This window comes from Calonectris borealis, chromosome 1 (assembly GCF_964195595.1).
Source record: "Calonectris borealis chromosome 1, bCalBor7.hap1.2, whole genome shotgun sequence".
Classification (NCBI taxonomy): domain Eukaryota; kingdom Metazoa; phylum Chordata; class Aves; order Procellariiformes; family Procellariidae; genus Calonectris; species Calonectris borealis.
Window position 1 is genome coordinate 83,594,227 of NC_134312.1, and position 121,896 is coordinate 83,716,122.

Consider the following 121,896-nt stretch of genomic DNA (forward strand, 5'->3'; position numbering starts at 1 on the left):
TATCAAAAAAAAAAACCCACACCCTTTTATTTTTCTTAATATAATGATATATTTAAAAGGGTTCTCAAAGGTGATTTGCATTTCAGCTGCATGCGGACACAGGGGCACAGGTACCACAATATTTTTATACCAAAAAGAGTGCGCAGCAGCTGATGTAACTGCTGATGCTGCCAGGGGACAACAGTGAAAATTGTGGGGGTCTTAGTAGGGACACTTGTCAGGGAGAACATCAGGCCAGCACTCAGCATGGGCTTCAGGTGCACTGCGGGGAAGGGCATCCCTCAGTAGCGGATATATTAAATCAAGACCTGTTAGGCTTACAAGTTAAGGTGAGTAAAGCTGAGGTATTTATGCTTAGGTATGAGCTCCATATGCAGGATGTCTGACTCTGAGTTCTGCTGCAACCTACTAGAGAGACATAAAGGAGCTGACGCAAAGCACAGTAAGAAAAGAAAAGGAAAATAAAAAGGGGAAAATGTCTGTCTCCTTAAATGTCTGTCCTTCTGTGGAAATGATGTGGTGATAGCTCTCTCTTGCTATTGAGTTTTCTCTAAAAATAAACTGGGATGTTATTTCAGCTCTTCCAAAACGTAACATGCAGAAACTACAAGAAGAATTAGGACAGAGCGGTGAAGGAGAGAGAGAAAGGTCAGCAGACTGGCCGCACTTAGGGCTGCGGCTCCTCAGATTACTTGGTAATGCTTCTTAGAGCAAAAGGTCCGGTTCGTCTGGCAGGAGACTAGCAAGCATCCCTGAAGAGCAACAGGTTGACCTTTCTGATGACTAGGGTTTTCAGAACTTGAACAAAAAACTGTGAGTGGGACATAACCGGCTGGAGGATGAGGAATGAATTCCGGATTGTTACCCAGCACCCCTGAACAAAAATTTCCCTCAATTTTTCCAGCTTCCTCAAGTTCAACCTCTTTGCTTTTCCAAGAAGTTTTTTATTTCAATGTCTTTGGATTTGCTTCTTACACACAACAAAGTATTGTTTTTTCTGAAGTGCCCCGATGGTATTATTTAGTTTCCCAAGTTTAGGTATTAAGGCTTGGCCTAACGTTCCAGAAATTTGCAACACAAATGCATAAAATTCGGATGTGATTCCCCTTGATGGCTAGCAGCACCATAGCAAAACATTAAATATGTAATCTAAGCGAAAAGCAAAGCTTGTTGGATGGGAACTGACTAAAATTGGACAGTAAAACCCGAGGGTGCAGGCTGCAGGAGGACCGCTAGATGACGGTAACGCAACTCCTACAGCTGCAGCTATTCCCGGAGCTCCTCCAGGAGCTGCCTGGGGTTTCCTACCTTTCTGGAAAGTGAAACGTTTAACTGAACCTTCTCACTTCTCCGACAGCTCACCTGAACGTCCTCACCGCCAGAAAGCCTACAGCCCTGACTTGAACTTTTACGCTTGGAGGCTTTGGGCAAATTGGTGTGAAATGCTGTTGCAGGAGCACAGAGGGTTTTCTGTTCAGCGGGACAGTCAGAAGGGGCTGCCTCTGCTCCCTGTTCGCAGACGGTATATCACACTGAAAACCATCTTAAAAATAATTAAACACTTGTCTGAAGTTACTTTTCGATGAAAGCAATTGAGGTAGTTGCCGCAAAGGTATTGCACAGCTGTGTTGCCCAGCCTGGCCAGTTTGAGAACTGGCCACAGAACCATCTCTGTGCTTGCATGTGAACAAGTTAGGAATTTCTTCGTGCCAGCACATCCTTTAGAGGCATATTATGCAGGGAGAGAAGTGGGAGGAGTGAGAAATCAGGTTTCTGCTGGGCTGGTGTACCTGTAAGAGCAGGGAGCAAGATCAGATCCCGAATGACAAGTGGGCTGCCAGGAATATAGCCCAGCTGATGATTTCAGTTTTGCGTTCCTAATTGCCGACTGTTGTTTCACCGAGACTAGATAACTCTCCCTGGATTGATGATATTGTCTGCTGTTAGTGATACGCGATCCATCTGATGATGAATTTACTAGATTCGAGTTTAAAATCTTTATTAGAATAAAACCTTCTCATTCAAAAATGTTTAATTTCCAGCTCCACAAAAGCTTTTTCTTCCTAAGATGACTTCCTCAAAATACTATTCATCATCTGATGAGGAACAGTGCTCCTGTTAGCAGTTGTGCTTTATAAACACTTTGTTTCAATGGGTCGATTCAAAAAATAGGCTCATGAACACAGACTGACATGATGTGCTACAGCAGATCAGAGAAATTACCAAGGAGGAAGAAATGAAAATTCAGAATTTTAATGCCCAGGCAAAAATGTGCACATGCTATAAAGATAAAGGAGACAGGAGCAAAGATAAGAGGACTAAACAATGGAAAAGGGAAACATGATCTAGTAGCCAAACCACGAGGCTGTAAGTCAGAAGCTGCAGGCCTTTCAAGCTGTTTTCTCACAAATCCAAACTGTGTGACTTCAGAGAAAGTCTCTTTAAAACTTTGCCTGAAGGGCTGTCACTTTTGCAAAGGGACCTGTATCAAAACATGCACTTATAAGATTATAGAGGCTAAGTGAGTGTTGGCTCATACTTGTTTTTTGTCCTTGTAAAACATGCTTGAAACACAGCTGGGGTCTTATCATCGTAGCAAAACACAGTTGTTTTTAATGGTGATACAATAGAAATAGGTCAGAGCTGAGTCATTTGGCACTGGCTCATTTAAAGGCTAGACATGTCACTAGTCTCACCCTTTGAAAATGTCAGTTCTGAAATCTGTGGAGGAGAGGCACTACAGAAATACAGGGTTGTGCCACACTGCCAAAGGAGGATAAAAAGGGAATGAAAGAGACCCACCGTTGCATTAAACATTTAATTTAGCATGTTTTAAACTGCTATCAAATTAAACAAATTGTGTTTTAGTCTTCATTTAGAATTTGTTTGGTGTTAAAGCACAAACCAGTTTCAAAGTTAGCTTAGATCTCTGGCCAACCCAGAAGAATTTCTCAAATAACTGATTTTTAGATAGCATTTATTCCATCCGGTTGTAAAATCCTAAAGGAAATGCACTCAGCTATGTGACCAACTAATATTTTGGTTAATCAGATTGTCTGTAATTCATAAAACTAGCTTTCTGAGGGGAAAAGGATGGTTTGCAGTTGCTTCTTCTGTTACTTTGTCCATTTTACCAGCAGTAATTTCATAATGCTATTATTTAGTAATAGCAGTAGGGTCATTGCTTTCATTGTCTATTAGAAATCACCAATAGCAAAATGATTAAAATATTAACTTCAAATGCTATTTTCTCAGTTCTTGTGTGCTATTATAGCTCTTCGGATATTTTTGTTCACCCTTAAGTGACTTTCCCATTTCTTCCTTGCTTTTTGCAACCATAAAATAGGTATTACCTGTTATTGTATTCTACATCAATAATACAGTGATGATTTGACCAAATTTTTATGGTTAATTTCCTAAAATATCAACCATTTTGAATTCTTAATATTTCTGGCCAGCAAGACCTTTCCTGAGGTGAACATTGTATTTCTGTGTTGAGGAAAACATCTTCTATGCTGTACTCTCGCAGTTTGCCGAGACATACATGTGCTTTTCCATGAATCTTCAAAAACGGGAAGTGGGGAAGGAACAGTAAAATAAATTTCTACTTTTGTAGGACTTTTTTTTTTTGCTTTGCTTTTTCTCTCTCACTGGGGAAAGTGAGAGTCCGAATGTCAAACCCTAGCAACTGAAGGAAGAATCCCCTTACTCACCCCTTACTCACCCAGCAAGTAATGCATAGGCAACAAGAGTGTGAACTACGAAACGCAGATATGTCTTGTATCTTCCCACAAACGCTGTCAGTTGGTCCAGAAAGAACACTGCTAGGCAGAAGAGGAGAGCTGATTTACTGTATCTAGCTCAGATGTCACCTTTACGCTCCAGTATGAAAACATCACTGTAATATAGAGAGTGTGTAGGTAGTAGATTTGCTTTTCTCTCTCGCCGCAACTGCTCTAACTCCTCTCTCTGTTATTTCCCAAGTATGATGGTGGCTGCGGAGCAAAAGTGGCCTCTGTTCAACAAATCAATCTGCAACAGTCTTAATAAGAAGCTCACACATCCCAGGACGATGGATCCCAAAATTGTATTCCACCGATCTCCCATCTAGATCCCAAGAGCTGAGATTATGTGGGTAGATAGGACCTGAAGAAGAAGACGACGATAATCTGTCCCATTTTTCAGAACATGGAGGCTCTGGACTTCTGCCGCACAAGGCCAGCATGGCCCCAACTGGTTGTGGATGTTGGCGTTGTGGATGCCTACACCACACGCTGCTTTGCCTTGTAAACGCTGGTCTGAAACCGTTGCTTCGAAACTGCTCCCATCTTTGCCAATACTTACTCAGGGGTATGATTTGGCTTCCAAGACTTTTAATTGACTTGTAATTAGCGTAATTTATCCAACTATTGATATTACTCTGAGCAAAGTGCTGTTGCCGATTAGTGTCCTTAATTTAGTTGATGTAACAAGACTGAACATCATTAAATATTACGTCTTCTGCAATGTGGTAAACTTACTCAACCCTCTGGTCCCAGAATCATGAGATTATGTGAAAACTAGAGTTTTAAGGTGAAATCCATCTGATTATAATTGTAAAGTAAGAACACAGAATCCATTTAGGTTGGAAGAGACTCTTAAGATCAAGTCCAACCATAAACCTAACACTGCCAAGTCCACCACTAAACCATGTCCCTAAGCGCCACCTCTACACGTCTTTTAAATACCTCCCAGGATGGTGACTCAACCACTTCCCTGGGCAGCCTGTTCCAAGGCTTGACAACCCTTTCGGTGAAAAAAATTTTTCCTAATATCCAATCTAAGCCTCCCGTGGTGCAACTTGAGGCCATTTCCTCTCGTCCTATCGCCAGTTACTTGTGAGAAGAGACCAACACCCACCTCGCTACAACCTCCTTTCAGGTAGTTGTAGAGCACGATAAGGTCTCCCCTCAGCCTCCTCTTCTCCTGGCTAAACAACCCCAGTTCCCTCAGCCGCTCCTCACAGGACTTGTTCTCAACATCTGCCTTAAGCCCTTAAAAAAATCCTTCAGACTGGACATGCCTTCCCTTTAATTTTTAAAAACGAATATTCTCAGTCCGTAGGTTTCCAGGGCTGGCTCGCACACCGCCCGCACCCGAGCTGCAGTTCCCCCACACGCTCTCCCCCCTCCCACACGCAGGCTGAACCTGCACCTCTCCCCGCACTCTCTGCCAAATATTAAGCCGACGAACGCGCGCGCTGCAGCTTCAAACGCATGTCGCGCGGCAGGCGGCCAGCCTTTGGGAAAGCGGGCCAGCCACCGCGCCTCAGAGCGCCTGAGCACCGCGCTGAGCTCCCGCGGCGGACGCAGCCCGGTTTTGGAGACGAGAAACTCCCCGCAGAAAGCTGTTTGGCAGCTGCACTGAGCAAACCTCTCTGGTTTTTTGGGGGAGGGTGTGTGTGGGGGGTGTGTGAAGCACACCGGGCCGTTTCGCGCCGGACGTGACCTCCCGCGAATCCACCCCAGCGCGCTCCCACCCGCACGAGCGGCGGTTCCGAGAACAGGCGGCCCCGGGACACGTTTTAACGCGTTTCCCCCGAAAGCCGCCGCCCGCCGCCCCGGGACCCAGCGGGGGCGGGCCGCCGCCTGCCCCGGGGGGGGGACGCGCTGCCGGTGCAGACCCGCCCCCCGCCGCCTCCTCCCCCTGCCGCGACGGCCGGCGGGGGGCGGGGCCGTGACGTCACCGGCGGGCGCGGGGCGGCCGGGCGCCGCAGTGCGGGCAGGAGGCGCCGGCGGCGGGGCGAGGCTGGGCCTGCGCGCACCTGTGCGGCCGCGCCATGGTTCGGTTCGGGCTGACCGTCGTCCGGCAGTGAGTACCGCGGCACCCCCTCCGCCCCCGCCGCTGCCGGGCCTTGCCCTTCCCCCGTCTCCCCGCTGCACCCCACCCCCCCGGCGGTGCCTGGGCGGGCCGTAACGTCAGTGGAGTTCCGCACCCCACCCTCCCCCGGGGCGGTCCGTTGGGCGCGCGCGGCTCCCTCAGGGGTAACGGCTCCTGTCAGTCAGTCAGTCAGGCGTGGAGGGCGGGGGTGCGCCGCGAGGGAGCCCGCGGGCGGAGTGAGCCCTGGCCCGGCCCGGCCCGGCCCGGCCCTTGAGGGAGGCGGAGTGCCCGGGCTCTGTGCCCCGGTATTATCGCTGCCGGACTGCGGGCTGGGCAGGGAGGCGCTTGGCCCGGAGAGTCTGTCTGGGTACCGCCTCTGGTGTTACTAGGTCTGGCTAGGTACGTGAGCCTGTTCTAGGATACTTTAGTTAACCAGATAGGCTAAGCCATATCGGTATAGTTTGGTATTGATGGAAGTACGGAATTATACGTAACATTAGTAAGCGCTATTTGTGAACTCTTAGGTGACTGCTCATAAGACCTTTCTCCTGCCAAAAGCTCTCTGGCAGGGCAAAGAGCTCGTTTAGGAATGGTATTCTAACATTTCTACTGTGAAATGTTAAAAGAGTTGGTCTTTGCGACTTAGGTAAAATTGTTACAGTGAGTTTTTCTTTCAAGCTACAGTGGATATTGACAAAGATTTGTCATTAACTAGACTAAGTAGATCCAGCTTCCTGCAACTTATAGTAGTTAACTGTTTAATTTTTGTGAAAGCTAAACTTTTTTTCCCCTTTAGCATAATACAGTTTAATACTTGATCAGTGCAGCTGGCGCAATGACTTCTTTTTTTTTTTATTCTGATTTTCCTCCTTTTAAGAGTTACTCTTGATGTCCCTCAATGACCTGGATCTGCTGACTTAGTGCTGTAATTGCAGCTTAACTTTTACATCAGCTAGAAAACGTGAGCCTGAAAAAATTCGTTGAATTTGAAATCTTCTGGTGCGACTCTTGCAGACATGTCAGAAAGATCCCATTTCGTTCGCCAGCAAATGGATGGGAATTCATCCATCACACTGCTTGCATATGCTGTGCTGTCTTAGTGCTGCTTGGAAAACTGCACATTCTACTTTTCCCCCACTTGCATCCCAATTGATGACCAGCAGGATGGACTCCATCCAGCCTGCTGCATTTTCCTCAGGTGGCTGGAATTAGCTGTCAGGACATGGGATGAGCCTGAAGAATTAAATTGCTGCCCCCTGTGCAGGAAAGAGCTTAAAGTGTGCTAAAATACAGTGTTTTTTCTTAAAAGTACTGGCTTTCTGTGATCAGTTACCTGTTTGGGGGTCATCTTGAGAACTTCCACATAGCAGTGTTGATAGCTCTTTGTATAAAAACCAAGCAGCGCGCTTGACCTTAGTACTGCAAAAAAACTTAAGCACATGACATTTCAGTCAGGTGAGGAGTCTCAACAAAGTCAGCATGCTTAACTTTGTTCATGTCAAGTTTAGTTGTTAGATTTTCCCTCCTCAATGAATCTGCACATGATTTTAGTCACTCTTCTCTTGAAATACTGTCAATTACGGTTTTTAAGGTAGAATATTCTAATTCTTAAAGAAGTTGATGTTCATTCTAGTAGTTTTGCTACACCTCTGGCTTCTTAATGCTGTGTTACTTCAAGGTGTGCAGTGTGCTCTGCTGCTATCTTTGATAAGCTCTTGAATTGGCTTCCCTTTAAAGGACAGAGGTCCAGTTGGCTAGCACACAGTTTTCATAAGAGGACTCCAGAGTCTTCCTGCATCTTCCCTCTCTCCAGCATAGAGGTGTTATTGTAATAGATAAATTATGTTGCATTTATGATAAATTTAAAAAACTATTTCCTTTCCTTTTATCCCAGGTAGGTTTGTTTTAGTAAATATTGACGGCATGATTGGGGTTGACTACTTGAAATCTTTTTTTTTTTGTTTTAAGGTCTTCAGATACGTCTTTTTGAAAAGAGGCTGTGCTGTCCTGTATCTCATTTTTCATTTTCAGACTCTGCTGTCTCCTGTTGGTATCTAATATAAAGTTTTTGAACATTCAGTAAAGTTATTGTGAGTTAATTTTTTTATTTGTAATCTCTTTCAGTGGAGAAACAAGATACAACAAAGACAAGATACTACAAGGTTAGTATCAGTTATTCTGCTAGCTTGTTAGGAAAATTATTCTTCCCTGCAAAATGTGAAATCCTGTAACCAACTGCTGAAATGTTAACAATTATTACGGAATAATATTGTAAATCTTAAGAGACCTTATTTGTAAGCCAGGATGTTAGCTTGATAGCTTTACAGAACTAAGAAGATTCTAAGTTGGTCTCCACAGAATATCAACAAATAGTGATGTATTTCTGGTATCAACAGGAGTATTAGAATAGTTCCGTTTTCTAAACAGGGGGAGAAAAAAAGTTACCTGTAATCAAATAAAGCAATAGCAGCACCTGTTAGTAAGGATGCCAGAATGTCCCATAGCACTCTGTTAAATCTCAGTAGTATGAAGCCTGGGAAAAGGGCTTCTGGTGCTCAGAGGAGAAGTGAGAGCTGCAGCTCTGGTGAAGAACCAGCCAGGTGCAGTTGGTAAGGAGCTGTAGAAGGATGGATAAAGGTCATGTAAAGAAGGCTGTTGCCTTAAGAAGGTAATCTGTCACTTGCAAAAAAAGCCTACAGTAAAGCAAGGAAGAATGAAAAGTAAAGATTGTTTAAATGCTTGAATTGTTCAATCCCAGCTCTTTGTAGGAAGGCAGTCTTTAGACAAAACATTTAAAACCAGAATTCTCCTTAGTGACTGCTGACTCGTACACCTAGCAGCTGAGCTGCTTGGTTGTCTGTTGTAGGGAAACCGAGGCTCACCGCTACAAGGAATCTAGTGGGGTTGTACTCTGAATAAATAAACTTTATACGATGCTACATGCTATGAGGAAGAATCGTGCTTCCAGGTTTTCCTACCTCTGTTTTGACATTGCAATTTACAGTTCTTGCAACATGGCTTTGTGCTCATAATAAAGCAAATAAAGAATATTCCCCTGCTTTATGTTCTTAAATTATGTCTTTTAAATTCCTAGCTTTCTGTGTCAAATGACATGTAGTGGGTTCCTTTCCCCTCTCCAGTGTAGAAAGTGAACACTGCCTTGTGTTTCGAGAGGTGTAAGACCTATACCTGCATGGTGGGATCCGAGGTCTCACATGGCTGAATTACAGACGAGGTACTCAGAACTCAAGTTCTGGACTTCTGGTGTCCTGTCTTTTGCTATTGGAAGCATATCAGTGATTGTGCATTTTCTTGGTGAAAATTGTTTTTGTCATTGTTCTGGATTTGATGAGAATTGCACACTCTCTGCTTTGACTTCCTGCAAAAGTAGAATAGGTGATGCAAGTGTGGACATAGCAATTTGTTACAGGTTTGTCCCTCTGCCACAGTTCTTGGTTCTCCTACAGGCTCTCTGAGCTGTGACAGGAGCACACCTATTTCATTCAAGTTGGATTACCAAAGTGCTTGTTCTTTCAGTGCTGTCCTAGAGCTCTGTGACCAGCTCGTTTCACAGACTACTCTGGCTGAACACAATTTTTGGAAGGGTTGCTGCTTTTCAGCTAGGTTTGTTCCATCAACATGCTCGCTATGCAGCTGCACGAGCATTAGTGTCAGTGTGTGAGGTGAAGTAGGGGAGAGGAAGAGACCACAACAGTTGTGTTTACATCAACTGTAAAATTTTTGTGAAACTGTGTCTTTGTCAAAGAGTGTGTGCTGCTTTCCGCATTACACAGAATCCCTTCTTGTTGCCTCATTTCTTCAAGGCATTGTAAATGTTGGGGAATGGGGAGAAGCAGGCATTTCATATTTGTCAGGACTTGACTCTCCCAACGTGCGTGTTTTTTCCATATATGTATTTTAGTATCAACAATGTTATCTCAGTTGTATTGTCCTTTTTCTTATTTACAATCAACAAATCTGTTTATAGAGTTTCAGTTTCAGTTGTGAGATTCCTCTTGCAGGAAGCCTACCAGTGACCATTCTAAAAAGGACAAGTGATTTGAAATGACTGCTCGCGTTTAGAAAATGTAGCGTCTGTTTTATGTTTAAATTTGTCATATGTATACATTAATATAAATATAATCGATAATGATTCTTCTGTCTTCCTAGCCTGTACTCCCTTTTTTCATACAATTTGTGTGACTGAGTTTAGTGAAGACCCGAGGAACAGTGACTTTTACTAATGGTTGGCTTTACTGAAGGAGAAGCATTTTATTATGATTGAGCAGATTCTTTATTGCTGCCGTGCTTGCTCAGCTTCTAATTGATCTAAAATTTACATGTCTTAATGTTGATGGGTTTTTATTTTGTAGGTCAGGGAGTGGATGAGCCGCTCTCTGCAACTGGTTTCAGACAAGCAGATGCTGCTGGTTTATTTCTCAGTAATGTGAAGTTTACTCATGTCTTTTCAAGTGACCTCCTTCGAGCAAAGCAGGCAAGTGCTTCTTGAGGCAACCGAATGTAAATACTAGCTTCAGAATTTGGCATTTATTTGCTATTGATGATGCAAAAATAATACGGTGACAGAGAGCCAAAAGCTATTTTGATGGATTTAGAACTGCAGTTTGAGTTGTGTAGAGTTCAAGAAGGCCTCTATGAGTAAGGAAATTTCAATGAGAACAGCTCAGTTAGAAAGCGATGAAGGCTAGCTTGCTTTGCAGGATGTCATGCAGTGTTGTTCTTATGGATTTGCCATTATTTAATACGTGCATAGGTTCTTGCTAAACGAGTAATTGGGACTTAGAGGTAACACAGACTGAAGTCAGTTTTTCTTTGAAGGAACAAAACAAATTGGCTGTGATACTGTTGTACTGTCTTACGCATTGTGGCTGTATGCTGTGTTTTTCTGAGGAATGCAGACCAATATAGGCAAGATCAAGTTTTGCTGTAAAGTCAGTACAAGGATCATTAAATGTGGTTTTGGCAGGAACGTAATAGCACACCTCTCAGCTTGATGCACTATTTTAATAGGTTAATTAAAGAGGAAAAAATGTTAATTACTGAGTGGGATTACATGTGATTTTGTGTGCAAGATAACGAAATACTGAAAAAATTAGGGAGACAGAAATTTAAAGGTAGAGGCATAGATCAGCTGTTCTAGGAGGGTCATGTCTCCTGTGGAAGCCCTGTCCTTAACTCTCTCTTCTGTTACTGATGCTGTGATTTCAAGAGACATGCAGGCGTCACGTGATTGAAACTACTAAGCGATTCTTGATAGCCCTGCTGGTTGCTTGCTTTTTATTCTGTTATTCTGCTACAAAAGCTTGTGAAGCCTTGCTGTAAACCAGATCAACAAAATCTAGCATTAATCCCCTTTTTTTCTTAAAACATACATCATCAACATTGCTCATCAGTTTTGCAGCACAGTCCCATAAACTGCTGTAGCAGCACAACTCAGGCAGAAAACAAACTAGAGAGACAGGGAGGGAGGGGTGCAATAATTAGATATTTTTAAAATGAATAATAACTGCCTGACAAGTCACTTCCTTGTGTGAATGGCAGTGATTATATTTAAAAACATTAATAGTGCTTTATAATGTTCATAAGACTGTCTGTGCTGTGTGCCTGCCTTAGGGGAATTGTTTTTGAATGCTCAGCCACTTGAGAGTGAGGTTGGTAATTTCTTTCCTTATGTTAGAGACAGCCTTTTCCATGAGAAGCATTTGCATTCTCATGATGTAGAAGACAGACCTGAATTTGTCCTTTGCATAAAGGAGATGTGTTTTGCCATTTGTTTGACAAGCTATCCAGACTTTGTGGAAGCTTTTCCAAAGATGTGTAAAGCCGCCGTTTCCATTTGCTTGGAACTCCCTTTTTTGGCAGCTGCAAATCTATGAAGAAGTGTCCTTTACTACGCTGTCACTTCATAGCTCAAGTATGAGAGGAATGTACAAGTTCCCTTGCAAAAGAGGAAAAAATGGTTTTTAAAGAAAGTGTTAGTGGTAAAGTTTGGTTTTCCTTGCCATGTCTCTTGCATCAGATGCAGTCAGGGTGTGTACTGGTTACTGGAACCGGGAGTGGTACGTGGTCCTCTGGCTGCTGCCCGTGCCTGACAGCTGAGCATTCAAGCCTGAGCAGGACAGGAGAAAACAGGGATGTGTTGTACTAGCTGGGCAGGAATTCCAAGAGCTACAGGAGATGCAAAGTGAGCAGATATAGGAAATGCAGAGAGAGGCTGTGCAGGGAAGCCTGTTTGAGAGAATAAGCCTAGGAGGGAGCGTCAAAGACTAGCTCCAGAAATGAGCAGTGTAGAAGAGAGCAGGCAGATCTGCAATGTGAAAATAAAGAAAGACCAGCTGGGCAGACTGGGATGTGGTGTGAACAAAGCATAACTCCGTAAGACTTCTAAGCTTAAGAGAGCATAACACCCAAAGTCTGCAGGGGAATATGGGGCCTACTGTGAGATGCTATGCCGTTGGGACAAGAACTCTGCAGCAGTGAAAGTAGGTTCAGAACTGGGACAGGCTGGGCCCTGAGGAGGATGAGAGAAAATCTTTGGGTGTTTTCAATGTGTAAAGTGGGGCCAGTATCCCTCTGTCACTGTGGTACTGTGAAGATTCAGGAACGTTTCTGAAGCATGCTGGTATTCTAGTAATGGATAGTGTAGGAAAGGTGTGAGGAAGTTAATCTCTTCTTCAGAGCAGATTTTGGTTTCAGCATAGTAAATGAGGCTTCATGTTTAATACTTACAGTTCAGAGTATGAATTAGTGCTCAGTAGATTAATGTTGTCTATTCTATGTACTGAACGAGATCTCAGTCCTGAGATACAATTATAAAATTTCAGGATACAATCATAAAAGTAACTATGCTATTCATATATACAAGGAAGTTGATTCAACCCTATCTGAATTTTGACATTATTCTGTGACAGGAATTTAAAGTTGCAACTTTAAAAGTAAAAGTAAAATAAATAAAGCCTTTCCTAAGCAATACATTAAACAGGTCATAAAATCTTGTTAGTACAACAAGGCTGCATATTATTTGCCAGAATCCAAGGAGCCTTTTCATAATGAGTTCTTTGAATGTCAGTTCAATTGGATGTGGTCATTTGCACAAGACTTCCAACTGATATTACCGGTCAAAACTGTATGCAAATCCAGTACAGCCTTCTCACTTTGGTGCATATAAGAACAGGAGCAGGTTAGCCGTCCTTTAGTTCCCATTACTGGCTGTGGCAGCCAGACAGCTGTATAATATCCAACACGCTGGAGTCTGTATTAGGCAATACTTTTTCCAAGTGGTACCAGAATTTCCTCTTGATCAATTGTCTTGCCCTCCCTGCACCCCCAAAATCACATGCTTCCTTGGAAGAAAAAAAGACATATAGTACAAAACTCAAGACATCCAGACTGTTGTTAAAAGCAAACTAAGCCCTTTGGGTTTTCTCTGTCTCTTGGCCATGCTATCAAAAGGCAAGTGAATACAATAAGCTAGATTTTTTTTTTTCCCCAACTGTATCATCCAATGCATTTCTCCCTTGTAACATCGAGGCTGACACTTCAGTATGTTGCCAGCAAACACTCTCCTACCTCTTAACTGCCTCAAGAGTATTTGATTTCTGAGGTGCATTAAGTAGCTACTTGCCAGAAAGTAATTTCATTTGTTAGATGCTATGTTTTTCGCAGTCGGATTAACTGATCGGTTTTTAGGAACATACTGCTTGTGAGCCTGACCCACATACTATGTGTAAAGAATGGGTCGGCGTGATTGCTTTGTGAGTGGCAGCATGCTCAAAAGAAGGTGTGGCATTTATCCCGGTAAACCTGGCTGCTGCGGTGCGTCTTGCTGCCCATCTTTCATGGGTGCTAAGTGTCTTTAACTGTTTTGGACTTTGAACTGTGAAAGAACTTTCAGAAGATTGCAGCTTTTCTGCCTTTCATGGCCTGACACAGGCCATATATCCAATTCTGGCAGACACTACTAGCTGAAAACCTTGTTATCTTGTTTGTTTGGGTAGTTGGGTACTACTAATGTGATTCACATTGTGGTGGTGTAAGGTGGTCTAGCTATCCCATGAGAAAACAGCTCATTGATATGATTGTACATTCACTTTTTAGACTGCTGCCACAATTCTAGGAAAAAATAAGTTCTGCAAAGATTTGGAAATCAAGTATGATGCAAGACTTCGAGAGAGAGTAAGTGCCAAAAGAGTTTGTTTTAATATTGAACATTGAACAATTTGAAAATGTAAAGTACTGCTGATGGATATCTTGGCTTATTAAATGGTAGGTTTAACAGTGAAGAGCACTATTTGATGTGTTTTTAATCACTGAAGACTGAACTCTTCACATCAGGTACTATAAATTGTTTGCCGAATTGCAAAGCAAAGCCAAAATTTAGTGATTAGTACTGTAACTGTGATGCTTTAATGATTTAAGTAAGATAAGATTTACGTGTAGAGGGAATTATCTTAAAGGTAATAAAAAGCTTAGCTCTGTTTTCTAATCCCATATGTAAAGTGTTAAAGATATTCCCTCTACCTACCTTTTCTAGCCTGATGGCACAACTCGATGTTGGCTTTCTAGCTGTTTATACCTTTTCATTTGCAAAAAGACTACTGGAAAGCTTTCTGCTGTCCATGGAACAATCTGCTTTCCTGATTAGCCTCTCTGCCTGATAACAGGCATAATTGTACCTCCTGTCTGTTTTAAAGTATGTCTTGATCAGAATAAACTCAGATGCTGGCTGTTTTTGCTACTATGAATCACCCTTCAGATGCTACACTGAGAGTGTCAGCTGAATGTTAAATAAGGAAATGCTACAAAACCAAAAGTGGGATGGCACATTGCCAGCAGGCAAGTAAGTGTTTAAGTAGCATTTCCTATTTGGATCTTCTTTTTCTGTCAGAAATTCCAGTTCTTCTCCCGAAATCAGCAAGTTAAATGCCTCCCAAACTTCTTCAGTTGCTTTACCATCTGATGTTTTTGAAAATATTATGGTTCGTAATACAGAATTTTAGAAAGAAGAATCTTAAGTCTCTGTTACACGTTTTTTCCCCTTTCCTGGTGTTTGTATGGATGTATAGAAATACCAATACAATGTCTGCAGGCCACAGGTTGTAAGTCATTACTCTGGATAACTGGAATTAAGTTTGAATTGCATGAAAAGAAGCAATGTATTTTAAAAGAACATATGTCATTGACCCTGTTAAGAAAGTTTTATTCTCTCATGCCTTGCTTTCATGAGAGAAGTCTGGAAAAATCTTCAAGATTAGGATTTCATTTTCAGCAGCTTCAGAGCAGTTATTTCTTCATGTCTTTCTTAGTGTTCTTAAACTGCCAATATTTTCCTTTAGAGAAAGGGATTGAGAGGCTGAAGTAAATGTGTTTCAGTACATTTAAATTCTGAAGACTGTAATAAATTAATTATTATGGCATCTAATTGCATATCCACAGCACGTGGATAGTGACATAGAAGTCAAAAAAGCCTCAGTAATAAGCATGCATCTGTATCCTAGTCATCAAAGTCTGTGTTTCTGGAATGTGTGTAACTGAGCATTTGACAGTATAGCATCAGCTCTTTCTCAAAATACTCATCATAACTGCAGCGTTTTCACTGTCTTCGGACTTTCCAAGGAAAGACCAATGAATATATTTTGTTAGTGGTAGTGAAGTATTAATCTTCAGAGGGATCTGTTTTACCATTGTTAGAGATCTGCCTTGGAAAGGTCTTCGAGGTCAAAAATGGTAATGCACATCCAAGTATATCTATCTTGTAAAATACATTACAGATGAGAAATACTATGTTTTATAATGGGACTTCTAGTGACCCAGAATAACTAGCTGGTATATATGGGTTCTTACTAGTGTTTCTCGTATGGGCCTTGTATTTGGAGGTCTCAGGAATAAGCATGTCATTGAAGAGAGTTAATTGCATGTTCTCTGAGTCCACTAGCATATGTTTTTAAGGTCTTTTTTGCCTTTCCTGTTTTCTGAAAACACTGTCCACAGCAGTAATGTATGTTCTGAAAAAGTCGGGGAAGGCCTTATTGTTTATTTTTAATATGTACAGTACTTGTGGTTTTTCGTCTTTTTTTTTCTTTTTTGGGCTTTTTCAAAAATTCTAATTTTAAAATGGACTCATCTGTTGTGGAGATTTCAGAGGTCTGTAGAGAAAATATTTGTTTCTTACTTGTGAAAAATAATTCTCTGTAGTCTTTCTGCAAATGAAAAGTAAATGGATTTATCCTCATGTGAACAGCTACATACAGAGGTGTTTGCAATGTAACCTCAGTTACAAAGACACTTGAATTTTGTATGCTAAAAATGAATGTCAAGAATGTAAGAAAAAATTTCAAAGCAAAGATCAGGCTGAAGGTAATGTTTTGAATGTTAGTACTTTAAATAAGATGCTGTTCTTAATGTATTTCTGTACCAAGCATATATACATATTTTAACTTAAATAGCAGATATAAAGATACTTCCTCCCCCAATATTGCAATAAAATGTAAAAGGTAGTTAAGCCTGCACGTTACACTTGAGAATCCAAGAAAATAAGGCTGTTAAGAGACGTTCGCATTGGAAGCGGTACTGGAGACTCGATACATCTTGCTAAACCCGCTCTTTGTAACTTGCCTCTTACAGAAATACGGTGTTGCAGAAGGAAGGCCTTTGACTGACCTCAAGGCTATGGCAAAGGCTGCTGGAGAGCAATGTCCTTCATTCACGCCTTCTGGAGGAGAAACACTGGATGAAGTATGGTATTTATTTATTTGTGTTCTAGTTTCTAGGCCATTTCATCAGTGCAGATGCAGCTATTGCATACTTAGGAACATCTGATTGAGAGCTTAGCCCAACTGAAGGTAGTCACTTTCCAAGCTAAAAACCCCACCTGAAGTGATTGCAGTGGCTGTCAAGTAAGGAATCTCTTTAGAACTAAAACACTGGTTCTGAGACTGACTCCTCGTGAAGCTGTCGTCTGCAGAAGGATGATGGCAGTTACTCTCAACCTTGGCTTTGGAGGGCAGAGGAGTTTTTACAGCATTCAGTAACTTACCATTGATTTCTGAGACTTGTCCGTGATAAATGTTTATCTTTTAACTGAAGTAGTCATATCAGATTTCTGAAAGCAGAAGCCTCTTGCGTTCTTCACAATGTACTCTTCTGACCTTTCTCTTCAGGTAAGAGAACGTGCAAGGGATTTTTTTGAATTTCTGTGTCGGCTAGCTGTTGAATTGGAAAAGAAAGAGCAAGACATGCATGCTGCAGCAAGCAGAAGCTCAGAAGCATCTGAAGAACAGTTAGTTTTCCCTTGGACAAACCACTGCAGTGAAGCAGAACTTAGCTCTGGTAATGATGGAGCTTCTAAAATATTAGATGCCAATATATTAGTAGTGAGTCATGGAGCCTACATGAGGAACTGGATGGGTTATTTTGTTTCGGATCTCAACTGTACTTTGCCAACAAATTTAACAAAGTCTCAGTTGTCTTCTGTCAGTCCCAATACAGGAGTTAGTCATTTCATTATAAAACTTGAAAATGGAAATTTGTTAAAACCTGAAATCACATGTGTTTGTCTTAATCAAGACTCTCACTTAGTGGATGTGGGAGCTGAATGCGTAGCTCCAAAAGTGTTTTAAGAGTTTTTGTAGGGGGAAGTGATTTTAGATCACCATTATACTAAGCTTGGGAAAGGTATCTGTAGTAATTACTGGGATTGACTGGAGTTATTGACACTAAACCACAAAATTGAAGACATGCAACTGCTTGCCATCTTAAAATAACACAATTTGCATGGTCATAGTGCCCGATACAAGTTGGCACTAGAGAAATAACACAAATGTTCTTTATGAATAGAAACTTACTTCAGTCCCTTGCATATCTGCTCCTAGAGTGCATATTTTTAAAAACTTCTTTTGATTAGTCCATAATTAGTTCGGTTATCTCCAGGTAGAAGAGTTGGGGAGGGGAGAGGAATGGTGCCTCAAAGATGAACTATACTGTATTCTTGTTTTATTACAAAATGCTACATTGTAATATTAAACATATATGTTGTCTTAAAATAACTTTTTTGAATGCAATAGTATAATCTAAAAAGGAGCATTGCCTAGTGGAAAAGGTTTGGTACAGAGGCAGGGGACATGTTCCTGGCTCTGATACTAAATAGCTGTGAGACTCTGGGCGAATCTCTTTTCCATTTGTAAAATGGGGATGATGATATTACCTACCTCGCAGGAGTGTTTTGTAAGAAATCGTTAGTGTTGTTGAGACCTCTGTTGAAGAGCACTGTACACAAACGTAAAGTATTTATTTTTAACTGTAAGCAGGATGAGGAACCTCATGTGCACATAGTTGAAATAAATGGTCTCTCTTCTGAAAAGCAACCTTCTCAATAGGGTGAGTTGTATACCCGACTAGAATCCTGTTGTCAATTGCAGTCGTACGCTTGATGGATGAATATTTTTGCCTAGAATTAGGCAAGTTTGATTGCTTGATGATTGCTTATAGTTGCTGTTAGTACTGCATTCTTTCCCCACTGGGGTGTTTGTAGTGTTACTGTGTAAGCTTATCTTACTTATGTTATTTATAATATCCACTTACTTTTTCCTCATTTGCATATTTTAAGCCTGTTTAAAAAAAAAAAAAATTAAAGGCTCCTGAATAGAACTCTGTTTCATCTGTATTTCTTTTGAGGTAAAAATCTTTGTTAATATGACTATGAAGCTTTGCTCAGATCATGTAACTTCCTTTTTTTTTCTGAAAAACCCCAGGCTGGTCTTTTACTGTGAAAAAGAGCCCTTTTTAGGGTTGATGGATCAGTGCTATCCTGACTCTTACCTGGAAGAACCACTCGTTAAAATGTTAAGGACATACTTAAATTGCTTGCAACTGTACAAAATTAACTGTTTGACTGAAGTATTAATTCTTTGTAATTTTTAAAAATATGCTGTCCTGTGAACTTTAAACTACTTGGCTTCTTGGCCTTGAAGCAGAGACTTGAATTTTGAGGAGGAAAAAGAGGTTGCTCTTGTTTCCTTGAAGCGGTGGGTACCTATACTTAACTGCAGCCCTGCTGAAAAACAGCAACAGAATTATTTAATCTGATTCTAGTGACTGTACTTTGCCTTTTCCATTCCTGTGACTGTGATTCAGTAGGAAAGTTCTTATGATTCCTACTTGGACACAGAGTGGAGATCTCCTTCCGTTCTCTGTGCTGCTTGCCCAGTGCTAATACTGCTAAAATGTGGAGGATGAAGTGGGAAGTGTTCAGCTTGTGGTGACCAGAGGTAAGCTTCTGAGGTAGTGCTCTCCAGAACCTGGAAATGAACTGGAGGCTTTTTATTTGCGGCGGGGCTTGTTTATCTAGCAAATGACCTTGAAACCATCTGCTGCAGTGTCTGAAAACTCATCCATGGAGAGTAAAGCAGCTTACCTGATGTGTAAAGATGGGTACTAGTAACTCATGTCAGCAAACGTTGGTCTTTCAACCTCTAACACATTATATAATGTGAAGGACTGGAGGCTCTTAAGTTGGGTTGGCAAATTTAAACTGGAGTTTTATACTGAACTTCTGCATCGATAGGCTAAACTTCTTATTTATTGATCAGCTGGCTTCCTTTTATTTCTTTACAGATGCAGAGGAAAGCTTCATTATAGCTCCTCTTTCCCCATATGAGGCAGTTCATAAATATACAGGTGTGTCTGGGCAAAGTTTTGTGACCAGGGGTCTTCCAGCAAACAAGAAATCTTCATAATACAGAATCCTGGGAAACTTAAGATTTCTTCATAACATAAAACCAAGCTTTGGTCAAAATGTCTCTCTTTCAAGTTTAATCGTATATAAGCAGCTTTTGTTTAAAACAAAGGTATTCTTAAGCAAAGTGTTTCAGTGTTGTTCAGAAGTAAAAATTTCTGAATTCAAATAGTCACAATAAAATGTTTAGAAAATTAGTAAAATTTTTTTTTTTGAGAAAGCCAGCCAACTGGAAAAATCCTTGGTAGCCAACCATTATTGACATTATGCATGTTTACCACCCAAACAGTAAGTTTGTGTTTGTGAAGTTAAAAAGGGTCTGTTTCAAATCAAAAGTACAGACATGACAGCAGTAGCTTGAGGAAACGCTCAAGACTTTTGTTTAAAAGTATCCATAGATTTTTTTCACAAATAAAAGAATCCATTCTTAATATACTGAACGAAATAAGTTGTGTACACGGGAAGGAAAAAGGGAATGTGGGCTTTTGCACAGCTTCCTTGAGCTTCTTGTGAAATGCATCTTCCTAGAGGGCTCCTGAATACTAAATTGATGATCACAGCCAAAGAAGGTAGAAAAGTTTTAATTATGACGACTAACAGAGTTAATGGCAGAAGGTGGGATAGAGTTCGTTCTTCATTTGCTTGTCCCTGGTAGTGCCTGTTTATTTTGGGAAGACTAGTTACATAGCAGGAGACTATTCTGTTGGTGCTTTAAATAGCTTGAGCTTTTCCGTAATTGCCATGTCCTGAATTTTGTCAGTCATTCCATTAACACTTCTTGGAGCCAGAGTAACCAAGGTGAAAATGTGCATCCTTCATCAGCTGGAAAATGGGTGGAGACCTAATACGTTTTCCTCCCTAAGCCAGTAACTTTTGTCAAGTATTTCAAAACACACAACGATTTCTGTGCTTTAAAAGGCTTTTTTTTCTTTCTTGCCTACCCTCAAGCAGGTTAATTAACATTTTTTTCTTGCTGATGAGGTAAATATCTTATGGGAACATCTGCTTGTTTGTTAAATGCTTTGCCGCTTCTTGGGTAATACTATTCCCATAGGGATTTTTGAATCTTCTTCTGTAATATGCTCTACCTTCTTTAATGTATTTATAGGTGGTTAAAATTTAGACCCATCCTGAGAAACCTGTCTTTGTGATTGTTTTCTTTAAGTTAACAAATTCTTTCATCTTGTTTTAACTCTTACATAGGGCAAGCAGCAGGTACAGTAGTGTCTAACCGTGAAAAATACCGAAGGGTGAAACCATTCAAGTTTTCTAAACAGCTCCTATGTTAATGAAGTAACATTTTTCAACGAAAAACTTATGAGCCAGAATCTCCTAATTTAAGACCTTGTAAAACGCACTAAATTGGCACAAACACATCTGCCGGCGATGCGGCCGGGGGAGTATAAGCAGTCAAGCGGGTTCTGCAGTTGCCCTATTGTATTCTTTCCCTATGTATCGGCACTTGACATTGTTGGAGACAGGATACTGGCCTAGGTGATCTGATAGCCTGCCCTAATGTAGTTACACTTTTTATTTCACCTTTGTTATATCAGATGTAAGCTTTCTATGCATTAAGAAGTAAATCAGTAATTTTGGAAACTTCTGAAGTTAATTGTAAGCCTTCTTTTCTTTAGGTCTGTGTATAGTACTTGTCTTCTTAAGTCTTTGAATTGACACTGAGATGAAATCTTTCTTTTTGCTCTTTTACTAAAGTGACTTTTGTACATTTGTACAGCAATTCTGTACAGTTTATTGGGATCATGGGAAAGGAGAGCTGTAGTTATAGATGGTTCTGTTAGGAATAGTAGCAGAACATAAATATTTGAGGGATTACTCAGTAGTGGGCAATGAATGTTTTGTCCTTGTGAAATGCCAGTCTCTAATTAGCAGCAGGAGACAAGGCCTCAACTACAGGGTGGATTTTCAGCAGTAGCTGCCAAGATGTAAGAGAGGCTGTGAAAGCAGATCGAGCTGTTAAACACATTACCAGGATGATAAGAATTTCAAGTGATAAGAAAAAGGTACATTCCTTTTGAATACCGTTGTAGGAAAATAGTGCTGAAATAAATGTTAGAAACATGTCAGCTTGCCCACATAATGGCCTGTAGTCAGATCTGAGAGAACCAATCCATACTTTAAAATTATCTTTTAAACTGATGAAAGTTAAAACAAAAGCTGTCTTGGCAGGCTTTTTCAACTGAACAATAGGAGAAGAAAAGGTGACTGTGGAGATCACCAAGATCAACAGGAAACTTGGTCCTCTGCTTTCTAAGCTAATGTTTTCTTTTGCTGAAGAGTCCAGTGGTACTCTGCTCCCAAAAAAGTGATGCTTCAAAAGGTAGTGGAGTTGTGACCTCCTTTGATAAAGTCATTGTTTGTGTTTAAGCAGTGCTTTACCAGGCCGGGCTTGGTTTGGAAAAGGTGACAGGAGAGACAAAGAGGAGTTCAAAGTTCCCAGCATGGTAGCACACTTGTTCCTTAGTTTTGGCTCCACCAACATCATCTCCTGGCGGGTCTGCTAAATGTCCAGCAGTCAGCAGGCATGCACTTTGGCAGAGCGCTCTGGTAGTATCACAGTTTCCTTCCTCTGAAGTATCGGCCCTTTTTCAAGATATTTGCTTTATTCCCACAGTTCTCTGTTGGGTTTATGTTTTCCAGACACAGCCCTGTCTTTGCAATAGGAGGAGGTGGGATTTTTTTTCCTTTTTTTTTTTTTTTTTTTTTTTTAAAATACAGAATTTAGGTCAGATGCATTCTCTATCCAAGCTTTTGGTATTTCATGAGACTGCCTCAGATCCACAGCCCACATGCCTGGACCTAATATATGTCAAATTTTCCCCAGATGTGTCCCTCTTGTGAGGCCTTTGGCTGCGAGCCTGAGGTTTTTGGATATATAGTAATCCCAGGCAAATGGCAGCTGCATGAGCACAAATCAACTGCACAATATGTGAGCTGTTTCCCTGACATCCGTGGATATGGCAAACCCGCTGCGTGGGTGATCTGTTTGTGCGTGGTAAAGCCAGGACTGTTCGGGCAGGTCTCCTGTGCCGAGGTAGCTCTGGTGTCACTTGCAAACATCTCTGGGACTTCCAGGCATGCACGAGCCCTGCCTGAGCCTACAAATTTCCTGCCTGAACACCAGGAGCTCGTTGTGGGGCCCCTGAGAGCACAACCAGAGAACAACAGTAGAGGCCTCGAGAGTATGGGCACAGGAGGATACCAGGATAAAAACACAAATCACGAACAGGCAATTACTGCTCACCAAAGGAATGCACTTGAGGTCCAGGCAGACCCCCTTTTGGGGCATAATTGGATGTGATACTCTTTCCCTCTGACGCCCGGTTCGTTGATCAAGCCATAGCTAAACTGAAGAGGGGTGATGCACTAGACTTGACTGTGATAAGTCATGAATATATTTTGGAAGAGCTAGCTATTGAAAAGTGAATTTACTTAAGTTAGAAGATGAGGTAAAAAAGGTTTTATTTCAGAAGGGCAAGAATCACAAAATGAGTTAATAAGGTCAGCTATACGTAAGAGCCTTAAAAGGACTTAATATGGAAGAAAGAGGGGAAAGCTTTGCTTAAATCAGAGATGTAAAAATTATTTAGAAGTTACATCCTAAACAGGCAAAAATTACAGGGAAGGTCTCTAGACCCAATTAGTTCAATAATCATCTCAGAACAAGTTGCTGATTCTGGGAAGAGAGCCCATAAGGAGTAGAAAGTAAGTTACATTATATAGAACATTGTATCTTAGATATGAAATGATGAGAATTTGCAAAATAATTTAAAACAAGTAGCAAAAAGATCTTGAGATACGCGTATATCAAATCAGAGAGCAAGGAAAGGAGTATCAGAAATGTTGCAGTGTGTGGGTAGAATAGAGGTTAGATAGTCTTAAATTAAATCCCCAAAACGAATTACTTCATTTACAGCAGTATTGAACACAAGGGTAAAAGAGGATGGGTAATGGGAATGAGGATAGGGAAAATACCACATTTAAAGCCAAGAATTAAAGATTTTAATATGCTCCTGTCAGGGGAAATGACTAATCTTTATCCCAGAATTCTGAAAGCACATCTAAAATTACACATCCGTAAGCAAGTATTTTAAATAGATCTGTCAAGTTGGGCGTGGAACCATATGACTAGAGAATAGGAAATAAAATATTTTTTATTTGAGAACAGAAGACAAAGTATTCTTGCAGAATTGTTGGTTTGACCTTAATAACATTCAGGGCTTTAGAAGAAATTCTGAAGGGGAATGTAATTACAGACAAGAAAGGTAAATTAAACCTGGAATATAATTAAATTAGTTTTTACACTAGACTAAACTGATAGTTCTTTGAGGAAATAACTGATGTCTTGGCAAGGGAAAAATGATGGAATATGATCTAGGTGAATTTTAATTGAACACTTGACACAATGCCACGATGGAAACCATCAGCTCAACTGGAAAAGATAAATGTTACTAGAAAAAAAAAGGTGAAGTAGGTATGCAAGCAATTTACGGGCATATGAGTAGGTAGTAGTGTCCAAGGTCAAGCACTGAGCTGGCGTAAACTTAATATTTAACTTCCTCATGGGGCAATTTTTTGGTAACTACTCTGAATAAAAATATAGGAATGTGGAAATGTTAGCGAGGAAGCATCACCAATAACTGCGTGGGTCAGAATATCATGCAGAGAAAGAAATGATGAATTTGAGGAGTGAAAGACGTGGCATGAAACCAACTACTACAGACTGCAAGCTCAGGCACTTTGATACCAATGACAATAATGGCCACTACAAGCTGGAAGATAATAATTGAAAACAACAAAGGAGGAGAATAACCTGGAGTAATATTAATTCCTGACTTATTATGGGTAGTCGGTGTTGTTGCATTTAGAAAGACAAGCCTGATCCTGAAAGGTGCCTCTGATCCAGGTAAGGAGCCATGAAGGCCGTTGTACAAGCGCTGATGAGATCTCACCTGCAGCGCTCTGTGTAATTCTTGCCACTTTCAAGGAGGAGCTGGGAAACGTAACTCTACCTTGAAAATGGAAGGCAATGCCCTGAGTTAAATAAATTGAAAACCTTGGGTTATTCAGAGAAGCACCAACAGCATTTTGTAAAAGATCTCCTCTTACTAATAGATCCAGGAGTTGGTGTTTAATGCATGGTTAGTTCTGGGGGGAACGAGTAGGCAATATTTCACTTGGGAAAGTTGCTCTTTCTAACCTGTGCCTTCCTAGGCATGTTGCTTACCCTGAAAGCTAACAGAAGTCCACTCTTGGGCAGATGAACTGTACAAGTCCTGCATCTCGTTTAAATGCTCAGTGTGGGGCAAGAGAAGGGGCGACCTACTTTACAGAAGGCTTTCAAGTTCAGTAAACCACGAAAATAATCATAGAAATTGAGGTTAAATTTAGATAACTTGCCAATCTTACTACTTCTTGAGTCTTAAAATTGGTTCTTCTGCCTTCTAGAAACATTTAAGCTGTATCTGGGATTGTGCCTTTGCCTCAGCAAATATACTCCTGACTTAAGCTCCAGAGGTTGTTTGAATGCAGAGAAGAATTGTTGGGGATGAGGATTTACCCAGAGTTCTGGAACAGGTTTGTGGTCTTATTCAACCTGCTGTCTGCAGCGTGCAGCTTTCCCTTGGTTCAGCAAAACCACATAGCCCTCAACTAAGTTACTAAGCAAAATACTCAGATTTCTGTAAGATATTATCCAGATCAAACATTTAACAGGACACAAAGTAGAATGGGATGCGTGGTAGGTTAATGAAGATTTACAGAATTAAAGGAGTAAACATTAAAAGGAAGTGCAAGAGCGCTGGAAGATGTGTGAATCCTCATGTTTTAGGATCTGAAACACTGTCACAAGGCTCGGAAAAAAACAGGTGCTACGGTATCGTTATTGGGACCATCCTTTCAGTTGGCTGGTACTGGTCACTGCCAGGAACAGGAGTCTGGACGAGGTGTGACCCTTCATGTCCTGTCTTCCTCTGTTAGAACGACAACACCAGGTAAAAAAACTTAGGGGTTCCTTATTTCTTTGAGTAGCCAAATATGCTTCATAATCTTGATTTCCTGGCAGTGTCCGACACCTGTGTGTGACTGCCACCCTACTCTTTTTTCGTGCTTCTTTTGCAAGCATACATGACTGATAAAAATAAAACTTTATTCATCCTTGTGAAAAACATGGGCGTTTGGGTGAAAAGGGTGCAGAAATGTTTTTCGTCTTTCAACTTCAGCATAAATCCTCCATATGAACCCCTTTCTCTCCTAGCCATGGGCTTTCTCCAAATGTGATTTTCTAAAAGGCACAGAATCAGATAAGAAATGTAAAAAGAGGGTGAATCCCTGTTAAGCTAAGGGATGAAGACAAAGGTAGGGGAAGACAGGATGGTGGGTGATGAAAGAAAAGCCTAGCAACAGCCCGCACAGCAGGCAGGAGAGGAGAACTGGTGTTTGCATGGGCCCGCGTTACGCTCGGCAGGTGTGGCTTGTGCTAGAAGGTACCTTAGTGCTTCCCCGTTACGCCTAAAGCACGAACAGCCTTTGAGCTTGTGCCGGCAAGTCCCCCAACAGCCTAACCCATGCCACAGGAAAACTCAGGGACTGATCGGTGTTTCACAAAAGCCTTTTTGTTCTGGGCTTTGGGCACCACTACCGTCAGGTACTGTTATCAAACAGGATTATTACTGAAGAGCAGTTTATAAAATTACACAGTTTGCAATGAGATAAAATCTAGCAATAGAAAGAATGGCTGGGGGCTCTTGAAGTGGCCAGCTCAGTCCCCTCTGCCCCATGTCCTTGCATCTCCAGCAGCTCTGGAAGGAGACACTGCTGGCCAAAGGCAATGTGAGGATCTCTGGAGGGAAGGTAGAAGGTTACATCAAGGCATCAAGCTACCGTAATTCCAAAACCCCACCCAGGCAAAAGAAGCAGGGATGAAACATAGATGGGTGACCTCTACCTGGCACTTTGTTCTAAGTCCTGAAAAATGCACTCTGCGGTTGTTTTGCTCCCCTCACTTTGCAGGCAAATGTTACCCATAAAAAGGCCAACGCACCTGATTTTGCTGACTCTGTTTTACCTGAGAAATGAAAATTGAAAAATGTCCGTACAAAAAGTGTTTCAGATGTGTACATACATAGACGAGTTTACATGCAGTCCAGCTTTCTGCTGGTCCTTTGTAGCAATGTGGGCTTAAAGAGTTAAATGATAAAGCTTTCTATATTTAGTAAATAAATAAACAAGGCCCAGTTAAACCTTTTGAGATGTCCTTCAAGAGTCTCCATTCACATTGCCGTTCAAGTACTGTTCTTTAATGTCACTTTCTACAGACACTGCTAAAAAAAGTCACTTCACTTTTCAGTTGCATTTCCCAGAATTTGTTTGGCCTAGAGATGGGGATCAAATGAATTTTTTACGAGGTGTCTGCTTTTAGAAGGACACCGGGAACAGGCAATCTGGATTTCATTGATTGATTGTCATTCATCATTATTGCCCCTCTACTCCACTCTGGTGAGACCCCACCTGCAGTACTGCGTCTGGCTCTGGAGCCCTCAGCACAAGAAAGACATGGACCTGTTGGAGCAGGTCCAGAGGAGGGCCACGAAAATGATCAGGGGGCTGGAACGCCTCTCCTATAAGGAAAGGCTGAGAGAGTTGGGGTTATTCAGCCTGGAGAAGAAAAGGCTCCGGAGACACCGTGTTGTGGCCTTTCAGTACTTAAAGGGGGCTTATAAGAAAGATGGGGACAGACATTTTAGCAGGGCCTGTTGCAGCAGGACAAGGGGGAATGGTTTTAAACTAAAAGAGGGTAGATTCAGACTAGATATAAGGAAGAAATTTTTTACAATGAGGGTGGTGAAACACTGGAAGAGGTTGCCCAGAGGTGGTAGATGCCCCATCCCTGGAAACATTCAAGGTCAGGTTGGATGGGGCTCTGAGCAACCTGATCGAGCTGAAGATGTCCCTGCTCGTTGCAGGGGAATTGGACTAGATGACCTTTAAAGGTCTCTTCCAACGCAAACTATTCTATGATTCTATGATTATCATCCATGCTGCCGCCTTCAGTGCTGTGCTAAGGTACCTTGCAGATGCTTGGTGTTTTATTTGGGTTACTCCATGGAGAAAACAGTCTCACAAATAATTTCTAGTAACACCTCACGATCCATAAAACAACAGTCTCTGGATTGTTCCTCTTTCTCAGCATTTTTTCCTTGCTTTAAGATCCAGTTGCAGTTTCAGTTCACAAAGAGCAAGCTTCCTGGACAAGGAGAGACAACAACTGAACAAACCTTCGTGTTTGTCCTCCTCTTGGAAAGAGAGAGAGGTGGCAGAGATGCTTTCTGGGGCCACGGTTGCTCTGCAGCATGCTTTCTTCTTATTTCACTGTGCACAGCTTACTGTGAGTGAGTTTGAACAGTCCCAAGGCAGTACTGAGATTTCAAGTGTGGGGGAGACTAAAAGATACTAGCTGATTTTTTTATGATACCTTGGCATCTATTAAGTTTCTCATATGCTTCGATTCTGTGGTAGATTCCTGCTGTGCTTCTTCCCCCTTTGAAGTCCATGGACCTAAACTTTAGCAATGGGAGAAGAAAGGGATCTTGGAGAAGAGAGCAGAGTTCCCCACCTACCTGACCACCCTCCCACTGAAGACCACTGTCCTCTTGCCCTCAAAGTGCAACAGTACTGTGGTACCTGGTGGTAATATGATGCTTCTCTTGGTATTGGCACCATAGCAGATGCAAATGATGCTGCTGACTATGACAGAGCTCCATAGAGTATTTGTGGTGAGGGGAAGTGCTGAGAGGAGATAATCTGTCAGACCCATGGGCACTTGCCATTTTGCAGCTCTCTGCTGGGTCTTGGTGGGCCTGGGGGCCATTGCAGGAAAGAACTATGGGGATGGTATCTGCAACTTATTCAATCTGTGACCTGTCTGCTGCAAAACAGAGCCTTAGCATAGCCCTAGGAATGGAGTTAGAATATTTTGTATGAGCCACAGTAAGTGAGCAGTAACGGTAATTAACCAAGTACCTTTTACCCTAAGATCTTGGAGCCAGGATCACAAATATTTCCTAGCAGGACTGAACTGCTAGACCAGTGGTTTTCCATTGCTTTTGGGTTGCAGAAGAAGTTTTCCAGTAGAGGTGACAACCCCTTCATGGTCAGTCTGGACCTACCGAGACTTTGTTTTTCTCATCATCTTTCACAGAACTTTCATGGTTGTGGTGCATGAAAAACCCAAGAAGCTGCAATCGATGAGGCTGAAAATTACAAGGGACGGTGGGACACAAAAATTTTCAGACACAGCTAGTACCATTTGTTCACTCAAGTCGTTCTGGAATGGGGAGCTTGAACAGATGATGCAGAATCCACCATTTGGAGAGAAAGAAAAGTTTATTGGTACTTTTACAAAAGGAAACAATCTCTATAATAATTGTTATAAATATTTATAAATATTCTGTGGGACTTAAGACCCACTCAAATAAATAAATAAATATTGTAATATAAATAAGTAATCCTTTCTTAATAGCTGGTGATGGCCAGCATCTCCTTTGAAGAATTAACTCTTTTGACATTTTGATACAGTTCTCTATAACTACAAATATGTTTTTTGATACAAAATCCGCTGTGCATTCACTCTTAGCTTGGGGACTAAATCCCCTGGCTACTAATGGAGTGAGCAACTCTTCTTTCTTTGTTCTAATGTATGAATATAGAGACGGTATAGAGATTTAACCCCACTGACATTTCTCATCAAAGTTTAACATGGATCGAGACAGAACTTTTCATGATTCAAATGGTTGTAGGTCCATTGACTTGAGTCCTAGAGAGCTCTGTGGAGCTTACAAATGCAAAATGAAAACTTTGCTTGTGTCATTGCAGTCCAGAGTTCTCAAGGAGCAAAAGCCAAGAAGAATGGTGTAGGAATCAAGGAAAATTATTAAAGTAGAACATATAAATAAAATCACACCTCTCCACTGTATAGACAGCAAGGTAAAAAGTCTTGCTGTATTTTGAATAAGCAAGAAAATACACAACTATCCACCCACCCTGCAACTATCCTAAATCTGTTAGTATCACTCCTTTCCTTTTGAAACCAATCAAAACCATGATGAGTTTAGAAGATGAAAAATAAAAAATTATGAGACAGAACTCTTGGTCTAGTCCTAATCATTTGGCTTGTCCTGTGCTCCTAAGAACTTACATGAATTAGGAATCACTCCACACAGGAAAACTATTCTAACAGCAGAATCAGGCCCTATGACTTTTCTAACGTAACAACTTGGATGTTGTAGATAAAGAGATATCATGTATATATACATATATAGGAAAAAAAAAAGATTATTTTAAATGCTGTCAGAAGGACAGACCCTGCGGTGAATCCAGAACAATTTCAATGAAAGCAAGAAACACAGGAGGCCTTATTTTGATTTTGTTACGCTGCTATAACTCCAGTGGCTTCAGTGAACTACTTCACGAGACAGAAAAAAGAACAGGACCAGAATCCAGCCTAATGTCTTTTGCATTATTGCTATGAGCAATACCTGGGACAAATGTACCATTTTCAGACCGTTGTCAGGCTATTAAATATACTAAATAAACCAAACAGAAGAATCTGCATCTTGACATGCAGAAAATGCACACACACCAAAATAAAAAGCTCTTCTCAGATATCTACCTTGCTATTGATTTCTGCAAAGTACATCAAGAATAACTCTTTCAAAATGACACCGATTTAAAATTACAGGAAGATCGAATAAAAATGAAAAGAAATAAGGGGGAAAAATTGCTAAGTATGTACACAATTTTCAGAGACCTTTTAGCTCCATTAAAACCAATCAAGCTATACTGAATTGTACCAGCTAACAATTTGACACCTAACTGACAATAGAAAGCTCTGCTCTGCAGATATCGCATCTTAACTGAAGATTTGTAAACTTCAGATATATATATGGAGGTTAGGTTCTGATAAATAAACTTACCCATAACATATACCAATCTAGGGAAAAGGTTTTGTCAGCATTAGAGATCTCCTGATTAATATTAAAGTAATTTCACTCTTACAAGTATAAAGCATCTGATAGCTGCTCAGAACTAAACAGAAACATGGATACTAAACTTAGATTCTCCTTTTCTAAATACAAACCTAATTTTCACTCATTAGATGAGAGTTTTCATGAGCTATTAATAGTTTGACGCCTATAAGGCATAATTTTTTGGATTTTTTTCCCCCTGTATAGTTCAGCAGTGTGCAAAACAAACCACCCTGTTTAACACACTATTGATTATTAGTAATCCTGGTACTTCTCTCTGGGTTGGAAATATGTAAAACTAATCAATGTCTCTATTATATTTCCATATTGTGATGCTAGAATTTAGTGAATATAGAAGTGTGATAGAGAAGCACTGGAGAGACAGTGAGACTCTCCTCTTTTTTTCCCAAACCTCAGCTTGGATTCAGTAAGTGTCAGAAATGACTCTTTCTACGCGAGACCATTTGATCCTGTCCTGTTCTCCCATCAGTTACTCCAGTTTTCCATGTGTGCTGCTCCTATGACAGCAGAGTAGTCACTTTTTGACTCATATGGGCATGAAAAGAGACTGAAGCTCCAACTTAACAGCTAAAAACATATATAGCAATTTTTATATAATAATATAACACACCATTGGTCGGTTTGTCTGCTGTGCTTTCACAGCCAGGGATGGTGCTAGTAAGAGGATTCCCTGTCTCTGTTGGAATCTCAGATGCTCCAGGTCTCTTCCCAGTAACGTAACATCAGTTTCTCATTTCATTCAAGTGAATTCTTTTTTTCACTGATGCATACTTAAGGTGATTCAGACCCTAAAATTTGGTTTGTATTATTCTTTTCAAAAATGTATCTTCTTTCCAGTAAAACAGAGCCCCAACTGGAAAATGTCCAACTTGTTTTTTCAGTAAAATGTCATCTGTAACTACAAAATTTGAAATTAAGGATATTTTCCCAATGTCTTTCAGGTTTCTAATAGCCATTTTGACATTCAGACTGAGTGTGCTAAGTTCCTTTTGCCTATTATATTCACCCATGTGTTCAATTTGCAAGTGGCGGGGCCACAGTTATCTTGTAATATAAAAGCGAGGACTTGCGTACCTCCTGGCATCCATCATAGCGTGTGGGTCATCTGGGTTGACCACGTCATTCTGGTTGATTCTCATGGGTTCTCTGGGCATGTGGGAAAAGTCTGCTTGCTGCTGCAACTGAGATCCGAAAGCAGAGATCTTTCTCTGTGGGACCAGGATCTGGTGAGGATCCATTGGATCGATATCTGCACTTCTAGTATTTCTGTGGGGCTCAGGTGTGTTGAATCGAAATAAAGGGATTTCATTTCTCCTGGACAAAAACTGGGAGTATGGTGGTGGATTCATACCAGGGAAGAAAGCTTGTTTGACTCTGCCTAAGCTAACCAAGAAGTTGTGTTTGGGAGATTGGTACACATCATATCCATTTTCCAGCGTCCTGTGGTTGAACACGCAGTCCTCTTGACTGAAGTAATGCTTAGGGAAAAAAATATGACACCTGTGAGCAGAGAGATTTGGTGAATGGCAAGTGCTGATTAAAGACAGAAAGAGGGATGAGATCTTGCAGAAGGTGTTTTTCTGATCTGCCAGCTCTGTAACTCAGACCACTTGGGCTTAGTCCAATGTAGGTCTGAGATGCATGCCCATGTTTTCAGCAAAGGTATTATAACGATAACATTGTTTTCTTCCAGAGGGCTGCATTGTTTGAGCTACTCCCAACCCATGGCTCTACGCTACAGCAGAAATTCAGATTGGTCCACCACGGGATCTCATTATGCCCTTGTTTAACCAAGCAGGAATTCAGATGACTTTTGTCAGCTCTACAACTCAATACAATCAATGAAGAGAGGAAAATTTAACCTAAGTAAGCGGCAGGTCCTCAGCTCTCTTAAATCTGCATCCTCCTACTATGGCTATACATATTTGCCCTAGCTGAGGAAATAGGCACCACAGAAGAGACTGCACCTGCTTTTTAGTCTTGACTCTTAGTAAAGGTCACTCACCGAACCAAAAATGTTTCCTTTCATGTCCATACATAGGTAGCGTCCACTCTTCACACCTGTGATTATTACTGAGCCAGCACCCTCGGATTTGATCATTAGGGCACCTGTTTAGAAAAACAAAGATGTCAAATCCAGGCCCCAGTTTGACACTGCACCGTTGCTCTACAGCTCCACAGGTGCTCTGGCTGGAAGTGTCCTCTGGGGGTCTGAACCAACCTCCCACGTGACCTGGGACTATTGCCCACCCTAGATCAGGTTAGCTGTGGCTTTGTCCGTCTGAGTTTTGGAAAGCTCCCAGGATGGAGATGCCACCACCTCTCCGCGTGCCCTCTTCCAGTGCTGCACTAACCTCCCAAAGACAATTTTTTCCCCTCTGAAGTCCCAAACCACAGTCTGCGGACATTGCCCTTAGTTCTGTCATCAGCCACTACCAAGGGTAGTTTGTCTCCCTCGTCTTTGTGACTGCTCTGTGGTATTAGATTATCCGTAACCTCCTTTTTGCTATACTAAACAAGCCCAGCTCCCTCAACCTTTCCCGATAGATCGTACTCAAGGCCCCTAATCATCCTGAAAACCCTCTGCCAGACCAGCTCCAGTTTCTCCGCAGCCACCTTGAACTGGGTTTGCTATAGCGCTCCAAGAGCAGTTTCACCAGCGCCGAGTAAAGTGGGAATAACAACTGTCCTTGATCTGCTGACCACAGTAGGTGGTTTGCCTTCCTCTCAAAGTGAGTGTGCTGTTGACTTATGTTTGATTTGGTGCCCGCTGTAACCCTCAGGTCCTACCCAGGAGGGCTGTACACATCCAGCCTCCTCCCAGCCTGTGCAGCTGCAGGGGGTTATTGCAGCCCTGGTGCAGAACTTTGCACTTCTCATTTATCCGGCATCTCAGTGGTACCGTGGTGACCTGGCAGAGATTCAGTCACCCTTCTTTTCACGGCCCCTTTCGTTGTCTGATTTGCACCTTTCCTGCTCCACCATTCCAAATACTGGTGTATTTGCTTCAGGGCTGATATGGGCAAAACATGGTATTTTGCTGGCTGTTGTTCTCTAAAACATCACACTGGTTCTTGACCAACGTACCTAAAATGAGTTTTATAAAACCTTTAGATATGCAGGAAGAATAACAGCAAGACAGTGCAAGCATCCCTGCGAGTGTTTCATTAGTAATTCCTATTAAAAAAAAAAAAAAAGCAGAACTTGACCCTTTTTCTCCTTGATTAAATTATAACTTTTAAAAACATCCTTTGCTTCTTATATACTGATTGAAAACATCATTACATATGCTTACATTTTTAATTGAGTGGATGAAGAAGACGCTATGCAGCAACAATAATAAACATGAATTTATGATGCATAGCTACTTGTGATTTGAATGCTGCTAAAAAAGAAGTACTTTTTAAATGTTATGAAAGAACCCTAAGTCTTAAAAAAACCCCATTTTTCTACTAACTATATGTTTGGGCTAGGTATTCAGCAAGGGAAGAAGAATACCTTAGTTTTTCATGAAAATAAACTATGATGAGACAATGTGAGAACCCTTTAGTTACAGTAGGGAATGGTTACTTCTCATGAACCCCAAAGGCTTAGCACTTCTTTTATGACAGTCTGGCCTTTTGTAGTTTCCCCCTTTTTAATCTACCTTTGTGTACCCATGTTCTATGCACATTAGAGTTAGTTTTAGTAGTTATCAGCTCTTTACCCCAAAATAAAGATATGACAGATGCTATTTTCCACCACTGCTGTGGTGAGTCTCTTCAGTGCAGTTCCTTTGGTAATACTGTCACTGCAATGGAAAGTGGCTGTCTGGGGGATGTCATCACCAACCTCTAATAGGAACTTCCACAAGAAACTGTGGGTAAAATCATGAAGTGAAGGATAATTCAGGTAGTTTTTGATTGCAGAGTATCACAGGAACCATAGGACTTCACTTCCCTTAAGTGAGGAATGAAATTCCTCATCCACTATATTTCTTTGGAGCAATTTTGTTTATTTGTCAAACAAAAGGAGGATTATAATTTTGTATGTTTTCGATCCCATAGCTGTACTCCTCTGTCTGCCTGCCTAATGAGAGGAGGGGATTTTTTAGAGGTAGTGAGAAAGCAAAAGTCTTATTCTCCCTCCCCTGCTCCCATGAAGACTGAGGGTCCATAATAAGCTACTTACTATAAATGGTTTGGTGAGGAACACCATCAACGTAGCCATCAGCGTTGATTTGGAGATGGAAGCTGTTCCTCTCTGTATCTGTGTAGAGGTGCATCAGGTGATCTCCATTCCCCCAGCTGGGATTCAGGAGCGGAGAGGAGTTGGGAAAGGCGAGTGTAGCCTTCAGGCTACAGAGTACCAGCAGCGTGTACCCCAGGCAGCTGTAGGTTCTGGGCTGCGGCATGGCTCGCCGTTCCTGGTGGTCGGTCGGTATCTGCAACTTGATACGCCTCTGCGCTCCTCGCTTTCCCTTGGTCGCCTGTGTCTGGAGTGTGAATCCTCAGATAGGTTCCCTTCTTTTCTGCAGAGGTTTATAAAGGGCAGCAAAGTGACATCACACAGGAAAAACTTCTCCACATCCTTGATTTTTGTGAAAGCAACATTTTAAGTGTCCCGAAACCTCAAGGGAAGGATCTCTGGCTAAGGTGCGGGGGGGAAAAATGTAAGGTTTCTAAAGACAGCTCATGAAAGCTAATCATATGTTCAAATGTTATCTACAACCCTGTGACATCTGAAAGCTTCCCACGCCCCTACTGTTAGATCCAGGAAGAGCAATCCACTGCACTTTACTTCTACTGAAGGGAATGACCTTCAGACCTGAATTACCTTTTTTTCTCAGATATGTTTATTCAGATTCTCACCTCCTCTCTCCGTTTCCAAAATGCATTCTGATTTAGTGGAAACATCAAATACTGCTAAAATATTTTGCAAATGTATCAAAAGCTGATATTAGGTTGTCCTGGGCTTGATTCCCCCTTCATTATGGTGTAAGTTTAGCAGTGAGTCTGTTGGGCTGATATTTGTGTCGCTCCATTTAAGCAGAGGAAACTTGATATGGGCACAACCCACTTCAAATAAGCTGTCCCTTTTATTTCTCCTGTTACATTTTCAGTCACCTAAATCATTTAAAGTTGGCCAAACAGCTGAAAATTACCTGTAAAACACTTAAAACCGGCACGTTTGTTCCTGCATTGCACATCTAGCTGGCAGTCTTTTACAGAGTCATACAGGTTAGCATGGCCAGTAGATCTAGGATCTGAACCAAACCTGAAATCACTCATATTGACACATTTTTATTACTTCAGGTACAACAAGCAAGCTTGGAAGAACTACAGAGGGACATGAGTAAGCTGAAAAGTAATAAATGGACAGCGATGTTAAAAAATGTTCCAAGACACAGTATCTGCTTTTCAGTTGTCCTGCCAATGTTCTGCGGCTTTACAAACAAATTTTCTGATTTAAAATAATATGGTTCCATTTATTGTATGAAAATGCTGTACTAATGGGACACTGTGTATATGGGTAAAACAATGATAATAGAAATGACAGGTTATAAAACTGGACTGTGTTAAGGTTTCTTTCAAAAATTAATACAAAACAGAAAAGGGTACCAAACAATAAATCAATTTTTTTTTTTTAAAGAAACCTGAGGATTTTAATTGTAGCAGTCTTAGGTTCAGTTACAGTCTCTAGTTGGACACAGTGTGCAAAATTCTTAGTTTCATTAACAAGCTGTGGAGCAGTGCCATCAGCATCAAACATATTATGGATATAGTTGTACAACTGTAACCAACTGCGAAAGTTGATCTGATTCTTTTTATTGTTTAAAATTAGCAAAACTCTGCCAAATTCTTCTGTCATGCCTGTGTAAATCTAAAGACTTGCGTCAGTGTATGTACACCTGTGTAAATGACAGCATTTTTTAGCCAAAGTGTATAAGGGTCATATCTTAAACTGAGTAGACTGACAAAGCTGTCTTTGCTGAGAGGCAATCTCGGCTAGATGTTTTACTGGTTATAACACCTGAAATGCTTTACTTTAATTTAAAAGATAGCTTGGAAGGAAAGGAGGGTTATTTTTTCTTCTCTTTTTTTAAAGTGATCTATCTATTTATTGTTGAAATATCCACGAGTGTTTTTCACTCTGATATTAAAGCAAATATTTGGGGTTTTTTTGTTGTTGTTTGTTTGTTTTTCTTTTGCTCCCTTTCATTAGACTACCATGGAAATCTGGATATGTATACCTCAGAAGCATTTGCAAAAGTTTCTGCAGGAGGCACTTATAGGATAGTGTGTCCTCTTGGAATTTTTTGTGATTCTTTTGTGAATGCAGTATTTCTGGTTTGATATTTCATATTCATCATGAAATTTTTCTGTGCTTGCCATTATGCACTGATCTGATCTCTCTCCCACTGTCTTAGCTGCAGAGAAACAGTTCTCAGATGTTTGAAAAATTTATTCAAACCCCATTTTAGCACATGCCAGTTGTGAGCAGCTGTTTTATTTTTTTATATGTCAAAGAAGCAAAGACTACTTTCACATGCTTAAACTCTTTGGCATTTTCAAAAGTTTCCCATAGGGTCAGCAAAACTCCAGACTTTGCTGAGTTCTGTTTAAGCTGCTGGGCTAAAGTGAATTTATGTAAGTCTCTGCTTGTGGGGATGATAATGCAAATTTTGCCTTTTCATAGTAATTTTTTTTTTTGTTTTAAACCTATAAATGCCCACTGCATGTGTTTTTTTTTAGCAGTCCATTTCTTTTTTATTTCAGGCTGACCCATTTATTCCTTCTGTTGGTATGTCACTTACCTTCTCCTACTCATTCAGCTGTTGATGAAGTAACCAGGTGTATGAAAGCTTGCTTACTTTTTCAGCTGTGTCTGTTAGTCTAATAGAAGTGATGACAATCTTTCTTCTCCTGTTCTGTCATGCTGTTGCATCAGTAGTAACAATATTTCTGCAACTTTTACCACATATGTCGATATTGCTTTTTTAGATCTCTATATCGTTCTGAGATGTTTGACCAATCAAGACAGCTTTTCTCAGGTCTCAGTAAAGAATTAGCCGCAGAGTCTTACAGATTTTGCTTGGTTTAGAGGGAAGAAAAAAATGGAACTGAATTTGAAGACCAAAAGCATTCCAGCAAACTCAGAACTGCTGTTATTCTTTAATTGCTGCCTTAGTCCAGATGAATAATTCAGCTAGTGCTAAGTTTTGTTCAAACGTGGAAATAGGTTAATTTCTCCTCTGGAGGAGCCCACACTTTTAAGCAAGATAGGAGGGAAGGTGGGTGCTGTGAAAACAGCAGTGTGAGCACATGTGGAGCTGGAGGCATGCTGGTGGGGAAGGACAGGGCCGACCTATGCCTTAGCACTGAATGCGGACGTTTCTACAGTCAGGATGGCCACATTGCCACATTTTCCACTTCCCGTTGCAGCGATGCTACACAGCCAGTCTCAGGTGCCACAGCGGCACAGGGCTTTCCTTGGAAGCATCCTGCAAAGGCAGCTGGGAGAGAGCCCGGAGGTACCACCCGTGGTGGATGTCGGGAACCACGGAGGTAAAGTGAGGAAATTCTCACTTCAGAGCAAGGTTGAAAGGAAAAGATGGATAAGACAGGTCCCAGCTTGCAGGCTGAAATCTGAGAAAATCATTGATGCTCTGCCCCTTAGTGGGTCTCATTCCCCTCCCGCTCTCTGCCATGCCTTCATCCCAGGCCTGTTCCTGCTGCCTCCTTGCTCCTTGCTTCAGAGGCAGCACAGGTCTGGCTAAGCCGGTTAGTCTGGGCACTCAGCTGGGCCAGGTGCCTCGACTGTGACATGTAACGCTTGTGCCTCGCTGGTGCGGGGTGTGCTGTGAGTGCTAGCCCAGGGCACACAGCAAACAGGACACAAAAAACCGAATATCTCTAAATGAACATCATAACTTTCTGTGCTGAACGAAGCAAATGTTAGGTGGAAAGTTTTGTAGTTTATTTAAATATGGTCATCTAACTGCAAATTATACCCAAAACTGTACACAGAAGGAACGGAGTTAGGGTGATGGGAGCTGCCTGGGATCTGACTTTGCCCCATTTTTACTGCTTTGAGTTTCAGCCTTAGGTCATTTTTTGATCAAAACTTACCATTTCAAATTTGTAAACCCCTGATCTCAGCAACTGTATGTCATCCCTTGTCCAGCTGCTAGCAAAGTAACTCCTTTCTTTTATTGCTTATCACTTCAGCCAACTGCAGAGGACTTATAAAGAAAAGGTAAGATTTTTAGAACAAATTTAAGCTACTACAAGTGATTTGCTCTCAGTCACCTTTTGCAGACCCCTTGAAAGTGCTTTATGCACCATCAAAAATTTGCAGGTTAAAAAAATGAGTTTCGTACTCAATATAATGGGGTTGCCTTCCAGGATTCTCCTACGTGTAAAAATGCATGTTCCCTCACAGTGCTGGACTACCTTTCATCATGTAGGAGCACCTGTAGCACTGTTGCTTAATAAAGCATATTGACTGATATTTAAACAGGTGTGTGGCTTGTCCTTTTGCAGAACTCTGTGCTATCTGGTTTTCTGGGATGGCCTCAGGAAGCCTCTTGCTCTCTGCTGTTTCAAAGATCACAAGGGAGTTTGGGTTGACAGATTTGAAACTACCTCTGCTTTTAACAATTTTCTTTGCATTGTATCTCTTCAAAGAGGTCAGAGAAATCAGAAACCCTTCCCTCTCCCTCCTTTTCCTTAAAATCACTGTAATAACTGGCTCTGGGACAATCACATCTTCAGCGTTGGAAATACAAGGGTGGAGTGCCTCTCCAGAAGTTATTCTAGGAATAATGACGCACTAAGTCAACGGTATGTACAGTGGATGCTCTGTGTGTATGCGTGTGCATGAGCTTTTGCCACAGACTTTACCCGGTGTTGTTAAACACATCCTGAGTGACCTTATTTGGATGTCCCATTCTTGTCACACTGCCCACGACTAAAGAAAACATCCTGGCTAGGTTCACCTACGTGAAACAAATGAGGTAAGCACAGCCCACTAGGTCTGGGACCGCAGCATGTACTAGCAGTTTCTGCAATGTGCTTGCCAAATATATTGTCTTGGGTCTTCTATTTTTTCCCCTCACCCTTTCTCTACATAGTAGACATTTTGGAAATCCATTTCCAATTTCAGAAGTCCTAAGTCACCTGCACAGGCAGCTTAGACACTGATATTGCTAGAGTAGCTTTCTCGATGCCTTTCTCTACAGGATGCAGGATGTATGGTTTTCCTGAGAAGCGCTTGTCTTTTCTTCTTGGGACTTTTCTTTCCAGTCAGACAGAAGACTGGCATAAGCTTTCAGCTCTGGTTCACAAGTCCAAAATGGGGGGCAGCTTTTTATCAGTGGCTTTAGAGACTACGGGCTTTCAAAAATTTAATGCAACAAAAATAGGCAGAAAGAGAAAGCCCCAATATTTCACTGTATTCTGAGGAGGAAGTAAATAAGAAATCAGACTTCCCTGCCTGTAAATGTCCCAGATGGGCATTTGTGATGCTGTTTGTGTTGTTTTGCTCTAACTGAAATGAAGGGCCTCATTCCTCCTCCAGCTGAAATCCTTGGCAGAGCTCCCAGTCAAAGCAGAACCAGTCCCTAAAAGGTTGTGTTTTCTGAACAGAGAGTGTTTCTTTCATTTTAAAGGGTCTGAATTTTCTTAGGTATTGTGGAATAGAGAATGGTTACAATCTGTGATGAGAGCTGCTGATACCCTCCATTTCCAAAGAGATGCTTCTAGTTTATTGAAATGGAGTCTCCCAGGTGGCGGCACCTGTTCCTCTGGGGATGGGAAGCCCCTTTCACATGTGGGGACCTGCTTCTCCTGCAGCTCAGGTCAGCACCTGGACACAAGCAACCCCATAGATCAGCTAATACGCTTGGTGGTGGCACATAGATGAGGGGATGTACTTGGCCTGGGGTAAGAGAAATGAGAAAAATTCGTGGGGATCTGAGGGTGGGTCCTAGGATAGGAGTCTGTGGGAGGCAAGTGGCCACGGTGGGAGGTAGAGATTTGAAGGGGTACACCGAGAAAGTGAAGGAAGAGGGCACGAAGACAGACCTCTCTTCACGTTTGGCTGCGGGAGGTGCTGCTCTTTGTACATGAGCAAACCCTGAGCTAATCTGCTTGAAGGATCAGGTGGCTGAACCAAACGCCCTTTCTCAGTGTCTTGTGGTAGTAAGTTCTCTTGATATTCTATGGCTTAAAATACGTATATATATTTAAAAATATATATTTTGATCTCTCAGTGTGCAACTTGTAATTTCATATAACGTACCATAAGAGTGAAAGAGTTTTAAGTTAATTCTGCTCGTACACACATACTCGTACACAAGTACACACGCTCTTAGGTGTTTTTTCTCCTCAAAACTAGACAGCCCAAGTCAACGTGAGTTCTCACATGGACATCCCTCCGTGCTGTCACTGAGCGTCCTTGGGTTGTTGCTCCTGTTGCTCAGATGCCAGCCTGAACATCTTGATTTGCTTCAGTCCACCCTCTATAAAATAAAATCCACATACCCGACAGTAAGAACCTGCAGCACTTCTCCATCCCTTGTTTCACTGCATGACCCTTCTGTCTTTCATGGATACCTCTCCACTGTTTCCTATATTTCCTAATGCGGTATAACTAAATGCTCTTTAACCTATCAGACCTGAGATGAGAAGGACGTTAAACGTGTGCCAGGCGGCTTTTGCCCAGCGGGCTGGCTGCAGGTTGGGGCGCAGCTCCCAGGACAGCAGAGCCAGCAGAGGCCACCTGTGGCCGGCAGAGCCCTGGCAGGCATCCCCAGGGGCGAGCAGCAGCTGAACCAGCAGCTGAAGCATCTCAGGAGCTGATGGCACTGAATGAATCAATAAGATGTTGCTTCTCTTTTTTTTTTTTTTTTATAACCACTAGGATAACTGTATCTTCCCTTTCATCTGCAGGGGAAGGGAGCAAAAAGATAAAAAGCAGCCTCCGAAAGAGTCCTCTTGGACACACTCTAGTTTAAAGGCTGACGTTCAGCCACTTGTGAAGCATTTTGCTCACAGCAGCTCTGTTGCCTTTCAATTCTGTTCAATTCTTCTTAGTACTGCAAACAAAGTCAATAGAAATAGAAGTATGCCCTTGGGAAATCCTGTTCTTGTGCCCTTTTTCAGAGTTGAAACAGAGGCATTTGGGTGCTCAGGACTGAGGGGAACTTAAATTTCTTGATGCTCTTATCACATTTAATGTTTTATTATGGCCGCTATATTGACTCCAAACCCTCATAGCCAAATGCTACTGAAATAGTGTTGTTATTGAACTGGTTAAGGATTTGTTTTTTTTCTCCTGCACATCAACACACACAAAGTAGAGAACTCAGCTTTATAGATATTTCTTTAGATGTGTGAACTCCTTGTCTTTTGAAAAACCTGTAGGGGTTGGTGGCACTTAGGTTGGAGTCCAATGTTGTAAAATGTAGTTTGCTAGCGTGGCAAACTACTTGCAGTCTTTGAAGGATATTTGGTTTCTCAGCTGCAATGAGTTTACTCTTGAGAAATGCATGCCCTTACACAAGGGGCTGGGAGGGATGGAGAAGGCAGCCTTATAAGCAGAAGCAAAAGTTTTAAGACACTTTTTAATGATAATTTTCTTATTTTATGTTTCCAAATCTGTTTTGGAGAGAAAAAATTCAGTACAGTATTCACAACCCTTAAGTTGTCAACTTTACAGCAATGATAATTGATCTAGACGTAAGTGAAGATAATGTCTAGGCAGTCTAATCTCACCAGTCTACCTCCAGAGCTTTGCACCTGAATTTTAGTGATTATGCAAGTTGTGAATTTTTTTCTGAAGAAGAGATGACATTTAAAAAATGGACCTCTCTAGCATCAGTTTGGTTTCAGATGTAAAGAAACAAAGAACAGCCTTGCAAGATTTAAAAGATATACTGATATTACAAAAGATTTTGACAAACAGATTTGAAATGCAACTATAAAGCATTTCTGAGTAGTGTTTGCAAACCAAGCAAAGTGACATTAGGTTAATGAATGACATTGAAAAAAGGAGGAATTAAAACTAATAAAGCAGGAGCAGAACACGAAACATACTTTTTACCTTGGTCAGGAAAAAAAAGTGAGTGAATTCGTTCCCAGTCATCTCCATGGATAGTGCTTTGTTTCAAACAGTCTGCTCTTACAGCCCTCTGTAATGCACAATTTCTGTACAAAACCTGTTCATTAAAATCCATTAAGATTGAGAGTAAGTATCAGTAATTCAGGGTAAAATATGCTATGGTCACAAGTTGAAACAAAGGAAATTTTTATTGGAGAGAGGTTAAAAATTCTTCCTCTGAGAGTGATGCAGCACTCAAGCAGATGCCCAGAAAGGTTGTAGCCCACAGCCCTGGAGATACTCAAAACTTGAGTGGGCAAGGTCCTGAGTGAGCTGATCTAGCTTGGGAGTTGGTGTTGCTGTTATCTCTGCTTGGACTAGAAACCTCCAGGGGCCCCTTCCCACCAAGATCTTTCTCTCATTCTATGACATTGGGCATGGTAATGTATGCCACTGCATTTATTGACAGTTTCCGATAAACTAATACGGTAATTCCCCCTTGTTAGATAGAAGATGAGAATAGATAATAAAATTTGTTCTAACGTAGTTTTAAGCTTACTCCAGTCTCTTGGGTTCATGTTTCTCTCGACTCTGCACTCTGAAAGAAGAGATTGAAAGGTTTAGGTTAAAAAAATGAAGAACAGAAAACTCAAAGGAGGGGGGAATGCAGTGAAACTGTCAAAATACAATATATGCAGACAACCTCATCATCAGCCAAGGACCCTTTTGCTGTGGAACAGTAATAACATAGCATGTGACTGATATGGTTAGAATTGCTTCAGTACAATTGCACGTGTTGCTCTTTAGCTCTGAGACTTATTTTTTAGTGGGATCTCTTTGAAACTAAAATTTGATTTGAGAAACATTTACTCTGTAAGTTTTAAAAGTAATTTTTTAATCTGAAAACCTAAGCAGTAAATGAAGAAGCCCACGATTGGACCAAGCATTGCTCTTGTACCCAGTACTTCTAATGCAAGGAAAGTAGAACGGTTTCCCAAGCTACTGCAAGACTAATACATGATTCTGGACTCCTTTAAAGCAACATGGAGATCAAACTTTGTAATGGGCAGGGCAAGATAAGTAACAATGACTTCATTTTTTCACCTAAAACTGTGTTAGCTCAGCTTTGCTCAGAAGCTGGGGTCTGTTTGTTGAGGTATTTCTGTGATGGGGGCACCTGGAGCATACAGACAAGGAATGATTAGATTTTTCCACTAGGATGGAAATCTGGCAAAGGTACATCTCGAACTCTGCCCCTGATTCAGGTTTTCCATCACAGGATGGCTTTTCAGGTAGATTCACAGCTACAATATTTCTTCGTGTATTGCAGTAACAATAGTTCTTCGTGTTGCCTTCTTAGCCTGTCACGCTGCTGGCAAGGAGGAACTTGAGTGACACATTGAGCCCTGGATGCACAGGTTCATCAGCTGCCGGGACACTGACCCTGCACCTGGGCCCTAATGATCTTTGGCCATTTTCACAACTGACACAAGCTGGCTGGGAAATGCATTCTGTTTCAAAGACAACAAGCAGGCTGGTTTTATCATCTTTATTGAAGTTTTGGACTCTTATCAAACTGCTCAGTTTTCCAAAAACAAAGATTAGCTGGCTGACATTTTTTTTTAAATTTAGAAATGCAACCTAACCATTTTTTTTAAATGAAAAAATCTTATTTATTATCTTTTCCATAACCCTAATGGACCTTCTTACAGGCCAGAGGCTGGCTAGCCCACCTGCCTAGCCTGAACATGACTATGTCTTTTTGACACTGATGTCGCTTCAAGACCCCTTGCTCCACGGTTCATTCATCCCTCAGTCTCCACTTCTGGGGAAAGAATGGAAATGAATTCAAGTTAGCACCTTCGTGACACTGATGACCAGCTAAACATAAACTGAGGTTGTGCAGAACGCAAACATGCATTAGAAATTTCATACAGAAGAAATTTCACAGTCACCCAAGTGGCTGGTAGATCTGCATGTTGGTTGTTATAGGCCTGGGCCCAGATCATAGACAGAGTAACCCCAGGAAAAAACCAGGCTCCGATTGCCTGGAATGACTCAGGGTGGATCAGTTCTTATAACAAATACTTAGGAAAAAAAAAAGATGCTCTCCTCCAGACAGCCCTGAAACAAATATAATTGCAAACAACTCTGTTGGTTTATACATTATCGCTAACGATTTCTCATTTGACGTAAGTCGGTATGGTCGCATTGTCCTTGGAGGAGCTATTCTAGTGCTGTGAGCTCTGGTCCATGAAAACAAAAGCACATAATAAAATTGTGAATTGTAAACAGTTAATTTAGGGGACAGAAATTTAGTCCTGATGAAGGCATTTAGGTCCACACCTTGTAAGAAAAAATAACCAATATGCATGCATGCAATACAGGATTGAATAATATGTTCACATCTCATGATCCAAGGACACAGCTTGTTCAGCTCATCTGGACTTATTGGCCCCTTGGATTTTGGCCAAACACTTTTCAGCAGGCTACGGCTTCCAAAACAAACATGCTTTTGGGTTGAGCTGGATGCAGAGCTTGGCTGGAAAGAAAAAAGAAATCTCTGCTTGTGGCTGCATACTTGGTTGTTTGTTTTTAGGATTTTTTTTCCAGTGACAGCTATTTCATCAGCCAGGATTGGTCACTGCAGTTAACTGTAATTCCAGTTTGCATTATATATATTAAACCTAGACATTCCCACACTGTTTGTCTTAGCCTCAGTCTCCCCCTCAGTTACCCAACAGCTGGAAGAGATTCTTACTTCCTCCTTCACTCTTGCGTTCTGACAAGGAAACCAAATGTCCTCTTGGCTTCTGCTGAGTCATTTGTGATTCCAAACATGAGGTGCAAGAGCTTGCAGTTGGGTCATTTTTCCAAGGAACAAAGTCATCTGTAGTTAAATACCTGGGACCTAATTCTGTCCTCCATTGCTTAAAGTGAGGAGGACACTGGCTTCAGAAAATGCCAAAAGTAAAACCAAAAAAGCAGAATACAAAAGAGATTTGGGGCTGTTTATTTCCTTTTATGAGCATATCTTAAGTTACACGGCCAATATTGACCAGGACTCTTAAGTCACTGAGACATCTTTAGATCATGGCCTGCAAATGTCTGTCAAAGATGCTGAATATCCTCTGCTTTCCTTAGCAACAGTGGGAATGGAATTGAGCATTGCTAAGCTCCGTAGGGACCGGATTGTTTCACAACAGTTTAATTTGTTTGCAAATCACTTTATGAAATCCAGACAACAACCTCACCCTTTTGTCATGCTCTTACACAAAACTGTCTTAAATGAATGTCTGGCAGTTCCCTTGAGAGGCTGGAGGGGGAATCCCCGGGTTATAGACTCTCTGCCTTTGCCACTCCTTACCCTCTGAGACTCCTTAGTGTAAGAAAGACTACCAATGCAACCATTAAAAAAACAATGGCATATTGGGTTGCATTAGCAAAAGCATAGCCAACAGATCGAAGGAAGTGTTCATTTCCCTTTTGTGAGGCCACGTCCGACACTGTGTCTAGTTTTTAGCTCCATGTTGCAAGAGAGATGTTAAGAAGCTGCAGCAAGTCCAGAGAAGAGCCACTAAGAGGTGTGCAGGCTGCAGCACATGATATACAAGGAGAGGCTGTTGGAGAGGGGTTTGTTCAGCCTGGAGAAGACAAGGGGGGAAATCTGGCTGCAGCTTCACTACATGAAAGGCAACATACAGAAGATGGAAGTCATATTATCAGGATGTGAAAAATACATTGCTGAGGTATTTGTCCACTCTCCATTTATCAGAGGCGTCCCCATCCAGTACATATGGCTAACTTAGTTTCCTACACTCTTGGTTTTGCAGCCTTCCCTGCATACAAGACACAGTGCAGAGACACAGTGCATTGTCCACGGTCCCATAGGAAGCCTGTGGCCGAGCTGAGAACTGAGCCTGTGACTCCCAAATGCTAGTCCAGCACCTGTGAACTGTTCCCTGCTGCCTCTCCAATTACAGACGCCCAGCGTGAACCTTTTCCCAGAGGTGTCTTTCTCCTCCAGTTCCAGAATCAGAAAGATTGTACAGAATTGTGAACATGCATGCTAACCTCTCTCTAATATTGCCAATTTCCAGGGAAACATGTTGTTCATCTCCAGAGTTATGGTGATGTCTCTCAATCCAGGAGGTCCCGGGGGGAGGCCATTAGGGCCAATTAAGGCCAAGCTTAAGGGCTTGGCGCTGTGGGAATGAAGGCTGGTCCCTCAGGAGGGCTCGTAGGGCCGAGGCCCTGCGTGGCCAGAGAGCAGCTCCATGGAGCTCGCCCCAGGGCCCAGGAAGGCCTGAGCTCGCCCTCGGGGAGCAGTGCGGGAGGCCGGGGGGGATCCCGTGGCCCACAGCTCTCCTGCTGTGGCCGGCGGGGGCAGAGGCCTGGCCCGGCCGGCCTCCCTAGGCCACGGGCACTTGGGCGGGCAGGCCCACGGCTCAACAGGGAGGGCTATGGCACCATGGCCACTGTTCGGATGCACCTGCTCTGCAGTGCATTCGTTTTGCAGTCAGATGATTTTTTTCATACACATAGGAATTAGAAAAAAAACCTGTCTGGTTTATCTTGCCTGTCTTCCCTTTTTTCCTTTTCTCCCCTCTGCATTCTTCAGTCCCATCTCCCTGGATGTTTTTCTAGGGCATCTCCTTTCCTCTCTTCCAAAAAGGAATGCTGCTTGAGCATACCCTGCTTTGTTATTGCTGACCCTGCCTGTGCTATTAAGAAGCTCTGGTGTCCTCACTTGGCTCTGTCCCGATCCAGGCTGGTTTGAACAAGACCGGGCCCTGGAGGCACCTTTGGTTGGGGTTGTTGGGCTGGCCTCTGCAAGGCTGAGTTTAGCTGACATTCGAAATGGGCCCAGCTCTCACCTTTGCTTTGGTTTCTCATCATGGTTCCTAAAAGACAGGCTTTCCATAGTTGCTGGAGACCCTGTGATATCCATGCTGCGGCCTCCTCCGTGCAACACCAAGTTTCAATACGGAGGAAAGGACCAGGAGGCAATTAGGTCCTCAGGTCCCTGTGAGATTTCAACATTGCATTCCAACCCCTTCTCCCACTCTTAGGATCCGCGATGGGATCCTGCACAGAAACTCACAGAGGCTGGACCGGAGGCTTAAATTAAATGCACTGGGCAAACCTGAACCTGCTTCCTACCTTCCTTATAACAGCATAAATGTCAGGTGACATTTATGTACATAATGTACAAGCTGGCCCTTTGGTCTCAGACTGTGTCAGCCTGTTACTTCCCAGTAGATTCACTTTTAAAAGAAAGAAAAATATATTAACACTAAGATGTCTCACATATCTATCTTTTAAACTAGAGAGAATTTTTTTCTTTTCCGACAACACAGCAAATAAGGACCTATTAAACAAAACTTGATGTTTTCTGCCATAAACTTTCTTGATCTAAAAGACGTGGGTTAAAACTTCTGAAAAGCAAAATGTTTTCAGTTATCACTTTTCCGATGTACCCATTTGCATGTTCTAAGGAAAGTAAACAACTTATCTGAAAGGTGGTTTTTTTTTACTGAATTGAAGGCCTATTTTTTTCCTTTGAGAAAAGCTCTGGCTACATTTTTTCATGAAACTCTAGTACAGAGGCTGCCACCCTTCTAGAAAAACTGTGCTAGCCTGGTAGTTGATGGAGAAGTGGCTATAGCATTTGTATGATGTTCTGTATTTTGCTGGTGAAATAAATCACCGTTCAGTAAATTTCTTAACAATGTGCTTGTTTCTAAGTGTGTGAGTGACCCCTCCTGTGGTTTTTTTTTTTTTCCTTCTGTATTTCTTTTTCCCCCGAGTTACGGTTTCTGCAGGTGGCACACTGCCCCCTGTGGCAGTCACAGCACCCGCATCTTCCCCGCGGCTCCCCGTCCTGCAAAGAGCATCTCTGGTAGTCGACGAACTGGAGACTGTATCATTTGTGGTCACTTATGGTCCCACTATTTGTAATAATGCGCTCAGTGAAGTAACAGGGAAAAAAAGGGATTTCTTAACATGCTTTAAAATTGCTGTCTTCAGTATAATTTGGAAAAGGCTGCTGCTTTCTGCTTTCCCACTCAAGGGGCTTCATGCTGCTAAACAGTATTTCCTGCCACAGGTGTCATGAGGAATAGCAGGGGGATTCAATGAGCCTTGTCATTTTATGTCATAGAACCATAGAATCATAGAATAGTTTGGGTTGGAAGGGACCTTTAAAGGTCATCTAGTCCAATTCCCCTGCTGTGGTCAGGGACATCTTTAACTCAATCAGGTTGCTCAGAGCCCCGTCCAACCTGACCTTGAATGTTTCCAGGGATGGGGCATCTACCACCTCCCTGGGCAACCTCTTCCAGTGTTTCACCACCCTCATTGTAAGAAATTTCTTCCTTATATCTAGTCTGAATCTACCCTCTTTTAGTTTCAAACCATTACTTCTTGTCCTGTCGCAACAAGCCCTGCTAAAAAGTCTGGCCCCATCTTTCTTATAAGAACCCTTTAAGTACCGATAGGCCGCAGTAAGGTCTTCCTGGAGCCTTCTTTTCTCCAGGCTGAACAACCCCAACTGTCTCAGCCTTTCCTCATAGGAGACGTGTTCCAGCCCTCTGATCATTTTTGTGGCCCTCCTTTAGGCCCGTCCAACAGGTCCATGTCTTTGTCCTTTAAGGTTTTCTGCGTAGCACTGCCTTTGATGCCTAGGCTCAGGTTTTATGTTTGCAAAACACATGGCAAATCTTCAGGTTGGAAAATTTGGAGAAAAGGAAACTAGTTTTCGTGATCAATTTACCTGCTTAGTGTTATGAAAAGTTGCTCATCAAGAAGATACCTGAACCCCAAATACTGTTTTCTGTGGCTTCCCAGTTAAAATTGTGACTTTCCTGTATAAGGGTGCAACAGATATTAACACATTGAGGGACCTGAAGCCTATATCCAGTCACAGCCATGAGGTGGTAGCCTCCTTTCCCCCTTGTGCTTAGGCCGGTGGTACAGAACCCATGCTTGGTCTCTGACATCCAGCTGCTGAATAACAAAATAGCCACCAGAGGGCAATAATAATAACAGCCAATAAAAAATTGCAGTAATCAGCCTCAGGAGGTCAGACTCTTTCTACCTGTCTCTAGCACTGTAGGTGTTAGGTGGCATTCAGATTTCGGAATAGCACTGCTGCCGCTCTTTTCCCTAAAAGTGGTGGGGTTGCACTGGAGCCATGCAATTCATGTCTTCCTGCAAATCTTGCGTACCTACAACTGAGGTAGCCTTGCATCCGTGAGTTGTCAGAAAGCCTTTTCTTTCTTTTTTTCCTTTCCCTTCAGGGGACTGAATCTTTCAGATTATTTCTGCAGCCATTTGTGTTGGTAGGGGTGAGTTCCAGTAGGAAGGACATCTTCTGCTCGGTGCACAGGACAGATGTGGCTTGTGTCAAGGCCCGATAGGAAGATGCCATCAGCTCTTAGACTGCCTTCCAGTAAAACATGAGCTGCGCTGGTGACCCCTTTGAGACATCTGTCTGTGATTGATCCCTTTTGAGTTGCTATCCAGAGTTTCATCCAGGGCTTAATGAATCATGAGGCTATCACAGGGGCTGTTGGAGGGGGTGGATAGAGGGGATTCTTCCTGATACAACCTTCCCTAGCTTTGAAGCTGGTCCTGCATTGAGCTAAAGGTTGGATTCAAGCTCTCCAGCAGTTCCTTCCAGCCTAAATATCTCTGATTCCATGACCAGGATGTTCCCAGGGCAACACCTATTTAGCCCTTAATTTTCTTTAAGTAGAAAGTGTTTCCTGCTCTTTCATGCATATTTACACTTTTTTTTTTTTTCATCTTGCTACCATTGCTGAGCAGTTTTTCCTGCCTTCAGGAAGGTGTAGTGCTGCCACTTTCACCTGTGCTCCTCACACTGTAACCTCCAGCCAGCTAAGGGCTGGCACGTCTCTCAGGAGCTATTGACAACCCAGGCTCATCGAGCTAATGAAAACAGCACCTGCTGCCTCATGTAGATGGTGGGTCATCAGAGAAGCCAGAGCCTGAATAAGTGGACAGATTATGGGTCTCTGCCAATGGCTTCAGGCCAAGGGGACACAGAGGGCAGCATGACTTGGGGGAGGGGGGAGAGAAGGGACATGCTGGGATACTCCTGCTCTGCTCTGGTTGCAGGGAGAGACTTTTCAGAGGAGCAGTTACATTTTCAGTGACAGGTCAGACAAAAAGACTTGGGAGGAAAGAAGAGACTAGAGGAACCGGATTAGTGCAGGGAATTGGGAGAGGTGTCTTTTTAAGCCATTTGATTAATTTCTTTGTTTAAATTGCATTTGCCCTTGTCTATTAAAGCTTCTCCTTCCCTGACAAGCATCCAACAGCTTGTCCAGGGTGAGCAGCAGAGAGTTGCTGAGGCGGGAACCCAAGTCGAAGTGGTGAGGAGAAGGATAAGGTTACTCTGTCGCAGGTGTACCTGTAGGAACAAGTACATCATTGAGTTTCAAATGACCTGGGAGGAAGCAGAAAATTATGTAAACCAAGCAAAGTTCAGCCAAAATCTTTGCTGCTCTTCATAGAGGTGGGGCTTAGTCACCGTCTCTTGTCCCGCAAATTCCCTGAAGATTTTTCATCCCCTGAGCTGTGAGCACAGAGTGGGAAGGGAGCACGGGAACTGTCCGTGCCTCCCAGGGCACCTGGGCACTCGCCTAGGTGTGTTTGGCCAGCATCACCTTTCAAAGGGCAAACAGCGATACCGGGAGAAGAAACTAGCCTGTGTCTGAGGGGGTGTCTTGTGTGCTAGCCACGTGTAGCCTTTTCCTAGCCTCTGCAGATGACTTCTTACCAGATCATTTACGTTTCTGTTTCGCTGGGTCTAGGTTGGTTTACATCAGCTGCTGGTTTGTCCTGCTGTTTCCAGTCACTGCGTGTGGGCTGTGTATCTTCTCCCGTTCCCGCTTCTGCCTACGGTGGCTGGCCTTCAGAGCTGAAAACAAGGCACTTCTATAGCAGACAGAAGCATTGCTTAACCCACCGGTGAAAGTAGTCCTCTCTCAGGTGAAATGTGGCACATACGCAGAGCAAGGATATGCAAGAATTTATGACGACTTGTAAGCAAAGGGAGTTATTGCGGGGGAGCATAGGCAGCCAAAACACAAATGCAGAGAATGGCATTTAGCCAGCATGGTGGTGCTGATGTTCTCAGGCTCCTGAGAAGGGCCACCAGCAATCAGAGCTTTGGAGACTTGTCTGCTCTGCGATATCATGTTGGTATGGATTAAACAGCACACTTGAACCAAAAAGCAGGTGGCAGATTCCCAGCTATTGGTTTCTAATACCTTAGTCCGTGTCCACAGACTGGGAGAGGTCTGTAATCATTTAACTAACTGAAGGACTAATTAACTGAAGGACTGATTAAATGACAACTTGGGAGTGGAGGAAGGGAGAGCAAAACTCACCAAATCACTGAAATGTTGGAGTGTTTCCAAAATACCCAACTTTGAGGCATAGTGTGGCAAAAACCTTCAGAGATGGCTGCAGGAAGCTGCTCTCCCAAGTTAGTCCCAGGCAAGAAGAAAATGCCATTTAAAAAAAAGGCCTTTCTTATTTAATGAAGTAAGGGATATGCATGGGCAGTTACACACTGAAGAGCACTAGCAACAGGAGAGCAGCACTAGAACCCCCCCAGGTAAAAAGTATTGGAATTAGACAGGTGACTGTGACATCTCATCTTTAATCAGATTATGCTTTTATTTTCCTTCTTGTCTGTGAAACTCCCAGATTCTCTACAACAAGCACGACTCTTTTATGACTCCCCAGGCAAGAAATCTGAAGAACATGAAAGTCTACCACAATTTTAATTGTACCAATACGTCCTCTGGTTCTAGAGGTGAATAAAAACTGTGTGTGTGTATGTGTGGATTTAATACAGCAGCTCTGAAGCAAGGAAAAAAACAAGTGTTAGAGGGATTTGGAGTCAAAACACTACCAAAAATGTATAAAAGTTTATTTTATGAATACATTAAACTATTGTGCGCAGCACATACATATAAAAATAGAAGCAATTTCACAAACAATTGATTGGACAGTTCTGTGTTTCTTGCAAATTTACAGTCTCAATTGTGAGTCCATATTGAGTCAGAATATGAGGTATATTTTAGTGAAAAAAAAATAATGTGAGAACTTTGGCACCATTTTACTGTGCAAAATAAAATCTTGGAATTGAAACAGTTAGTGAGGTATACAAAAATTACTCTGCTTTTCCACTGTGTGTGTGTCTGCACCTCTACATGTTTCGGGAAAATTAGATTATTTAAGAACATGATTCAGTTCCAGTCAAGACTGTTTTCTAACGGAGGTGGATTAGGTCTTAAATTATTATGGGATTTGTCTGTGCAAGAAGAAACCTTGAAAATAGGTATCAACTCCACAGGAGAATCCCATGTGCAAAATATGGGCAAGACAGTCTGGTGTGGACCATTCACAGCAATGATTTCAAGGTTTGTAACCCATTTCATGACCCCGCGTTAATGCGCACTGAGATGAGGTATGCTTTGAAAGGGACCACTGCAAGAAGTGTCAATAATAGGTTCCTAATTTGGCCCTGATTTGGGAAACTCCTTTACTTTCATGAGTTTTCTTTATGTAGTCAATATCCATGGAACTATCCTTTCAAAGAAAGTTTTGCTTGAGAGTTTGCCAGGCTACGCCCATATTCTCTCCATAGCTTCCGTATCATGTACGTTCAGCTTACAAATGGTTTGGCTTTTTTTTTTTCCTCTGTGCCAGCTCAACAAATTTATCCTGAGGAGTGTAACATGAGTGGTGGTCTTCCTAAATCCTCCTTCTCCCATGCAGGTGATAATGGCCTGAGGAAGAGGAGTGGAATTTAGCTAATCAAGCATGAGGCAGGACAGGATCAGGCCATTTCCCAGGCAAGTTGTGTAACTTCTTGAACACTGCCACAGTGCATTCTGCTGCCGTGAGCCGCCCCTAGACTGCTTGCACATCTGCAGCGATGTGTCAACACATGCCTTAACTCCTCTCTTGAAAGTAGCCATGCATTCACTTAAGAAGCACCTCTGTCAAAATACTGTATCCAACTAGTCTAAAACTCCTCAACGCTTCAGTACGTCACTATTCGTGCTGGAGGGGTTTCCTGCCACAGTTATCACTCCTGACAATGGCATCTTTCATTGTCGCTTCTGACAACGAAATTGTCAGAATGAAATTCTGGCACGGGGAGACCTTTTTTGGTTTCAATGTTGACTTCAGTGTTGATCTGGCTGGCATTGATATGTCATAAGGAAAAAGCAGTGGTGTAAAGAGTAACTCAGCAGAGTGACTGGTGGGACTTTCCAAATGCCCACCAAAACTGCATCCGCAAGGGTCTGCAGTTTTTAAGAACAAGCTCAGCCCAGCAGGCTACGTCCAAAAAGACTTCTTGTGACCTGGTCTACGGTTTGTTCTTGCTGTTGACCAGTATGTGCAAAATGGAGTCAGTGAGTCTGATTCTCATCTTTTATGCCAGCTATCCCATTACTTGTCAGTACTGGCAACAATAAATTACTCTAGACTGCACTGGTTTAAGAGGGAACAGACTTCATCCTATCCTAAGGACACTGGTTTAAACTGTAATCAGAAACAAACTTTTGTGTCAGCATTTAAACTATGGTTTCTTCTACATCCGTGTACTCTTCCATCCTTCTTCAAACTTAATTTCAAAGACAATTAGGAATATAACACAAGGATACAGGTTGCCAGCTAATGTATTTCAGCACAGGTGTAGTCTTCCTATCTGCACCCTATGGATTCTAGGTAGATGTCTGATATCCTCCAAACTTTTCTCTGACCCACTCTTCCCACTCAAAACATCCTGCTTTTTCTCTTAAAATGCACATTTTTCCAAAGCAAACTTCTGCACACATTGTGGATGAACAAAGTGTGCCAACCTGTCTTCTCTCTACATACTGCAAGACCAGAAAATGAAGAGTAACTCCTTTCCTTCGCCATATCCAGAGTGTCCTGTTCATGTACTGCAAGCAGTATTCAATTCTTTTTTCTCTTCATTTACATTGTGGTCACCACTTACGTTTGAGCAAAATAAATTCAAGTATAAATCACACAAATGTAGCTGGAAAACTGCATCTTGTTCACAAAACAGTTGTCTTGACGGTTTTTCAGAAAGCATGGCTGTAGATACATCCTTGTAGGTGTGCTCTTTGGGCCAAATCTTCTGTAGCTATAAACCGATAATCTTACTAAGCTGGTTTACTCCAACTGAGGATCTGGCCCTGACAGTGTTTTTCATGCATGTCAGAAGGCTCAAATTCATCATGAATAGACACCCCCTGCAAATAGAATGGCATGTCAAGGCTGGACATAACCACATTTTGGCTGGACGTGGGAGATTATCTTGCACTCAGATGTTCACTTCTGCAGCAGCACGGTCCATCTATGCTGAAAATGCTCATGCTCTGACATTGCATTGAATCTTGTTTCAAATTTAGGAGCGTGCCATCAATGCAGGAATCTCAAGGCTTCTGGTAACTGACATTTATAGTGGCTATTGACTTAGGGCCTCTTAAAATACTCTTTCAAAGGCACAGAGAATGTAGCTTCACTAGTGATCTGGAAAAAGGTTGTCAAAATAGTAAGGCAAGGTTACGTGCCATTTGTATGGTTTCTAGGAGAGACTTGGAGAGCATTTCATACAGCTTTCTGTGTTGTCTTTGAAACTGATGCTTTGCAACAGACAGAAATTGGAATTATGACACATATTCCTCTGCCCCAACCCAGGAAGGCATGCTTGTATAACTTTCTTCCTCTGTCCTTCATATCTCAGTGAGGTATGATAGAGAAGAACCAAATATACTTACAGCAATAAATAGAATAGAATTCAAAACAGAGAAGTTTTCTAAAATAACCCTTTGCTGGAAGATTTCGTGAATTTCATACGTTTTATAAAATGCATCCTGCAGACCGGTTCTAGTTCTTAGAGATTAGCAAGGTTCAGCCTAAATGAAATACAGTGCCTTTAAATATTTATGTTCTTTTATGTGTGTACACATAAAAAGGCACCTGGGCATCTAGAGACTGGGATGACTGATTCACTAAAAGTATGTAATTACATAGATACACATCCCATGTCTATATATATACACATGTATTTATATTAAAGATATACAAATCTATATTTGAGGTGGGTCTAAACTAAGCTCACAAAATGCCAAGGGGGTGGCATTCAAAATCCTCAGCTCCAAATACATTTTGCATTTAGGACCCATCTGTGATTTATCCTGTGGCCCTTCCTAAGGGAAATTGATTGTATTTTGCCAACAAGTCTTCATTTTGGCAACAAGTCCACGTGAGGAGACCCTGGAGAATCCCTTCAGAGACAGAGGGGCTCTGGGGGTAGACAGTTTGCTTTGTGTGGAAATGGTTGTGGAATTGGCACCCTAATGATCAAAATAGATTGTGAATTTTATGAGACAGGACACAATGTGTAGAAGGGGAGGTGCAGGCAGATTTTCAGATGGAGTGAACTGCTTGAAGCTCTGGTGAAGCAAAGTCATCTGATGATTTGGCCCATGATATGTAAACAGCTCACTATGAAATTTTATTATCTGAGGTAATTAATGTTAATTAGTAAATAACCTATGATTGATTAGATTGTTATCCACAGCCATTCTATACCTTCCAAATACTTTTTTCTTTTGCACGCCAGCTTGCATTTTCCTCTGTTCAGCACCAAAGGAGGCACACAGCCATGTAAAATTTGTACAGGGTAGAAGAGAAAGCAGCATCGTATTACACATGCTATGTGATGAATCTAGTACAAATATTTTTATCCAAATATACACATACATCTATAGATTTTTTTTCAATGAACTGTATAAATACTTTACCTGGGAGATTATTCCCATGTGCAAAATGAAACAGTTTTTCCTGGGACTTAATCTTCTGCTTTGCTCATGTTCATATTCTCGGTAAAAAGTGGGTCACTGTCATAGCAGGAGAAACCTTGTTTCCTCTCTTCACTCTTCCATGTTTGCTGAGTGCTATGTAAGCACCAGGGTAAGCATTTGATTCATATGCATTGTAGTTATTGGGCAGCAAGGTTTCTTTGAATTTGCACTCATCTTGGAAAACAGGCTAAAGAACAGGAAGGGGGGGGGGGAAGAACAAAGCAGGTACAATAAATATTTCATGAAGACTCAAGTAATTTTTCGTACTAGTATTTTACAGAAGAACTTGTTGCAGTGTGCAACAGGTGGTGCCGCAGTGACTGCATCCAACAATAAATCTCCCTCCTCAGTGCTAATTTGGTGTCAGATGAACTCAGGTGTCAGATGAACTCAGATGCCACCTGTCCAGATAATGGACTGTGTACTTCCTGTGACAGATTAAGTTAATTCATCATAAATCATGGATTTCTTCATTTTATTTGCAAGCAATAATTTCTGTCAACATCATGCCCTTTTGCCCAAATGACGTAGCTTTATTTCACATTCTCCCCTCTGCAAGAGGTCCTGTAATTTATAAAAGAATGATATGCTGGCTGTCAAAATATTCGGTTCTCTTAAAAAGAGCAATGGAGAATTATTTGCTTCAATAAGGTATTTGAATAAAACTGTAGATCAGCACTAAGTCTTTTCTTTTGTTAAATCATTAGTGATATTATATTTAACTGTTAGTGAGATATGCAGCAGGTTCAAAGCTGGGAAAACAGTTTTATTTTTCTTCATGTTGCATCACGTAAATCCAAGGAGAGTAAGTTATCTGGAGGAGGTGCAAGGAGAAACAGGAGACAAATGCAGAGCACTGAGGAAATTATAAGAGAAAGCAGAATAATTCCCTGACATCAGATGTCTGGCACATGAGATACCACCAGTGCCATTCTGTTTGGACATCTTTGTAATAACACCATTAAAGTTTGTAAGAGTTTAACTTAGGGCATTGCATTGTTCAAGGGAAAAACGCACATCTCTTACAGCTTTTAAAAATATCATTGAAAATAAGCAAGAATGGATTGAAACTGGGGAAAAAAAAATCAAAGGGAGCTCTGAAACCCTGCATTTCTTTAGAAAGACCTAGTCAAGCAAAGCAGTTGGGCTTGTGGCACTATTTAGGTGCTTGAAATCAGACATGAACCTTAAAATATCCCACTCTCATTATCTGTGTGAGAAGGAATCAGTCAGATGATTAGTAATGGCTACGGGTCCTTCACAATGTTTGGTATTTTATTAAGCAACTGAAATGCTTTGCTGAAATTACAGCTGTTTCAAAGAAAATGACTTTGTTGTTTCTTGACAAAAAAGATTAATGCAGTCAGTGCCGTTCATTACTTTGAGATGGACTGCTCTTGCCTGTTGCCCAGAACCAGCCTCTTTCAAACGCGCTTCTGCTGAATGTTGAGACTGGAGAGGCCTTGCTCAGGCCTCAGAGATTAAATTGCATTTAGATGGCATGGATGAGGATGATGGTGATGATGTTTCAGTGCGACTTGCCTAGCATTGTTAATAGCTATTATTGTTTTCTCACCCTTTGGGACTGATCTCACAAAACTGGTCCTTAAAATAGCCCCAGGCACATATGTTGACTTTGTAGGGTAGACTTCCTATTTATTCTTCATGGTGTAGTTGTTTTTGGTAGGGGGAGGCATGTGGTCATGATTTTACTAATGGTAGCTAGTATAGATAGCTCTAATTGTATCTCTCCTACACACACCTGTACGCATGCAATCACATACACACACACACACACACACGCACACTTATGGACATACACACACACTTATCTCCTAGGGGTTTTTGCAGAGCACACCTTTTTGCTTTACATACAATGCAATGCCAAAGGGAATCAACAGGGTTCAGTCTTACTAGAACATGTTTGTGGTGCTGAGCCCTTAGGAGAAGCCATCTAATTAATCTGTACTATTTGCAGAATACATTAATTTTCCTAGGGTGCTCCTTGTACAGTCTTATCGGAAAGCTTTAAAATAACAGACCTCTAACAGCCATGCTGCTTGTCGTACTAAATAACACTGGTGACACCAGGCTGGGCAGGCTCCCTATAATTGAAAGGCTATTTTCTCTGCTTGTAATCAGAGATTTCCAGGAGGAAAAAAAAAACCAAAATCTCTGTAGCCTTTGTTTAAACCTTGAAAAATTATTTGCACTTGTACTCACAGTTCCGTATAGCTTCGCCTTGTTGTTCATTGCAATGAAGAGAGCACTTTTCACACCAAACAGGCTAACAACACCTCTCTCTACAGTGGATATTTCAAAGAGACCTAAAAAATAGGAAGTTCAATAGAAGTGTTATTACAGAATTTACAGCTAATCAAGGGCAATTCAGATATAATTGATTTATTTTAAAACCCTCATGAAAACGTGGTATTTTCTTTATTAGAATTATCTCCCCAGACCAGCATAATAAAAACACACAGAGAAAATCTTGTTTTTTCCTACATGCCATAGGATTTTAAAATAATTCTGGAATCATAGTCACATGCTGTATAATCCTTTTGCTCTATCAAACTCTTTTGATCTGTCAAACTCTTGGGCTTTCTAACAAGTAAACTATTTTCATCTGATATGCTATAATTACGGAGTGTTTGTTACTGAGCTTTAGAGAAGCGTGGCTTGCATTTTGAAGTCCCCCATGATATCTTAGCTGCAAAAGATTTTAGCAGCTGCCCTCTACAGGAAATTCAAATCCATAGGGCTAATGCTTTTCTTTTAATCTTGTGGTTACAGAACAACACCCATAAGAACAAGCAAACCAGGAACAGCAAGCCCCTTTCATGACTGAGCGTCCCAAAAGTACTAGTCGGCTAGGATTCAAAAATCATGCTTTGGCACTCTGAGCTCAGCAACAACCTCCCGAATTCAAAAGGCAAATGAGAAGGTGAGGAGTGAGCAAATGCAGCAGAGAGAGAGTTTTCAACCTGGTTTGTCTTTTCTCATCTGTGCAGGAAAGCAGAGTAAAAATAAATTGTATCTAAATTTGTCTAAGCATTTGTGACATGTTTCAGCCTGGAGGGTTCTAATGTTTATTGATCCCAGAGACTTTCAAAAGGCAACAGATGTAGCACAGATTAATAATATCAAGTAATAACATTTGCATTCTATGAAGGGTAATTACTAGAGTTCACAGCAATTAAGTGACATCTATTCTATTTCATTTCTGGATGCAACTCACTGTATTGGTTTTCATTGTGAACTCCGCTTATCCTTCCGTCTGGGAGGATTTGAAGGTGAAACCCGATGCCCACGTTGCAGTAAAGCCTCCGCTGCCTCTTGATTCCTAGCAAATAGTCACTCTCCCAGTTCACATCTGACTTCTCCCCTGACATCCCAGCAATGGACCTGGACAACAGAGATTGCCATCCTCTTTCCAGCAATGTGCCATTAGTTCTGCTTACAGCTGGATGTGTTGAAGCAATCCCAGCTAGAAAACCCAGGAGAACGAAAGCAGGCAACGTCCGGTGAATGCTGGCTTCGCAGGACATAGTGATGAGAAGTCTTTGTGCAGTGGCCATCCGGTTCACCTCCTGGGCACGTGGTCAGAATTAATGGCCCTAAAAATACCGCCCTTCTTGTTTTTCTCCCTTCAGCATGGTGGCAGAGGCTTATTTTTGGAAAGCAAATAGAGATTGCTGACATGAAACTAAAGTCCGATAGCAGTTGGGTTGGAAGCAGAGACAGGCCAGCAGGACTCAAACTGGTGGGGACCATGTTTTGTAGATCCTGCTCTCCGGTGGGCAGCCTCAGTTATATTTGATTGACCCATCTTTATAGTGCGGAGGCTGTCCCTCCCCGCATCATCACTCTGACATCAACAGCTTGCCAAAGGTAAGCCTGCTAGGGCTGTAACACTAACCTGCCGTCCTCCCCGGCTGGCTGAGGTTTGATGAATGCTGTCACCCAAGACTGGAGGCAGGCGTGGGGTTTCATTGGCTGTTGAAAGCAAAGGAGTCAAATTGGTCGGGCAGTCGGAGGCCTCACAGGCGGCTTCCTTATTTAGAGAAGAAGGTGTAAAAACAGTTAGGGACCTCATCAGCGGGCAATGAAAACTTTGCAGTCACTTCCTTGGTGGCACGGTCACCGGGTGTACGTCAGGGCAGCTCAATATTTGGGGAGAATTGGCTTGAAGTGGCCATTGCTCTTTTTGTGCATACCCAGAAAATCCAAGGCACCTTTTACTATAGCCGCCTACGTGTTAACAGCTTGTCTATAAGGAGTGCTCCTGGCTGGTTAACAGAGAGGTAAGCCGTGCTAAAGGCAGAGGAAGCCCTGGGGCTTGCTCCTACTGTTTTTATGCAAGCACATTTCTGCTGCTTGCAGCAGCAATTCTGCTGAGCAGGGCGTGCAGGCTGGAACATTGGTCTTGCAGTTACATGTATCTGGGGACATTGATACGTTCCTAAGTGTTCATGTTTTTCACTGAGGTGACTTCCAAATGATCACATTTATTTGGGGAGGGTGTGTGCCTCTTGCAGGGGTGCAATTGTATTTTTGTTTGCAAGACAAAGGCTTAGGTAATGCATTAAAGAAGAGGAAAAAGGGAAATGGCTACACCTCCCTCCTGTTTCACTGTCTCTTTTCCTCAAGCCCAAATACTGCCTTTTCTTGTAATAATGTATGAGCATCTTAATTTTCCTCTCCTTCCGTTTGCTTAGACTGTCTAACTTGTTTCCCTGCATTTTGCACTGATGCTGTTTCAGCTTCTTTGGAGCTGGACAGATTAGACTTTTATCTTAAGTTAGTTTCATGGGATGTATTAACACGTTAGTGGGACGAAAATGACTGAGATTTATGCAAATATTTTTGCTAATATGTCTGTCACAGCACAGAACTTGCGTCGTCTATGTCATTTGAGACGCCTGCACGTTAATAAGGAGAATACCTGGAAGAGTAATTGAACTGAGCACACCCGGCGTGACATACAGGTTCACATTAACGGGCATGTAATAGGAAGCCTTGGATGCTGCAGACACTCAAGCAGGAGCGAAGGGGAAGTGATGGCAGCCCTGAGGCAGGTGAGCAGTTAGATTCAGTGACGTATGAAATACTGATTATTCTCCTGAGAGAGGCTCAGCTATAAAAAGATTGGGAACCGCTGGACTAGACCCTGGCTTATGCCAGGTGGCATTTCAAAGGCTCTCTGCCTTTGTTGAACCAGCACTCAGTATATCTTCTGCTTTTGCTCGCAATAAAAATCTTCAGACCCTTTTCTCTCCTGCCTTCTACTTCATCTCATTTTTCAGTTATGCAAAGTGCCTATATAATTTTTAGCAAGGAATAATACTAGTATTTTACACTCCCTCAGCATAGCTGCAGTATTTATGAGAGGCCAGCATCGGTGGGAAACAAAGCCCAGGGTCACTGGGACGGACTTATAGGGATGGAGCATTGATTCCCCAGGTTGTCTTATGCTTCAGTTTGAGGACCTGTCCGTTCCCAATGCATGTGACTCCGAGAAACATTGCCTAATCTCAGAGCCATCACTGTCTGTAAAATATGCATTGTAATATTTTCTTTCCCATTGATTTTTTTTTCCCCTAGAGAATGTTTCAAGTGTAATTTTGCAGTTTGTTCATGATCAGTGTCCTAGGAGGAAAATCAGAATACAGTTGTCAATCAGCAGGCAAAACAGTATTTGGTAGTTTCATGGGTTGAGGAAGGAGGGTGTAGAGCTGGCTTTCCATCACTGGCTTTTGATCACCTTTGCATCTTTGTGTCTCCTTTGGCAGGTTTCCCATAGCAAAGCCAAGACACGGGCTAAAAGAGCGTCTCTAACTTGTGCTGGCATATCTGCCACTGCAGATTCCCAACAAGCTGTTCCGATGGTCCAAAAGTCAAATGAACACTTTGTGGGATGCACCCTGCCACATCCTGCTACTGTCGATCCTAGAATGAATACTAGATGATAGTATAAAAAAAATGGGATAAATTCTGCCAAGTCCATGGGATGCATTGTTTTGGCTTTTAGTCAGCCCAGCTGGAAAGTGACTGCTGAGAGCTGTGGTGGGCCAGGGTAGATAGACCAGGGGACAGCCTCCCACCTGCAGTTTCTTGCTGAGCGAGTAGAGCTGACAGCATACTGTATGGAAAGGGTGGCCAGGTTGCTTGCTTGCAAAAATCAGGACTTCTCTTGCTTGATCTGGAAACCAAAATAAATAGCTAAACATTGTGATTTCACTGGGACATCTGGCCTTCATAAGACCAAGAGTCTTTGGCCTAAGACCAAATGGTGTGCAGCTGGGAGATGAAGTGTATGCTGTAGTCTTGTACTGCTCAGCAATTCTTCATTGGAGCTGAAATGAGTCTTGAATCATTCTGTAGTCTGATCTCTGGCCAGCAGGTTGCTGAGTCTCTGTGTATTAGCACAGTGGTCTGAAGATGAACTGTCATGTAAATTCTGGAGCTTCTGATTCAATTAGGCAAGCCTTGTCTCCTTTAAAAGATGTCTCATTCTGGTTAAACTTGTCCTCTTGGCCCATGAAGTAACTGTTTCCAGAAAACACACTGTAACATTTGGTTTTCAGAGAGCATGTTGTCCTGGCTTCATGGGCCCAGGGAAATTTGGAAGGCATCAAGGGAGACACAAATAGCATTTGCAGTAAAATAAATCCTGTGAACTCCAAAATGGTAAAAATTTACTTCAGCAATCAGCCTCTGCTTACTCAAAATCTTAAGACCCAGGATGACAGTGCTTACCACCTAATTAAAGAAAGAAGTTTTCATTGTCAGTATTTTGGTACAATATTAAAATAACCCCCCTTTGGAACACGGCAGTACAGATCCACTTTCAGATAGTCTAGGAAAAGCCATGCAGCTGAGCAGTAACAGGATACGGATGCAGAGCACGTCTTTCAAAAATGCATGATGACTTAGGGTCCTAAGTTCCATTTTCAAATCTCTTAAAAGCCTGTCTCTATTTTAAGGCCTGGAAAGAGCAATGCCTTATTCAAACACAGAAGGACAGACTAAAATTGTTCACCTCGCCTGTGTTGAAGACCCAGCTGGTAGTGGAACAGAGGAGAATGGAGATTTCCAGGTGACAAATCTGACTGTTGTGGCAGGGCAAGTATTGCAGGCTCTGGATAACTTGCATAAAACTCTGTTAGCCCAAGTATGACTGTGGAGCCACATCAGGTCATCTTTAGGCTAACAGGATTTGTTGGCCAGCATGTAGAGATTTGTAACACAAATACTAGGACTATTATGAATGAAGTCCAATCACAGTATGAAAGCAGCAGAAAAAAACAATAGAGCAAGGTTTGCAAGGATGGCCTGTACTGACATCCAAGGATTCGAGTGATAGCCATAAAACTGGTAAATACTGAGGAGTGTGTGGCTGACATCAAGACTAGATTGGATTAGGGCCACAGCATAGATGATTAATCAACAGAAGACCTGAGCTCCGGTAGCAGGAGGATGACAAAAAGGGTTATAGCACACTGCATTTGTTATTCCTCTTCCAGTTATCCAACAGAGAGGGCAGATCTGTAGCCATACAGATACCCAAAATGAATAAAGACGACAATGGACAGCAACCTTGCCTAAGACTCTTGGAGGCTGAAGCAAGCTTCTGAAGCAAAAATATCACCTCATTACAACTGCTGATTCCTAAAGCATATAAAAGACCTGTTCAAACCTAGTTTGTCATCACCAGTCAAAAGGAACCTAAGGTACGTAGTGAAGACTTAACAGGGAGCATTCCTCATCCTCCATGTCCACACAGGCCACTTGGGCGCATGAATTTTGGTGCATGTGCATACATGGGTAAGAGAGTGGGCAAGTTAAACAGCTTAGAAAGTAATTTAAAATAATTATCTTCCCATTCTGCCACAAGGGCTGTCACTGAGTTTTCGCATGTTAATTTCCTACAGGCAGGCACAAACGACAGAACATATTCCTGATATTTTTTTGGAGGGAAGAGGGGGAAAAAAAAGCTAGCTTGCTTGGAAAAAATCTTGGTTTATCCCTTATTCATGCTAAATTCATATTCCGAAAAGGGTACGTCAAGCACAGATGTATCAAACATACCCATCTTTTTCTCCTGAGGAGTTACCACAGAAGCTAGTTCATAGGGACACAGAGTAACTTTGCTGTGTTTGCACACAGACAGGGTTACGGGCAAATCTTGCTCTTAATGACACGACCACAAATTCCTTCTTGTAGCAGAGTTGTTCTCAATATACCATGACTTAACAGAGCAGAACTTGCATTCTTTATCTTTACCCTTTTCTGCACAAGATCTGTCCTAGGCTTATGCCTGTTTAAAGCTTGGCATAGAAACACAGAGGGAGGTAGCCTTCTGGGAAAGGAAATTGTGTTTCAACTTTTCTTCTATTCTAGGTTCTGGGAGAGGAAGGTATCCCACATAGCCTGCAGAAGCAGTTGGCGTTGAGTTGGAAGGGGAACAGCCAAAGATGCTGGTGATTACACTGACTCCCCTGTGGAGCTCTTGCCAGTGCGGGTTGAAGGAGATTTGGAGATTTGGAGCTCTCTGGAAGCGCAAAAAAAATCCTTCTGTGGTGCAGAGCTCTCAGTGAGAGATGTATTTTAGTGCAGCTGACTTTCTGGTCCTTCTCCATCCGTGGCACAATAAAATCTCCCCAAGAACAGTTTTGAGGTGGCCATGTCTGCCTCCAAATATCTTATAGAGATTGAAATGACTGTCATAAGACAGAGTGGTGACTCCATGGCGAACTCGTGGGTTCCCAAGCTGGTGTTCTGCACACCAGCCCACACTGCCTCTCTCATCACCTCCTCAGCTGTTCCCACTCCGCAAGGACAGGCAGTTCGAGGGCAAAATGCTGAGCTTAAAAAAAAGATGTGACAGCCGCCAGCCCCCACAGGGATCTGTTCAGTGTTATTTATTAGAAGAGTGGAATGACATGGAACGTGTTTAATTTGGTTTTAGTTTGTTACGTGTATGGTTTTCTCATTACAGCAGGAACAGGGACACTGCAGGAACAGGGATGCTAAATGTCCCATTTAGTTAGCATTATTAATAGCAAAGAAAAAATAACTTGCTTTTGTTGTTGGTGATGATGAGGTTTTATTCAAGAGGCCAACTGGCTAGATCTCTGGGTGATTCCTGACTATGGAAGCCTTTCAGATGATTTGCTGTAATCCAGTATAGAAGGTTAAAGCCAATTTCTGCCATTTGCCAGGTAACTGTGTCTTCCTTGTGTTGTGTACTATTAGCTCAGTTGAGGACTTTCTTTTGCATGTCCGTTCTTCGTCTGTTGGTCTGGATCCGTCCTCAAATTTCAGAGCCGAAGTCTGAGTCCTGGGCCTTTTGTGCAGTCATCTGAACTCTTTCCTGGTTTTGTCAAGTTTTTTTCCTGCAGGGCGGGCAACACTGAGGGTCTAAAGCTTGTAATCCAGCTTTGATAGCCATTGTGATTTGCTGTTTAATTTCCATAGAAAGGATCCTGTCTCTGACATCTCCTCCTGTCCTCTTCCCCCACCCTCTTCCCATTCCCCCTGCTGTGTTGGTGGGGGAAGAGAAGGTGGGAAGATGCTGGGTGGGTAGATACTGCATCTCTGAGTCCTGACCGCAGCTTGTAGACTAAGCCCCCTAGGGCTACCTAGCTAGCAGGAGTTCAGGGACACAAGTCTCACCAGCCATGTCCCAAAAGCTGGGTCATGCTCTGAATACTTTGTGGAACCAGAGCAAGAAAAATAGATTCTCCAAATCCTTTATGTTTCTGAAATTAAATTGCAGGAGCCATGGGACTCCAGCTCCCTGTTTCTGCCCCTGTCATACCCATGGCAGATTTCACAGACTCAGCCTCATCCTGCCCATTGCAGACATACCTTGTTTCTTCCTTGGGTGTTTCATTTATTTGGTTTCAACATTATTCTGCAATGTGCCCATCATGGTATTACGTGTGCAAAAAGAGCAACCATGTAGTAACTCATACAGGGAGGAAATTTAGACTGTCAATGATATTACTGAAGAACTCATCATGTCTTCTCCTGCCCTTCCCCATTAATCTTATCTCTGATTCCTTAACTCCCTGAGTAACTAGTGAGTCAGAGTCACAGAAAGATTTACATTAGAAGGGTCCTGGGGAGTTCATCAAGTCAACCTCCTGCTCCAAGCAGTGCTAACTCCAAAGCAAGAGCAGGTTGGCCAGTCAAATCCTTAACCTCATCAGGCAGCAGCAACAGGGCTGCTCCACAAGGGAAGGCAAGCCAGCAGCTGAGGGTGACAGCATGGGCAGGGGCAGTGCCTTCAGCCAGGGCACAGTCCCAGGTCCTCACCAGTACCCAAACTGGGTGAGCAGAGCAGGGGTGCTGATACTAAGAGGTCCCATCGACAGGCCACTGCTCAGCACACAAAGGCAAGGTAATAAGTCAGTTCCCAGGTCAAACCAGGAAATCCAAACAACGGCACAGGAGCCCTTGGCAACCAGACTGGGAGCAGAAACACCTATGCTGTAGCTTAGGCCAGGACTGAAGGTGCAGCCCCGAGCTTAAAGGGAGCTCCTGGAGCAATGGGCAGAGGGTGCAGTTTGGAGGACGTAGGTGGGGCTGTACGGAGCAATTACAGTCACCTGGTGCACTCAGGGCTCTGAAAAAGTATCCTCAAAGACAGGAGATTCCCTACCTTCTCTGGCTGCCCATTCCAGCGCTGCACCACTCTTAAGGGTAAACGTTTTTTCCTTATAGAACTTTGTCCTTAAAATTGTCCAAAAGATTTGATGTTCTGCTTTCAGTCCCTGGGAGCATAAATCATACAGCTGTCAGCTTGAACTTTTCAATGGCTCCCAAATGTCATTTTAGCTTAAAGATGGAGCTGGTGTTTTCCTTTCATGTTGCTCTTTATGTGAACTTCTATAAATAGGCAAGCGAGAGAGGGAAGGTAAGAGAGTTTTATTTCTTTGTTTTTTAGTATAAATAAGTTGATTCCCAGGACTGATTAAAAGGGACCTGAGTTTAAACTGGAGCTATAAGAGTAACAGTGGATTTTTCATTCCCTCTTTGAAAATGTGCATATAAAATTATATCCTGTTCTCATCACCAGAGTCTAGTAAAGCTGTAGGCTGCATTCTCAGAAAGTTACCTAGATGGATGGCTAAAGCTCAGTTAGCCACCAGAAATTAATCCAAAGAGAAAGTTCACTGGCTAAATGAAGAATGGGGCCATTTCAGAAGTGATCTACATTCTGGTCAGGTTTGCAGGCTAAAGCAAACAGCATGAGTTTTCATATACAAATGCAATAATTCACGTTTTGTTCCTGTAGCTTGTTTTCCGAATAGGGGTGAAGAGAGCAGGGTAATTTTTAGCTCCTCAACAGCAGGGCAAGTAATACAGCAAAGGGTGCTCAAGCTATGCCACAGCGTATTGAGGAACTCAAAATTTGTATAGACCTTAGAAAGGACCGGAATGCAAGACAGGTGAGCTGTTCCAGGCAATATAACTGATAAAACTTAGTTCTGCAAAGAAAGATTAAGGGAAAAAGTCTGTCCAGGAAATGGAGAAAAAGGAAGAATAGCAAAACCACATCATTTTGAGACAGAAAGGTGATAATGTGATATTCAAAGATACCAAAAGAGACTGGAAGGAATTTTGCAGGAATTTTGCAGGCATATGTGTGGAAATTTATCTTGGAAACTGTGAGGAGCGCATCAGATCTGCAGGGGCATACAGGAAAAAAATAGAAGTGCTTAAAGTACAGAACAAACACTAAAAAACATTAGGAGAATAGACAGCTATTAAGTATTGTGGCTTATGTCATCAAGGACCAAAGATATGTGGCAGGTGGCTGGGATCAACCAGTGCCTAACTTTTAGCAAGTTGAACTTTGGGAGTCTGTGGTCGTTGGCTCCTGTGGAACCTGGGACTGTTCACACACTCAAAATTAGGCACATGCTGCTGCAGATTGCTGAACTGGCCTGACTTACAGCAGTAAAGATAGGCACATGTAGAAGTAGTTTTAAGATTAGAGCATTAAGGAGCAGAGGGTGTAAAATAAGCGGAGTTAGTGAACCCCTTTTTGGTATCAGTATTAGAGAAGAGGTGAAGGAGACAAGACAGCCTATATCTCGGTGCAATAACAGGATTAGTAAAGAGATTATAAAAAGAAACTTGGAAAAGCTGAAATATGGAATTCAAAAAGTGGAACTGAACCTGGGCATTCTATGAGCTCTGGTCATTCTCTGAGATCTGTACAGTTCCTGTGGAAAGCTGTTAGAGTTGCGCCCCGTTGTCTTCTTCTGTGCTTGAAGAAGGGATACATTTATGACATACCTGCAGCATTCAAATTTTGTGAATTCTCCACAGAAGGATGACAGAATAAATTGCCTGATGATATCCAGGACCTTATTCAAAAGGCATCTTTCTGAGACAAAAGAAAATATTTTTTCTTTGCTAGGAGGCTAAAGCTCTAAAATACTACAAATAGCTTAGCAATACCTTGATCCTTGTAAGTTGCTGAGAGCACCTTCAGCCTTTCCTTGAACATCTTCAATGTCCTGCAGCCCACTGTGCATCCTAGTGGCTCTCCACTGGACTCGCTTCTATTTGTTGATCTCTCTCTTATGCTGGGATGCCCAAAACTGGACATAGCGTGGCCTCACCAGATGTGGCCTCACCAGTGCCAGCTACGGGGAAATAATTTCTTCCCTCGACCCTCGACCTCCCGGCTACCTTCTTGCTAATGCAGCCCAATATGTGGTTGGCCTTCCTCACCAGAACTACTGGTTTAGGTTCAGCTCGCTCTCCACCAGGATCCCCAGACTCTTCTGAAAGCAAAGCTACTCCCCCACCAGTCAGCGCACAGCCTGTACTATTGTCAGAATAATGTCTTCCCAGGGCCAGGGCTTTGCATTTGTTAATGCCAGACTGCATGAGAGCCTTGTCAAGCCATGCCTCCAGCTTTTCGGGGTCCAGCTGGATGCCAGCCCTACCCTCATTGTATCAGCTTTTCCTACAATTTGTTGTTGCTAACTGCAAACTTGCTGAGTCAGTGAAAATAAACTAATCTGGTGCTAGTGATGGATTCTTCCTCAAATGCCTACTACATCTATGCAACATGTTGTTTCCACTCTCCAAATTATTATTTATTGTGATTTTGTACTATGTGGTCATCCCACATAGTACCCATAGTAAAAAACAGTATAAAAAAAGGGGTTCGGTTTTAAGTAGGCCAGAAAAGGCCTCGTTCTTTAACCTCGTATTTTTAAGACCCTCTTTTTAATCTATGTAGGATTCTAGATGTTTTGCTACTAATCCATGACTGTACAATACAGTTAGACTGACTGAAGCTTCATCCCAAGGCACCACCCAAAGACAAGGTGAGGTCAGTAAACCCAGTTTTAATCTGGTTGATTACAGTCATCATTGGGTAATATTTTTAAAGCCTGCAAGTCCTATTTTCAGCAAGGAACCCACCTCTCTGTGTCAAAATATCCTCTGCTGCCAGTGCATCGAGGGGTCCTCAATACTAGTGCCATTTTTCACACTGGAGTCTGGGAGCTGTTGAAGAGCTGGCTGTGAGTAACTAGAACATCAGTGCCCTCTCTCCAAACATCATGCAGGTTTGCAAGTTTCTCTGGTTCAAGACTGCATCCTTCCTTGCCTTGAAATGATAATTTCTGATACTTACTCTGATATAAAAGTAGCAAATCTGAGCAGAAAAGAAACTCTTTGTATTTAAGACTGCAACCACCTTGTTATTTCTTCGTCAGGAACCACAATGTATGGTATTTGTTGTGATGGCTTTTAACATATGGAAGATCAAGATCAGATTCCTAAAATATTCTGAAAACCAGTTATAGCTTTAACAGTGACTGTGGTTAAATATAAAACCCAAGTAATTTGTTCTATTAAAAAGTCAGAGTCTTATTTTTATCAAGTGATGTTATGAGGGCATATTCTAAATCAGCCAAAAGCTCTTGTAGCAATAAGAGCTTCACTTCTGCAATTTTTAACAGCCCAATTAAGTTGGTGTGACTTCTTTGTGCATTTTGTTAGCACAGAATTCTTTCTCTGACACTGACCAGATCAGGCAGACTCTAGAAGATTTGAAGAAGACACAGGCAAGGAAAATGCAAGAGCTGAATAATAACTTTGAGTTTATTTTTCACCCGCAAAGATGAGTCTCATTTGGACAGGGTCAAGTTGTGATGGGCATGCAGGACTAAGAAGTAAAAACACATTTCATATGCATGGGCCCAGTGCACTTCTCCATATGCATGGGCCCAGTTTAAGATTAAGCTGCTAATGATGATATGCAACTATTCCAAGCATCCTTCAACCAGAATGTGTATTCCATGCAGGATTAAAGAATAGTTTGTCTGATGCACACTAGACAGGCGGTATGGAGCAGGGTCAAGGCAAGCATGTAGCAGAGCTCTGAAATTTCCTTTTTGATCAAGCAAGTAGGGAGCATATGTTCGCAGCTGGAATGTGTGCTCAACTTACTTTAGTGGAGTTTCAGCACTGACCTTTTGCTGCATTCCTTCAGCAGCAGTAAAATGGTTCTGCTTAAGTAAACTGACATATACCACGTGCAAACCCAGCTGTCTTCTCCAGCCCACCATTTCTCCTACTGTTACAAAAAGCCTGAAGGCATGGGAATGCTGTAATTTAATGTGTAACAAATAATCTCTCATGAAAATAATGTTGTGAAAAATAATGGTGCTCATGGCACAATAAAATCCACCTTGAGAAACCAGTTTAAATACTGGCCACAGGAGTGCATGTTAATGGGTCCTGGATTGTTGTACTTTATTAGTCTGGTTGACACAAACACAGGAGATTAAAGCCTCTTACACCATCGCCTGCTGAATCCTGTTGCCATCTCCAGCTTGACCCATCCTTACCTCTCTTTGGTTGCTTTGTGTTTGCCGCCTTTGTTCTTATTCTGCTTTGTTTTTCTAAGTGTCTGGCAGGTCTGGCCTGACTCCACAGTAAAAATTAAGATGGTTTGTGCAACAAGTAGGTGATCCAGCAGGCAGTTATTACTGGGTAGAATGCTTCTTTACAGAGCTACTCGTGATAGCAAGCTCTGCCATCGGTGCGAGCAGACCACAGGGAAACAGCCAGATTGTGCCTTTATAGTGTGGCATTGCACTGCGTGGAGACCAAGGCTTTCCCAGATGGTTTGTGATTCCAGTACCCTTATTTATGAGATGCGTTAAACTTCAGACACGTGGGCTCAGCTTTCTGAAAGCGCTGAATATCCCCCATCTGAAAGTCAACCTGCTTAAGCTGCCTTAGTTTAGATACTCAAAAATGAAGACTCTGTTTGGTGTTTGAACAGCCAGGAGAGAGCTTTCCTTTATGTGCGTGGCCTGAGCTTCCCAAAAGTCACAACTGAATCCATCTTTCCCCATAAAAATGCAGAAAAGAATACACAGATTACATGGATCCAGCCTGTATTATATACAGCCTGCACTGCCGCATTCTTGACGCCTTTAGGGGGGGAAGATGAAAACCCCAGTGAATGGGAAGGGCAGTCAGGAAAGATTCAAAGGCTCTTTTTTTTTTTAATCCTCTCACAGGAATCAGGGTGCTGTCTCCACTGCCCTGCTCAAATAAATACCTCAGCCTTGATCGAGTTTTCTTCCCACTGCCATGACATCAGCTGAAAGATTATCACCTACTGCTCCTCGTTGCTGCTGCCTTTCACTCAGACGGAGGTGAGTCAGTTTAAACAGGGCAACCAAGAAGTTCTTCTGACCCACTGCATTTTGCCTACAGGGGCTCAGGGAGCATTTTGGGGAGCGTTTCACCCAGTGGAGGTGGCAATCTTCAGCAGCGAGGGAGTCAGCCAGGGTGACCAGCTGCAGGCAGTTACCCTCTCAGCGGGCAGAGCTGCAGCCGAAGAACAAGGAGGGTCCAGAGCTCCTCCAGTTTTCCAGCCTCCCTCGGTAAAGCCCCCTTCCCGCTCCCGATGCGTTCGCTCCCGCGCACGTGCTCAGCACTGTAGCACTTCACTTGCCGCGGGCTGAACCCAGAGCCCTCTCAGGCTGCCGGGCAGCAGCAGAGGAGCGTTAGTCACCGGGGATGACAGCAGCCTATGGAAGCACCCTCTACTGTAGTCGTAAGGGAATACTAAAGGGTGCCTGCAAAGGCCACCGGATTCAAGCCCTTTTTTCAGGTCTGGATTTGTAACCCCAAACCCTTTTTTAAGGTTAGGCACCGAAAAGGAAGGCAGGTCAGCCTGCTTTTTTTCTGCCATGGCAGGGATGTCCTATATTTGTATATATTTACCAGTACATAAGACTGTATCAATCTCTTTGAAGTAGGAAACTCAGTTTACAGGCCCACTTTGGCCTGATGATGTTCAAATCCAGCTGTCTCCTGAGAATGGCTTGACCGTCAAGGGAAAAGAGTGTGTTAAGAAGCCAGGCTTGGCTGGAATAAGGGATGAATGAGATACAAACCACCACTCTTAGCACATGTCCCAGAAGCTAGGGAACATACGGATGGGGCATGTGTCCTCACTGAATGGCAGACGTGTTACCTGTCTATCTGAAAGCCTTGTGTGAAGTTTAGTCCATACACTCAAAAAGACACCTAACCTGGGTTGGAAGCATTACTGAATGCTGAGGCCATTGTGGATAGAAGTAGACTTAGGAATGACACCCTTGACTGTGAACTCAGCCACGAAGATAACTCCCTATTGTCATAAAATCTCATTAAAGAGGTACTTAGATATGAGCATAACTTTAAGTCTGTGTACACTTGATATGTCTACAGTTAGACAAATACTTGTTTTCTGAATTAGTTCTGCAACGTTGTAGTCTTAAGTAAATCGGTTCTCCACCTTGATTTTGCATTTTGTATATACGGTGGGTCTGATTTATTTTATCTGTGGGACAGATGAGCTATAAGTTCTCCAACAGCACAAAAAGATGTCAGAGCTTTTGGGAGTCGGAGGATTCCAGAGTGCTGGGGGTTGCCAAATCCAGCCGAGGCTGCCACAGCCCCATACACCCAGGTCCAGACGGTAGCAAGGCTGAGCATGTGTTCTTAGTAGCCACACATATACACCATACATACATACATACATATCTATGTAGCTGGTCCTACAGATCAACACAGGCAGACAACATGGCGCTCAACCAAATGCAAACAGTGCCAATGCCCTCATCCTGGTACCTTCCCTGACTGATCGGGGTGAAAGCCCATTAGTGGAAAATATGTGTGCATGTATGTATGTTTACATACATATATACATACATATACACATATACGTATATGTTATATGTATCCCTCCAGTAGCTGATGTGCTTTTAGACACTCATTCTATCCAGTAACTTCCCCCCATCTTCAATCTCCCCTGTTGCTGGCACTTGGACATATGAGCCCCTGAGTCCTGCAGACCTCCTCGCACACCTACACATGCCCTATGGATCCCCCCTATAAGTGGACTGAGATGTTGAGTGTCTCCATTATCTGGCCCCTGGATCCCTGGACTCCCCAGCACCTTATGCACAGATGAACACAAACAGGTCTCTCCACCAGCCTTCCCAGGAGCTGACCCCCAGACACCACGTCCCTCTAGTAGCTGACTCTCAGACCCCCTGGTTGTTTATGGCCACTGCAATACCTGGCTGGCAAGCCTTTTCCTTCTTGTGGGTAGTCCAGCGTGATATTCACGAGCAAGCACACACACTGACACCCACACCCACACAACAGGCACACTCTCCAGTCTCCCCAGTTGCTGGCACCTCAGACTCACGGCCCCTTTTGACCCAGGGGCCCCTCGCCAGTGGCTGGCACTCAGACCTCCATACACACAGGTGCACACAGAATAGAGAGCCCCTCACCCAGGAAAACAGTCAGGAACGAGACTTTAATAAGAAGACAGGAGAGACTGCAGTGATCAGGCGCAGGGCATGGCCAGACAAGTGTGCTGACCAGCAACCTGTTTACGTGCAACTGTCCCCTTTTCACCCCTTATCCCTCTGTTTTTCCACACTTGTTCCTCCCCAGTCCACCTTGATCCCTCCCTCCCCACCTCTGGTCCTTCCCCTAAACATCCCGTAATATGTCTTGTGCAATCCCAAAATGTTTTTTCTCCAGCATGCCCTACTGAGTCCCACACCCCTGTAGGCAGTAACCCCCCTCAGTCTGAAAGGCGATGGGGAGAGAGCCTCGCCAGCTGACTCACCTGGTGGGTCTCACACCCAGACAATGGGGCTGATTGTCCTCGTCGATAAATACCTACTTACTGTAAAATAAATACGGGGAGAAGAAAAGCTAGAAAATGTTGTTGTCTGCTTTCAGCAAATTATTTCCCACTGTAAGCAAAAGTAAGATATACTGTTGTCTGAAGTGAGGTGTACACAGATAAAGAATCAACATGACTGAAAGCCCCTTCCTTTAAACTCTTTATATATGAATACCCTTAATGAGCTTTGCACATCCCAAAGACTTTTTAAAAATTAACACGGTCCCTTTAATTGCAATATAGGCGTGAGATCATGCTATCATAGAAATGTTGGTTGGAAGGGACCTCTGGAAGTCATCTAGTCTAACCTCGCACTTGAAGTGGGACTCTTGCCAACTCTAGAAAAGTTCAAGCCATGGCTGACCTTCATGCCGTATTTCCAGCCATTGAGAGATATCCATCTAACTTAACATATGATGATTACTATAGGGCTAAGAATAATTCTCTGACTAGGGTGATCTTTTGAATACACTGGATGGTATCTGATTCAATTTATTGCAAAGACCTTTTGCAATGGATTTTTCTCTTTCTTTCTTTCTTTGTGTCTGTCTTTCTATTTTTTTTTAACTGCAAGTTAAATGTTCAGAGCTTTCCTTTTTTCTGCAAGGGACCAGATCTTACGAAAACATAAGCACCTGAACAGCATTACTGATGTGAATGAAATGTGTAAGGGTCTATTAATTTGTTTCCTTTTACACGACCTACACTTATACACTGCTAACAAGGGGGCTTTGGAAAGTATATGTTTGCATGGTGAGCAGCTGCATATATTATTACTGGAAAACCATCTGCCCACTGGTGGCTTAAGTATATTATGACACTTATCCAGCACTCTTGTACTGTGTATCTCAATTTTGCAAGGGTGGGTTTCATAACCCATGGTTTTCAAATGAAGTAGTTGAAAGGGGATATCTTGGCTAAAGATGCCATGAGGCATTGGTGACCCGAGGAAGTGAGTCTGGTTCTTCTGATGCCCAGTCTGGATTTTGAGCCTTTAGATCTGGCTGCTAGACAATCTTTTGTTTAGAAGACTTGCAAAGATTTGATGTCTTGCTCATTTTGCACACATTCATCTTCTTATTTAACCATTACATACTGCTAGAGATATGCTGGGAAGTAAAATCTTGGGCCTGCTGCAGCCAATAGCAAAACTCCCACAAAGTTCAGTAGGGCCAGTATTTAACATTACTTTGTTGTGAAAAGCCCTGAATTTGGCTTAGGCATGCAACTGAGTGGAGAAGACTGATTGGAAAGTCAGCCTGTATGATGGCATCCAGCAAAGATTCGTCGCATGAAGGTTTTGTGCTTTAGTTTTTCAAATTCTGTAGTTTCAGTGTAAACAGCCTTGATGGTACTCTTTACAGAGCAAAGAAATTTAAACAGATGGGCAGAGATTTTCTAGGAAAAGTCTGGAAAGATTAATCTCTGGCTTCATCACTTAATGCATCACATTAAGTAAAAGTTACCTGAAAGTATTCCCTTAGCGTTGGTTTGAGTCATCCTCTTGAACATAGTATTTTATTTTTACCTGCATTATTCAGTTGATCAGTGTAGGATTTTCTTGTCTTCACTATGTTTTTTTACTTTTTGAGGGGGAAAAGTCTGTTAAATTCCCCTAGATAGTATTTTACTTTTGTGAGAATTAAGACAGGCTCATGAACTGAACTGTAGTTAATATGATAGCTCAGAGATAACAGTCATGGCAGAACAACTGAGCCATTCCAGTTCAAATTCTGCTGTTTTCAGGGAGAGAGAGAGTGGCTGCTTACATGCATTGGTCTGGCTGGAAGACCCTTGTAATGGTCTTTTTTCTGGTATGGAACTGCAGTTATAAAAAATTAGCTTCAATTGACCTGTGCATGCTGGTATTTTCTTCTGAGGCCTTATCAGGGTTTGGGCATGTTACTTACCCCACCGCAGACCATGATGGTCTGAACATCCGTGATTGCTGGTGCTTTTGGCTACAGAGGCATAAAAGACCAAGGTTGTGAGGAAAGTCTGGCCAGACCGAAATCCATTTAATAATAAAGGGATCAAATCTCCTAGGATTTGATCCAGGGATCTCCAGTGCTCTCTAGTCACTGGCTTTTCATTTTCACTAATTCCATTAACCTTTGAGTTAGGACTTGGGTGTCCTGGAGTATGTAATGGGCTCTGTTCTCACAGAACTTGTCCTGCAAATAGTGAATGAAACATTAAAAACAACCAACCAACCACACAAAAGCAATCAGCAAGCTTCCTTTCTGCTCAGGGTGCCTGTGGTGGGGTTGACGCAAACCTAAGGCTGGAAAGAAAGCTACGGGCACGAGGAGTGGCCTCTGTGTTTCACAGGGAGGAAGGTTGCTCCCATCTCCGCGTGACAGAACATCCCGTCCACTATCCAGGTGATTTTTAACACCCAGGTGATTTTAAATTATTTTAACTTTTCTATATCCTGATAATGTTCCCAGTCAATAAAGTTTTCCTGATCAATTACATTTGATCTCTTCATAATTTATCCTACCATAATCTGGCCTACAGTTTGTAGTTTTAGTGCTAACAACAAAAACTCTCCAAGCCTGCTGCCTGTCTTCTGTGCGACTGTCAACCATATATCATTCAATCACTTAAGTTCTTTAATTTTTAAATCAACTTAGTAGAATAAATTTTTCGATCCAATGACAGAACTTTTAGAAGAACTAGATAATTTGAAAGACAGGGAGTTTAAGTTTCTTGCCTGTTGGGTACCTCAGAGTGAGGCAGCTAATTCCCATTAAGGCTACGGTAATCAGAACACAAAGCTTTGCCTTCTGTACTGCCGTGGTCACTCGTGTGCCACATGCCATGGGCTGAACATCCAGAGTTCTTATGCCACTCGTGTTGAGTGCTACATCCATCACTCAGCTTTGCCTGCACATTGTCGTCTCTGTTGGGACTCATGATAACTGCCAGCTACCAGGTGATTCAGAAACACAACGAACAGGAAATGTGTTATGGGGAAACTCTGCCTTCCTTGAGGACTACAGAGTGCGTCCATTATTAAAGGCAGAACCGAAGAAGCAGTGGCCCGATCTGCACAGCAAATTCCATCTACTGAAACAGCAGAAACTGGCACTAGTAAAAGCATCTGCACCAAGGAAAGCACAATACCCTTCCCTGTTAGGCAGCACTTCCCTGAATTATTTTGAAGATTTAGAAATCAAGTGAACCTCGGAAAGATGGAGCAATTGCCAACAAGGTATTTTTATCTGCAGTTCATATTTCTTAACAGGAAGGCTCCATAAACAGAGCTGAGCAGGACTAGCTATCAACGCAAGAGTGGTGTGTACCGTTTTGCATGTAGTAACATCAGCTTGCAAGACTTGCCCATAATTTATGGACTGCTTGAAAGAACGAACCACTTCCATGGGCAGGGAGAATTGCCCGAAATGGCTAAAAACATATCCAAGATAACAACTGGTGGTCAGGCAGCGGTTTCCAAACAACTACTCAACAGAAGCACTCACATCCTCTTGTGTAGCTGGTCAAGCTTGAGGCCAAGCTCCCGTCACTGACCCACTGCAATTTCCACCTTTTATTGGTGAGCGAGGAAAGATTCATTTCTCAAAAAAGGAGGCTTGGCTGGCTTGCACTGGTAGGATTTCCGCTGCGGAAATAGGCGTGCAGAAGACTGATAACGTGGATGCTGCACACACGAGGAGTGGCGGAAGGAAGCAGGCCCCTGTTTGTGGAGCGATGCTATTTCTGCCGGGATTTAAAAGTGTTCTTTGGAACAAAGTTGAAACTGTCACTATAAATGACTTGCATGAGTGAGTACAGAGCATTTTGGAGGATTATAATTTATGCCCGGCAGGAGCTGTTATGGTTCAGTTTAAGGCACTTAAAATAAGACTTTTGGGAGACAACCAAACCAGCTTCAACTCTGGTAACTTCCCAGTTCAAGTCACTCCTAAATTTATATGTACAGGGTCTGTTCCTGCATGGAGACAAGGGCCTTGAACCCCTGTTGAAACCACTAGGTCTCAAAGATGCTCTGATGGTATTTGGCACTGTTATAAATGAACCAATGCCCATTAGGACAGAGCTGACAATGTCATGTAGCATGTGACTCTCTATACCTCTTATCCAAACCTGAATTAATTTAACTAAAGGATTTCTTCCCCAAAGGTTTTGTCTTTCACAGAAACTATGTCTTGAAGGGATGGAGAGCTTTTCTCCATGGCATGCTCCTTCGTGCAGATTTAAAACCGATCAACGTATTAAGCCAACTGGGAACAAACCACATCTGTCTGGATCCAGATGGTCGTCCATGTGCTTCCCAAAGATGGAACAGCAGGAGGGAGAAATCAATCTGTTTCCGCTGAGCAATCAGAAAGGCAGACATGAAGCCCTGTCTTGCCATCTCCCAGGCAGCTTAAGACTACTGTATAACACAAAGGCATAGCTGTATCCTCCTGTCATTTTGTAAATGACACAGTGGAAATCTCTCCATTCTCAGAGAAATTTTTGTACGTTATGAGATTGATTTCTAAGTTTTTAGAAATACTGCTTCTCTAATTCTTACATATTTTTCTTTGCTCAGTTTTATCTCTGTTAGTTAAGTTAAACCCTTTCTTGGAACATGCAATACAAACCTGCCTCCTCTTTAATCTTTGCACCCTTTAAATACTTACAGATGGTTTTTATATTCCCCTTCAGTTGTCATTTAGCCAGTGTTACTCTGTATCTCTTCAAACTTAGCACCCTTGGAAGGGCACACAAGGCCAAATTCTGCTCTCAGTTACATCTGTGTAATTTTGGAGTAAGTCAGTGAACTTTAGTAGACTTTGAATTTACACCAGCAAAACGCAGAGCAAAAGGTGACTCCTAAATAAAAGTGACTGCTAAATAAACACTAGGAAGACAATCAAAGCTAACGTCACATCCTCCGGGCCCCAGGCTGCACAAGGTTGGTGGCTTTTCTACAACAGTATCTTTTGCTGCATTCCCAGTGACCAAAGCAAAGATTTAGGAGACATTGTGAACTGCAACAGCCATCTGAAACATGCCAGTATCTACCATGGCTCTTCTGAGAAGTGCAGATACAGCACATCATTACGTGCTAGTCCGTGCCGAGTTCTTTTATGATTTAACACTGTTAGCTTTTGGGGTTTTTCTATGTTACATAGAATATTTGATACTAGATATTTCATATTTATATGTCTGTGTTACAAACATGACACAAGAACCTTGTTTTGTTCTGTGGCTTTTTCTTCCCTATGGGTATTGATAATTATCCCCGCTAGTGAAAATTTATCCACCTTTTCTCAGCCCCTGCAGAGCCCTGGTTGAAAGCACCGCTCCATGTCGTTTCTGAAAGCAGAGAAACTGGTCAGTGAGACAAGAACTATGCATCATGTACTTAAGTCCATAATGCATTTTGCAACGAAAAAAATACTTCATGTGGGAAGAAAGTGCCCAGAGGGAGCTCTGCTTGCTAAAGCTGTCTCATCTTCCCCAAGCTGCACTTGCCACCCCACTCTGTATACTATCTTCTACTACCTCTGCAGTCTTTTTTGTGGCCTGCTCAGTCCATTCTGCTATATTCTACTAAGCACATAGTGAGTTTTTCACGGTCTGCAAAATTACATCAGTTATTTCCCAGCCATATCCTTTGGCCTTGTCTAAATTGTCTTGCTGTTCCAGTTGACTTCCTTGTACTGTCACCTTCCTTTTGTCACAGCCGCATTAGAGATTGTTAATGTTTTTCCTGGTGGAAAGGCGTTATTAAATTTAGCAAAAAAAGAGCTGACTATTCACTGACATGAAGTTTCTCTGGGCTGCTTTACACTGCATTCTTCCACTCGGTTTATTTTCCTTACGCTTTTCCCCCTACCACCCTTACTAGATAGGACCAGTGGGTGCCCTCCGTTTCTCATCCGCTCAGCGCAGCTGTTTCAGGTATGACGCCTGTTGCTGTATGAACTGCCGACACCTCTGCAGGTCATCCGCTTCCCCAGCCTTCCCTCCCACGGGCCTAACGACAGGGACTGCCTCCCGGGAGACTGGCAGAGGCTCCCTCCTCCTCCACAGACAGCAGCCGCCTTCCTCGTGCTTATTCAATGGGACACAGGCAACAGACTAAACATCTTTTTCCTTACCCAGGGTACGCTGATAGATCTGTCTGAGCTGATGGGTGGGTCACTCCTGCTGTATTCTTCTACTCCTGCTGTACGCAGCATTGCCCATAACGATACTGTTGGTAGGCCCTCCTCAGCAACGGACTTTGGACGTGACACTTTGTACGGGACTGTTCATAAAACAAGGCAGAGCTTGCCACACTTACTTCACATCTTACGCTGACTGGTTTCAATGGCTTTTATCTTACGGAACCTTTGTTATAAAGGGTGAACACTGCTTTTCTCCCTTTGCAGGTTATTCTGACAGATGCAGGAATGAAAAAAAAGAACCATGAACCACCTTTCTTTACCCAGAATCTGGCCTTATCTCCAGGAACTAATCTTAAAAAGAGCTTTACAGGCTTCTTATGGCTTCCTCTGCAGCCTAATATCACTGGGACAGCCTGTACCACATGCAAAGAAAGACGTTAGCTCATTCCAAATGGGAATTTAGATGTAATTTATACGCCTACTTTAGAAGCTGCGAGACTGCCACCTGTGCTTAGCCATTACGCATCTACGGAAGTGCGTGGTACTGAAGCATGGGAATGTAAATTTTCCCAGGAACTTAAATGTTCTGCTTCTGAGCATTCATAAATTCATGTCCATTTCAAGAATAACAAGCACATCGGCAACTGGCTATGTCTGCGCTCATTCAGATTATCGGTTAGGTTGTCTTCACTATCCATGCTCTGGCAGATGTGCCGAGTTTGCAGTGTGCATCCTGGCAAACGCTGCCATCGTATGAAGGTCCCCAATTAATATAAAAGCCCACCCATTTGAGCACTTGCTCAGCACGTTCAACACCACAGTTCAGTTTGCTTCTCTATCTCAGGGGACTTAAGGCCACATTTGCTAGCAAGCTACAGACTCTGCCGATCGAGGGGTATTAATCACCCCGTTCGGCCTGTCGGAGGTGCCTGGTGCCTGTTTCGCCGGCAAGCACAAGGGGGAGCACAGCTCATGACAAATGAACTGATCCCATCTGCTGACCTTCTGTGAGTGCTAGACTTCCTTGCCTTCTGGGTTTAGTCCAGCTTTCCAAAGCAATTTTGCTAACAAATAGCTTAAGCCATTAGCGGGAGAGAATCTGCTCTTCTAAGGACACCTTCACGCACAGAACACTGTCCTGTTGCTGGAGGTAGTCCCTTCTCTCTCTCAAGTGTGGCAAGTTTTACAAGGGTACTCCTTCATCACTGTCTTGCTTCTGATGAGTCGTGGCTGGTCTCTGAGTGCTGCTCCTTGTGATGGGTGTTTGCTTTGTTCCACTTGCTTCTAAACGTTGGGGTAAGATTACAACTTAGTGTTTAAACGCTATTATAGCATAAAGTCAAGGCCTTGAGCTTACACAACCAGAAATAAGGTTGTTTGTACTTGTGCATAATAATATATTCTTCTAATTCTATGGTCCCATGGGCCCATAATTCTGTGGTTGCTGCTGACTTCTACCACATCCAGTATATGGTATGAAGGAATACATTTATTTTTGTGCAGCACTGATGGTCTGTCCTGATACCTCAATGAGGCAAAGATAGAAGAAGAGGACAGACATCTCTCTACACTTCTGACCTGGTGTGAATACCAGGGAACAGCACTGTATTTTTGGATATAGTACAGGCAAGAAATGAGTAAATGTGGCATGCAAGACTAATGCTCAAAACACTACACAAGCATAAATTAAACTTTCCTCTAATGAGGGGAAAATGAGGTACAGATCAAATGAATTGGTTAACTTTTAAGCTCACAGAAATAACAGAACTGGGTTAGAACATGTAACCTTAGTCATAATTTCCTCCTTTAAATTATATCTCCTCTCCATAATCACCTTCTGTGGCTTCACTCATCTCTCATACAACGGGAAAACTTATAAAATAATAACATTTTTCAGCTGTGCTTCATTAACTTAGATTCTGCTACCCAGAGTGAACTATTGCAGAAGGAAAGACCTCAGATGCGATTCTTACCTCGCCAGGCAGTGACATCTACTAACAGTGAAATTTCTGGAATTACAACAGGGTAAAAGCATTCTGGTCAGCACGAGGTCTGTAAATCTGTTTCTCAACTCTCTGTACTCTTCTCCTCCTGTTTGTTGTCAGCCACCACGTAAGCAAACGGACACAGATCATGTAGCTGAAGACAATAGGCTGAGGGTCAGTTAGTTATGTCCTTGACAGACTGAGACTCTCTACATTTTTTTTCTTGTAATAACCTCAGTTCAGATTCTGTAAAGGGCACCTGCAGTTTATAGTGGTCACCATGAGCAGGTTAAAAAAAGCTAAACAATGGCATTCGTTCCTCATTTCTCTTAGTGGCAAGAACAATTTATTCAATACAAGCTACACGTACAATTTTACACAACATTTTCAAGGCATTAAATGTCATCCTTCCAAGGAATGCTGCACTGCATATACAAATAGAAAACCTCATGCCTATTGAGTCATTTTCCTCTTAATCTCAAATAGCTTCTCATGACCCGAAGAGGATTTCTCACGTGGCTTTACTCCATAAATTGCAGCCTGTGTGCTACCGTTCTGTACCGTTGCCAGGTACAGATCAAACAGAAAGTACAGTTTAGGTCATCCCATCTCTATATTCTGTTTTTCTACAAAGACAACTAAAGATCTGCTGTTAGCACTATTTCCTTGGGAAGAGATATGAAAAATGGGAATAATAGATGTTGTATCAAAAGTCCTTTAGACAAAGATTCAGTCTGGCAGTTTGGCCAATTCAGCATTTACAAGGGCCAGGCTTCAGTACAATTTTAAGCGGAACTAATAGTTTTCCCGTGCCATTCCTACCACTTTGATTTTCCAAAAGCTCACCACTAGAGCTTGTTTGGTTTTTTTAGTATCAAGGACGATTACTGAAAATTTCATATGCAATCTGCTAAGGACTGAAAACACAGAGATTAAAAAAATGAAAGGCAAAAAGCTTAATTATTTTCTTAGAAATTACTAGCAGTTTTACACAAGTGGTACTAAATTAAATGGTGTCTTCGTGTTTTGGCAAAATAACAGGAGAATTCAGGCGTAATTTTTGTTAACAAAGAGTCTAAAAGTATAAGCAAGATGATTTGCTCAAGAATTTTTGGTGTTCCACCAGTTACTTGTTGATAGATGTGCTGACTATAGGAAAAAAAAAAAGAAAATAAAAGTACCAAGTACGTAACACAGACCTTTTTCACAACGCAGATAAGTCTCACAACTTATAAAAAGGAATACTTCTGCTACCACACCTTTCACAAACAGAATAGTGGTTAGAGCACTTGCTTTTCTGGGACCAGAGTTTGATTTCAGCTTAAGGCCACCAATGTAAAATGAGCTCTAACAGGATTAATCCAGCTCCTTCTAGATGAATTTACATCCTTCTTTTCTAGAACACCAAATTAGGTCACATTACTTGCATGATTCTTCTTTAGAAGTTGCTGGCAGAGGAAAAGAAAGCATTTGACAGTTCAGCAATAGATGCTTGCTGGGTCACTTACAGCATGCAGGACAATAAAAATACTAAGCTAAGAGTTCGTTAATTACATGGCGTTAAATACATCAGTCACAAACTGATTAATATTCCTTTGATTCTCTGTGAGAATTTTAAATTATGCAGTTTCCCCAGAACAGAGCTTTGCAATCTTCACATTTATCAAACTAAATGATAATAATTTTTTAAAAAAATCACACTGGAAATAGAAAATAATTTGATTTTTAGTTGGCTGCCAGGATCTCCAGGTTTCAAGTGCAGAATTTCAGCAACACATAGAAAGAGATTTCAGATTCAAAGCCAGCTCTGCCCCGTGCTTCCTACCTAACAGAACTGTGGACTTCAGAAAGCTACCTGGGACCTTCACCACCCCAGCTGCTTCACTGTGATCCTGACCCTTCCGGCAGCCCCGAGACCCCCAGTCTCAGGCAGGACTTTCCCTGTGGCTGGTCCCTGCATGGACGGATTGCTTCCAGCCGCCTGGGTCTGCAGCCGAGTTCAAAAAGCTTGACTGTCCAAGACGGGGGAAAAGCAGTTCCCAACCTCCCCTCTGACCCCCATCATGGGGAGGCAGGGGGGTGTGGGCTTTTTTTTTTTTTTTTTTTTTTTGACTGGATTCAAGTTTGTCCCAAGAAATTTCATAGCTGCATCTTGAGATGTCTCCCCAGCATTTCTAATTAGATTGTTTAGTCATAAAACATTAATAATTAATAAGCAGCAAAATATACAACAGAGTCCAGAACACTATAGTATTCCTATTAAATGGTTCATGTGACAGACTTGTCAATGTGAAATCTTGAAATAAAGCAAAAAGTTAACATGTTAAAAAAAAAAGGAAGAAATAATAATTAAAAATTCTCATTATTGTCACAAGTATATTATTTAGGTTTTTTTTTTTAAACACTTCCGTGATTTACAAAATGCAGCAGGTTAAATGCTTGTTTTATGTCTTTCATTTTGTAACAGTAAAAAGGTAAAATGAGGCAGTAATACATCTTATTTTGTGGTCACTGTGACTCTGGAAAGACAACTGTGACTAATTACATTGAAGTTATTCTAAGGAGACACCTTGCTTGTTTATACTTTTTTAAGTATCACTGAGCAAATTCAGATAATATTTTTAAAACTCAACAACCTGAAGCCCACCCAGAAGATCCTATTCCTACCATAAGCAATTATTCCTACTACTTACGTATAAGAATCACTTATATTTCTGTAGATTACATACAATAAGTTACATTGAACATCTTTCAGATAAAGGTGAGGAATTCGACATTAATAATCTGCTGAAACAGAAAGCAAGAGGCAAAAATCAACTGCTAACACCCAAGCACAGATAGCATTTCTCTTTTATTATGACAACATGATTCTTGAAATTGCAACAAATACCACTTCAGGGTCATTATCCCTCAGAAAAGAGACATTCCATTCCAGAATCTTTGTAATCTCATCCTTTGTCAACAGGATACATCTTAATGCTGCACAAAATTCAGTGCTTAGAGGTCAGAGTCAATGTAGAGGATACTCGGAAGATTTGCGGAAGCATATTGCTCAGTTGGTAAAACATTTCCTCAGAAATTGTCTGAAAAAAAAAGAAAAAACCACCAGTAAGCTTTGGCTTTTTGCCGTAGTTTGGAAGAATTAAGTCTCTCTCAACTTTGTTTCTTGACATTTAAGAGAATTGCTGTTTTTCAGAAGACCGTGAAGATTGTTTTCAAACTATGTGTTATAATTTTATTTATTTCAATCAAAAGGAAAAGACTGACCTAAAAATACTGTTTGTATATTTATTTGAATATCTGTTTCCAGTAGATTTCTTGTTCCAGTAATTGATTATTTCTGCCTAGCATAAGCAGGACAGTGCTGTTTGTTATCTACAGGACTCCTGCTCCCTGAATTCCAGAATTACATTCAACTTCACTACTTCGTTTATTCTTGGCTTCCTCCTTGCTCAGCCATTTACTACTTTGTCAAGAAATACATGTTGTTTCTTTCCTAATATAACTCTGATTTTTATATTACTTCCAGTACTGCCTTTTAGAACAAATCAAACTTAGTGCTGGCTACCTTTGGAAAACTTCTTGTTTCTGAAGATCAGACAGAATTCCAAATTAAATCTTTTCAGAATCTTAATTAACTTCAAATACCTAGAGTCATTAATGACTTTGTGGAAGCATGACTGAAGTCAGTGCATATTGTTAGGCAATATGACTAATGAACGCTTAAACTTATGTAATGCAAGGTTAGCCCATCTCTTCAGAGTAAATAATAGCAAAAAAGTATCTTTTTCAAAGGTGATGTATTCACCGTTTGTAAAGGTGAACTTCCCAGTTTGAAATTTTAGCATCCTCCGAAGATACTACAAGATATCAAAAAATATAAACCCCTCTTATTCCTGTTTCATAGGCAAGGGACTAAAACCACAGTGATTAATTTAAGCTCACACAGAGAGAGCAGGGCATAGCAAAGAAATCAAAACTAGATCTGCTGACACTTAACTTCTTGTTCCAACAGTCTCCTACGTTAGATATGAACCTGGTTTAACCTACCTGTGGTACCAAGAATTGTACAGTCCGAGAAATTCCTCCATCCCACGAGGCCATTTCCATCATGAAACCTAAAAACCAGCATTCATACTATATGCATTACCTATGCAATCTTCCCCGTCAATTACACCGTTATCAAGCAGTGAGGGAGTTTTCACACACGATCAGGATTTTAACTGCCTTAACTAGGGATGTCATTAATCGCATTTAAATCAGACTTGGCCAATCTCCTGACTGAAATCTGCTTTAACTGGAAAATCTAATGAGGAGTTATGAAGAAAATCAATATACCCTTGAAAAGCAGAATAACCAGTCCTACTGTACAGCAGAGTGCTAGCCAGCAGAAGCGAGAGGTTTCCCCAAATATGCGTGTTACGAGTTCTTTCAATGGCTTGCTTTCATTGAGAAATAGCTCTTTCCTTTAGCTCTGATGTGATCACATCCACATGAATGAGTACAAGTCTGTTGCCAAAAGTACACTGGCAATCCGGCAGCAACAGAAGCTACCTGGACTTACTTATATGGAAAAAGCTCAGCACACCTTTAGTGCACAAGTTCCGATAATGGCATTTTTATGCTAGCATTTCCTTACATATGAACTACAAGGCCCACAGGAACACACCAGTGGCAAATAAAGATACTCAGAAAAATACTTGTTTAATGAAGGTGGCTATGTGGATGATATTCCATTGTGAATTACTAAAGGTCACAATAGGAAGAGGTCCCTCGAGTAGGTGGTAGAAAGAACATTAACACTACTAACATTTTAAGTACTCTAAATGACTGGTTCAAGTATTTAAGTGCAACACACAAGAATGCAGTAAATAATACCACTTGGAAAGACAGAAAACCAAGTTGAGTCATGAGGACTTTCCAGCAAAGAGATGAATTAGCGTATAAACTAGTCTTGGAAAAATGTGGGGAGTCCTCATTGTTTGAGGCAATCAAAATACAAAAGACACTGGAAATTATACTGTAGAGAACCATCAGCTCTTGCCCTCCTTCAGAGATTGCTCAAAGCAGCAGTAAGGGCTTTTTCTTCTACTGTCTATGCTTAAGTTGTAAAGATACTTTCGAAACATTTTTAGTCTCCATTTCAAGCGTCTGGTAGGACAGCTAATAATTTTAAAGAGACAATATAAGTGTATGTTTTAACAAACAATAAATTATTGAAAAACACCTTTTTTTGGGAAAATATACAGCTTGAGCTAAGGCTGGATGTCACCAAATGCAACACAAAAAAAAACCAGCTGAAGCATTCACTAACGTACCTTTGACACACTTGAACACAAGCTCTGCCCTCTTCAAGCACCATGGAATGGTCATTTCCTAAAAATTAATAAATGAAAAGCCTCAATGCCCAATGGATCTAACCAACAAGAATAGCAGGGAAGTTATTAAAAAAAATACATTTTTGCCATAGAACCACATTTTCCCATCAAGTATTCAAGCAGCATTACAGGCCATGAAGAGGGATTCAGTTTTCCAGAGTATTCTGGGCAAGTGGTATATACATTATAGGTGACCATAAAAGCACTGCAACTGCTTATCAGTAAGAGAGCCCAGAACAATCTATACATTTTTAAGCTGAGATGTTGAATAAAAACATTGTTGATAATCCTATTAATGTAATTGGAAATGGGTCTATTTAATTCCCCTGTGGAGCTTCAGAAAAATGTATAACATCCAATGGATAACTGTCAGATTTGTGCCTCAGCTAGCCAAGGATAGGCTCCTGATCACATGTTAACAGCTGTAACTGATGATTCCTAGCTATTCTTGATGATTCTGGTTAAGGTTTATCAGCATACCCACTGCCTTCAGTAAAAACCTTCTCTCTAATACTGGAACCGGAAGAAGCCCTTCTCCCCTAAAGACACATTTATGTTAGGAGTTAAAACAAACAAAATCCATCTTCATCTGATAGAGGAGTTTCAGATATAAACAGATACCTAAAGTTAAATACCAAGATGGGATATGAAAACCACACTGCTTTAAGATATCTTAAGACATAGCTACAAGCACTGGTTTAAGTAATTTAAGTAACAGTTTAAATGCTTTAGTACATTAAACATTCTTTGGCTGTATGCTACAAAGTGAATTATATCAAGATGAATATTCCTTGTCAGAGACAGAGTGACTGTCACTGTAAACACTTCTCAAAAAGAAAATCGTACCTGTTTATTCTGAGGTACTCTTCAACATCAAAATGAGCACTTTCTAGTCTGAATACAGGAATATAGACGTGGAAATAAATTTATCATTCTATGTACCTTTTCAAATTTATGCTTTACATAATTTTCTATTCAGTAAAGCCAGCCTTTATTTTGCAATGCCAAAAACTGTGCAATCTGTCATTTTAAAAAAGCTGAATTTCAGGGTTTAAAAAAAAGTCATTTGAGAAGCAAGGTTATCCAAGAATGCCAACTGATAACACTGCAACAGTATACTGAACGTGGCTGCATTAAACAACTACTGAAAGCCAAGTTCCTACTTACGTGGGAGTATCTCCTGCCATCCCCAAAATACGTAATACGTCAAAAACAGCATAAGCTAGAAATGACTTTTCAGAAAACTTTCTTTCATGATGTAAAACACTGCATCAATAGATGCTGCTTTTAGAGCATACAACACATTAATCAGAACAATACTGGACAACATTTTATAAAATTTTTTTTTCATTTCTAAGCTTTCTTGAAGAAATACTTGGTCTTTGTTATAATACATCTGCCTATGTGTGCTTTCTGTCACAAGTAACGTAGGCGTTTATTGTTAGTTTTGATCATTGTTTTGGCTTAGGTAAAAACAAGTGTCTAAAAAGAAAGGTCCTGTTGCTCTGTAGGCAACTCAGGAGTACCTTGCATAATCAATATTTTAAGGACTGATAGAAACAGCAGGATATGACACTATTCCTTGGACTATTTCAGAGGAACATAGATGTTCAATCTTGTGGGCACTCAGGGAAATAACAGGTTGAATCCAGAATGTCACTGCGTGCAAGCCACAAGAACTGAAAATGACGCAGTAGTGATTCAACTCTAATCCATCTTTAAAAATGTAAGTTCTCGTGATTTTGCCATGTTATCAGGATTTTTCTCTATATGCAAACTAAGTAACAGTTGTGGAAATGATGAAGGATCAACTAAGTACCAATTCAAAATACAGTGCAGGGGATAGGAAAAAAAAGCAAACATCCCATCTCCTATAGTGAGTTTTGGTTAATAGCATTCAAGCAAGTAAAAAAAAACCTGGGACTTTTGGTTTTGTTCACTAGCAGAGACCACACCTCACTCCTTTTTGGGATGCAATAATCTGTTGTCAAATTAAGATTTTTTCTGCTTGTTAAAAAAAAAAAAAAAAAAGAGGCCAACTGCACTGATTAGAAAGATATGCTGCAAACCTTTTTATTCAAACAAATTTGTGACAGACTTACTATATGGGATGCCACTTTTCTAAAGCTAAGGGCTTGTGCTTTTGCAGAACAATGTCATAACCAGGTAATGAAAACACTGAAGTCCATAAATGTCTTGTGCGACAAAGATTTCAAACCAAATTTCAATGTTTAATTTTAGTAAGTTAAGAATTAGCAAGATGTTTACTCAAAGTATATCTATGCAAATCCTAAACATTGTATGAGCAACTATACATTTAAAGGCAGAAAACTCAGACGAGAAATATTTGAGGTTAACACACCCATCAATAATCTCTCTATATACATAAACTGTGTTCATAAACATTTGTTACACAGTTTATACTCCCTTCATTTCTACTTTTTGTTGAAACATTTTTGTCTTAACTTACAGTAATAGAGACAGCTGCCTGAGATCCCTGAGAAGTCACATTTTTCTGTGTTGCTGTGTGGACAGCAGCAATGGCTCCTATTCTGAAACTACCAAAGAAGTGTGCCAGCTCTAGCATTTTTAGCAATGCCATGCTGTTAGAGCCATTTCATTCCCCAGTTTGTATATCAGTTTATATTAGATTCAGAACAGTGATCAGACAGTAACACCTCAGTTGTCCTGAATTTGAACTTGTCTGCTTTTGCCTTTCTCAAGTATCAAACCCAGCTTCTTTCCTTCGTTTAACTTAATGATCAGACCACAGAAATCTGTTTTTGTTGTTCTCGTCATAAGAAAAACTAAGGAAAACAGAATTCCTAATTTTTTTTTCATAGAAAAAAGCCCAGTTCTATATGAAGGTCCAATAATAATGAAATGCAATGGCTTCATTGAGATCGATATACTCATTACTTCTGTGAGGTTATAAACACCACTCTCCCATCCATAAAAGAAGAAAACCTTTGGGAAAAGCACAGAGAAAACTCATGATGAATGCCTGTCACAGTGAAGCATGCAAACATCTCTGCAGCTGTGCTCCTGGTTAACCACTTTACAAAAATGTTTTTATGTAGGTGGTAAATACAGATTCAAAACTGGGGCTGCTGAAGGCACCAAGTTCAGGTTAACTTTCAGAAATCTGTTATTATTCACTTTTCCCTCAACAACAAGTTACATATGTGTGTGTTTCAAATTAGGTCAGCCAGCTGCAAAGCACTGTAATGAGCAATGCTGCTAATGCAATTCACACAATGCCATTTTGGTTAAACATACACTTATCATACAGGTCACTTTCTGCTTACTCTGCAAAGACTGAAAACTTAATATAAAAGGTAAATTGTTTTAGCAGGACCCTCTAAGAATCCAGTACTAGACAAGATAATAATTCTTCAGTTTCACACATCCAAGCAACAACACACTCTCAAAGCACGTTGAACCCTTGGTCTTTTGCTTTATTTGTATTTTAAAATACAGATATGCAAATGAAAGCTAAAACTAACAAGGTTTAAAGAAAAAAAAAAAGAAAAAATATAGTCAGATGGCAACTTGATTAAGAAAAAAGGTCAATAAATTTATGAGATACAGTAACTGGGTCCCATGAGTAACCCAGGCTTCTGTCTTGCAAGTTGATTACTTGCATTTGTGCCCAAAAAAGGTCTTGGTACCAGAGATGAAAAACTTCAGAAATAATATCATCTGTTCCTAAAAGTCTGCTTTTATGTATGGAAGTATATCCTTTAGAAGCTTCATTACTGGTCATTTTTAACTTTTGCATTGCTTGCACTTTCACAATAATAGACCCTGATCTTGCAAAAGGGGGTCACTTCTACTGTGTTTCAATCAAATTCTGTTAAAAAAAAAAGTCACTGTTAAAGGTAATCCACTGGTGAGCCTTTATCTTGCTGTGAGTCAGGTACTTTCAAAGAAGAAAAGGCAGTATTGAAATTTACAAGTGAAAAATCAAAGGGTTATTTAAAAAAACCCACAACAGACTATAATTATCTGTGCTTATAAAACTTAGTTTTAAGGTTTTCTAACTAGCAACAATTAAAACTGGGGATCTGGTATCACTATCACATCAGGGACTCTGAAGGTATAGTTTCTAAGTCAGAGCTGTTGCCAGAAGACTTCCAGGCACATAGTCCCATCTTTCATTAATACCTGTGCAACTGTGCAATGAGCTGGATCAAGGAAGTGAAGTGTCCAAAACAGCGAGTTGGGAATAAGAAACCAAAGTGATTCAGCTGGCTGAAATGGTTTTAACTGGTTCAGTTCCTTAATTTGGGTCAGTATACAGATACGAGCGCCAGCTCAACGATGTGGCAGAAGCCAGTCCAATGATGTGGCAGGAGCATGTGACTAGGATCAACTGTCCCATTTGGCTTAAACCAGCATAGAATCATACCCTTTGCAAAAATCACTTTTGTTGCATCCCAGAAGATAAAACCAAACCAAATCTTTACATTTACTTACTTCTGACATATCGTGCACCAATAGGAGAGGAATACTAATAGTAGTAATGTCGTGTGTGCAGCAAACTTTGAGAATGTTTCTGAGTCCCATGATTGCAGGATCCCGAGCAGTTATGTTACCGGATCTTACGTTATCATCCACACAGAGGTGAAAAGCAACGTGAATTTCAGAAAGATTTGAATGGCGTGTGATGTAGAATTCTCCTACAGAATAATACAAACCAAGAAGGCAAGATATCATGGTAGTGATCTGTACTGAAATACAATTGTTAGGCAATGTAAGGGTAGGGTCAGTTAAGACAAAAGGCAAATACAAATATACAACAGAGATCAAAACATATACATAAGGAGATTAAAAAAAAAAGTTAGAAACCAACTGATCTAAAATCTCTTGGAGTATCATTGTTTTACATTCATCCTACACTCACTTCCCTACTTCGATGGGTTTCACTGGCATCACGGACACCTGGTGTAATAAGACATAACAGTGCCAGTACAGGCGGATATGATCTATATATAGCATGAAACAGAAAAACAAACACAGAGGAGCTGTAATACTCAAAATATACAATGTAAGCACTGAATTGCAGACAGATGTGGGAGGCGGAAATACCAAAAATGGATGGGTTAAAATAAAGGATGCAAAAAGTTTGTGGAAAAAGATAGGGGGTTATGTAACAACTGAGATATGTACTGGAAGACAAAGGTATCAACGATCATTAGAATTTAAAATAATTCATAGTAATGGGAAGATCAGTTACAGAGTTGTTTTCAAAAAGTTACCAAGACATCTTGTTGGGGGTATTTTTAGACTTGGTATTCATTTATCAAAGGCAGAGAAAAAGTAAGGGGCAGTGAAATGCAGGTCTCTCCATCTTACCTTTCTGCTGGAGATCAAAAGTCTATACTGGAGTCAAGAGAAAAGCAGGCATGCAATAACCCCACTGTTTCAGTCAACAGATAAACATCTATCTTCAAACCTATTTTCACTGGTCATTTAAGTTAAGATACTACCTTTGTACTGGGACAGCAGAAGAATGGGTATGTACTCCTTTCTGATGACTGCTAAGGAGATAGATGGTCATTGCTGGGGATTACTAAGAGTAATAATACACAGGACACTGCAGCAAGATTCACCCGAATTTATCTGGTAAGGATCCAAGCTGATTTATAATCCACTTATACTAGCAAGATCTAAGACAATCATGAAAGCAATTTTAAGAAGCCCTCTTATTCAACCACGGGTTGTATGAATTTAACTCCTTCCCCCTCCAATTGTTTATTCATCTTCAAATTCCACAGAAGCTTTCCTTACTAAAAATAACAATATATACAGAAGATACTTCCTCTTTGAGAGGAATGGATTTGTACATTCTCAAAGCTAAAAAATACATTCTAAAATGCTTTACTGTATCACAACAGTGACATAATTATTTTCAAAAATAAAATTAATTGCTAGTATTTAAGTTTCACCTTTTCCCAAGATGCTCAGAGATCTCTTTTTCACCCTCAAATTCTGAAAAGAAATTTTAGGCATAAAGAAGGTGAGTGATTTGCCCCAAGTCACATGATGCAGTGGCAAAGCTGGGAATAGAAACCAGATGTCCTGACACCCAGTTCTCTGCCTTAGCCACAAGAACATCCTTCTCCTCTGATTGAGGTCAACTCGGGTTTAGTTTATAATTTATGTTCTGACTCTAGAGCTAAAAATGTGCATCTATAAAACACAATTTGCTTTAAGAAGAGGGGAAAAATGCAACAGAACTCACCCGGCAAAATATTTGACTGGTTTCGTTCAATATTCTTTAATTTATCTTCATTTCCACTATTTTTGTTTTCTGTATATAAATACATAGCACAAATATTAAACATACCATCTATTAATTATGCTTTGGCGTGAAAGTTTGATGTACTGAGATAATATCTGGCTTGAATTTTTACTATGAAGTTACCATAAAGTCCACAAAAGGCAGGGGGATGGACAGGAAGTGTTTTTGCTGTCTTCAATAGGATTCAGTTCAGTGTCTATCTCAAATCATTAGCTTTCTTATTTAACCATTCTACGATACCTCTTCATTTGGACAAAAGAAAATACAATATTCTCAAACATAATACTAAACTTTCCAAATTGCCCCACAACTACATAGTACCTTGCTATTGCTTTTTAAGAAACTATTTAAAACAAATTTGTTCCTAGTATTACAAGAAAAATTTTAAAGATATTTACATAAATCAGCAGTATAAAAACAGCTTTCAGTATTTTCCTCAAGACTACAGCAATATGCAGGTTCCTAAGAAAATTTGTTTCTCTATGTACTCTTATGAATCTATTCATGTTACTGATATATTTAAACTGTATAAGTAGTTCTCTGCAAGAGAAACAGAGTTTCATGCTGTACAAGTACTGCCTTAACACCATGTGGTCAGAAAATTTCACAGCCATTTGTACGTATAACTGCAAAGTAAACCATTCACAAGGATTTGGTCAGCACTAAAAAGTATATACATTTAGTCCATTTATTATTCAGTTTTTAGTGTTCACTTATAAGGAAGGGAAAAAGTCATAACTCCTCTTCTGCAATTTTTAAAGCTTTACATTTAAATAGAAATTAAAAAGTCAAGTCAGATAAAGTCTGTGTTGCTACAGGCAGTTTACACTGCAGAGGAAAGCACAATGGCCCCACACACTTGCTATGCTGTTAAAGTGTGATCAGAACCTAAGGACTTATATATATAAGGTTTTTTGGTAAGGTATGTCTGTTATGGCAGCCAAGACATCATGTGCAAATGCTGCCTGTGAAGAGACAATTTCATGCAGACTTCTCACAGTTTATCGATAAACTAGAACATTCCATTTTATAGATCAGGTAATTGAAGAAGAGTGAAATTAACTTGCCTGTAACCATAAACATTCAGCTGACCACTATTCTATTTCAAGGAAAGTAATTTTGGTTGTCACTGACCTTGATGTCTTTTCGACTTACTGCTACGCTGTGCTCTGGCCTTAAGTACAACCTTCTGGACAATTTCAAGCTGTTCTTGAATTCCAGGAAAATGGAAATCCGTGCATTCTTGGCAAACAGTTGCAAAATCTAGGAAAAAAAAAAAGATTAAAATCCACGTCATAAGGCTGTGCTTAGTAACATTACATAATTCTGCTCTACTGTTCAAGAAAGGCCAGTTACAAAGGCAACCCCCCCAAAACCAGACAAAGCCCTGCTGTACTCCTCTTTAAATTCTAAAAAAAATATGGCAGAGACAAAACATTTTTTTGAAATAAATTAATTGAAAAAGAAAAAAAAAAACAACCTTGAGTGCTGTTGCTCTTCAAACAAAACTACCCAGACAAAAAAACCCCAAATAACAGCAATAATATATGTGCATTAAATGTAATTATGCTTTAAAAATGATGTCTTATTACTAACAGTCCTTTAATCTGTTTATTAAAACATACATAATAGATACTTGCAACAGCAACAATAGCATTCCAGTTTGTTTTGAAAAATGAGAGCTATTAATGAAATTCATCAACAGTGTATCTGGAAAGCTGTAATTACAGGTCCTTCCTTTTAGTTCTCAAAACACAGATCTGAAAGCTAAAGAAAAGGGTCATCAGCTGAAAAGAGCTACAAGTTCCTTTTCCTGATAAGCAAGTATTATGTCAGACTTGGAAATATTATACTGATAATTAGGATCATAACATACTGCTTCTGTGACTCGTATTCTAAGCTCCTTATCCTAATGTCCCGCTGTCTCTCGAAGCAAGTCAATGGGAGCCAAAACAAGCTATTTGCAGGGAGCCGGACAATACTAAGCAATTGCTATTTACTTCCCATTTTGAGGTACCTGCTCCAATCCTCATTAAAGCTCTTAATGTACTCCGATTGCCTATCTGGAAAGCACCGTATACTCCTGTGAACAGGCTGTGACAGGAACAGGCAGGATGGAGAGAAAAACCTTAATGTGTTTTATATTTTTACATGAAGTCTCCATCACAAAATCTATTTTCAAAAGGCTTTATTAAATTCTGTGACCAAAACCAAGGGAAGAAGCTCATATTCCAAAAGATTGTGTTGTCTTTGTGTATCAACATAAAATCAGGTCACAAGACATTTTATTTGAAACAAACAAATGAAAAATCTCTTGTATTTAAATTAAAATTAACTGTAATTTTAGTTTATCATTTGTCTGAGCGTGCTACACCTACTCAATACCTGAGTCACAGTAGCTCTACAAAGTCCTAATATAAGTGACCTGAGCTAGGCAATGCATAAAGTATATAAAGAAACTATTCATCTAGCTTAGAAAAAATAGTCTGAATGAAAGGAGCATGTTGAAAGTTCATACATAAGTTCAACTTTCTGTTCAAGGCTGTTTTCTAGAGATGTGTCCAAATCTGATTGCAAAGGTATATTTTGCTAGTTGCCATTTACACATTGTAAGAAATACAGAAAACATTGCAGTCATGGTTTTCCGTCTTGCAAATACCTCACATACATCCTGAATTTTGAGAAAAATGGAACCATTTTTGGATAACAGATTTACTGAAGATGCAACATCAAAATGTTGCAACAGAACTAACAAAATACACTAAGTAGAGCACATTCTTAAGCTTCCTCAGGATAGAGCTAAACAAACAAGGTCAACCAAGTAAGTTGCAGGACTTTGTACGACTGGAGCCCCTCTCCGTTTAGTGCTTGCCGAGTGATTGGTGTTGCTCAAAACAATGTAAAATGCTTGGATAAACAGTGTGCTCACATGAAGCTCATTTACTCCAACTACCTTTGAAAATCTCATAGAGGTTTGAGGGAGCTTCTAGCCCATCACAAAATAAAGGCTATTAGGTTTGTATTTTTCCCCAGCTTTAAAATTGCTTCTGCACTTTTGTAACCCAGAAATTTAGACTGCACAAGCCACTACCTCTCTATTTAAACAATAGCATCAATGTATTATTTAAAGGTCTCCTATATAGCAGTTTTATGAACCTTTGAACCTCCTAGCGTATTTATTTCTTAAAGAGCTTTTTAGGAAGGAGAATTGCCTCTGGCTAGAGCCCTTGTAACAAACAGTTTTAACAGTTTAAGAGCAAAGTCTCCTCTCAAAGGTGTTTATTACTGCTCTTCTGCCAGAAGTTACCACTCTCACCACACAGTGGATTTAAAGAAATGTGCCTAAACCTCAGTTGGTATAGTGGTTTGGGGTCTCAGTACAACCAGACGTTCACTGATGGTTTAAAGTAATATATCTGACTAGGTCAGAGGAGTTGAGACACATTCATTTCTGCAACATTATAAAAAAGAATGGTGGTGCAGACAGCTATGGAACATGCCCACAGTTAAGTTCGCCAAAGTCCCTTTGGAACTCAAATAAATAAAAATTTATTGAGGATTATATGTTACAGTTTGTAATATAGTCCCTTATTTTCCCCTCTGCTGTGACTGCAACATCTAATTGGTGGCTAGAAGATGCAATTTTGTATTTAACAGTATTACTTAAATGTCCATCTTCTCTTATCACCTAAGATTTAGTATAAAAACAAATCTTCTCTATTTGTTATTAATTTAAATATTTAAGCAGAAAAAAAAAAAAGTAACTGAAAATGAGTATAATAAATATATAATATATTATAAATAAATAATAAATAATATCGTCAGAATTAAGCAGCTTGGAAGCCATAAACAGCACAAATGCAACTGCAGTTTTTACTGGTACACTTCTCTTTCCTTCTTGCTACAAGCCTGATTCCACACTGTTTTCAGAGAATATCAACCACCAAAGTCTGTTTTTTTTACAGCATGCTAGAATAATGACAAGTAATAGTGGCTCCAGTCAAAAAGACATTTCAAGTGTAAATATTTTGGTATTAAACTTCAAGAGGAAGGTGGGAAAGTCAATAATGTGGTTCAGAGAAAGCCTCGCTGACCAAAATTGGAATGGGAACAAACACATGTTTCACAAAATACCTTCACTGTAGCTTCCAGTTACTCAAAAGACATGCATTTAAAATGGCTACTAATCAAGCTTTCCAGGAGTAGGCAAGTAATATTCCTATTGTTCATTTTTAATGAAATTCATAGTGCTGCAGATATCTAACGTTCATGATGTTTTTATATATTTACTTATCAATTTAAAATCTTAGAATATTTCATTTGCGTATAGGTTTCAGTATGCTAAGTTGACATTGGACAGTTAGAAGACCCTACTGATAACAAGTCAGTCTAAGGCAGGGAAATGAACATTGAAGTGTTCACTCTAACACGTTCCTTACTTAAACACAAAACCTAGGAAAGAGATGAGAGATAACAGCATATTAGGGCACAACTCTGTCCCCCATCCTCATCCATACCTCTTTTTGCATTTTTTACCCTTTTGGAACACCATGTCTAAAACATTACGGACTCCAGCAAATTTTAATTTTACAAGGAATATTTTTTGTGAGAGAAGACAGCAAGTTTTAAGTGACACTCATTTTCACTGACACGTTACACCCTATTAGAGGGCTCACCTCTTTTGATGCCGCTATATGAACTGATACGGTTATCTACCAATAAAACCAGGCCACAGAGAGAAGTTGAATAGAGAGACATTGCAGTTTGAAGTCTGTGAAGTTTTACTCCACTTCGATGATTACGCTTATGTTTACAGAAATCCAGCATATCAGCTCTCAGTAATCTCAAGTTATGCATGGTCTTCAACTGAGCTCCTGTACGGAATATAAATTATTTTAATACATACAGTAAAAAAGGAAACTCAGGATTGTTATTAAAATGAAAGGGATCAAAGTGCTCCCTTAAGTTTTGTGAAAAACACCTATAAGGGAAATACAATCAATATACTCAAAAGAAATTTCTTAACCATATATTCAGTTTTATATACATATCAGCAATTTACAAAATAAGAGTAAAAATGCAATATTTTCATATACTGTCACAAAGCAAGGCTTATCTATACCTGAAATGTTCCCTATTATAAGGCTATGGATGAAATACTAATGCAGTCAAAACAGACAGTCTAAGAAGTCTCTATTGCATAAACAAAAAATTAAAAATTTAAGCACCTATTTTTCCATTAATTTATTGTGGGAATTAAATTTAATACCCATATTTTGTTACCAAACATAAGAAAAGTTAAAATATAATTTTTAACAGCTATGTGTTTTGATGTTAGTGTGCTTTTCTACACTAGTCACCTTGCTAGAGCGGATAAAAACTTGCTTCTAGAATGTCTTCCATTAAGTATATTTCAGGTAGCTAGATACTGTTTGATACAGTTTATACCGTACTCTACTTCTCTTACATATGTAAAGAACAAATACAGACCAATTACAAACTATATATATTATACACATTGACAGTTAAATACTGTAAATAATACATGGCTTAGATACATTATTTATTAGCATGTGTTATTATGTTTGGTTTTTTGGTGTCAGTTTAGTTTACTTACCCAAGTGAATAGTAAAACTTTCTTCTAACAGCCTTTGCTCTTCATAAATTCTTCCATTTCCTTCTACAGATTCTCTCAGTTGACTGGGCTGAACCTTAATTTCATCACTAAAATAATGAGAAACGTACTGAAAAGTTTATCCTAATTTTTGTTCAAGATCAACCATATTTTGTGAAAGCTATTCAAAGTTTTCTCAGCTAGTCTGTGGAAACCAAGAAACTAAACCTATTTGAATGAGCTCCACTCATCTGAGGTTTTATTTTTCTGGCATGCAATACTCCAGGTGCATACCAGCAGGAAGAGTAGACTCCACTGTAGACTTATATTACCTAGCTCATTTGTAAAGCATTCTGAGCTTGAGAAATAAAAATAAATCACAATACCTAGTTATAACATAATAAGAACATAGGAATAAAAGGGGAAAAAAAAAAAAAAGAATTCTTCTCAGCCTCTTTATAATAGCCAAAACCTTATTTATGAAGTTACTAGAGAAAACATTTCTTTTTTCCCCTGCACAAAATAGGAGGTTAAAAAAAACCAAATCAAATACTCCACAGTGTTCAAGCTAGCAGGAAATATTTCAGATATCAGTTCTAATTTTTCTTCCTAAATTCAACTGTCTGGAAGTAAGTGATATAATAAGTACTGTTTCTGCTACATGAAAGAACATGAACATCTCTCCAATTTGTTTCTGCATTAATGAAAAGTTTCTCTTTATTTTCAAAATGCCTAATCTTCAAAGGTGTTTCAAAGGTGTTTTATAAACTTGCAAGCAATTCCACTAATTGCAAATGCCTAGTGATGAGGTAGAACTGAGATATACCGTTAATAAATATATATACACACATATAAGCAACTAGATGCATAAAGATCTATATATGCGTGTGTGTATACATATATATATTTCATGTCTATATATGTGTGTAACACACATGCATTTTTTTTTTCTCTCTCTCTCTTTCTCTAAGCTTCTAGTTGCCCCACTATAGACTTCCTGTGCACTATTTTCAAATGTATTAGGGACCTATAGTTTTCAGGACTCAACACAAGCAGAGAGATTACAGTTTCTGCTAGTGTATGTGAGTGCAATGATTCAAATACTATCACTTCACATCTGTTATAAGCATCCAAGATTATGAAGCCAAAACATACTCACTCTGTCTCAGAGGTCCTTGCCTCTGAACCTCTAGCAGTCCATTTCTTCTAGCTTTCAGCTCTAAGCAACTTCACCTTGGTCTTATTTTACAGCAGTAGAAGGCCAGAACATGGGAAGAGGTTCATAGTGATAAGTATGAATAGCCTTTGTAATCTTTAAAATCTCATGGAAATAACCAACAAAGCTAACATGAAAATTCTGTGGAAAAATATTTTAGGATTGGGCTTAGAGCTTGAGCAGATTGTCACTACTGTAGTGATGTTTTAGCTGGTCACTAGGTTAGAAAGAGGCCAGCTTGCTTGTGAGCTATGCTAGGACATTCTGGGACTAACCCGAGAACTGCAAAAGACTTCCAAAACATAAATTCACAAAAACCTGAGGAATCTAAACATACAGCATCATTTTCCAATATATTTTCACTCCCCTCTCTCTTCCCTCATGTTCCATACACTCGGCTTCCTTATTCCAAAAGGAAACACTTAAGAGAAAGTGATGAAATATTTCACACATTATGATCCATGCCTGCCTCCTCTTACCACTGGCATCCACTTTGTTCAAAGGCATTGTGTTTCCCATAAATTCCTTGCTGCATCCACCTAAATCTACTCAGACAGGCTTTTCTACTAATGTGAGGCATGAGAAAGCCTCAGGTTTTACTCCTTCTCTTTTCCTATTAGTAGCAAAGGTGGTGGTTACTAATGATAAAGAATAAGGATCTCCCAAGTTACAAATTCAGATTTCCCTGCTATTTCCTCAATCAGAAAGCTTATCATTCAACTCTCACCACAAGTGTTCACACTAAAAAATTCCATTTTTTTAGCTGTCCAGTGATATATACATAAAAAAAAAAGAAGAGGAAAAAAAAGAAAAAAAGAGGCTTATTAATTCAAAATGTGTGATACTGTTACCATTTATTAAGCTACAATTATTCTGCAGAACATCCTTAAGTGGTAACAGAAAGCCTTGTGAAATAGTGCTAAAGATAGACATTGTAAATAAAGGCAAAACAGGAGGAAACCCCATTCAGCTCAAGTTGTAGTTTAGTGCATTACAACACTTCCTGGTACAGAAAGGTTATAACATTACACAATGAAGAAATTCCTAAAAATATAAATATTTAATTATGATGGTTTATTTGCCTTCGATTTGCTTTGATTATCCTATTTAAATGGCTAATCTGAAATAAAGATTATATAAAAGCAAGTCCTTTGAACTATTACAGATGGAAGTAAGCATCAGAGAGGAATTAAGTACCTGATTGAGCTGTTGTTGGGATTCTTTAGGTCCTGATGAAGCTTTATCACCCACTCCTGATATTCCTGCTTCTGGATAGCAGTAGACTGTTTTAATTCATTGGTCCATTTGTTCTCCAAATCCTAACAATATGACAGTGATAATTTGAGTGTTTTGGGTTTTCTTTTAAAGACAATTATTTACATGACATATTAAGTTCACTGAATTTAATTTACCTGCTGAGATTCAAAATGCTGAGCCGCTAATGAATTTACATCTTGGTCTGTTAGTGATTTCCCTAGCTCCTGCATCACCTTATCCATTTCAGCTCCTTGTCTGAAAGAGAAGCAAACATAGATTTACAATAAGCAACACTTTCAAAAAACTGGCAGAAGAACACCCATTGTTGTTGATACAATGTTACTGATACAATGATCAGCTGTATCAGTCAGCTGGTCAATGCTCATCACAAGCAGAGATACAACTGAACACATAGCTGAAAGATACGCCATGCAGTACTTTGTCCATCTGCTCATTTTGGAATTGGAATTCATAGACTTAAAGTCTGCCCTCACAGATATTCAAAAGAATGTACGACAGTATCTCCGGATACTCTAATACAGCACTTCGCTATCCTTATCATTAGAAGAGTTTTTGAAATGGACCTACTCAGTCCCTTGCTTTCCTCCCGCCCCAACCACTGATGATGCAGACAGGTAAACACCAGGAAGTAGGCTAAACACACCTGTTTTTAATAGTCCGATGAGCTTCTAGATCAAGTTACATTCAACAAGGGGACCTGGAGTTAAAGGGCTGCCCTGCTATCATCAGCTCATCCAATACCTCAGCCTTCTTAATCCCTGGCTTCACTTAGTCTTTCACATTCAGCCCTTTCTTCAGCAAGGAATTGATTTACCCTAGCACAGATTTAGCAATGAATATCCACAAAACAAATTTGAGTTGAGGGTCAGGGATTCCAAGTCAGCTCCTGTGTAAACAGAACAACACCTATGCTTGACTGGGATAGTCTCAGCTGTCACCGACATACGGAGTTTTTTGATTACGACAAATAGGTATGATAAATTCCACCAGAGTCAATACACAGCTACATCACACTAGAGCTCTACAACATTACTGCTTTTAGGATTAAGTGATCTTTCTTCTAGATGCATACTTGAGAAGAGTCAATAAGCAGCAAGAAGTTTTGCTAACACATTAGCGGCAACATTTATCCCCAAATTAGAGATACGTAAAATGCAGCTTCATCGGGGGCCCAACTTAAATGCCTCTTTGCAAACACATGTAGCATGGGGAATAAACAAGAGGAGTTAGAGACGTGTGCGCGCCTGCAGGGCTACAATCTTACTGGCGTCACAGAGACATGGTGGGATGGCTGCTACCATTGGAGCATTGGGATGGAGGGATACAGGCTCTTTAGGAAGGACAGGCAGGGGAGACAAGGAGGGGGTGTCCCCCTCTATGTCAACGACCAGCTGGAGTACATGGAGCTCCGCCTGGGGATGGATGAGGAGCTGACTGAGAGCTTATGGGTCAGGATTAAAGGGAGGGCAGGGACAGGTGACATTACGATGGGGGTCTGCTATAGGCCACCCAACCAGGAAGACCGAGCGCATGAGGCCCTCTATAAACAGATAGGAGCAGCCTCACGTTCAAAAGCCCTGGTCCTCATGGGGGACTTCAACCATCCTGATATCTGTTGGAGGGACAACATGGCAGGGCATAAAAAATCCGGGAGGTTCCTGGAGTGAGTTGATGATAACTTCCTTCTCCAAGTGAGAGAGGAGCCAATGAGGAGAGGTGCTATGCTGGACCTTGTTCTCACCAACAAGGAGGGGCTGGTGGGGAATGTGAAGCTCAAGGGCAGCCTTGGCTGCAGTGACCATGAAATGGTGGAGTTCAAGATCCTCAGGGCACCGAGGAGGGCACACAGCAAGCTCACTACCCTGGACTTCAGGAGAGCAGACTTTGGCCTCTTCAGGGATCTGCTTGGTAGAGTGCCATGGGACAAAGCCCTGGAGGGAAGAGGGGTGCAAGAAAGCTGGTTAATATTCAAGGATCAACTCCTCCAAGCTCAGGAGCGATGCATCCCAACAAAGGGGAAATCGGGAAAAAACACCAGGAGGCCTGCATGGATGAACAAGGAGCTCCTGGACACACTCAAACACAAAAAGGAAGCCTACAGAGGGTGGAAGCAAGGACAGGTAGCCCAGGAAGAATACAGAGAAATTGTCCGAATTGGCCAGGGATCAGGTTAGGAAAGCTAAAGCCCCAATAGAATTAAATCTGGCCAGGGACATAAAGGGCAACAAGAAAAGCTTCTATAGGTATGTCGGGGATAAAAGGAAGACTAGGGAAAATGTGGGCCCTCTCCAGAACAAAATGGGAGACCTGGTTACCCGGGATATGGAGAAGGCTGAGGTACTTGATGACTTTTTTGCCTCAGTCTTCACTGGCAAGTGCTCGAGCCTCACCGCCCAAGCTGCAGAAGGCAAAGGCAGGGACTGGGAGAATGAAGAGCCACCCGCTGTAGGAGAAGATCGGGTCTGAGACCATCTAAGGAACCTAAAGATGCACAAATCCATGGGACCCAATGAGATCCATCCACGGGTCGTGAGGAAACTGGTGGATGAAGTTGCTAAGCCACTATCCATTGTATTTGAGAAGTCGTGGCGGTCCGGTGAAGTTCCTGCTGACTGGAAAAGGGGAAACATAACCCCCATTTTTAAAGAGGCAAAAAAGGAAGACCTGGGGAACTACAGGCCAGTCAGTCTCACCTCTGTGCCTGGGAAGATCACAGAACAGATCCTCCTGGGAGCTATGCTAAGGCACATGGAGGACAGGAGGTGATTTGAGATAGCCAGCATGGCTTCACCAAGGGCAAGTCCTGCCTGACCAACCTAGTGGCCTTCTACGATGGAGTGACTACATCAGTGGACGTGGCAAGGGCTACAGATGTCGTTTATCTGGACTTCTGTAAGGCCTTTGACACGGTCCCCCACAACATCCTTCTCTCTAAACTGAGATATGGATTTGACAGGTGGACTGTCTGGTGAGTGAGGAATTGGTTGGATGGTCGCATCCAGAGGGTAGTGGTCAACGGCTCAATGTCTACATGGAGATAGTGCCAGGTGGTGTCCCTCAGGGGTCCGTACTAGGACCAGTACTGTTTAATATCTTCATCAATGACATAGACAGTGGGATCAAGTGCACCTTCAGCAAGTTTGCAGATGACACCAAGCTGAGTGGTGCAGTTGACACTCCTGAGGGGCGGGATGCCATCCAGAGGGACCTGGACAAGCTCGAGAAGTGGGCCTGTGTGAACCTCGTGAGGTTCAACAAGGCCAAGTTCAAGGTCCTGCACCTGGGTCGGGGCAACCCCCAGTATCAGTACAGGCTGGGGGATGAAGGGATTGAGAACAGCCCTGCTGAGAAGGACTTGGGGGTACTGATGGATGAAAAGCTGGACGTGAGCCGACAATGTGTGCTTGCAGACCAGAAGGCCAACTGTAACCTGGGTTGCATCAAAAGAAGCGTGGCCAGCAGGTCGAGGGAGGTGATTCTGCCCCTCTGCTCTGCTCTGGTGAGACCCCACCTGCAGTACTGCATCCAGCTCTGGAGCCCTCAGCGTGGGAAAGACATGGACCTGTTGGAACAGGTCCAGAGGAGGGCCACGAAAATGATCAGAGGGCTGGAACACCTCTCCTATGAAGAAAGGCTCAGACAGCTGCGGTTGTTCAGCCTGGAGAAGAGAAGGCTTCGGGGAGACCTTATTGCAGCCTTTCAGTACTTAAAGGGGGCTTATAAGAAAGATGGGGACAAACTTTTTAGCAGGGCCTGTTGCAACAGGACAAAGGGGAATGCTTTTGAACTAAAAGAGGGTAGATTCAGACTAGATATAAGGAAGAAATTTTTTACCATGAGGGTGGTGAAACACTGGAAGAGGTTGCCCAGAGAGGTGGTAGATGCCTCATCCCTGGAAACATTCAAGGTCAGGTTGGACGGAGCTCTGAGCAACCTGATCGAGTTGAAGATGTCCCTGCTCCTTGCAAGGGGGTTGGACTAGATGACCTTTAAAGGTCCCTTCCAATCCAAACTATTCTATGATTCTAAGATTCAGTATAGAAGAAACTATATAAACAGGTATGCATTGTATAATGTGAGCTTAAACAAACACAACTCAAGAGGAATATTGCCACTTAGAATGCTAAAACATACTTACTTAGAATATCCTGGCATCTCACAAACTTCTCTAGCATTTAGTATCTATACTATACCTATATCTGTGTGCATTCATTTCCCTTAACCTAATTAGTCTCAAAAAGAAAAAGAAAACTCCACATTGTATGTGTTCCCTCTTGTGGACAAAGCAGCCACCTACAGCTATTCAAGCTTATTCAGAAACTCAGGTTCCCATATAGACTTTCCTAAATTTGAAATTCAACAGGTTCTGATTTAAAGTTAGTTCAAGTCTTTTGCTCATCTTTTCACCCCATGGAAGTTCCAATTTTTCATTTAAATTACATCATAACAAAGGCAAAACATGGTACGTACATATACTTTATTTTCTAAATATCCTAAGCACTTTATGTTGCTGTACCACTTACAACGTGAATAGAACAACGGAAATCAAACCTTGTATTACTTTGATGGCCTTAGCTTTTATTATTTTCAGTGACTGAGGAGAGTATAAGATAGGTGACCCTAACAATATAGGCTAAGTATTTATATGACTTTAGAGAGGGAAACAAAACTAAAATAGGGCTTACATAGACAAATACAAGTTGACACACGTTGTCCTACTAGTTGTATACCCCCAGTGGCATGCACCCCAATTTAATAAGATAGAAAAAGAAAAAAGAAGGAATACCTTTCCCGTAGTTTTTTCAATTCCACATCTCTTTCACTTATTAATTCTGAGATACTGACAAAATAATTGTGTTCCAAGTTTAACAGCATTTCAGAAGCTGGAGAATGTATCAGGTCATGATAAACATCTGCAAAATCTTCATCCCAGCTGGTTTCTTCAGGTTTTGCATATTCTAATGTTGTCTAAAAATTGTAAGATATTTTAAAGCATATGATACCTTTTAGGACATACAAGGATCCCTCATAATGGTGGGGCAAAACCTACTGGGCATGCACACTGTTGCACAACCTTCAACACATATGAATTATCTTTCTTAATTTGAGCTTTCTGTATTCTGCTTTAGCTTTAACATCTTCTCCCTTCCCATATTCTTTCTCTCTCAAAGCAACTAACAGCAGAAACATTCAGGTTTTGACTACAGTGAGGAATTACCAATTTTCAGCCATCACCAACTTGGAAAGAACAATAATATCTACAAAAATATTTGCAATTGATGAATTTTAGACAGGGGCCAAAACACCAGCTGTGCACAGAAAGATGTTTTGCTAGAAAGGATGACTAACCTCTGATGTCACTAGAATTTGATCAACAACACTGATTTAAGAAAAGCCATTTTTATTGAACAAAGAATAGCCCAAAGATGCCAGTTTTGCAAGCTCCTTTATACTGAAACATTGCAATCATTCCCACTGGATTCAGCTGACAAATTGAGATTGTATCATTGAAGTATAGGTTAGAAATGTCAAGAAATGATCTAATCCTCACCCTTACACTCAGGCTAACCTATTCATAGAAACTGCTAGCACAGAAGATTGTCAACTCTTTCAATGTTTTATCACATTCCCATGCTCACCCAAGACAGATTTTCCCTTCTTAAAGGTTAAGGTAATTTCATTTTGTTGATGTTCATTCAGGCAGATAATTTGCTTCCAATTCTCTTTAAAACAGACATATGTTTTGGAATTTTTCACAACATTCTTCTATATTCCATGACATACAAATTCAACTATAAACTTTTCCTCAAATGCTGCAATTTCTGTCATTCTTTTTTTCTCTTTGCTAAGACTCCTCCAGTTCTTTTGCATTCCTCTATTTTAAAGATCACATACAAAACTGGATGCATTACTCCAGCTAAAGCCTCATCATCGCTAAATAATGTAAAATAGTCACATGAACTCAGAAAATGAGCTGAAAAGTCTCCCCCAAAGATACACTTTCTCTTTGGAGTCTTCATTGCTATTATGGACATTTAGGATAGGAGTACCACTTTACTATCTCTTGCTTTGATTCTAATGCACTATAACCCTTATGCCTATTTTTGTTTGAGTATCACAAGCTATTTACCTCTCAATTTTGTATCTTTTGAGTCTATTAAATTCAGAAAAAAACTTGACTGAGAACTTGTAGGATGAAGACTTAATGATCACTTTCAGATAAAAAGAAAAAATTGTAAGAATTGATCAGTAAAAGTGAATTTCAGTGTAATTTTGCATCTTCACAGATGTGATTATGTCTGCACATGCACACACACGCTCACAGAGCAAGTCCTGAATATTAACTTTTCAGCCTTAATCTTACCTCTTTGTAAGATTTAGCCCAAGTATCTGCCAGCTGGTTTATGTCTACTTTTCCTGATTTAACTGCTTCCAGAGCCATTTCAGCTTCTCTATCATAATCTTTTATAGTTTCCTCTTCTATGAACTTATTAAGAGATTGCTTCAGGTCTGTTATAACAAGAAGAGAATGGTCCATCAACAAAACACGTCAGTGGAAGTATCAGTAATCATCTAGGAAACATACAAATAAAGTTTTTCTGAAAACCTTTTAATTGGGCACCTCACTTGCTAGTACTGACAGTAATTTTCTTCAATGTTTTGTTGTTTTAAAAACAACTTTTTTAAGACTGTTCTAGTAAATACCCTTCTTTTTGTTTCTTAAAGCAGGTTGTAAGACACTTGTGGACATGGATGTAAGAAACTAATTTAAGAAAGCAATTCTCACCATTTTCTATAAAGCATGGTAGATTGTGCAGAAGCATTAGACGTCCATGCAAATGACTAATATTCTCTTGCACAGGGAATTTGAGAGGCACGGTAAGCACTAAATGTTGATTTCCAGCATTGAATTTGTACACATAGTCTCTCTCCCTAGTGCAGGTCTTTCCTTTATTAGGCTTCATCTTCTTGAGTTGATTTCCTGCATTAGAAATGAAAATAACATGAGTTACATTCTTGTAAAATCATAAGTAAAAAAATGCTAACTAAGAACATGGCTTTGTTAATAATTAACAGCTTCTGGCAAGAAAACTTAAACCACCAAATTTGTCATAGATACTCACCTCAATTTTGACTTCCAAATACATAGATTGGAACTGAAGCATAAATACCAGTTTCCAAAACAGTGAATGCTTCTAAACTGTAATTGAGTATATCAATATATGAATTTGGGTAATTACTCTTACAAATTACAGAATAAGTATCCCAACTTAAAGGCAGAACCAGAACAGAAGGAATCCCCATAAATAGCAAACTTCAACTGAGACACTGTAACTGCTGCCATGTATGTCAAAATCTGAAATCCTTCACAGTGCATTAGGATTTGATTTCCTCCTTTCTGTGGGTGGTAGACTTGGGGGGGGAGCAGAAGTTCGCAATCATTTTTAGAAAAAGCTTATTTTGTCATTTTGTAACCTGCTTTAGGATAGATTGTAAATATTTTTAAATAATATCATTAAAAATAAGCCAAAAGAAAAGCAAGCGAACTGTCTACAGGATGAAAATACAGGATGGGAGCACATACCTGTGTCAGTAATTTTTCCCTCCACTAGGGCTCTTCCACACATTCCTCTTCTGTGAACATTACCTGCAAAGCTGGACACATTACTCCAGCTGAAATCTCCCCAGTGCTAAAAAACACGGTTCAAGGAGAAGAAAAGCAGAAAACGAAAGAAAAAAAAAAAAGTGTATTTTCCACAGCAAAATTCATGGGACCATTTTATAGGGTTGTGGGTTTTTTTTGTGAACATTTTTCCTACATTTGGAAACGGATTAAATGAATTAGTTACAAATTGCTTCACGACAGCAACAAAAATCTCAGGGCAACCAAAGCTAAAACTGGCCGTCGCGGAGAGGGATTTAAACAGCACCACTTCAAAAACAAAACTGAGGAAGGTCTTTCTGCCACTCCCTGACAAGGCAAGGTTTAGTGGGGAGGAAAAGGGCGGGAGGAGGTGACCCTAGCGCAGCTGAGCAGCCGGCCTGCCCCAGCAGAGAAAGGGGCCAAACCCCTTTTCCAAACCCGGCGCTTGTGCCCTCAGCTCCACCGCAGGCTCTGGGGTGCCAGGCCGGTGGCCCACGCCAAAAGAAGCAGCATTAGCTCCCGTTACTGAAAAAGCAGAAGCAAAGCTGGCGGCGGGAGGGAAAGGCCTGCAGGATCCCGTCCCCCTTCCCCCCGGGAAGGCTCCAAAACCCCAGGGTAAACACAGCCCCTCAGCTCGGATGCGGCAGCGCCCACAGGGACAGGAGCCGCCTCCCCCGCCGCGCAGGGTAGGAGCGGCGTCCTCCTCCCTCTTCGCTCACCTGGGTCCCGGGCGGGCAGGTGAGGGCGGGCGGCGGCGCCGGGGGGCTCGGCCGCTGAGGAAGGCGGCGACGCCGAGTGGTTCCCGCCTCCCCGTTAGAACCTCCGCATCCAGAGCCGCAGATTCGGCACCCGCCCGCTTTGTGGCGAATGTGCCGAGCCGGCACCCACGCTCCTGTGGGTGCTGCCGACGCTCAAGAAGGGAGGGGGCGGGGCAGCGGATCGTCACCGGCGCGTGTGCCCCGCCCCCGCGGCCGTCGGCCGCCGCGCGCCGCCCGGAGCGGGGATGGCGCGGCCGGTGCGGAGGTGCGTGCGGAGCGGAGCCCGGTGGGGTGGGGGGCGCGGGGCGCGAGCCGCCGGCGCCGCCGCTCGGCCGGCCGGCCGGCCCCGAGGCGCGCGGGCGCCGGGAGCTCGCGCCCAGCGGCGCTGGGTGGCGTTTCCTAGAAAGCCGCCGGCGCGCGCGCGGCGCCGCCGGCCGTTGCCCGCTGAGGGAGCGGGCGGGTCCCCTCCTCCCCTCACCCCCGCGGCCGCCGCTCAGGCGGGCCCCGTCAGAGCCCCGCGCCTCCAGTCCCAGCTTCTCCGCGGCCTGTTGTAGCGCCGGGCCTGAGGACGGGCCTGGGCTGTTTGCCTTCCAGCTGGAAGGAAGCGCGGGGCTTCTTCCTGGGGCGGGCGGCGGGAGCGTCGGTGTCCCGGGAAGAGCAGCCGCGGTGGGTGGCGTCCCTGGGTGGATCCCTGGCTGAGGGGTGGGCTTGAAAGCGCTGCTTCTGCCCGCTCCGGGTAGGATAACACCTGCACCGGCGGCGGTGTCGCGTAGGAAACGGCCTAGGAGGTGCACGGAAAGCACGTTTCAGGTGCCTAAGGTGACCCGGGAGATAAGTAATTCCAGTTGCACAGTAGCAGCTCTGAGACGGTGTGTACGTGAGGAGAATACAGTGCTCCCACAATGAGAGCAACAAAAAGCACTGTTATTTTCAGATTTTAAAAAATCTAGAAGCTATTCCGAATAACCATATTGTATACAGTAGCACTGGTTATATGTACATTTGAACATGTGTTGCTTTTTTCTTGTAAAACATATGACTTACCCAAAAATCAAGCGTTAGCAAGTCAAGGTGATCAATCTAAAAGGATTAATAGTGTATTTTTTTTGCCACAGGAACAAGAAAATTGTTGATTATTCTCAATTTGGTGATCTGGAAGATGATGGTAAGCGGCATGTTCTTGTACAAAACAAAAATGCCAAACACTAATGCCACCACCCAAAACATGATCAGAGTGTCTTTAATGAATTAGTTCATTGGGAAGGCTGTTAAGTGTTTTCACTGGAAGTAATCTGGGCACAGATTAAATATCCTAATTCAACAAGAATATGATGGCTGTAAGCCAGAGTATAACAACAGTATGTCAGGAAACTGGTAAATACATTGTCTTGTTGCAGGAAAATCTATTTTTTCCCCTGCCTCAGTTTTCGGTGGTAATTGGTTGCTCCGTGTCCTCCTGATTATCAGTGCGCAGGATTGTAAATCAGAATATAAAGGAAGCGTGAATCATCTGTATGTAGATCTAATGTTTCTCCTACAGCTCTGTATCTGATGGGTTTTGGGTAAGGACATAGCAGTCAAATTTTGAGTTCCATTGATAAGAAAAATAGATTGCAGGCTATTCGTTTTCATGACAGTCCTCCCTTACTTCTAAGCCTAATGGGTGTTACGCATTTTTCTTACAGAATTTGTTTGCTTTCATGGTTTTTTTTTCCCATGCTGTTTGCAGGATACAGGGAACAGTTTGAATTGGTGGGAAGGGGAAGGCAAAAATAAATAATGTTGAAGGTCTTGTGTGAATCATATGGATTAATGCAGTTTCTTAGTTTAAATGTGGTGCATGACTTTTCTTAGTTTATATGTGACCATTTGTAATAAGAAAAGTGTAAATTCTCAGAAACATTAGTAATCTTATCTAAGGTTCTCCATCATTTAGAGAATACTGAAGATGATTTTTTTTTTCCTTATTTTGCACTGTGATCTCCAATGTCTTCAGTTGGAAGAAAGGCAGTTTTCATGCCTTCTAAATTTCTTTGAAAATTGGAGAAATGCATTGCATTTTGTAAGAGGCAATATGAAAATGGTAGAAAAAGGGGAGCAGCCTACATTTTTTAAGAATGGGAGTCATTAAGGGGAACAATTCCCGAAACACCAAGAACTCAAATCTGTTTAATGACTGCAATTACTATTATAATTGATTGCTGTTCAGCATATCAAAAGGTGAACTTCTAGTTATTGAAAATCTGGTAACACATTGGACATTGAAGCTTTATTGCCTTATTGGTAATAAAAACAAATCATTACCTCCTGAATAAAAGCATATGCAAAAGACATCTTGTTAGATTTTCATTTAAAATACATTTAAGAACAGTATAGTTATAGAATTTATTAATTTAAATTAATTTAAAAATAGAATTAATTTCAAAAAGGTTATCTCTGGTATATTTTCAGTGTGTGATGAAATCAAGTTGAATGACTTCTCTTGGCCATATGGAAGAATATAGGAAGGCTCATTAAAGCTTGTTGCTGTTTCCCAAACAGATGAAGACTTTGCATGTATAGCTGCACCTTCAAGCAAAAAATCCAGAACACAGCTCAAGGAACCAAAGAAGGAGAAAAAAGAGAAGCAAAAACAGCCACACAAAGAATTGACTCCGTCACAAAAGCAGACGCCTAGTAAAAGGTAAGAAATGTTGAAATGCGGTCAACTCTGTGTAAAGCTGGATTTCAATAACAGTATTTGGTTTTTTTCTTTTTTTGTTTTCCCTAGAGTTTTAAGCAGCTGAGAATAAACAACTAACATGTTAGTGTGATAAAGATTTTCAGCTTTATTGGTATAGTTGCAAATCAGGGAAAATGTGGCTATGCATAGAGTCAGGAAAACGTGCCTGAGTTTGGTAGTGAGCTATGTCTATTTTGTTACAACTCTAAAAAAACTCCAGCAAGCGGCCTGCATAGGTGCAGAAACAGGTTTGCATGTTTGATCTTGTCTTGATATCTCTACAGGGCAAAATAACTGTAACAATTCTGTGTTACTGAGGACTCGTGAAACTGAGAAATATAAAGACAAGTTTGACTCCCTAAAAAAGAACATATTGAAAGTTTGATAGAAAATACAAAGTCAATGTCAATGAAAAAAGAAATCTGATTATTTTGGTGGTAAATTTGTATATGAATGTTACATTTCAGTGTGGTATTTCAAGCAAATGTAATCACCTTTTTCTGTGATAATACCAGTTATTAGCTCGTGTATATATATATACACACACACAATGTTTTGCAATCATAATACTTCTAAGTGTAGTGTACTTTAAATATTAGTGTATACTTTGTCTAAATCTTTTCAGGAAGTAATATGCATAATATGATGTGCTATAAGTATGTACTGAAATATTAATCTCTTTACAAGTATTTGAATTTTAAAAAGTTCAGCGAGTCAGAAGTAGATCTATAACACTCATGTTATTGTTTTACTGTTTAGCATATTTGGGGTTTTTTTTCCAGGATATCCTTGGATGACAAACTTTATCAAAGAGACTTGGAAGTCGCCTTAGCCTTATCCATCAAAGAAAAATCTGCAAATACCCTTGAGGTGCAAAATTCAGAAGAACAAGGTTATTTTACAGTTCAATGCAACACTCTTTATTTATATGTAGTGAATTTGAACGTGACTTAATTTATTTTACAGTGAAATAGGTTGAAAGTCATGTTTTATTTCAAGATGTCATGATAAGGAAATGAGAATTTCTAGGTAGTGCCTGTTGTCTTATGTTCTTGGGTTTTTTCTGTGAGGAAAAGAACTCTTCTCTAAGTTCTTCCAAACATATAGTTTGATTAGAGACAGATAAAAACGTTAGCTATTTTCATTTCTTAATATCTTGACTTTTTATAATGTGGTTTTTGTATACTAATATTTTATATTATTTTTTGTTTGTTTGTTTTCTGGATCCTAAAACAGGTAAGAATATTGAATCGGAAAATGTACACAGGAGACCTCTTTTTTCCAACTGCAGTGTAGACAGTGAACTTCTAGGTAAGTTGTTCTCATACTCTGTCTTTTCAGAAATAGCATTTCAAGATACATTTAAGTAGCTTATCTCTTCTTTGTTTCCATTGGTTTCTGTTTTTCATGTACGTGGAAAAAAGAGTCTTGTATCTTAAATGCAGACTGAAGGATGAAGGATTCATTAATTTTTTCATTAAAAATTTTGTGCCAGTCTTAAAATGGGAAAATCTGTGGACTGCTGAATGAGATTGTTACAGATCATTAAAAGTTAGTTGGAAAAAGCAACAGACGTGATGATTTTAGATGCTGAGTTTATTTACTTCTTCAAGAAGTAACTCAACTCCTTAACGGGTCCATAACGCCTAAGCATCAAATAAATGTGACCAAAATGTTTGCTGTGCCATTGAAATTTTTTCATTTTCCAGTTTTATTTTTGGTCTTCTGTCCTTTCGTTAGTTTGATTACAGATAAATATTGATAACTTTCACAAACAGAAGGTACAGTTTGGTCAGTTAAAAGAGTAAAATGAGAATCACATGAGAAAAGTGCCGATGATATGCTTCTGTATAGTATACTTCAAAATCACAAAAACTAATTCTGGGGACTCAAATACCTGCTTCTTTTTGAGAAGGAGAATAGATTTACTGTGAATTTGAATTAATTAGACCACCTTCTGTTTTCTAGGTCTCAATCAGGTTATGGATGATGATGTACCTAGGGGTGACTGTAGGCAAAGGACAGCAGCATCTAAAGTTCTAGCACATCAGAAGAAGTTACTGACCGGTGACGGTGATGACGGCGAGCACGCTACTGACTCTGAGCCAGAGTCTGCACCCAGTAAGTTCTTCTCTGTAAAAACCCTCTCCTTAGATGTGCTTTGAATGTGATGCCTTACATGTAGTTTATATTTTCAGTGAAATGCATACTGCTTCTACGGTATCTTCCCGCCCCCCCCTTACTGAACCATTATCTTTTAATACTAGTGGCATCTCAATTGCACTTTGACACTAAATCTAAACATTGGAGCTTATTCATACACATTCCTCAAACTGGCAGAAACGATAGTTCTTCTCTGCATTGGCCACAGTATGTCAGAACAAAGTTATTCTACCCTGTTTGTCCAGGAAAGTTTCATCTCTTTAAAGAGCCTCTGTTCTTTTTTCCAGTTGTTATCTGGGGTTTGCATCAAAACAGTGACTCTGGAGTGGTGTCAGGTGTTAGTGCTTTCAGTATTGGCTTTGTTTAAGCTTATTTAAAAAAATAAGTAGCCTCCCTTCTTTCCTTCCTCCAATTCTGAACTCTTAGAAAACTGTGCTGCAACCCATTGGAGGTCACCCTAGCCTCATACTTCGCTTCTGGTAGCAGCATAGTATTGAATGCCCGCAGAGCTGATAGACGTCTCTCTCTCATTTCCCAATAGTTAACGTGTCTGCATTCATTCTTTTATTCCTTACTGCAAGGTTTATTGGAAAGTATTTCTAGAATTGTCAGTGAAATAGAATATCAGGGGAATAATCCAGATATTCCTGTTGATAGAGAACTATTTTTGCTGCTGTCTGGGTTTTTTTTAATAATAAATCTATAAAATCTTTCTTACAGCTGAAATTAGACACAGTGTTTTCCCACTTTCCCACTTAGTCATGACTAAGAATATGTAAAAATCAGAAGCCTTGCCAAATAATTTTAACTTTTTCATCTTGCACACGTGGAATATTGGTAATTCGGCTGTGAAAATCATTATTGTATGCAGTTTATACTAGGGTGTTCCATTATTAAAGTACAGAGCAAGAATTCTGTAAATACAGAATGTTTTATGGTTTTATGGAGGCTATTTCTTTCTCAGTTCAGCATATAAATAATTGCGAATTTGTTTTACTATGTCCTTAATATATGCTGGTTCTTCATGTCCAGAATGTGATTAGAAGTCCCTGGGGTAATAATAAATTGTATTTCCTGAAAGGAGATTACATCCCTTTTCCTTGCTGTAGGTGAGGAGTCAGAAGAAGATTCAAATTATAGTGAAGGTGATGATGAAGACTTTGCTATGGAAAAGAAGAAAGCCAAAGGAAACAGAAAGAAAAACAAACAAAAGATGCCAGCTGAAAGAGAGAAGAAAACTCCCACATCCAAGATTAATACTACACGTAAGTTTGTACTATGAATTTGAAATAGACTTCTTTATTATAAAAGTTCCTTTTATTTTCACTGAAGAAATAGATAAATGTGGCTAACAGACTGACTGCAGGGTTGTGATGAAAATGACTATACGCAGAGTAAAGGGAGGAGAGTAGAAGAAAATCCAAAAAAAAAAAAATGCTTTGTAGTAAACTAACACTCCTTACAATAAAAGCAGACAAAAGTGAATAGACAAAGTTCATTTCTTTTTATATAACTATATCTAGCTTTTAAGAAAAGGTTAAATATGAGTCATATGAGGATTTTTTTTTTTTAATTATAATCTCAGAGCCTCCTCTTGCAGTTGCATTTATAAATTTTTAATTCAAGGATAGCTAAACAATGCTAGTTCTATTAACCACTTGGTGAAAAACATCAAATATGCATGCCCTTCAGAGTTAATTGTTCACTGTGTTGCTAACACAATTTACTTTAAATAGCTTAAAATTCTTATCATGGTGTTAATTTTGTCTGACTCAGTAATGTGTTTTAATTTCAGACCTAAGTTTACAACATGTAATTTAGTGTAAAATTAGTTTCAGTTACGACAAGGAATGGTTTGCTTTGTGTAGCTGACAGAAGAATCTTCCCTCTTAGAAATTTGATATCTGGCAGGTCTTCAACAAGAAATTGTTACACTGCTTATTTTCAAACCAGGGTTGAAATGTCAGAGTATAACAGGACTGACTGTATAAATATATACTGTTAAAGATGTGACAGTCGAGTAATATACTCTTTATTTTACTCAATCTGGAGAGCTCGTGCTGTACAGTGATCTATCATCTTATGCAGTGTGATGATTTCTCTGCTAAAGAGTATCTTTCTATGGTCACTTTTATTTTCCAACTAAGTATCACCTGTAGTTTCTCCTTCACGGATAACAGAACAAAAATCTGAGCCAACACAAAAGATGATGTCCAGTTCTTCAGAACCAGTTGGGAGGCCTTTACATACATCAAGTCCTGTAACAGACAAGAAGCCTAAATGGATACCACCAGGTACCTGTAAGATTGTAACTATGAACAGATACATTAGTTGACTTAAGCTTTTAGGAATCTCTCCTAAAAGGAAAGAAACAAATAAACTGTATTTCAGAAAAATTACTGCCCTCCTATAATGAAAGGTATTCTTTTGACCTTAGACTTAAAAAAAAAAAAGAAAGAAAAGCTACTTCCATGCTTCTTTTCCTCTTACAGCATTATCCTTAACTCCTTTATGTGGGGAGGATAATAAAATATTTTCCAGAGTGTGGATCAAATCTTAATCAAGAGATTGTCTTGTGGCCATTTCTCTCTTATTAAGAGCTTGCTTTATCTCTGGTACGTGCTGCATTATTACCTATTGTAAACAAATAATATTGGAACAATTTTGAAGTATTTTAACTGCTCTAGTAAAGCAAATGCTTAGAAGCTTTATTTTCATAAGGAGTTTGAGTATGCTGCTGCTGACTCCTGCCTCTTTCTTTGATTTTCCTTCATATTTACTCTTCTTTTCTGTACATGTTTCTTTCTATTTGGCTCCTTTGTTTCAAGCTTCCTTTTCCCATTTGGAATTGTTTTCAATTGCGTGATTCTCTGTGGAGCACCTGAAAACGCATGATACGCTGGGAACACTTTTTATGTGCTTGTCCAGTGTTGCTCCAGTGTGTTGCTGGTTAATTAAAACTGTGCACCATACCTGTCGCATTGGCTCCCAAATAAATTGATTCCCGGTGAGTATGCTGATTTTCATGTGCTTCTGTGGTATGTTGTTCAGACCTTTTTGCAATATCTTTAGAATACTTTTTTTGTTCTGCTATGAAAACTATAAAAAGACAATAATCATATGATTTTTTTTTTCCTCTAAACTTTTTACACCTTCTTTTTGTTTTAAAATTTTCAGCTGCATCAGGAAGCAGTAATAACTCTATGAAATACGTTTCGGTTAAGTCACCTACTCAGTGTCTCAGACTTGGCCTCTCCAGACTAGCAAGAGTCAAACCACTGCATCCCAGTGCTACCAGCAGTTAAGTGGTCAGTGACAAGGTGCCACATGAAGGAAAAGAGTTTGGAAGGTGTTTTGCTTATAAATAGAAGGTGGGCAGCGAAAGCTTCATGGCATCATCCATTTTCGAGGACTGTGGTTTATGTACGTGCCTAATACTATAATGAGTTTTTATTCTGCAAAATGCTAGGCGTTCTTAAGTGCTACTGAATAATAATATTATTTAATCAAGGTGACATCAAGGTGACACCAGCTCTTTGATGTATTATATTCAGAGATGTGGGTTTGTGATAATTTTAATTCTCTGATATCCAAACTCTTGGCATTAAAATAGTCTAGACAGCACTATGTCAGTTATAGAATTTGATATCTCAAATGGATTCTTAACACAAGTGAAAGTCACAGTTTAAAAAATATTTCTTGGAAGAGTGAAGTTATCACTTTCCACGCCCTTTTTGGAAAGTTTGTCACCACTCTCTCAAAATCTATTAATGTTTGCATGTCTTATGTGGATTTTAATAAATTTTTATGTATTATAGATATAAATGTTTTTTAGAATGTTGTATTTTTTAAAAAACAAAAATAAAATACTTTATATGGTCTAATTAATCATATTAATTGACTTTATTAATTTTGAAAATAACTTCTAAATTTTGGCTACAGTCCGGCAAATACTTTTGCATGTGCATAATTTTATTGGAAGTCAACAGCATTAGCCAGGTGCAGACGGTGAGGATTTTGCTTTGAGCTCCTTGGTCTTCGTTGAAGACCGTGGTACCATGCATAGTTAGTGGCTGTTGTAAAGTGTTGAATAGTTACTGAGTAATGAGACTGAGCTTTCAAACTTCTAAATAATTTCCTATCTGTGCATGTTGACTGTGTCAGATGACACAGCAGGTGCACTTCTCCCTTTATTACTTAAGGGATCTGGTCATGACTGAGTGAATTGTGTTAACAAAGGATTATGTAGCCCTATTCAGAGTAATTACTCAGACAAAAGCATGGTGCTGCCTAAAGTAAAACTAAAATTACTTTCTAACTGTATAGTACTTACATTATTAAAACAAGATACTAATAAATGCATATTTATTAAAAACAATATGCATATTGCCTTATGGAAGGAATGAGAAGAAATCTGTAGATGAAAATCTGTTTCTCGGAAACAAGGAAACATGGGCGTTGTGATATATAATCTTGCATCATTCACATTTTGGATGCCTGACCCCTGGAATGGAATCACGTAGCCCTGATGAAGTGTGGTCCAGTGAGCTGGGATGAGTGAGTTTAGGAGGGGAGGCACATGCCTGCTTTCTCTAGTGCTTGTCTGACTTGTTCGTGAGTTGTCTTAGCTTGCTAAAATGGCACATGAAAAAAACAGAAGTTTGCAGCAGGTTGCCATTGATGAGTTTTAAACTGCTTCCAAACAAGGATGAAGCAGGAGTACCCACAGGAGGAAAGGTAGGTATCCACGAATAACGCTTGTGACAACTAGTATGTGATATGTACACTATGTTATTCTTCTCCTTGATTCCCTTTCTTTGTGCTTACTCAGGTAGCCCCTTCCAGAGGCGTACAGTGGATAAGCAGCTGCAGCAAACCAGGAAGCACAGAAAGCCAGGGTGGTTCGTTGCAGCGTCCTAAACTATTGCCCCCCACTCATGCTTCAGTCCTTTTCTTTCTGCTGGGAGTGGTCACACAAAAGAACAGCTATACGGTCCCTCACTGCATCGCAGTCACCAGGTCTCTTTCTATTGAAATTAAACTGTCGTGAATTGTTTTGCTTTTATGATTTTTTTCAGGGATAAATATGGATTTCATGTAGTTGCGCGTTTTCTTGCTACAGGGAAATTTATGTAACAATGCAAAGTATTTTCTCACCATGGTGCTTCAGGAAGATCTACAGCTGTTAGATTTAGTAACCCACTTTTCCCCCCACTCTCCTTTCATCTCTTTTTTTTTTTTCTCCACAAAACATACATTTGAGATTTGTGTTTCTTTGGTTTCAATCCTGGCATCTTTCAAAAATTACATAATTTGCAGTCTATCACCTGTCCTTGAGCCCCTTCTGAAGTTTGTATGGGTTTCCAGTTCATGAGGATTTTCCAGTATTTCTCTACTTTTTTTTTGCTGAGTGAAAACTCCACATAGGCAATTAAAAAAAAAGTTTTTGAAAGGGAAGTAGTAAATGTTCCTGATTGTATGTTTCAAAGCTACTCTGTACCTGATCTGAAGAAAATGGATCTTGCTGGTAGGTGGAGATTATTTTTATAAAAGATGACTTATTTTATGTCCTAGGTTATTAAAGGACATGGTCAAAAGCAGACAAATTGATTTAGGGGCTGTAATTATTTTTTCTGTTAGTAACAGAGAGGTTGTCTATGTTATTCCAGCTGCTTTCAACCTTGGAAAATAATTTTTTTTCCTCAAAATAACATTTACAGTTCCCTCATTGCTCTAAGTTTTAAACAACACTACATAGAATTGTCCAT

General features: G+C 41.0%; 5 protein-coding genes across 19 annotated transcripts; 2 read left to right on the forward strand and 3 right to left on the reverse strand.

Annotated features, from left to right (window-relative positions):
• Positions 1-5,744: 5,744 nt before the first annotated feature.
• TIGAR (TP53 induced glycolysis regulatory phosphatase) lies at positions 5,745-18,525 on the forward strand. Of its 4 annotated transcripts, XM_075162846.1 has the most exons (7): positions 5,745-5,850; positions 7,984-8,021; positions 10,233-10,354; positions 13,978-14,055; positions 16,504-16,614; positions 17,040-17,208; positions 18,186-18,525. In XM_075162846.1, exons 1-7 carry the CDS (start codon positions 5,819-5,821, stop codon positions 18,188-18,190), a joined length of 555 nt encoding a protein of 184 aa, XP_075018947.1. In that variant the 5' UTR covers positions 5,745-5,818; the 3' UTR covers positions 18,191-18,525. The 4 variants fall into 4 exon arrangements, with proteins under 4 accessions (XP_075018947.1, XP_075018929.1, XP_075018958.1 ...); XM_075162828.1 differs by having other exon boundaries at positions 17,040-18,525; XM_075162857.1 differs by lacking the exon at positions 18,186-18,525 and having other exon boundaries at positions 16,504-16,619; positions 17,040-17,129.
• A 13,190-nt stretch (positions 18,526-31,715) lies between these two features.
• Positions 31,716-35,068, reverse strand: FGF23 (fibroblast growth factor 23). The gene is made up of 3 exons (XM_075151881.1): positions 34,846-35,068; positions 32,681-32,784; positions 31,716-32,153 (listed from the first exon to the last, which is right to left on the reverse strand). The coding sequence occupies exons 1-3, from the start codon at positions 35,066-35,068 to the stop codon at positions 31,716-31,718; spliced, it is 765 nt and encodes a 254-aa protein (XP_075007982.1).
• A 21,629-nt stretch (positions 35,069-56,697) lies between these two features.
• FGF6 (fibroblast growth factor 6) lies at positions 56,698-60,265 on the reverse strand. The gene is made up of 3 exons (XM_075166606.1): positions 59,926-60,265; positions 58,911-59,014; positions 56,698-56,874 (listed from the first exon to the last, which is right to left on the reverse strand). Exons 1-3 carry the CDS (start codon positions 60,263-60,265, stop codon positions 56,698-56,700), a joined length of 621 nt encoding a protein of 206 aa, XP_075022707.1.
• Positions 60,266-82,391: 22,126 nt separating this feature from the next.
• Positions 82,392-111,357, reverse strand: FERRY3 (FERRY endosomal RAB5 effector complex subunit 3). 10 transcript variants are annotated; one of them, XM_075162911.1, is made up of 16 exons: positions 111,205-111,356; positions 110,426-110,496; positions 109,628-109,822; positions 109,205-109,350; positions 107,627-107,808; positions 102,975-103,074; positions 102,760-102,881; positions 100,350-100,456; positions 99,409-99,606; positions 95,867-95,995; positions 94,673-94,741; positions 93,918-93,968; positions 92,905-93,107; positions 88,366-88,423; positions 87,098-87,165; positions 82,392-86,130 (listed from the first exon to the last, which is right to left on the reverse strand). In XM_075162911.1, the coding sequence occupies exons 2-16, from the start codon at positions 110,466-110,468 to the stop codon at positions 86,038-86,040; spliced, it is 1,764 nt and encodes a 587-aa protein (XP_075019012.1). In that variant the 5' UTR covers positions 110,469-110,496; positions 111,205-111,356; the 3' UTR covers positions 82,392-86,037. The 10 variants fall into 10 exon arrangements, 7 of the variants coding, with proteins under 7 accessions (XP_075019012.1, XP_075019002.1, XP_075019042.1 ...); XM_075162901.1 differs by having other exon boundaries at positions 110,426-110,531; positions 111,205-111,285; XR_012675702.1 differs by lacking the exon at positions 82,392-86,130 and adding an exon at positions 94,377-94,419 and having other exon boundaries at positions 93,918-93,965; positions 110,426-110,531; positions 111,205-111,285.
• Positions 111,358-111,372: 15 nt separating this feature from the next.
• RAD51AP1 (RAD51 associated protein 1) lies at positions 111,373-120,012 on the forward strand. Of its 3 annotated transcripts, none has more exons than XM_075162989.1 (9): positions 111,373-111,508; positions 112,359-112,408; positions 113,785-113,926; positions 114,748-114,857; positions 115,202-115,276; positions 115,934-116,086; positions 117,238-117,393; positions 118,288-118,422; positions 119,306-120,012. In XM_075162989.1, the coding sequence occupies exons 1-9, from the start codon at positions 111,489-111,491 to the stop codon at positions 119,431-119,433; spliced, it is 969 nt and encodes a 322-aa protein (XP_075019090.1). In that variant the 5' UTR covers positions 111,373-111,488; the 3' UTR covers positions 119,434-120,012. The 3 variants fall into 3 exon arrangements, with proteins under 3 accessions (XP_075019090.1, XP_075019101.1, XP_075019082.1); XM_075163000.1 differs by having other exon boundaries at positions 111,387-111,508; positions 118,309-118,422; XM_075162981.1 differs by having other exon boundaries at positions 111,408-111,508; positions 118,276-118,422.
• Positions 120,013-121,896: the final 1,884 nt, after the last annotated feature.

What these genes read in the sequence shown, in the direction of transcription:
- TIGAR (XM_075162828.1), top strand. Translation starts at nt 5,819, where the DNA reads ATGGTTCGGTTCGGGCTGACCGTCGTCCGGCA. An exon ending in GGGCTGACCGTCGTCCGGCA is followed by an intron (nt 5,851 to 7,983) that starts GTGAGTACCGCG and finishes AATCTCTTTCAG; the next exon opens with TGGAGAAACAAGATACAACA. An exon ending in ATGCAAGACTTCGAGAGAGA is followed by an intron (nt 14,056 to 16,503) that starts GTAAGTGCCAAA and finishes TGCCTCTTACAG; the next exon opens with AAATACGGTGTTGCAGAAGG.
- FGF23 (XM_075151881.1), bottom strand. Translation starts at nt 35,068, where the DNA reads ATGCCGCAGCCCAGAACCTACAGCTGCCTGGGGTACACGCTGCTGGTA. An exon ending in TCCTCACCAAACCATTTATA is followed by an intron (nt 32,785 to 34,845) that starts GTAAGTAGCTTA and finishes TTTTCTAAACAG; the next exon opens with GTGCCCTAATGATCAAATCC. An exon ending in AAGGAAACATTTTTGGTTCG is followed by an intron (nt 32,154 to 32,680) that starts GTGAGTGACCTT and finishes TTTTTCCCTAAG; the next exon opens with CATTACTTCAGTCAAGAGGA.
- FGF6 (XM_075166606.1), bottom strand. Translation starts at nt 60,265, where the DNA reads ATGGCCACTGCACAAAGACTTCTCATCACTATGTCCTGCGAAGCCAGC. An exon ending in TCACAATGAAAACCAATACA is followed by an intron (nt 59,015 to 59,925) that starts GTGAGTTGCATC and finishes CCTATTTTTTAG; the next exon opens with GTCTCTTTGAAATATCCACT. An exon ending in AGGCGAAGCTATACGGAACT is followed by an intron (nt 56,875 to 58,910) that starts GTGAGTACAAGT and finishes CCTGTTCTTTAG; the next exon opens with CCTGTTTTCCAAGATGAGTG.
- FERRY3 (XM_075162911.1), bottom strand. Translation starts at nt 110,468, where the DNA reads ATGTGTGGAAGAGCCCTAGTGGAGGGAAAAATTACTGACACAG. An exon ending in GGGCTAAATCTTACAAAGAG is followed by an intron (nt 107,809 to 109,204) that starts GTAAGATTAAGG and finishes TACAATTTTTAG; the next exon opens with ACAACATTAGAATATGCAAA. An exon ending in TACAATTCTTGGTACCACAG is followed by an intron (nt 86,131 to 87,097) that starts GTAGGTTAAACC and finishes TTTTTTTTTCAG; the next exon opens with ACAATTTCTGAGGAAATGTT.
- RAD51AP1 (XM_075162981.1), top strand. Translation starts at nt 111,489, where the DNA reads ATGGCGCGGCCGGTGCGGAG. An exon ending in TGGTGATCTGGAAGATGATG is followed by an intron (nt 112,409 to 113,784) that starts GTAAGCGGCATG and finishes TTTCCCAAACAG; the next exon opens with ATGAAGACTTTGCATGTATA. An exon ending in GCCTAAATGGATACCACCAG is followed by an intron (nt 118,423 to 119,305) that starts GTACCTGTAAGA and finishes TAAAATTTTCAG; the next exon opens with CTGCATCAGGAAGCAGTAAT.